Source organism: Brachionichthys hirsutus, unplaced genomic scaffold (assembly GCF_040956055.1).
Source record: "Brachionichthys hirsutus isolate HB-005 unplaced genomic scaffold, CSIRO-AGI_Bhir_v1 contig_881, whole genome shotgun sequence".
Lineage (NCBI taxonomy): Eukaryota > Metazoa > Chordata > Actinopteri > Lophiiformes > Brachionichthyidae > Brachionichthys > Brachionichthys hirsutus.
Genome location: NW_027180400.1, coordinates 3919 through 139603, shown reverse-complemented (window position 1 = coordinate 139603; position 135685 = coordinate 3919). Strand labels below are relative to the sequence as shown.

General features: G+C 46.2%; 16 protein-coding genes and 2 non-coding genes across 21 annotated transcripts in view; 10 read left to right on the top strand and 8 right to left on the bottom strand.

Annotated features, from left to right (window-relative positions):
- LOC137914663 (2-oxoglutarate and iron-dependent oxygenase domain-containing protein 3-like) overlaps positions 1–6910 on the bottom strand; it is a 7363-nt gene extending 453 nt beyond the window's left edge. The window contains exons 1-9 of the mRNA XM_068758179.1: positions 6843–6910; positions 5987–6210; positions 5016–5091; positions 4883–4925; positions 4020–4084; positions 3524–3580; positions 2754–2907; positions 1920–2043; positions 1–94 (exon numbers count right to left, since the gene is read on the bottom strand). The exon at positions 1–94 is cut by the window's left edge and continues 453 nt beyond it. Of these exons, the coding sequence (XP_068614280.1) occupies positions 1–94; positions 1920–2043; positions 2754–2907; positions 3524–3580; positions 4020–4084; positions 4883–4925; positions 5016–5091; positions 5987–6210; positions 6843–6910 (905 nt within the window). The remainder of the gene's footprint in view (positions 95–1919; positions 2044–2753; positions 2908–3523; positions 3581–4019; positions 4085–4882; positions 4926–5015; positions 5092–5986; positions 6211–6842) is intronic.
- A 283-nt stretch (positions 6911–7193) lies between these two features.
- Positions 7194–10056, top strand: LOC137914651 (hexosaminidase D-like). Its single transcript, XM_068758165.1, is given in 12 exon segments — positions 7194–7268; positions 7349–7440; positions 7509–7624; positions 7711–7798; positions 7869–8033; positions 8111–8294; positions 8516–8587; positions 8671–8869; positions 9036–9214; positions 9288–9381; positions 9714–9803; positions 9885–10056. Coding segments are annotated over 11 exon segments (1446 nt in total). The 5' UTR covers positions 7194–7268; positions 7349–7353.
- A 1227-nt stretch (positions 10057–11283) lies between these two features.
- LOC137914653 (cytochrome b-245 chaperone 1 homolog) lies at positions 11284–12620 on the bottom strand. Its single transcript, XM_068758166.1, has 5 exons — positions 12533–12620; positions 12249–12290; positions 11986–12156; positions 11765–11909; positions 11284–11495 (listed from the first exon to the last, which is right to left on the bottom strand). The coding sequence occupies exons 1-5, from the start codon at positions 12618–12620 to the stop codon at positions 11333–11335; spliced, it is 609 nt and encodes a 202-aa protein (XP_068614267.1). The 3' UTR covers positions 11284–11332.
- A 2907-nt stretch (positions 12621–15527) lies between these two features.
- Positions 15528–20410, top strand: LOC137914665 (nuclear prelamin A recognition factor-like). The gene is made up of 11 exons (XM_068758182.1): positions 15528–15569; positions 16050–16115; positions 16795–16923; positions 17007–17139; positions 17324–17458; positions 18478–18596; positions 18748–18877; positions 19188–19260; positions 19597–19734; positions 19893–20050; positions 20163–20410. The coding sequence occupies exons 1-11, from the start codon at positions 15528–15530 to the stop codon at positions 20408–20410; spliced, it is 1371 nt and encodes a 456-aa protein (XP_068614283.1).
- Positions 20411–22338: 1928 nt separating this feature from the next.
- On the top strand, positions 22339–29278 carry LOC137914662 (NADPH:adrenodoxin oxidoreductase, mitochondrial-like). The gene is made up of 12 exons (XM_068758178.1): positions 22339–22420; positions 22576–22673; positions 23459–23554; positions 23655–23777; positions 23860–23973; positions 24545–24646; positions 25278–25385; positions 27085–27169; positions 27960–28144; positions 28239–28410; positions 28491–28664; positions 28893–29278. The coding sequence occupies exons 1-12, from the start codon at positions 22339–22341 to the stop codon at positions 29021–29023; spliced, it is 1470 nt and encodes a 489-aa protein (XP_068614279.1). The 3' UTR covers positions 29024–29278.
- Positions 29279–33952: 4674 nt separating this feature from the next.
- On the bottom strand, positions 33953–36892 carry LOC137914664 (large ribosomal subunit protein mL38-like). Its single transcript, XM_068758180.1, has 9 exons — positions 36798–36892; positions 36170–36358; positions 35968–36099; positions 35669–35871; positions 35483–35555; positions 35315–35360; positions 35073–35231; positions 34224–34360; positions 33953–34128 (listed from the first exon to the last, which is right to left on the bottom strand). Exons 1-9 carry the CDS (start codon positions 36880–36882, stop codon positions 33992–33994), a joined length of 1161 nt encoding a protein of 386 aa, XP_068614281.1. The 5' UTR covers positions 36883–36892; the 3' UTR covers positions 33953–33991.
- Positions 36893–37744: 852 nt separating this feature from the next.
- On the top strand, positions 37745–40608 carry LOC137914658 (E3 ubiquitin-protein ligase TRIM65-like). The gene is made up of 7 exons (XM_068758173.1): positions 37745–38176; positions 38262–38357; positions 38487–38717; positions 39347–39515; positions 39598–39687; positions 39807–40024; positions 40272–40608. Exons 1-7 carry the CDS (start codon positions 37748–37750, stop codon positions 40578–40580), a joined length of 1542 nt encoding a protein of 513 aa, XP_068614274.1. The 5' UTR covers positions 37745–37747; the 3' UTR covers positions 40581–40608.
- Positions 40609–40866: 258 nt separating this feature from the next.
- On the bottom strand, positions 40867–45991 carry LOC137914659 (WW domain-binding protein 2-like). Of its 3 annotated transcripts, none has more exons than XM_068758176.1 (8): positions 45847–45991; positions 45043–45151; positions 44776–44911; positions 44258–44350; positions 44021–44170; positions 43826–43948; positions 42631–42707; positions 40867–42216 (listed from the first exon to the last, which is right to left on the bottom strand). In XM_068758176.1, the coding sequence occupies exons 1-8, from the start codon at positions 45903–45905 to the stop codon at positions 42169–42171; spliced, it is 795 nt and encodes a 264-aa protein (XP_068614277.1). In that variant the 5' UTR covers positions 45906–45991; the 3' UTR covers positions 40867–42168. The 3 variants fall into 3 exon arrangements, with proteins under 3 accessions (XP_068614277.1, XP_068614276.1, XP_068614275.1); XM_068758175.1 differs by having other exon boundaries at positions 42631–42704; XM_068758174.1 differs by lacking the exon at positions 40867–42216 and having other exon boundaries at positions 42453–42704.
- A 1687-nt stretch (positions 45992–47678) lies between these two features.
- LOC137914648 (protein unc-13 homolog D-like) lies at positions 47679–58408 on the top strand. Its single transcript, XM_068758162.1, has 34 exons — positions 47679–47738; positions 49010–49036; positions 49388–49444; positions 49637–49693; positions 49791–49898; positions 49984–50043; positions 50234–50300; positions 50631–50811; positions 50888–50932; positions 51021–51092; positions 51171–51240; positions 51310–51414; positions 52229–52321; positions 52406–52506; positions 52691–52808; positions 53114–53235; positions 53316–53406; positions 53477–53533; positions 53618–53715; positions 53949–54000; positions 54079–54209; positions 54482–54599; positions 54686–54838; positions 54917–55012; positions 55080–55286; positions 55362–55436; positions 55517–55596; positions 55663–55777; positions 56473–56544; positions 56637–56720; positions 56798–56918; positions 56997–57120; positions 57213–57433; positions 57654–58408. The coding sequence occupies exons 1-34, from the start codon at positions 47679–47681 to the stop codon at positions 57764–57766; spliced, it is 3351 nt and encodes a 1116-aa protein (XP_068614263.1). The 3' UTR covers positions 57767–58408.
- Positions 58409–59165: 757 nt separating this feature from the next.
- On the bottom strand, positions 59166–64290 carry LOC137914656 (RING finger protein unkempt homolog). The gene is given in 15 exon segments (XM_068758171.1): positions 59166–59321; positions 59420–59680; positions 59802–59983; positions 60064–60270; positions 60331–60411; positions 60499–60682; positions 60758–60823; positions 60920–61227; positions 61317–61401; positions 61478–61595; positions 61689–61824; positions 62293–62423; positions 62494–62670; positions 63472–63681; positions 64142–64290. Coding segments are annotated over 15 exon segments (2451 nt in total).
- Positions 64291–64700: 410 nt separating this feature from the next.
- Positions 64701–66276, top strand: LOC137914660 (histone H3.3A). Its single transcript, XM_068758177.1, has 4 exons — positions 64701–64771; positions 65271–65408; positions 65499–65652; positions 65746–66276. Exons 2-4 carry the CDS (start codon positions 65281–65283, stop codon positions 65872–65874), a joined length of 411 nt encoding a protein of 136 aa, XP_068614278.1. The 5' UTR covers positions 64701–64771; positions 65271–65280; the 3' UTR covers positions 65875–66276.
- Positions 66277–66291: 15 nt separating this feature from the next.
- On the bottom strand, positions 66292–69738 carry LOC137914657 (uncharacterized). The gene is made up of 16 exons (XM_068758172.1): positions 69646–69738; positions 69252–69359; positions 69056–69131; positions 68785–68941; positions 68653–68698; positions 68511–68569; positions 68309–68344; positions 68177–68229; positions 67969–68101; positions 67545–67759; positions 67436–67481; positions 67283–67348; positions 67139–67198; positions 66734–66819; positions 66481–66575; positions 66292–66407 (listed from the first exon to the last, which is right to left on the bottom strand). Exons 1-16 carry the CDS (start codon positions 69680–69682, stop codon positions 66373–66375), a joined length of 1308 nt encoding a protein of 435 aa, XP_068614273.1. The 5' UTR covers positions 69683–69738; the 3' UTR covers positions 66292–66372.
- A 2651-nt stretch (positions 69739–72389) lies between these two features.
- Positions 72390–75000, top strand: LOC137914647 (erythroid membrane-associated protein-like). The gene is made up of 9 exons (XM_068758161.1): positions 72390–72452; positions 72563–72661; positions 72733–72840; positions 73024–73170; positions 73342–73482; positions 73612–73663; positions 73762–73788; positions 74269–74295; positions 74444–75000. Exons 1-9 carry the CDS (start codon positions 72390–72392, stop codon positions 74998–75000), a joined length of 1221 nt encoding a protein of 406 aa, XP_068614262.1.
- Positions 75001–76845: 1845 nt separating this feature from the next.
- LOC137914645 (integrin beta-4-like) lies at positions 76846–93497 on the bottom strand. The gene is made up of 41 exons (XM_068758159.1): positions 93422–93497; positions 92617–92699; positions 92402–92503; positions 92110–92314; positions 91928–92024; positions 91636–91807; positions 90819–91082; positions 90632–90721; positions 90425–90547; positions 90031–90198; positions 89867–89943; positions 89567–89775; positions 88491–88594; positions 88314–88409; positions 87678–87810; positions 87434–87559; positions 86885–87003; positions 86762–86795; positions 86493–86687; positions 86296–86399; positions 86143–86201; positions 86021–86044; positions 85768–85916; positions 85489–85668; positions 85183–85331; positions 84897–85104; positions 84502–84819; positions 83879–84042; positions 83616–83796; positions 83268–83405; positions 82994–83176; positions 82721–82849; positions 80613–80777; positions 80396–80536; positions 79894–80022; positions 78655–78804; positions 78359–78547; positions 78113–78268; positions 77866–78030; positions 77588–77701; positions 76846–77501 (listed from the first exon to the last, which is right to left on the bottom strand). Exons 1-41 carry the CDS (start codon positions 93495–93497, stop codon positions 77371–77373), a joined length of 5799 nt encoding a protein of 1932 aa, XP_068614260.1. The 3' UTR covers positions 76846–77370.
- Positions 93498–104422: 10925 nt separating this feature from the next.
- On the bottom strand, positions 104423–115459 carry LOC137914655 (SAP30-binding protein-like). 2 transcript variants are annotated; one of them, XM_068758168.1, is made up of 10 exons: positions 115348–115459; positions 114505–114611; positions 114119–114160; positions 111030–111069; positions 107334–107422; positions 106511–106602; positions 106327–106439; positions 106199–106257; positions 105446–105536; positions 104423–105154 (listed from the first exon to the last, which is right to left on the bottom strand). In XM_068758168.1, exons 1-10 carry the CDS (start codon positions 115439–115441, stop codon positions 104973–104975), a joined length of 909 nt encoding a protein of 302 aa, XP_068614269.1. In that variant the 5' UTR covers positions 115442–115459; the 3' UTR covers positions 104423–104972. The 2 variants fall into 2 exon arrangements, with proteins under 2 accessions (XP_068614269.1, XP_068614271.1); XM_068758170.1 differs by having other exon boundaries at positions 104423–105151.
- Positions 115460–122864: 7405 nt separating this feature from the next.
- LOC137914646 (cerebellar degeneration-related protein 2-like) lies at positions 122865–129684 on the top strand. The gene is made up of 6 exons (XM_068758160.1): positions 122865–122943; positions 125593–125705; positions 126347–126495; positions 126566–126730; positions 126805–127012; positions 128911–129684. The coding sequence occupies exons 1-6, from the start codon at positions 122865–122867 to the stop codon at positions 129682–129684; spliced, it is 1488 nt and encodes a 495-aa protein (XP_068614261.1).
- Positions 129685–131258: 1574 nt separating this feature from the next.
- On the top strand, positions 131259–131331 carry trnar-ucg (transfer RNA arginine (anticodon UCG)). The gene has a single exon. It is a non-coding gene; the product is annotated as a tRNA-Arg (tRNA).
- A 173-nt stretch (positions 131332–131504) lies between these two features.
- trnam-cau (transfer RNA methionine (anticodon CAU)) lies at positions 131505–131576 on the top strand. Its single transcript has one exon. It is a non-coding gene; the product is annotated as a tRNA-Met (tRNA).
- Positions 131577–135685: the final 4109 nt, after the last annotated feature.

Genomic DNA, 135685 nt, shown 5'->3' with positions numbered 1-135685 from the left:
GTAAAGGACACGGTGAGGGAATAGCGCGTCCCCCATGTCACCCTCTCAACGCGGTGGAGGTTCTCCGAGCCGGAGGAGAAGAAAGACACTCGGCCTGGGCGACAAAAAAAGGAGAGTGGGCGATGAATTAAGAGAAGACTGATTTAAAGGAGCAGTTCAACAGCAGCGTCCCGTCTCAGGTTGTTAAAGATGGCGGCTTAACCCCTGCTGGCTCCTGGGAGTGGCAGATGTGTCCTTTTCACTCTGTCCCTCAACTGCTCTATATATCTGCTATCCCTCCATCTATTTTATATAAATGCCTTTTGTATCTAGGCCCTACGCCCCCCCCCACCAATAAATAAATAAATAAATAAATAAAACAAGCAACTGAATAAGCCAAAAATGAGTTTCAAACCTTTAGGGTCCCTAAATAAAAGCAAGTGTCAACTTCCTTTGTTGTTGTATTCTGTGCCCTGAGGAAGGCCATAAAGAGGAGGAGGTTGTTTTTTTAAAGGGCTGGTGATGATGGACAAATGGTGAGATAAAGAGAATGTGGGAAAAGCATCAGAGGACAAAATGAAAGAAGGGACGATGTGACGAGAGACAGCAGAGGATGCTTTGATGTCAGATAAGAAAAGGTGGAAGTAACGATATCAGGAAACGATAACGCCTCGAGAGGTTTTGACCTGAAACCCTTCAAGGGATGGGTCGTTGCCCCAGCCTTCAGAACAGCACCATGTTGGGTAACCAACATATTCATATTTGGTTAGCTATCGCTAGCATGGTTAGCAATAGCTCCCAGACGGTGTCACACCTCCACTTTGATACAAGCCTCTGATGCTGGTCTGGTATGCATTGATATTTTTTGCGTAATCCTATAGTTTGATTGGACGTGTAGTAAACTTGCATTATTTATCACAATAAAATAGAATAATGTGTCTTATAATAAGACACATGCCGAGGGTAAGAGGGTGCTGCACTCTTGTTGCCTGGCTTTCAATCAATCAGATACATTTATTGATCAAATGCTATCCTATTGCCCGATTACTGATTGAGCTAGCTTGTGTGCCAAATGGCATCGATGTCAACAGCTGCAACAAATCTAGCATGTTCTTGTGTCGCAAAGATGTGTCCCTTTGTCCCCTATATTTGTACATCTTTCCCCCCGTGTGTGTGTTTTCTGGAACATGAAGGAGCTATTGAACTCATTCTGTAGATTCCACGTAAACTCAGGTATTGTATTTTATCAAATGTTTTTTTTTTGCACAACAAAGTTTAAAATATCCCTTTCACTGCTTTACCCAGATTGCATTCGGGTGTTTTCCTGCATCCGTCTTTTAGTGGCAGCCTGTCAGAACATCAGCATTGACGGCACACGTGGGTTTTCTATTCATAGATCTCTGTTGCACTTTCACACACAAACGCATCACGCGTTTCTCACATACACACTTTACTTGGGCAGAATGGACACATTTTTTTGTTTCATATTCTTGGGGAAGTACAACTTTATGCGAGTGTGAGTCAAAGCGGAACACTTTAAAGTAGCTCAAGCTAAAAAAAGGTAGCAAGGCCGTATTAAGAGGCGCCACCATTGTATTTCCTATGAGATCAAGATGTTATTATGAGTTCTACCGTTAAACCAATTAAAGCTTAATCCCCTGTGCTGCTAATTGCCCTCTTATAGAGGATTACACCCACTTTGCTACTCATTTAGATTTCTAAAGCCACCCTCATATTCGCTAATGCAGCTCAGTACAGCGGTTCATATTTTAAGCAGGGATGTATCACTTATATTGAAGTATGGCTGTGTAAAGACAACCGCTCGGGTTCCCCGGCGTTCCTCACAGGCTGCGTCGCAAATACCAGGCTTTAAAGGAGCTAAAGCGTCCTCACTAGCACTCTGTGACGCTAGGGGTCTTCACTAGCTGGTAGTTAGTTACCTGCTCGTGGCTCCACGGTCCGGTTACCATTTTGGTCCATGAAGATGAATCTCCCACCAGTGAAGTCGGTTCCATAATCAGACAGGTACAGGAGGGAGGTGTAGTCAAAAGAGCCATAAGTCACCTAACGGAGAGGGAGGAAGACAGCGGCGAGATTTATGACCCTGTAAAGAGATACTGGTGCTGAAGTTAGCTCTACAGCCATTCCAGCGGCTCCGGGGTGCTAAATGCTAAATGCATGCTAAAAGGCATGATCTGTTAGTCTAACAAAACTCACCCGACTTCCCATCAGGGTGGGGTTGAGTCATTTTCTCAGTTAGCAGATATAAATTGAGTTTCACAAGTGACAGAAATATGTATCCTGCGGTCGGCAGTCAGGGTTGCTAACACTAAACGGCATCGTTCTAAAAATCAAACTCTCTGAAATAGTTACTTAATATTCTTTAAAGTTCTCAGATCATTTCTCCCCAGACAAGCGTCTATTAAAAACTCGCCTCAAAGGTTTCTTACAATGAGCAACTTTGATGCCTCTAACAATAAAAAATAAACAACAACAATAAAAGCAGTGACAGAAAAGAATGCGAAAAAATTAAGAGTTAAAGTCGCTGCAGCCGGATGTTAGAACCGAAGTGAGCAGCAGGTGCTGGCGAGCTTGTTAAAGTCAAAGTCAGGAGACAATCTGAACCCGTTTCCTCCATCAGGCCAATCTCTGTGAGGGGGACCCTGAGCGAGATCAACAAACAGACGTGGCTGGCGAGGATTCCACCGGCTATGAGAGACGCCCCAATGCAACTGCAGTTCATAAATGTAGAATGAGGCGCCGCCGTTTGTTACCTTATCTACGTGCGGGTGCCAGTACTCGTCGTGCTGGGTCTTGGCTGCTGTGCTGTTGATTCTGGAGAAGAATGTGGGCTTCGTGAGGTACATCAGAGTCACGTCCAACCCGAATGTCTCGGCAACGACTGCCTGGATTCGCTCACGTACGGCTCTGGCGATGAAACACAGATCGGTCGTCTTTACTCGAGGAGGTTAGGATAATAATAATAACTGAGGATAGTGACGTGTGCAGCACACTGCCAGTAGTTTGTGGCAATAATCAGACTTTTATTTCGGTACTCCTGTTCTTCTTGCTGCATCTAAAAGGTCATTATAAGCTTCTTCAAATAGAAGTGGTGTAATTTATTTTAGATTTATTGTTAGTTTGCATCGGTGGTGTAAAATCATTTTATTTTTGTTTTTCTAATGTTACTTTGCATCAATTGAGTTACTGAATATTGGTTTTATTTTTATTTGTATTGTTAATTGTCGATGATTTATGTACTAAGGACTTAACGGAAAAACAAGACTGCAAGGGCTTTCTTGAAATGCTCCTCTTAGACAGGATGTTTGACTTTATTCGTACTGTAATACATGTTACTGTGTGACTGTACTTGTACTCTAACATACTATCTAATACATATATTCATCTTCATATATATTCAAAGGCAATAAAAGCAAAGGGTTTACGCAAGGGAAAATGTTCTTCTGTTACTTTGCACGAAGCACAATTTAGGTATCGCGTGCCATAAACCATGGCTGCCTTCTAATCACAGTTCCTTATTCACCTGTAAAGCTGGAAATCCTCCTCTGTGAACACTTCCCCGACCTGATCCCCAAAGTACCTGCAGCGGAATTACAGACAGACAGGTTGGGCTGTAGACGAGACCGATCGGAGACATCGGAGCGCAGACACAGAAACAGCAGCTGGAGGGGGGCATGGATGATGAGCGCTGTACGGTAGGTTGCAGCATTACCCAGAGAGGCATAACATCTAGCCATCCAAAAACAACAGATCATAAACACCCGACTGCTTCACACGGGGGCCAAAAGAGGGAAACGTGAACAGGTGGGGGAGGAGTGAGAGGAGCAGATGATAAATGGGGGACATATGGGTGACTGAACCTGGAGAAGATGGCTCACCTAAAGCAGCATAAAGATTGATGCCGACTTCCATATTTGGTGAATGCATTTCTGCAAACTAAACAAATTATGGAAGGCGCCATGGAAGCATGAGCGTCAACTCCGAGATGGATGAACAAGGGACAAGGTTAACTTTCCCACCTGTAGATGTTGACAAACTGTTTCCCCATGGACAGGGCTCCAGAGTGCAGGTCCAGTATGGAAGCCTGCAAGGAAAACAGGAATTAGTGCCAAAGACAAACCGGTCGTATAATGAATGCTGCCTGGGGATGTAACTGCACGGATATTATCGTTTCAACATTTCTGTTGTTCCCGCCGAGCCCTTTTTAAGACATTCTCTCCTCCGGGACACTCGAGTTTTACAAAAAAATCAAACAACAAGTCCTTCCGCTGCTTCCTCTCCTGTCACTCAAGCACTCTCAAAGCGTCCCTTTATGGAATGAGAATGTGACTCATCCCGGTGGGCCACTGCTTATTGTGCCAGACTGCCCCCTACTGCCGATAGAAGCCCATTACAGCCAGGAATCTGCATTAAACCAGAACACGAACTGTGCCTCTAAAATATGGACAAGCATAAGTAGCTCAGGTTTGTTTGCTGAGGCGACGCCTGGCGGGACGAGCCGGAAGGAAGAAGGAAACTACAAGATCCGCCAGGGTGCAGCTCGGTAGATAGATCTGATGGGTTCACATTACTCAGTTATTGCCTGTCGATTAAAGACTGACGAAATAACTGGCTGCAGGATTTTAAAGCTGCGTCTTGAATACTGATTTGGGCGAAGTTTAACTCATTGTAAGAAACTAAGGCAGGATAGAGATGCCCCTCACTACTGGGGGAAACTCCACTCGTGCTGATGATGACAGACCAGCAGCTCCATCGCAGGTGAATGTGAGGATAACTTTAACGATATAAAAATCAAAGAAGCCAACGAGATGCACGTCTTCAGGGTATAAATCATGGAAAGTGATGCAGGAATAGGATGGGAAAGGAGGTGTGATATACTCACTCCTCCCTCCGAGCCAGCCAATGCGAGTCCTCTCTCTGCCAGCCTGCGTCGGAGACACACGCCGGTTGAACTTAGAGGCAGCGAACAGGGAAACAGCCAGAGAAGGCGAGAAGGGATGAGACAAAGCCTTTACCTCCTGAGGAGCTGCGCTTCCTCCCTCGTCACCACGCCATCTGTGACTGCACGACGACACGTCTGAGGCGTGCACCCTGGGGGGGGGGGGGGGGGCGTTACAGTTAGAGATATGATATCAAGATTAAATGGTGCAATAAGCTCTGGTCGCCATAGCAGACAGGAAAAGTGCAAAACAAGGTTTATGAATCGAGTCTGTGCTCATGACAGCAAACAATTCGTTTGGCCTATTCCGATTTTTATTATTATTCTGTCACTGATAGCTTCAAAGCATTTTCAACTCCATTTGGAAACTTGGAAGCGCAGAGTCAATGCAGAGGGGGAGGGACGGAGAAGGGGGGGGGAGTGAAAATACAGTGGAACCTCGGTTCGCCAACATGTTCGTAAACCGAAACTATATTTCACATAAGAAATAATAGAAACGCGATGAATCCGTTCCTACGCACCAGATAAATGCACATTTACACGCCTACAGTGACATTAATATGTAACTGCGTGTAACAGAAAACACATAAAAGTGTAAACAGTAGGTAAAACAAAAGCACGATACACAATTCTGTATTTACACACCGTTGTGGCTGCAGTGTCAGGAGGGAGGAGGGCTCCTCCTTTGAAAGGGAGTCCTCCTCCATAAAGTGACTGGGTAACTGTCCTAGTTTTTATGTTATCCTTCTCTTTAGCTCAGTTTTCTTAAGAAAAGTTACAATCGTTGATTTCTCCATCCCGTGCTGCAGCGAGATCCCAGAGACGGACGCCGTTTTCATATTTGGCGATTATTTCCTTCTTCAATTCAACAGTTGTTCTGACTACTTTACTTTGATCTTTTCCAATAATATTTCTGCTGCCTTTCTTTGGATCCATGACGAAGAGCTAAAGAGGCACAAAGCGAAAAAACGACGTTTCTTTTCTCCTCTGGCAGGTCGACTCAAACTGAACCTACCCGTTAGACTCCGGGGGGGGGGGGGGGCTCACCTGCGTAGCGTTTGTAGTTGTCGTAGTCTTCAGAGCACTGAACGGCGTAGACTCTGGGCTGCGATGAGACCAGCTCGCCTCGACTGACCAGGGTTTCTGTGACGTCGCTGTCCAGAGAGCTCACGTAGAACCAGGTCAGCCAGCACACAGACAGAGTGAAGAGGAGCCACGCCAGGGGCCATCGGGACCCCCGCCATACAGATCCCTGCCGCAGAGCATTACCCCTGAGCAGCACACAGCGAAGGACTGGCTGTAAATGTTTTATCAATAACACACTTCAATAGTCGCTTGTTAGTAAAGCAATAAAGTGATAAATGGTTCGAAGGTCAAGCATCAACGCAAACGCAGAATAACTGAGCTGAATAGTGACTTTGTAATAAAATAGAAGTGACAAAAATATTCTCAAAGGCGTCCTCAATGCTCACATAAAAGGCTCATCTGATCTGGAATAATAAGTTATTCATTAACATAAGACTCAGCGAGAAGCACACTGACATGTAATAATGGAGGTAGATAGAGATAGAGATGGATAGATGAGAGATAGATGATAAATAGACAGATAAATAGATGATAGATAGGTAGACAAATAGAGGTAGATAGACAGATAGACAGGTAGATAGATACACATATTACGTTATTGGTTTAATTCAGTGTGTTACTGCGGATCGATCACTCCTCGTTGTACCGATGTGTGGAGGTAACCGTCCACAGTGGACACTTTGGACCTGCAGCGTCAATCACGTCACTTTAACCATGTTCTGGATCACATCCGCGTGGATTTGTGCGGTGACATCACCCGGAACAAGTGCAGCCCCCCCTCCCCCCGCCGCACATTCACAAGAGTACATCATTTTACCTTTTAATCTTCTTCTCTATCTCTGTTGAATTCGAACCCTTCGCATTTCTTATTCGCAGTAGCGCCATTTCGACTCGAACCCGCGACGGCTCCTATTCCACAAGCCGCGCCATCGGCTTGTCTCGCGCGCTGAGCCGAGCCGCTTTACTTCCGGGTTGTCGCGTATCGGCCCAGCCATTGGTTCATCCATTGCTTTTCCTGTTCAGACCAGGTTAATCGATGACCTATACTGTGTGTGCTGTTATTTCATCCATTGCTCTTCCTGTTCAGACCAGGTTAATCGATAACTTATACTGTCTGTATTGTTATTGCATCGTGAGGATTGGGAGCGGAAAAGGCGATTCGTGCCGGAATACAAGTAACCTGTCTCAAGCTCTGCGTCCCCGCACTGTCCCCCAGTCTGATTCCTGCTTTGTCCCTGTTCAGGTGAGTCAGACGTATCTATTGTTCACGCACAAAGAGTCGCGCACCTTCTGAATAATATCATTGTCGATATGCGGCGCTAGGCGGAATGGCATGTCCACCATGGCCTAAAGGGAAGAAATTAGTCCACCTGGATCTGAAAGGGGCCCCCCCGCGGCTGGACTACCTCCACAGGGTGAGAGCTCGACAGCGTCATCGGTCGTGTCGTGGTCAACGCTCTGATTTTCCGTTTTCTCTCCTCAGCTGATTGAGCTGTTCTCCCAGCTGGGAGTGGATGGGCTGCTGGTGGAATATGAGGACATGTTTCCTTATGAGGGGGAGCTGAAGCTGCTGCGGGCCGCGGCACAGCCATCTTACAGGTGCAGTGTGTCTCATAAACACGGCTCCCCCCCTGATTTATGGGCACGGTGTAATTCATTCTGTTTGCTGTACGCTCCACTCGCAGCCAAGAGGAGCTGCTGTCCATGCAGAAATGTGCCAAATCTAAGGGCATAGAGATCATCCCGCTTGTGCAGACCTTTGGTCACATGGAGGTGAGGAGCGCATCCCGTTTAGGATTGTCCATTGGCTCTATGACCTGCCCTTGTCCCCTTTCTGTCTCAGTTTGTCCTGAAGCATCGGTCCATGTGGAGCCTGAGAGAGGTGCCCTACTGTGTTGGCACTCTGAACCCCCACAAGGCGGAGGGGGTGCGGTTGGTGATGGAGATGCTGAGGCAGGTGGTGAAGCTGCACCCGGGCCTGAACACGCTGCACATTGGAGCCGACGAGGTAAGGACTGCCCTTCCGTTGAGTTACTGTCGAAGTGATCGTCTATTCTCTGCTGTCCTCGTCTCCGTCACCTCAAGGTGTACATCCTTGGCGAGGGGGAGGAGTCCAAACTGTGGCTGGCCGCTCCTGGACGTACGGTGGAGCAGCTTTTCTTGAGTCACGTGACCAAGGTGGCCAAGGCCATAAAGGAGGCGTGGCCTCACATGACTATCATAATGTGGGATGATATGATGAGAGGCATGAACCACGACATGCTGAAAGGTGAGGGATGGATGGATAGCGTGTATAAACACACACACACACACACACACGCTTGCTTATTTCAGAATACAGAATGTGTAAAATCGTAAAGAGATTACAGATTGAGATTAACTAAACGCAAATAAACGCATATTTTTCTTCTCTGAAACTAATGCATGTATGAAAGTTACTTGTAATAATCTACCTCACAGCTTTACAGACTCTCCTCACTCATGTTACAGCTAGCGGTCTAGTGGGACTCGTCCAGCCCATGTTGTGGGATTATAACCCCAATCTGGATGTGGAGAAAACCGGTAGGAACGGCTTTCTGCATTATCGGATCATTTCAGCACACACAGGATTTTTGCTAGTCATGTATATTGACTGTCTTGCCCAGTGTCTCTGCTGGAGAAGTACTGCAGCGCCAGTATGTCAGAGCTCTGGGTTGCCAGCTCCTTTAAGGGATCCACCAGTGTGTATAACTGTGTGCCCAGCACCCAGAGGCACGTGGATAATCACTTGCAGTGGCTGAAGGTGTCTGCTTCTCTATCTCCTGGCGTAAAACTGCAGGGCATCGCACTCACCGGCTGGCAAAAGTAAGTGGAGTATTTGTCTAAAGTGTTGTTGCTATTTTGCAGGACTTTTTTTTTTTGAATGCAGGACTTTATGTGTGAATGTGTCGTGCTTTCCATCGAGCACCTCGGACAGCACGGCAGATCAGAGCACAGGGCTTTCTACGTGATCCACTCTGTCCCCCATCAGGTACGACCATCTGTCCGTGCTGTGTGAGCTGATGCCCGTGGCTCTTCCATCACTGGTAGCCTGTCTTCAGACCCTCAAGTATGGCCATTTCAACACGGAGGCTCAAAACAAGGTAGCCGAGACACTGGGCATCTCCTCGGTGGAGGTGGAGGCCATGGAGAGGTGAGATTCAACGCTGTGTTGTGAACCACGCTAATAGCTGTAGGTGAAGGGGGGGTTTGTTTCCTGTGACCCGCAGGACGTCTGCAGGAGAGTCACTGTTCCCTGGAAGGAGGCTGGCTGAATTCATCGTGGAGCTGAATTCACTGCTGAACTCGGATGACATCCGCTTGTTTGAGAATGACATGTGAGTCACGGACAGGGATCCTGAATTGCTTGTGCTCTCCCACCAAAGAGCCAGTTGAATCAGTTCATGTACAGTGTAGGTACAGCCAGTAGCAACCTAGCATAGCATTAGCCTCTCTAGTGGTGGAGCTGGTGGTGCAGCTCTGTTTTTGCTCGTCTCCCTGACTGACACATGGAGCAGGGAGCGAATCATTCACTGTAAGAGACGTGTTTACATCCAAGTCTTTGCATGAAATCCAATAAAAGTATTTTTATTTTGCAGAAGTAGACAGATTGTTATTGCTTGGCGTCTGTGTACAGCTATTATAAAACTCTCTCCCCGCACTGCCGTAGGTTCGTAAGAGGATGGTTCAGCCCTTACCACCGGCAGAGGAAGCTGGTAACCCCTCTCATCACGATGCAGATTCACAGCCAGGCATTAACGTAAGTCTTGTGTCTCGTCTTTCTTCAAAAACACCTGTTCAGCCTTTTAGAGGAACACCCCAGTGCCCTTGTCCCCCTCAGATTCTTAACCACATTGCAACAGAAGGTGGATGCGTTGAGGGAGGAGATGGTGCGTCTTTACCCAGATTCAACAGCCCAGGAGTGGATAGAAGAGCATGTGAGCCCTGTGGTGGCCCCTTTACAGAGGATAACCGAGAACATCAGAGCCTGTGTGAAGGAGATGGTGCCGTAGAACATTTAATTAACTCGGAATGAAACTGCTTTTTGGATCAATTCAAAAATGAAGTGTTTTAATGTCTAATTAATACAAACCTTGACCATGTTAATGGAACTAATGAGGGAAATACCGTCTCTGTATTTATCTATAAAACAACTTCATATATCCTGCATATGTATCAAAGTAATAAAACCAGCCAACGAAAAAGGTTTCTCATTTCCTTTGCAGCAAAGCAGAAATCAGACGTTCCCAAACCCAAACATGGCAAAATAACCATGAGTTAAATACCAAAATGTTTGCCTGAGATTAAAAAACAAACAAACAGAACCTTAAGTAGCATTTCACACACAATCTCGTGCACTCTTAGAGCCATGAGAATCTTTCATGGTTGATTACAGCTTGTGCATGCATTCATCTGGGTTGCAGGTTGGTTATGAATAAACGTGCAGAAGGTGATTATCGACTGGGCAGTTCTGAGAACGATGGGAAAGTAACTTTCCATTGAATTACGCACGTAAACACTCATTAGAGTTCAGTAGGAAGGCACATAAAACTGCAATCTGGGGCATATTCCCAAATAGTAATTATCTCCAAAGGGGTGAGGCGTGATATTCATTTGCAGTGCTGTACATGTACTTTACAATGACAGTAAATCTATTTCCTGTAGCATTCTCTTCAGAAAATGAACTTGAACGTTCAAAGTATTGAGTCAAAACGTCCAGTATGAGTATTTCACATGGAAATTAAATATACATTTTTACCACTACCACCCTCCCAGTGTCCCTTCCTACGCTCCGCCTAACATAAACGCTCCATACTAGACAAAGAAAAAATATGATCAAAAAAAAGTTCAGATTAATTAAAAAAAACTTGATTTGAGGTAAATATTCATTCTGCGATTTTGTTTTAGATCTCTAAAAGAGTCCTGTTATTTTCAATCACGTCTATATATCCCCTACTCACCAATAGAGAGTTGCTGTGCACTGATAGAACCTAAATGAAATCCTACAACCCTCAAATCAGTCAATTATGGTCTAACCGACGAACTTCTCTTATGGATTAGTCACGAAAAATGAGTCATGAGTTTCCTTTTGGATCCAGCAGGAAAAAAGCTTGTCAGATCATTTGCCTGTTCAGCCTTGTGCACAGGCACACTGACGTCTATAAAGAGGCCCTGGAAGAGTATATATATATATATATATCCCTGGTGTTACATGCACATGCTAAAACTACAACATGTAAAAATGACGCAAACCCACTAGCTAAAAAAGGACTGCATGTCCCGGTGAAATCAAAGTTCCACTTCTTCATCCTCTGAATCACAGCAGTCTAAGGAATCTTCCTCCTCGTCCTCTCCGTACTCGGCCTTCGCCTCTTCCTCCTGCCGCCTGCGCTGCTGCAGCTCCTCCAGTCCCAGAAAGTGCTTCAACAGTGCAGCCAATGCCTCCACGTCGCTGGCAGACGGATGGAGCAGAGGGAGAACAGCCGAATATTATTACATTGAAACCATTCAAGTGAGAGGCAGTGAAGACTTTCATCCTGCAATCAAGACACTGAACGTATTTCATCTAAAATTAAAATGGTGAAAAATGTTGTGACAACAATAGGTAGAGCAATCACAAACTTCTAATGCATTGATTTGCTGATTGTGACTAAAATCATGGCTTCAAAATTAAAGAAGGATGCAAAATGATACGTTTTATATGATGGCGGTGTCACCTACCTACGTCCCCCAAGTGTGGCACTCTGGGTCAGGGGGTAGGAGAAGCCTGCAGCCAGGCGTAGCATCAGCAGGTACCCCTTCCCCAAATAGCGGACCTTCTCTTCCTGGACGCAGACGTCACACAGCTGTGTCAGATCCAACACAACTGAGAAGAAAACATTAAACTCAATCGAGCAGTAGAAAATATCGTGATGGGCAATCCACTCTGCAAAGTTACGGACCTTTTTCTTGCCCCTTCCTCCACAAGGTCAAGACTAAAGTGTACAAGCTGAAGCTCTTGAGCTCAACCAGGTTCTTAGTCTTGTCAAACACAGCCTCCTCCCAGTCCTCCATGTTCTGCATGGCTACAAACAGACAGCCAGTCACATAGAAAAGCTTCCACAAGATGCTGTCTGTGGGATCCGAGCAAATAGAGAGTTACAGTCAGGAAAAGCAGACTTATGTAAATCAAGAGTGAAAATAGACAAACGTGTATTTCGTGCACCTGGGCTGTAGTACGCAGCTGCCAATCCAACAGATGCTATACCTGCAATTAAAATGATTCACCTCTTATTTTAGAAGCACAGTCAGGAGACAAATGAAACATTTTAATGGCATTTTGAACATCTAGAGTGAACGGTAGCTCAGCTTGTGTTATTTATTACCTCAGCAAAGGTGGCTATGTTTTACTAAACAAACTACAAAACAGAATTACATAATATTTTCTGGAGGCATAGGATATGGGCTGCAGAGTGTTTTATTTTATTTTCATTCTCCTCACATGCTTACCAACAAGAAGAGACCAAGAACGAATGCCCGGGGATCTTTTCAGGTGCAGCAGGGAGCCGCTGTGTTCCTCTACTGTCATGTAGCCCATCTAAATGGAGGGGAAAATAAGAACCGCATACTTCATTTATACTAAAAGCCTATTTTATATTTTATATAACCCCTGACCTAATGGATTCATTTGCCGACGTCACCAAAAGAAATGTGTTCTTTCGTATGCCTTGTGAGTATTTACTAATTTATGTTGTTTTAACAGGCCTTTTTACGACTTATGGGATTTAAAGCATGGAAATGTTCACTTATACTGAGCGCCTTACTAACTCATCATTACGTCCAGCCACGAAGAGGCCTTTAAATCCACCGATTGGATGGACTCATCTTCCCAAATCTACCTTCATCTTCAATTCATCATAGTAAAATATTTTATTTGACTTTATTTAGTCAGCGTAGGTTTTCCATTTTGTCCAGCAACAGTGACAGAAATGTATTTACACCAGTGCTTTCCTTCATAGCACATGTCAAAATATGACATCTATAAAAAAAAAAGCGCTTTTAATATTCTGCTAAGAAATATGACTTCCATTTCATTACTAGCACTTATAATAGCACTGACTAAAAAGAAAAGCCTTACTGTGTCTAAATCTAGTTTAAATATCTTAAAATCAGTGTAACAATACAACAAATCTGAGCCCAGGCACAGGAAACTATACAAGGAACTTAAGGAAGAACGGCATTTATTTACCATTTACTGGTTTTATTTATTGTTTTCCACATTAATTAATAGAATTATAATTTTCAGGATTATCCACAGTTGCAAACATGTAGTTATTAAAGACAAACATTGCTTTTCAGATGCATTTCAGTCCTTTGAGCAGAACTGGGCTGGAAAGGAGACAAGACATCTGTGGAGTAATTTAATTTAGAATTTACAAATTTTATTTGTATTGTTAAATGTCGATGATTTATGTGCTACTAAGGACTTTCAACGGAAACAAGACCGCAAGGGCTTTTTAGAAATGCTCCTCTTAGACAGGATGTTTGACTGTACTTGTACTGTAATACGTGCTACTGTGTGACTGTACTTGTACTCTAACATTCTATCTAATAAATATATTCATCATCAGTAATGCAGGTGGGAATCTCAACATCTTAGCTCCAAACCATTGTCTAAGGCTTCCTATCGCAAGTGGTACAAGAAAAAAAACACGTAGATGTCTTTCTTTGGGTGGATTTTAAAAATCCCAAACACATTAAAGATGCTCTTGATGATGCTGGTGATTTGGAGTGATAAAGAGCCTGTGTGAAACTGTGTGAAACAGTTTGACCACTTACCTTTACCTCTCTTTCTCTAAATCACCTTGTAGATTTGGTAAACGAGTATTCATGAATTGAAACGCATGCACAGAATTATGAGGAAGTTCTTCTCATGTTATTGCACCAACTGTCCTGAATGGGTGATACTTCCTTCCTGAAGTCGTCTGTTGTGATTGGTCGTGTTTACGTTCCTTGAACCTTCGAAATAAAAGCATGAAACTCTTTCGTACAAAAGAAAATAGGCCTTTGTATTATGTCTTCGGATTACTGTATATTCATTTCCATTTTACACAGAAAATGATAATTTAATAGGACTAAAGAATACTTAATTTTTCCATTATCTTAACAAAGATTATGACTATTTTTTGTTCTTATTCGGTCATTACTTTGAAAAATCTATATCTGTCGAGGTTTTTCGCATCCAACAATCGATTATTATTGGAAACGATTATTAATTTCTGATTATTTACACATCAAACTTTCTCATGAATTTCGACATCGCCAGCGCTGCAAACTATACTATACTAATACTATAACTAGCAAGCGACAGTATTTACTTGTAAAATTGTGTGCACTTGTACCTGCTGATTGTAAAACTCCATGTTTTGTGTTATGCTCGTGGAATTTAGACACTTTTATTAAAAGTATCTTGGAAAAAATATATAATTGCGGACGTTCACATTAGAATTACTTTTGTAGTACAAAAATAAGGTCCAACAACTTTTATTGCTACTACTAATCAACCACTACTACAACTACTTATAATAATAATAGTAATAATAATATAATGATAATAATAGTGATATTAATAATAGTAATGTTAATAATAATAATCATCATCATAATAATAATAATAATACCTGATATTTTAATGAGAGACTTCATACGTCATCGTCACGCTGGTCCAATCAGAGGCCTCGCCGTCAGATCGCTGCTCCGTTTGCGCATGCGTCCTAGCTGCACCGGGTACACAATGGAGTCGGGCGGACGTAGACGTGACTTGCTTCCATACTCGGACACTTTTCAGCGCACCGGGTTTTATACCGCGGTATGACCGCGAAGATTCAAGCGGGCAGGCGAACCCCGGTGATCCCCGGTCCCAGACGACCCCCGGTATCAGACGAACCCCCGGTCCCAGGCGACCCGGCTCGAAGCGGAGTCCTGAACGATCCTGCAGTGCTGCTTTATTTAAATGTCCTCCGCTTTTCTTTTTGCACGCCTTTGTCTGAGACTGAACGAGGAACGGGGGTGAGTTCTCTTGGACTTCGGCCTCGTCATGTGAACACGTTAAACTGGTTTTACCCTTCATAGCATCGAAGCGAGCGCACAGGTTATAATTCACTATAAAGCAGCGCTGCGGAAGGGCCGCGGAGTCTGCTTTGAAACGAATGACACCTTTCAGACAGCTAATGTGGCGGGGGGGGGGGGGGCATGTGTGTGTAATTAACATTATCTATTGAGATTGTAATTACAGGATAATTATTGCCCGTTTCTCTCCGCCATAGAGCTGCTGTTTATGATAAGCAGGCTGCTCGACGACCCGGGGGGGGGGGGGGCAGCAGCAGACTCAGTCATCAGAAACCAGAAACACGGAGGCTGACGGTGCTCTCCTCTCCTCTCTCTCCTCTTCCTCTTCCTCTTCCTCTTCCTCTTCCTCTGAACTTACAGATAACTGCAGAGCGAAATGTCCGAGCTCAAGGATAAGTGTGAGAACTGCACCAAGCAGGTACGTTTGAATCGTCCCGTCCATCGTCCCGTCCATCGTCCCGTCCATTGTTTCCATCATCTCGTCCATCCTCCCGTCCATCGTCCCGTCCATCGTCCCGTCCATCGTCCCGTCCATCGTCCCGTCCATCGTCCCGTCCATCGTCCCGTCCATCGTTTCCATCGTCCCGTCCATCGTTTCCATCGTCTCGTCCATCGTCCCGTCCATTGTTTCCATCGTCTCGTCCATCGTCCCGTCCATCGTCCCGTCCATCGTCCCGTCCATCGTTTCCATCGTCCCGTCCATCGTTTCCATCGTCTCGTCCATTGTCCCGTCCATTGTTTCCATCGTCTCGTCCATCGTCCCGTCCATCGTCCCGTCCATCGTGCCCATTGTCTTCGTCCATTGTCTTCGTCCCTCGTCTTTGTCCATTGTCTTTGTCCATTGTCCCGTCCATCGTCCCGTCCCTCGTCTTCTTTACTGATGCGTTTCCTCTCTCAGTGCAACAAGAAACGGAGCGACGGCGGCGTGAATGTGCGGCAGCACCGAGGCGACGTCAGCGAGCAGGTAACGTCTGCTTCCACGTTAATGAGCGTCTGATTATCAGACGATTGATCAGAAATCAGGTCCATATTAGGTCCATTTGCTCAACGTTTAGCTGAACTGGTTTAAAGCAGCGTGTAAGATCTCCGTCTCCGTCTCCGTTCCGTTAAACAGCCGCGGCTTATCTCTCTAGCAAAGACAATGTTTCATGTGAAGCAACAATATGAGACACAAAGTGGATGTCGGGGTTTACTGGCAAAAGCATAGCATTTAGCATAGCATTTAGCTGCTGCTTCTTCTTCTGCTGCCCTCAAAAGCATTGAAACCCCTGACTGGACTCGGCAGTCCACCTGCACCTGAGAGACGCGGGGACGCTCCGTTTGGGGACAGTACTGTCCAGGTTCTAGCCAGGGAATACAGAAGGATTGAGAGACGGGTTAAAGAATCTATTTTTGTCAACCTGGAGAAAGCGTCTCTGAAACGACGCCATCCACCGGCTACAATGACCTTCGTCCCCCCCCAAACAGTCCCCAAGAACTAAAGAAGCCTCCCGAGTGAGACGTGAAACGTCTTCAACCAAATCCAGACGATTATCTTTCTCGATTCACCTCGAGTCGGGTGACCGAGACGCTTTTGGTCCTCTAATAAGTAGCTGGAGTTCTACACCCTCTATTTAACCACGTTGTGTTTTCCCCCCGCTCAGGCGACTGAAGGATCCCCGCTGCCGCTGAGCGCCTGTCTGTCCTGCGACGGCTGTCTGTCAGAGGAGGAGACTCTGAAGATCTCCCAGCAGAACCTGGAGGCGGTGCAGCGAGTTCTCCTCCTCAATAAGGTGCGAGGAAGTCGGCGCTCTGGCGTCGGCGTGAGCCGCGCCTTCCTTGGTGACGATGTTTCTCCCCGTTTTCTCCCCGGCAGAAGTGCGACGTGTCGAAGCACAAAGTGTTGGTGGCGTCCGTCTGTCCACAGTCGCTGCCTTTTTTCGCGGTCAAGTTTGGTCTGGATGTCACCGAGGCTGCCCACAAGCTCTGTGGCTTCCTCAAGAGCTTAGGTGAGCGGCTGGCGTTCGCTGCGTCGCGATGAAGCGTGTGAAACGGCGTTAAAGCAATCCTTCACGCAGGTTCGCTAACGGCTTCTGCGTTTGTGAGCCTTCTCCGTTTTTAATCCTTGTACTTGTATAGTCCGACGTGTCTTTGTCATTGGTCAGTGAGCGTGTCTGTGGGGTTTCCCTGCAGGGGTGCAGTACGTGTTCGACACCACTCTGGCGGCAGGCTTCAGCATCTTGGAGAGTCAGAAGGAGTTCGTTCAGAGATACAGGAAGAAGCACCACGACTCGCACGCCTTGCCCATGTTCACCTCCGCCTGCCCAGGTGAGACTCCCTTTCTCCCCCCTCCCCCCCCCCCCCTTCCTCCCCAGCCTCTTGGCGTCCACGCTTTCCTGCCATCTGAGCCGCTCTCTAACCTAATCCGTAGCCGCCGCCGCTCTCCTGCTTGTCAGTCAGGAGGCGTGGCTTGTTTTAAAAGAAGAGATAAGAGTCGCGTGCTGGTGAGGAAAGATAGAGAGATCATGTTTCACCACTCCCTTCTCCAGAGATAGAAAAGGGGAGAGTTAAGGGCTCCATTCCATTCACCCCCCCCCATCCCCCCTACTATCCTGGAGAGCTGGACGCATGTTACACTGCTGCGTTTTGTTTTTTTTCACTTAGATTTTATTTCAATTTTTTAACAGCAACAGAGCATTTAATATCAGTATTCTTGTCCACATGATACATAATATAACATAGTAGTAAGACAGCATATCCACATTAAGATTTTTAGGTTACATTTTCCTATATAATGAAAAAATAAATCTTAATTACGGTGTGTAATTGCAGTCGTAGTGAGTAAGTTATCTTTTCCATTTCGTGAAGTTCTTTCAGTTTTACTTTCCAAACGTTAAGCGGCGGTGGCTCTGTCTTCATCCATGAAATTGTAATGCATTTCAGGGCTGCTGTAAAAAGTATGGATAAAAGGTCGGTTGCAGATCGTCCTAGCAGCCCTGGTGGAGTAAGACCCAGAACAGCCACCGTCACATCCCTCGGTATTTCAAACTGAAGGATCCGGTTTATGGCAGTATACACCTCATCCCAAAAATGTTGTATTTTAGGACATGACCAGAGTATGTGTATGATTAGGCACATCCGTGCCGCAGTTTCTCCAGCATAGACTTGGTATATTCGGTGTCATTTTAGTTACAATGTCTGGAGTCCTAAAATATCTGCTGAGTATTTTCCATTTGAATTCTCTCCGTGTATTTGAATTTGTAGTCTGGTGTGCCGCTATACATGCCTCTTTCCATAATTTGTCAGCTGCGTTTTTCCGTGGCTCATTCTGCCCGTGTGTGTCCCAGGGTGGATCCGCTACTCCGAGCGCGTCCTGGGCAGCCTTGTGACCCCTCATATCTGCACAGCCAGGTCTCCTCAGCAGATCATGGGCTGTCTGGTCAAAGACTACTTCTCTAAGCAGCAGGTGAGCGCCCCCTGTCTGCCGTGGTAAACCCTGGAAGCTCACGCTGGCTTCTCATCTAGCTCCAATAAGGAAGATGTGTAAATGCTTCACCCCCCTCCCCCGAGAAGAACCCGCCTCATCGTGTGGTTCTTCCCTCTTCCTGTTTTCACAGAAGCTGAGTCCGGAGAACGTCTACCACGTGTTGGTGGCTCCCTGCTTTGATAAGAAGCTGGAGGCTGTCAGGGAGGAGTTTTACAACAGCCTGCTCGAGACCAGAGATGTGGACTGCGTCCTCACCTCAGGTTTGACCCACTCGCTCCCACACTGGGAGCGGTTCTGTTGTTTTGAGGCCATGGTTTTGTTAAATCCAGCTTGTGTGAGCCTTTGAAGTTCCGTGTCTCCCTGGTGGGTACGTTACACTTAAACCCTGCAGGCCGGCGGGACTTCTTTTACTCTGTCCTGCTTGCATCAGAGACGGTGCCAGTTGTTAAAGTCACATGACTTTTAAAACTTCTGTGTTAGATTTTGTCTGCAATAAGCAGCTGCTTAATAAAGAGAACACGCTACCCGAGAGATCTGCAGTAACACTGGTCTTTTTTTTTTATGAATCAGGGGAGATTTTTTACCTGATTGAGCAGAGGAAGGTTTCAGTGGAAGATCTGGACTCAGTTCCTCTGGATCAAGTGTGAGTAGAAGGATTTGTTGTTGCCCTATTTGCTATATTGATTTAAAATAATAAAGAACACGATGTTCGGTTAATGATTCGATTCGATGGTTCAGTAACTAAACCGACTCCGTTAATGAATTCTATATTTCCACACTTTCATGGTTACTGTGGACGATGCGGCGCTGCTCTGACTATAAAACGAAATTATTTAGATGCTAGCTTCTACGTTTCTGTTACAAGTAGCTAAGGCAACAAAATAAATCTAAAGTCCAAGTAATTCTGCTGATTATTTGGTACCTGAATGAGATTTCACTGAGTTGCCATGGAGACAGTCGCCTGTACTCTCACCTCCAGGCTGGGAGAGCCTGGAGACATGGCGCTGGTCAGGCATGAGGGCCGAGGCTCTGAAGGCTTCCTGGAGCACATCTTCAAACACGCTGCCAAAGAACTCTTCGGTCTTGATGTCCACGAGGTCACATACAAGAATCTCAGGTGAGACCTTGAGATTTATTCTGGATTGGACAGCCACAGTGCGCTGGAGGGCGGTCACTATTCTGACCGATTTATCTCTACGCCTCGTCCTTTAGTGTGGAAACTTGTGGTTCTTTTGTTTTGAAGCCCTTTTCGTGAGCACTCTGTTAATTTTTCAGGAACCGTGACTTCCAGGAAGTGACTCTGGAGCGAGACGGGGAAACTCTGCTGCAGTTTGCAGCCGTTTACGGTTTCAGCAACATCCAGACCCTGGTTCACCGAATGAGAAAGGGACGAGTGCCTTACCAGCTGGTGGAGGTGCTGTCCTGCACAGGAGGTAAACCTACAAGCGTCACTGGTTTCAAATGCGAGTCCAAGATGCGTTGCTGGAAGTGCTCCCCTTGAGCATGGAGCTGCTGGTGGCATCCCTTTTCTGTCTGTCTTCTAAGGATGCTTGAGTGGCCGCGGTCAGACGGGGAGTGAGGCGGTGGCCCGCGTTGATAAAGCGCTGATCCAGCAGATGGAAGAGGCCTACAGCAGCCTGCCAGTCCGTCTGCCCGAAGTTAACCCCACCATTCACACGCTCTATCTAGACTGGCTGCAAGGCCAGGATTCCCTGAAGGCCAGCAGCCTCCTGCACACGCAGTACAGAAACCAGAGTCCCAGCCACACGCAGCCCCCACACATGCAGTGGTGAACCTTTTATTTTTAAGATATTTACGATAATTGGTCATGCTGGCAGGACAGATGCCGCTACAGATCAGAGCTGCAGTGCTTCCATTTTGACCACAAGGGGCAAAGGTTGTTCTTAACATCAGCTGATCTACTGTGTCCAATTTGAGCCTGATGTCGACTGAGGGTTTGCAGTCCCGGAAAACAACTGACGCAATTTTTATAGACAGTGTTGTCAGATAAATCCTCGTGAAAACATACTCGTCCAGTTACCTGATGGATCAGATGTCCTGAAAAACAAGGACGTCTGCAGCAGGTGTGAAAGCATGAATTGAACCTGCGGGTGCTGAATGTATGTTAGAGAACTCTAATATATTCCAGATGTATGAATATGAAAACTTGTCTGCACCTCTCCTCACTTAAAGACAAGACGGTGTGTCCTTATAGACATTCATGACTATGCAACAGCTCGTCTTATCTCAACTGTTTGTCAATGCAGAGGGTTAAAGGTCATTAACACTCGCTAACCCTGCAGGGAGTGTTTACTTCTGTGTGACTATCAGACAAATGTTTGGTAAAGAATCACTGAAGAATATTTTCTTTTTCTTTTTTATGGTACAAGATTATTTCATTTGTATTGTCACTTTATCATTCCACAAACATGTACTCTTAAATTCTATGTTTTGTTTTGCTTTACAGGATGAAAAAGCGATGTGAAGTACATTTAGCCAAGTGTTACATTTTGGTGGCGCGTCTCAGCGGACATTGTTCACACTTGTTAATTTTTTATGTGTGCTGCAGAAGACGTGGCTTTCAGTTTTTAAATGTTATGCAGTTTAATGCTATTACCATATTAAACAAAATACTGAAAATCCACAGTTTGACATTTTGAGAAATCGTCTTTAAGTGTTCAACATCTTCCATGCAACAAATGTGCTGCAAAGTATACAGAAAATAAATTTACTGAAAAACGGAAAGAAAGGCTTTTGGGGCGGTGAAAGAAACGAGGATGAAAATGAGCTACGGACAATGATTTATTCTACTGAGCAGGGTAAAATAAAGATGGCACATACAGTAATTTCCCATTTCAGATACGCTTGGAGCTGCTCTCACAATGGTACAAGGACAAGGACATATACTGTCCCTGTGTTTCTACAGTCTCAGAAGAACTTCAGATCTGTCAGAAGTAAAACCATTCAGATCTGACAGTCCTGAAACCGTTGTCCCTCAGAGGCGTCAGTATCGTCCCTACTTGATCACTTCTGCAGCTTCTGAAGATGCTTTAGACTTCAATTGTATTCTTGAAGTTAAGAGTTGTAAAGCCGTTATTTCTTTAAATGTTTATGATTATGATACAGCTAATAAAAACCTGAAAATTTGATCACTGGAAGGAGTTCCATATTATAATCTCACGTTCGAGTCAGCTAATTAAAACACCTGCAAAGGTTTTTCCTTTATTTTTTATCCTTCCATTTTTAAACTGAGCTTTTTTCCCACAGAATAAAGTCAGATTTCTGAGATTTAATTCAGTTAAATAAAGTCAGAATACTAAGAGGGACTGAAGTGAGACGTACGACTTTTTTTCCTGCCTTTAAGTTTTTTTACGTCTTACTTTATTCTCAGAACCGAAGAATGTTACGCTTGTAAATTTTGAAGCGTATACAAGTACGTTGTTGTGGAACCCACGTCTTAATTCACTGGTGTGCACCGGATTAATTAGGGTGTAACACACAAGGTGCAGCCTTATAAAACGTCTCTCAATACGGAAGTACCGTCTATTAACTATGCTAAAACTATTGTCTGCACGCTAAACGAAGCGCAAATATAGCTAACTTAGCTAGTTTGTAGCTCGTAGCCTGCGGAAACTAGCCTGGAGCTACGAACGTTGTTCGTCCTCGCTTTTGCTCGCAGTGGCATTGTTGTCATCTCTTCCGGTCAAAGCCAGGCGAGGCCATGAACGGGCCTAAAGTGCTGTCTTCTGGGTTGAACCTGTGGACGTCGGGCAGAAGTCGGTGGATAAGTCGGCTTCATGACGGTGAGAAACTCTGACGCCGCTGCAGTTTAGTTAACGCAACCGGTCCTCGCTGTTTTCCTGTAAGTAGTAAAACACAAGTAAAGGTTTCAGGCTCCATTATCGGTGTGGCGTCTCGTGCACGAGCAGCGCTGACGATCACCTGTCCGTTCGTGCAGGCGTCGGTGGGAAGTCGTCGTGCTCGTCCTGCGGTCCGAAGGTGTGCATCGTCGGCAGCGGCCCTGCGGGGTTCTACACGGCGCAGTATCTGATCAAGGTATTCTTTCAGTAGTTAAAGAACGTAATACGTAAGAATGAATGCTGACGTGTTGTTTTGTTGATTTTATATATTGTGTTAAAGTACATTTCGCTGTAATTTGGAGAAAGTCCAAATAATTCTGATTTATTTTAAGCCTTGCCTACAATGACAACACAGTCAAAGACATTAAGTGTGTAGAGATGGAATAACTGCGTCTGCGTAACTCTGAAAGTATATTCTCTTTTGTGTTATGATGTTTTTATTTATTTATATAGATAATACATAAAGAACAGAATATAACAGTCAGCAACTCTCTTCCAAATATAGAATGAGATTAAAGAAAAGCTCTTGGACTTTGTGTATTATTTGAGTGAGGCGTGTGAGACGAGGGTTGAGCCTGAGACCAAGCACAAACATCCCTTTACAATCGAATCGCTCATATTTCATGAACTCATCGTTTAGTTTTTAGGAACATTTTCAAAGTGTTTTGCATTGTTCATCAGTGATCAGATTAATATACTGACATTAATACAACTGCAAGGAAGACATAGATGAGGCTTTCTAAAGGAATATGTTGTACGAATGCTATTTTTTACTTATTTTTAAGTTCAGCTGATGGCACTAAAGGAATAAAGGGATTCATTATTTTATAGAATGCAGATATCTCAAATCACTTGCAAGCTTGGATAATCTAAAAGTTTCTGACGATGATAATGTGGCCGTCCTTCTGTCGTCAGATACTTATGGATTCCGTATTCCACGCAGTATTCCACGCAGTATCTCTTTGCTTTTCATCCTCCCAGGCCCGTCGGGATGTCGAGGTGGACATTTATGAGCGGCTACCTGTCCCCTTTGGTCTGGTCCGGTTCGGAGTGGCCCCCGATCATCCTGAAGTAAAGGTCAGTCACACTTAGACTACTGCGGTTTCTCGTTTTTTTTTGAATCGTCGCTCTTTTCAGCACACCGGTTTAAATAATTCCGATCGTTTCCTCTCATCAGAATGTTATCAATGCGTTCACGCAGACGGCCAAACACTCGCGCTGCAGCTTTTATGGAAATGTGGCTGTGGGGAAGGATGTGAGCGTGGCGGAGCTGCAGCAGGCCTACCACGCAGTGGTGCTGGTAGGAGGAGCCAAAGCAGACATGTCTGTGTGTGTGTGCGTGCATGCTGACGCGGTGTTTTGTTCTTGTGTTTGGTTGGTAGAGCTATGGGGCAGAGAGCAACAGGAGGATCGGGGTCCCAGGAGAAGACTTGGCTGGTGTGCACGCGGCCAAAGACTTCGTGGGCTGGTACAACGGGACGCCCACGAGTCGAGAGGTTCGCTCCTCACTCCGTCATCTGGCTTTGTGCCTCCCCGTTGGTTGCAGCTGTGCTCGGAATCCCTTTCTTGTTGACATGTTGTCTCCGGAACACCGAGGACTGTCTTCATGCTTGATCCCAACGTCCACCTGGATTCAAGGGTGAACTGATTAGAGCTCAAAGGACCTCACAGAACACATCTGGCCGAGTCTGTAGATAATTACCGCCGCCAAGGACGTCGGGCTTTCGCCGCCATTTATCTGTCGGTTTGACTTTTAGCAAGATAACTCGCAAAGTTACGGATCTTAATTTTCAGGAAATGTTGGGAATTTTACCAGCAACCGATGATTACATTTTGGTGATGATCCAGAAGAGTTCCTGGATTCTGGTTCACTTCAAGTGGAACGCCCAAACGTAATTAACATTGCAGTCAATGGAGCTTCAATGTTTGTTCCTTTATCTCGGTAGATTATTGACTGATGTTTTTCGTGGTTGGTGTATAAAGAACCAAGAACAATCTAGAACCTTTTGGTGCTGATCCAGATCACCGTGTGGACGGTGTAATTTTCTCTGTTATCTTTCCTGCCAGCTGAGACCAGACCTGAGCTGTGAAACCGCGGTCATTCTGGGTCAGGGAAATGTGGCCTTGGATGTAGCAAGAATCCTGCTGTCTCCCGTTGACGTTTTAGAGGTGAGACACTCCGGCCTTGGATATTTAAGATGTATTTCAGTGACTAATGTGCTGTAATAATCGCCCATCAATGAGAAGGGTAACAAAGAGAAAAGGTTTCCACGCTTAAATCATTCAGTAGAATCCTTCTGGATTGCTGTTCACTGAAAAGACTGCGGCGTTTGTAACTGATGAGATGTGAGAGATAAGAAATCGCTGATTTGTATAGTTGTAAGCTATCTCCATGGCAACTCAGGGGAAAAAAAAGCATCCATAGCTTGAGATCTCTTGTATTTTATTAATGGGCGGAGGAGATGAACATGTTGGAAGACGCAGGTGATTTTTATCGCCACCATCTTTTTTTTTTTGGTGGATTTAACTTCAACAACTTCTGTTCTAAAATAAAATAAAAAATGTGAGTTCAAAACCGATGGCTTAAAGAGATGCTAGCTTAGTGGATTGAGCTCTATGTATGTTCTGATGTGAAAAAGAGTCTTGCCTGCCAAAAGTTGCCTTCATCAGCAGGAAATTATATTTCAACTTGAACATACAGAATCAGAGTTAACACCGTGAAGAAAAAACATTTCTAATCTCGCGGTAAATGCATATCAAGAGTCTCAAATGGCAAATGTGTCCTTTTTTTGTTCTGCAGAAGACTGACATCACCCAGCCAGCCCTGGAGGCTCTGGGGGAGAGTCGGGTCCGCAGGGTGCTAATTGTTGGAAGGAGAGGCCCCATGCAGGTCGCTTGTACAATCAAGGTGTGTCAGAAGATTCAAACACACCATGTGATTACAGTACATGTGCAGTTTTCCTGTGCACTTAGTGATAGTTAGATATTTCCAGCATTAACATGCCGTTACACCTGTAAGTTTCAATAGTGTTCAAAAAGTTCAGTAACTCCGCCATCCATCCACGGATGCCATCCGATCAGTTTGATCATGTTTGTGTTCATACCATCACATTTAAAGTAACAGGAGATTGTGATTTTTAGCATTAATCTCCCGCAGTGGCGTCGTTAGGCCTATTTTAGGGGGCTTCAGCCCCCCTAAAATATTCTTAAGCCCCCCTAAATAATTTTGGGTTGTTTTATAAAAAATAAAAATAAAATCTTTTTTTTTTGTTCAGTGACCAAAAAATGCGGACATATTCTATTAAAGCCGCCAGAATATATGTTTAAAAACATATATCCTGTCATTATTTACTTAAATCTGATCATGAATCAGTTTCCCCTCACTTCATGACGAAAGGTAGAGAACCCGTTCCACATATTCTTATAGAGAATGCTCGCATCACTGAAACTCCAGTCCACGTTTTCCCTGTGACCGCGCTAATTGTAGGACGTAGGTCCCTGCAGCATGTTTGAAGCTTTAGGAGAAGAACATGAATGGATGGATGAAGAATGGATATAAGAAAGTTTTTCAAGAAAGTAAGTGTTTATCACTGCTGGTAGTAACATTTAGTTATTGTGTGATAGATTTAAGGGCAAACACACAGATGCATATGGAGCTGTATGGGAGAACTACATCCCTGAGCCACGCCCACAGCCTCCCTGAATCAGGTGCAGAGACCTGCAGAACCTGGAGGAACCTGCAGGTTCACGCACTGACTAGAACTCGGACACAGTGAAAAGAGAGTTACTTTTCCCTTGTGTGGGTAGGATGGGTGGCGAGCTTGAGTTAAGATTTAAATGTGTCCTAAATGTGAGAACTTATTGAGTGGATCACACTTGAATGAACTTCAACACTAGAGCCTGAAAACAGAGGAGGTTCTGGTGGCCAGACAACAGAGGCTGGATGTTCTCCCAAATATATATTGTCTGTGCACAACCTCCTTGATTCAGACATGTTTCCCTCTCTGAAGGTTCTACCCAAGTTGCCCTAGCAGTGCCTGTAAGCAGCTGCTCATGTGAAAGGTCCTTTAGTGCGCTGCGTCTGGCTCGAACGAGCCAGAAAAGACTTCACAGTCTTGCAGTCATTGAAAAAGACAAGCTTCAGAATCACAACAGAGTGATCGACAGATTTGCTTCTCTTAGAAACAGACGGCATTCTTTGATGCTTCCATCCACCAAATAAGTTGTAATGTGAGCCATTTTTTTTATTGTTAATACTGTAAACATTCTCTTACTGGTTAAACCTGTTTGTTGTTGTACTGTATTAAAAAACAGACTGAAATAATATTAATGTATAATTTCTCAGTCCTTGTTAGCCGTTTGTGAGGTTTTGTGCTCGTACGCTACATTTGCTCACATCCTTTTCATCTCCTGGGGGCTAAGCCCCCCCTGTCCTTAAAACCTAGTGACGCCCCTGATCTCCCGTCTACGATGGCAACCTGAATATTATCGTGATGATTAGAAAAATGATGTCCAAGGTGTCTCTTATAAATGCTCCATAGCTCTTCACAAGAGGAGGCGCCATCGTCTAGCTTTGTCATGTCCTGATTTATTCCTCTGGTGTGCAGGAGCTGAGAGAAATGGTGAACCTGCCCAACGCCAGACCGGAGATGGTGGCCGCTGACTTTGAGGGTTTAACAGAGGCAGTAAAGGGTACGAAATGAAAATCTGTTATTTCTATCGTTTCCTCTTTTTGAAGAGGCCACTTCTTTTTTGTAACTGCCTCTTCATTCTAGTGTGTTTTTGAATAATTGTGTTCTTCATCTTCCTGATGTCACAAGAGCTCAATTTAAATTAAAGCGATAAAATAGGCTTCAAACAGTAACGTAAGAATCCTGGATTATTATTTTTTTACCAAATTATCCTGAGGGTAAACTGAGTGCTGGGGTGAGCAGAGCGCTCCCTGTGGAGTTATGGAGCTCGCATATGAAGAGGTGAAGGGAAATTGTCAGGAAGCAAATATGGCTGCTGCTCCCCAGTGCCGTCCTTGCCCTCAATGACCTTCAGGTCCGTCCACATCCCTGCTCCAGAAGTGATTGATGCCGTTACAACTTTAACAGTCTCCTCGCCTCTGTTCATGGCTGGCTTACAGAACCTTGATCTCATGTAGCTGAACTCGATAAGTGAGTGAAGGATGCTAAACTCGTGCCGTCAGCCATCGTGTTAATGCTGCGATGGTGAGACTACTGAAAGTTACAGCAGCGCTGAAAGCAAACCTTTATGGAAGATGTTTGAAGGTCAGTCGTTTAAAAGGTGCGATATGTAGACCAAGATGAAATGGGAGCGTTTTCAGTCTGAACATTTGAAACTTACCAAACAACGAACCATAAATGTTGGATAATTAAGATTTTTTTCTTTTTCTTTTTTAGACAAATAAGAGAGGCTAAGGGTGATCTAAAGGTGGACAGATGACCCTTTTAACAATAAGTGCCTGTGCTGCCAGGCTTGCCGCGGCCCAGGAAGCGTCTGACAGAGCTGCTGTTGAAGGTCGCAGGAGAGGAGCAGGAGAGACGGAATGAGGCCTCCCACATCTGGTCCTTCCGATTCTTCCGAAGCCCCGTCGAAATCCTGTCCAACCCTGAAAACGACAGAACAGCTGGAATCCGACTGGCAGTCAACAGGCTGGAAGTAAAGATTCCCGTTGTTAAATTCAAGCGTTATTTATTTCAACACGTGCGTCTGCTTTGTGCAGCGGCCTTGTTGAAGGAAGCTTTGTGTCCAGGGTTCAGGAGAGGGAGCCCGGGCAGTCCGCACTGGGGAAGTGGAGGATCTCGCCTGTGGCCTTGTCATTAGCAGCATCGGCTACAAGAGCCTCCCCATAGACCCGACTGTGCCATTTGACTCCCGCAGAGCCGTTGTCCCAAACAACCTGGGTCGAGTTCACCAAGCACCAGGTGCTCGGCAGATACTCTCAGAGCAGCGCTTCCTGAAGCTTCAGCCCGAACTGCTCTCCTGAAGCCATTTTTGTTTCCAGGTCTGTACTGTAGCGGCTGGCTCAAAACGGGCCCCACCGGGGTGATCGCCACCACGTTGAATAATAGCTTCGACACGGCGCGGTCCGTGGTGGAGGACATGGGATCGGGAATGCTGGATGTGTCTGCTGCCAGAGCTGGTTCACAGAGCATCAGCAGACTCCTAGAAAAGAGAGGTACTCCACCATCACCTTGTTCTATCTATCTGCTCCAATGGTTACAAAGCCTTGTTCAGTGCTGCGCTGTAGATCAGTAGGTGGCAGCAATGCGTCAACAGAATTAAATAGGATCATAGCACCTTGTCTGTCTTCCCAATATGAAATGCAGCATATGTGTTACCGATTCGTCGGGTGTCGGCTTTAACAGAAATGTTCTGAGGCTGTGCTTTCTCTGTTTGTCTCTAGGAGTGAAACCAGTGACTTTCTCAGACTGGGAGAAGATTGACAGTGTGGAGAAGGGCAGGGGTGAAGCCCCTGGGAAACCCCGAGAAAAACTACTGACTGTGGAAGAGATGCTGCAAGTGGCTCGACAATGACGTGATGCGTGTTGCAAAATCACTGTGGGCAATGATGACTCGTCAACATTGACCAGAAAAGAACGATGACTCGTCAACATCGACCAGAAAAGAAGAATAGCTCGTCAACATCGACCAGAAAAGTGCTTGACGTGGAAATAAACCTGTAGATAGTTTTACTTTTGTTGCGTTTTTCCAGGCAGAGGAACTTCTCATGCTCGTATTTTACTGTAAGCTGCCTTATGGATCACTTTACTTCATATATTACATTTTGCATTGGCCTGTATATTTTTAGTATTTAATTTGAAATAAAATATGACATTTGTGTCTCAAGCTACCGTTCTCCATTGCATTCTTGATAATTGCATTTTTGATTTGTCAGCTCAAGACTTGAGTGGATTTCCTCCTGAAATGTGGCGTACGCTCAAATAAATCCAGACGTATGAAACCGTGCCTGCGCATGAATCCAAGCACATTTCCTCCATACATCCTAATCAACGTGGAACTGAGCGCACGCTGGGGTAGCTAGCCCCGCCCTGTCCATGCCTTCATTTACATATGCAAATCATATGTTAATGACTCCTGCACCTGAGACTCCCATGGCTGCACAACCGGATAATTAAAGTTGGAGGCGCGTAAAAATATACGGTTTGGTTTGCTGTCCTCCGGTAAAAGCTGTGAACGCGAGAGGAGCGTGCGTGTGAGGCTGATAGAGACATCTCACACTTTACGCACGGAGTTATCAACGTGAGTTCTTTGCACACAGAGACAATCGGGGGCTCGTTAGAAAGATCTGAAGCTGCATTTTAACCAGCAAACAGCAAGTCACTAACTTTGACCTGACTAGTAGTGATGCTGTGAAGACGGGACAGTGTTTTTACAGTGTTTAAGTAAGGCGGCCATTGCTGACGGTGTTTTCAGCTCCACTTTGCTTTTCTCTCCTCTCCTGCAGTTGCAGACAGCTGGGTGCGTTCATTGTTGGTCGGTGTTTGTGTTTCTCCGATGTGTATTTAACATTTATTTAATAGAACAGTTTCCCAACACCACCTCTAAGCGTCACCAAAGAGCCAACAGCTGTAGGAACGTGCGTAAACCAGCCATGACGGAGCGAGGCAGCGCGCATTTCCACGGTCGTTCATTCTCGACACATCTGGGGCCTCGTATCAACCGTGAACAAAAACCCGGTGTACGTACGTTCTCACGTCAGAGCTCAAAGCTCAGGATCAGCACCTCCATTTATTCAGCCATTCCTGGCAGTCTGAAGGTTTCAGTCGTATTGCTCAAATACAAGAACAGTCCATAAACCCCGTCTTCGGAGCTCAAGACAAGACATGTCCTCCGGTATTGGGTCATTTCTCTTGTATGAAATGTCCCGGCAGCAGCAAGTTTTAGAGGAACTGATGAAAATGAGCTTTTGGGTTATACGTGGAATTATTTTCTGATTTGAATTACAGCACATTTGTGTCTTGTGAATGAAATCTAAAGAAAAGCCTGAACCATACCAAAAAAGTAAGTACACATATCAGAATACAAGTGTTTTATTCAACAATGACAGCTCAAACCAGTACAAGCATCCTCAAAGCCACGCTATAGCGCCTAGTTCCTCAAACGATTCCCTCCCGTCAATGCGACTACAGGCGATCCAGTGGAGGCAGAGTTCCTGGTCAGGTCTCAAAGCAACAGTCGATCTGCTTTCATTCCCAGCAGCTGGACCAGCTTCAGCTGCTGGCCATGCGACCGTCACCGTCTTCTATCCCGTTGCTGCTCGGGTCCCATTGCGTCCGACTTCGTGGTTGATGTGTCCAAACAAATGGCCATTGCGGTCGTCTGTCTGATTGGTACTAGTAGTCACATTGAAGAAGTCACGGACCATCTCGTTGTTGCCTGTCGAGTTGCCGCTGGAAGTCTTGTTGCTGACCATGTGGCCGTCGTGGCCCAACAAATGGCTACCATCGGTCCCATTGGTACTGGTAGTCACATTGAAGAAGTCACGGACCATCTCATTGTTGCCTGTCGAGTTGCCGCTGGAAGTCTTGTTGCTGACCATGTGGCCGTCGCGGCCCAACAAATGGCTACCATCGGTCCCATTGGTACTGGTAGTCACATTGAAGAAGTCACGGACCATCTCATTGTTGCCTGTCGAGTTGCCGCTGGTAGTCTTGTTGCTGACCATGTGGCCGTCGTGGCCCAACAAATGGCTACCATCGGTCCCATTGGCAGTCACATTGAAGAAGTCACGGACCATCTCATTGTTGCCTGTCGAGTTGCCGCTGGAAGTCTTATTGTTGCCGACCATGTGGCCGTTGTGGCCCAACAAATGGCTACCATCGGTCCCATTGAAGAAATCACGGACCATCTCATTGTCGCCGGTCGAGTTGCCGCTGGAAGTCTTATTGTTGCCGACCATGTGGCCGTCGTGGCCCAACAAATGGCTACCATCGGTTCCATTGGTACTGGTAGTCACATTGAAGTCACGGACCATCTCATTGTTGCCTGTCGAGTTGCCGCTGGAAGTCTTGTTGCTGACCATGTGGCCGTCGTGGCCCAACAAATGGCCATCGTCGGTCCCATTGGTAGTCACATTGAAGTCACGGACCATCTCATTGTTGCCTGTCGAGTTGCCGCTGGAAGTCTTGTTGCTGACCATGTGGCCGTCGTGGCCCAACAAATGGCTATCATCGGTCCCATTGGCAGTCACATTGAAGAAGACACGGACCATCTCATTGTTGCCTGTCGAGTTGCCGCTGGAAGTCTTATTGTTGCCGACCATGTGGCCGTCGTGGCCCAACAAATGGCTACCATCGGTCCCATTGGTACTGGTAGTCACATTGAAGTCACGGACCATCTCATTGTTGCCTGTCGAGTTGCCGCTGGAAGTCTTGTTGCTGACCATGTGGCCGTCGTGGCCCAACAAATGGCTACCATCGGTCCCATTGGTAGTCACATTGAAGAAGTCACGGACCATCTCATCTCTGTTGCTGCCGGCTGTAATATTAGTTCCGTTTTTGTCCGTGCTGTTGCCGCCGGCTACCCGGTCATCTGTGGGGCTCAGCTTTTCATAAGTCTGACTGTGCTCGTCTTCTTCCCCTCTTTGGAACGCCGGCATGTTCCGGAGATGTTGCACAAGTTTCAGGTAACCGGCGAACGCCTCGGCTTCCACTTCATCGTTTTCCATTTGCACTGGAGAGACAAATTGATTAACACCTGATTAAGAAAAATCAGTGAGACCAACAAGCTGCTGAGGGAACGCAAGCCCCAAGCTGGAATATTTTAGAACGTAAACTAAATAGTAGACACTCATGATCAATGATGTCATCCAGTTCATTTTATCAGCCAAGAACAAATATTAAGCCCTTTTTATATCCATCACGTCACAGCTGGGTGAGATTTTGGCGACACAACTTGGAATGGAGTGAAGTATTACTTTTTTAATTACCATGACATATTCAGTTATATAACATACATACCACCATACAGCTGGAAGTTGCTGTAAAGTAAACTCCACCTGTAGCAAACATTTCGGTGAAATACACCTGCTGAGGATGAGGGACCCTCCGTTTGGGCAGTGTTTTAGTTTGCCAGCCCTCGTGTGTTCTAGTAGAGTTACAACACCCGATAAAGCACATCACGAGGACCATAGAAAACAAACTACGAGGTCTTCCTCACCTCCCTCAGCATCCCGCTTGGTCATCGTCTGGAGGAACGCGAGGGCCTTCCTAACGGAGTCTTCATCGGGTGACAGTTCTGCAATATGAAGTAAAAGCTGTCGACCTCACAGAGGCCTCAAGAGAGACGATCTGGATACAGATGACGTCACATACCCGTCACTGCGCGTTCATCACCTGTTGGCGCATTCTGGTGGTTTTCACCAACCGGCGAGCAGGAACCTGTGAACAACGCGCATCCGGTTTAAACATCTTTCTCACCTGATCTATAAGAAACATGCAAAAATAACTTCCCTGAAGCCACTTAGCCTTGCTGTTTGTTTTTAACAACACCCACAAATAGATAATTTAACACATGCTTGGAACGGAAGGAACATAAAAACAAACCTGCGGAGAGCAGCAGACAGAGCAGCAAGGTCCCGACAGCTCCCATCACCTCCGGCACAGAGAACAAGCTGTGCAGCTACAGAACTCCGCACCAAATAAAGCCTCCGCGGCGTCGCAGCTGATGCCGATCAACTCTAATTGACTCTGACGTCACAGGAGGCAGACTCATCGCTTCCTCTGACAAGGTCGTCGATGTCGTACTATAAAACACGAGACATTTTTATTTCTCTCTTATTGTTTGTAAAAATAAGAATAAAAAAAACTTTTATTAAATCTCAAAAAGCATTTAAAAACTGAAAGGTGCAATACAATTAGCGGGGGGGGGGGGGGGGGGGGGGGGGTGACTTCTAGTGGTTTAAAACTGTATTGCAAGCAGTCTGTGCTATTTCTCTTTAACTCTAACTTCTCAACAGCAAACAGTTTTGCTGAACTTTCATTTCATCATAATCATGAGGCCGGGAAGAGAAAATTAATTTAGGAGCAAAGATGGAAATGTACAGAAGCGTATTGCTGTCACAACTTTGGAGCTTTTATCTTTATAATGTCCACCTATCGTGCAGAAACTACTTGAGGGGGGTTTATGATTTACATTATATTTCTAGGAATTGCATGATTAGAACTATCTAACTATCATCGCTGGTGCAAATACTCAATCTGAGGCATGTTCTCCCATTGATAGCCCCACCAATCTCACGGTGCCACTGAATCATTTACATCCCTGCCTGTCCAGACTCACGTGTAATGATATTTATACAATATTTATTAAGTGCAGCTGTTAAGATAAAGATATAAAGATAACCACCATATTGGTGTGAAAGTGAATACAGTTGGACACGCAAGATCTTTAGATGTAAACTGACACATCAAAAAGACTGGAACATCACAGTTGAAAAATGCTTTATTATGTCACATAAATATGTCAGCGAATGTCCCACAGTCAATATATCCCATAGGTGACCTTCTGTCCCTCCCTGTATCTGTCCAGGTAGCGCAGGGGCTGTCCATGAGGGTATTTGACCTGTGGAGGGTGATACACCGGTGGACGGATGAACTCGAACACCGGCTCCTTCATGTCTGCAGAGACAATGGACAGACATCATTATTCATCAAGTTATACGTGTCAGTCTTTGAAATGATTTTCTGTGTCTGTGAGCATTAGAGCAACTCACTGAGCGTGTTGTGGAAGGTGTTGGTGACAGATTCATCCCACTGGCACTGGAAGAACGCCAGACCTGCAGGTGTCAAATGGTCCTGGTGCTTTTTGTAGAAATCCACCGTTTTAAATGTACGGTCCACCAAAGAATGGCTGGGGGGGGGGGGGGGGGGGGCAGAGGCAACACACTTCAATTTATTGTGCTGGGGTGTCTTAATTAGTTTTTATATCTTCATTGCATTTTAACAGACATTATATCGACAGCTAAAAAGCTACCAGAGAATTCACCAAAGGAAAAGCTGGACAGTTCAGCACATCCTCTTGTTTTTGTCAATATTTCCTTTATTAGATGAGCTCTATCTATTAGTTATTAGCATTAGCATTAGCATTAAATCTGAAAACGAGTCAAATCCAATGACCATCACCTGTAGCTCATTTAAAAATGTGTCATGAGACATCAGATCTCTGGGATAATTACAGACACATAAGATGAATTCATTCCTTCAAACCTCTGGCCACGGTTTGTTGTTAGTGAGCATCCCGATCGTTGACAATAGGTCATCAAAGCAAGGTGGTTTAAATAAACAACCGCATTGTAGCTCGTTTCTTTGCTTTGTACTTTCGATCAGCCATGCTAGCCACGCCCCCCTGCTTTCAGCCTTTATGTCAATCTAAGATAACAGACTAATGGCTGTCGTGTAATATTTAGCAGACGGGCACAAGACGGGTATCATGAATGAGCCCGTCAGGTTGAGCTTTTCTTCTGCCGATCATTCCAAACGGTTAGATATTTTAAAATCACTAGAAAAGGGAGAATTGACCGAGTTATGCTTCATACTACAAACCAGCTGACTGCGCTGCTCACCATGGCGACGGCCTGATATCCTCCTGGAAATCGATGGGTCCCTCCTGTTTGAAAAGGACATAAACGTAGCGGTGGAAGCCCGTTCCTTTGGCAGGGAAGGGGGGCAGGTAGTGACACAGCTCCTCCCCAGCCTGCACTGCTCCACCTGGCATGTTCCCTCTAAATGAGACGTACAGGTATTATTTTATTGTGAGAATAAATCTCCCTCTAAAAGAAACTTGGTAAGCATGCGAAGTACTCACACCAGCCAGTGGACATATTCTGCCTCGTTATCCTGCAGATGCTCATCTGAAAATGATTATTAATGTAAGACGTCTGTAAACTCAAAGAATTCATCTACCTGTCGATTCATTCCTGAAATCCTTTCAGTACCGAGAGCTGCAAATCACCCCAGTCTAAAGAAAACTTACCTGGACAGGTGAGCAGAAGAGTCCAGAGGGAGCCCTCCTCTGCATCAAAGCTGATCTGAGGGGCAGATGCTGCCTACAGACAAAACCAAATCAAAGAATACAGTCAGATGGTTCAACTTTTAGGTGGCCTTGACCCCCAGAAGTAATCAGCGACTGCATCACAACATTTCTATTCCTCGAGCGTACTTCATTTGGTGTCAGTTGTTTCCCACAATACACCTGGCCGCCATCGTCCTGGCTGTAGCAGATGTGGAGTGCGACTTGAGGGTGAAAGTAGGCCATGGGGAAGAGATCCCTGAAGACTCCATAGTGGTCTGCCAGTCGCTTGATATCAAACGGACTACTGGTCTTCTCCCAGATTTCCTGCACTTGATCGAGTTGGATTTTAACTGATTGGACAAAGAGAAGAGAGAAAAGTGAATCAATGTATTCACTCATCAATGAAAAGCTTACGGAGCCCCTTTGTGGTGTGTGTCCACGCTTACAGGTGCGCAGACGACAAGCCCTCTCCAGATCAATATTTTTCTTGTTGTCCTGCATCTCCTTCTTCCTCTCCCTCACAGTTTTGGTCCTGCGGGGTTGGTAGTGCGGCAGTCCAATGTCCACTCGCTCTACACCTGCAATAACAAAATAAAACTCTTGGCTGATCTTTTTAAACACCTCCAAATATGAATATTAATGTCTCACCGTGTTCAGGATTAGCTTTGAGCACATAGCCCCTGTAGGTCTTCCACCAAACAGGTTTGTTATTCGCCTCCTCCGCTTGTTTCAAGTAACGAGTGTAACTGCGATACTTCGTTAATGACTCGAGGTTCTCGACGTCAATCTCCTCATTTGGCATCGGACCCAATTTAGGAACCCGTCTGCACAGGAGCGCTGGAAGATGGAAACAACTCTAGACGTTATTCAGTAACATTACATACAAGCTCAAGCAACTGTTTTTATCTGCATATACTTATAATTTAAATATGTATTCCTTTGTTTACTTTTGTACTTGTAATCTGTACTTCTTTGCTGCTTTAATATCATGTTTTATATCGCCCTCTAATGCTGCTTGTAATGTTACTGCTACGGTAATTAAATAAAAGAACTGAGCTTAAAATCCACAATTCAATTCCATTTCTTTGCCAAACGTAACAAAGCTTTGTGGCCATTGTAGACTATACTTCACGTCAACAGGCCACTTGCATGCAATGGACTGCAGGTACAGCAGGCCTCGGGGTACTTTTTATACGTGATATAACCTGAAAAACAAACATGCAATACCAAAACCCAAAGGAAAACCCAATGCAATAGTACAAAATCGATATGATACCTGTTGTGATAATTGTCCTCGCATTACTGACCCCTAGATCTGTCACAGATCTCAAAGCAGGGACAGAAAACCAGCGCAGCGCCATCTTGGAACGATCATTTCCTGTTTTGTTTTGTTTAATACGGTGGCCCGCAAAGACCAGAAACAGCACATTGGTTTTTTTTGTTTTGCCTTCTGATTTCAAGCGTAACATAATGGTAACATGCAAGGCTAACACGTGAAGCTGAATTTGTTAATGTATTATTTTTCTCAAGTATTCAACTTATAAATCAATATTATACATTATTTATAACATAACATAATAGTTCTATTGGTGTGTAATAATTGTATGGTTATATTTCGAGTACCGGTATTTGTAAGACCAAAGTGTCGCGTTAGGATTTCTAGAATGTAGCGAAAGACTAAACTGCGAATTAATATTAATTAATATTACATTATAAAAAAAAATACAATGGAGTTGAATATATTGTACGAACGACTATCACAATTCTCCGGATAGCACCTGAAGGCATCATTTTTATGCGTTTGCCGTCATCAGGGCTAAATGAGACTCAATGGTCACACAGATGCTGTACCTATGTGTACATATATATGTATATTTATACATACATCTGTTGAAGCGGTAAGAACAGATATTTTTAAATGGGCGATGAATGCTTAAGCCATTAGGATCTTTTTTTAAACCGCTGCGTCCTCGCTAACATCAAGCTTGGTCCCATGCTAACGTTAGCTAGCTTTGGCTTTACTTTGAGTTAACGTGTGGTGTGTGCGGCTAATGGTTGAGCCACTCGCCTTCTGCTTTAGTAATTGTGTCTCTATGTAGGAGTTAATGTCTTGTAATAACAGAGCTAAGCTGCTGATTGATATTACTCTATTGTCATTTGGAAGTACAGATACATTGGTATTGATTTGATATTGGTCATCCCCTTCCCTTTCTTTTTTCCTCAGGGATGGATTCCCAGAATTTAAATTTAAACTGTGCCGTCTGCCTGGAGCGTTTCCGAACCCCTGTAACCATCCCCTGTGGTCACACCTTCTGTGAAGCATGCATCACCAAGTGCTGGGACACGAAGATCAAGTCCGATATTAGGATTCAGTGCCCCATGTGCAATGAGAAGTTTGACGCCAGGCCTCCTCTCAGGCGTAACGTGTCCCTGTCCGTCCTGGCCGAGGATGCAAACGGCACCGCGGCGCCCTGCAGAGAGCTGCCCGTGAGCTCAGGTGACAGCGTGAGAGCCGTGCTGCTGTGCCATCTCCATAAAAAGCCACTGGTTTACTATTGCAAGCAGGACAGAGCGTCCGTATGCCATGAATGTGGCATCTCTGCCTGTGAGAACCACGAGAAGGTCTTGTTGGAAGTTGAAGCGGAACGTCAGAAGGTGTAGTAACACAATGCAACCACAAGGACCGCCAGTGCATCAGATATGACTGTGTTTCTGTCATCGTGTCGTCTTTTGTGTACAGCTGCTGCTGGAAAGGAAGAGCAAGGAGGTGGGGAGACTCGCGGGGGAGACGGAAAAAAGAATCACAGACCTGGCTGAGAATATCAGTCAAGCCAAGGTGAATGTCGGACAGAAACGTTTTCTTTCTTGTGTGCTTCAACGTATTCCTCAACACGCGTGCACGATGGCTTGATGGTGTCGGACAGCGTTCCAAGCGGTCGTGTGATTGAGCATCGTCCATCAACAGGTGGCTTTTCAGCAGACCTCCGCCTGGGTCAATGTCAAGTTCTCCACCCTGCTGAAAATACTGTCTGAGAAGCAGGAAGCTACGGAGCTCTTCATGGAGGAGCAACAGGGCAGCGCCCTCAGGGAGGCGGAGGGCCGGCTCGCCGGACTGGAGGAGCGCTCCAAGATACTCCGAGAGTGCCGGGAGCAGATAGCAGCAGCGAGCGACCTCTCCGACACGGAGCTCATCAGGGTTTGTTTTCTCACGTAATAAATGTCAGCTCTCTGATGGCACGAAGAAAAGCTGCACCCGCGTATGCTTGTGAGTTAGAACCAGCAAATATTCAACTTCACAAATGATGTCTGATGTATTTCTCTCATGCACAAGCTGCAGGTGTGAAATTAGCTTTTATTATTTTATATTTTATTATTATGTAATCGCTGGTGTTTGTCTCTATTAGCAAGATACTCTGGATACATTCTTCAGGAGATGTTGGGATTTTGGGAATGTTACCAGGAACAGATTATTACATTTTGGTGATGATCCAGATGGAAGATGGAAGGGAAATTCTCCGGTGCCTCATCACATCTCGCTTGTGTAAACGTCGTCCTGTCAGTTCATCATCTTATCCGTGTGCTGAACTGAAAACACGAAAACAGGAAACAAATTAATGGAGTCATAAAACCACCGAAGTAAACCAGACCATAAACAGCAAAGTTTATTTTCATTTCATTTAAGAAATATCTTGATATAATGGATAATTTCAACAACCACATGGTTACCTTGATAAAGTAGATAAAAAATAGTGTAAAAGAAATGACTGCGCGTTCTTTGTTATCCACCGTCTTCAAGTCCTCTTGAAATCCTTGATCTCCTCGCAGGAATCGATGGTCATAGAAGTTCCCCGGCTCATGGACATTCCCACAGACGTAACGACAAACCTTCAAGATCGATTAAACGGCGTCACGGAAGTCCTGTCCCGGGTCTCCAAGCTGGTGTCTGAGGACCTGGACAAAGCTGTGAGCACAGCCGTGGATCAGGACCAAGAGAGTAATCTCTGTTTCCTCTGTCGAGGTTCAGCGCGACGCACCGGTGCCTCTTCTCTGATACGCTCTTGTTTACTGGTCTCCAGGTTCTCCTCAAGATAAGAGGCCGGTTCTAGCTGTGGTTCCCAGTCCGGCTGCTGCATGCCGTCCTGCTGGGAAAGAGGGCTTGAGCGCTTGTGAGTTTTCTCTGAGCCTAAACTTGGTCTGTGGTTCTGCTGATCATGAGTCGTTTGCAGAAGCGTAGCAGAGGAAGAGGTTATATCTCACGTCTTGCTTCCTTTCTGCCTTATTACGGACCGATGCTCTCTGACCTTTGACCCTCGCACAGCCAACAGTCACCTGTCTCTGTCTCAGGAGAACCGGAGGGCGGAGCACTTGACCTCTGGGCCACGCCGTGTCCCTCCGAATGAAGCCCGCTTCGATCACACTTGGCAGGTTCTCTGCTTTCAGGGCTTCACCTGTGGACGGCACTACTGGGAGCTGGAGGTGTCCAAGCCCTGGGCCTACCTCGGGGTAAAGAACCACGCCTGCATGCTGACGGCTTTGGACGGGTTGAGTAAAGGCCCCAAACTTCCTGCCACGGAATGCAGACGAGGAGATAATTAAATGAAAAGAGAAACGTAACCCGATATCATGCTAATATTAAGCCTACAGAAAGTTAGCAGTTGTAGTTATGGATGCAACATTTCGTTTGTCTTGGTGTGTAACACATTTTCTTCTTCTCTGCGCTGCAAATCGTCCCCTCCCATCCGGCTGACAGGTGACCTACGAGGCCATTCCCAGGAAGGAGAAAGGGAAGAGGTGCATGGTGGGAATGAACGAGCTGTCCTGGAGCCTGCAGCTGGACGAGCATCAGCTCAGCGCCTGGCACAACGGCCGGCGGGAGACGCTGGTCGGCCACTCCCAACACAGACGCATCGGGATGCTGCTGGACTACGAGGCGGGGACGCTCAGTTACTACGGCGACGGGCAGACCAGGCTCCACGCCTTCCACTGCGCCTTCGCCCAGGAGCTGTTCCCCGCCTGCTGGATAGGAGAGGGAGTCAGCATCACCCTCTGCTCCGCATGAGCCGACAGACACAAGCCGACTCCATGTCGAGAAGCCATTTCAGTTTCTTGTTTTCCTTTTTCAAGAACTGATGGGATTTAAACTACATTTTCATTTCTTTAAAATAAAAAGCAATATGCGTTTATTTCAGGTTGGCTCACGGGTAAATGGAACACGATTCCTTAATGCGCGCACACACACACACACACACACACACACACTCACTCACTTCATCCCGTGATAGCAACAACCGCTATGACAGATGTTCCCGAAACAAGGAATCGTCGCTGAGGCAAGGAAAAGCACATTTACAGTGGGGGAAAGATTTATTTGACGTCCTGTTAAATTTGTAAATTGACCCACTTAAAGAAATTAAGGGTTCCAGATTTTACTGGTTGTTCACTGATAATGGCAAAACAGAATATCAGTGGAAAATCCTTTAAGAAAAAAAAACCCACAGTACACAATACTGGAATATATTTATTTCATCCTGGCGCACTCTGCAGTGTTCAAAGTAGACTATGCGGCTGAACGTAGAATAAAGAAGCTGCTTTGTTTTACACAAAGATCCATTTAATAAAATCCAATCCAATGCACACATGCATTAGCTGAAACATGCGTTGGTTTAATTACTTGAGCCATTTTACATTAGTTAATAAATTAGTTTAAATAAACAGCACACGAGGAGCCTGATGCATAGATAGCATTCTGAAAGTGCAAAGAATGAGCCACAGATGCCGTTTACAGATTAGTGACCACAGAGGAAGAAGAGCGGAGGCGATCCAAACCGATCTCATAACGAAGAGTTTCAAAAGCACGAAAAGTAGAAACATTGAAAACCAGTTTGTTCTTTAAGCCGAATGAACAGTGAAGCAGGCCGGCTGCGGGTCGGACCACGCGCGTTCTCCAATGCTCGACGAGGCAGGAAGTGATATGAATGGGTGAGTCCTCTTCTAGATAATCCCTCAGGGCCCTGGTCACCCTCCCTCTGCGCTAATCTGGGATCAGGGATTCTGCTCTAATCCACAGCCTGCAATTTGCTCTTCTACAAACACAACATTTTCCTCTGTTAGTGTTCTCGAGAAAATATCAAATTGTACATATTTAAAGGTTATAAACACAAATGATAGAAAAATTAAACACTGCAAATTAATTAACATTTACTTCCGTCATAGAAAATTAGAGATGAGTTTTAGAGTATAGCAGACTGGAGAGTTTAGGGTGGGGGTATAATTCTCAGGACACCTGCAAGGGAATGGATGCTAAAGTAACTCATCAGGTTACAACAACCCTGGAAAAACACCGCCAGGTCCTATTTTATTTCTCTCAGAGATTGCAACAATTACCGGTAGTTCTAGGTTCCATCAAGTGAAGGTGCTTCAGATAAGAATCAAGCTGAAAACAATACAGTAACCAGTCAAAGGAATGTATAAACTCAGGCTGGAAAGCACTGGGGTGAGGAACGAACAAAGGACTGAGGTGGAGGAGGAAGATACAGGCGGAACAATGAGGGGAAACGCAAGACTTTGTGATGCCCAGCAAATGAAATGAGAACAAAATGGGGTCAATTCCTGGAAACAAAGGTTTGAAGGTGAGGTCGCTTTCAGATCTACTGGTTCTTCTTGTCTTCTGGAGGGGAGTAAGGAGGAGGCATGTCCTGAGGAGAGAGGAGAGGGACGGTTTCACACGACAATAATCTATTCTGACACACAAAATGTCTCAAACTAAATCTAATCTACAGCGAAACATTGGTCCAACACGTCCCCCATATAAAAGGACTCAATTATTATTGAACATTCACTAGGCCATGTATCTTCTAGGTCGAGCTGTAGCACGGCCAGAGGTCGACCAAGGCGGAGATACATGGACGTAGTGAGGGAGGACGACGCAAAGGACAGGGTGAAGAGGAGAAGGTTGATTTGCTCCGGCAACCCCGGAGAGGACGAAAGAGAAAGAAGAAGGTTCAACAGTCCGGCAGCGCGTTTACATACGCAGGAGAATTCACCTAAATATGAGATGATACCCACAACACGTCAGTTAGACGGCAGCTGATTGGTGCAGAGCAGCTCACCTGTGGAAGGTACACGTGTGTGGGAGGAAGTGTGGCACCGGTGGCGCTGGCTGCTGCCTCGGCCGCTTTGGCCTCTGCTGGGAGACAGTGGGACGTAAACACAGAGGGAGTCGCCTAAAACAGCGGCCCCCGACCTTTTTCCTGCCACGGACCCGTTTCATGGCGGGCAATGTTTTCGCGGACCGGGAGGGGTAATTAAATAAAAAAAGAGGAATATGATCTTACTAATAAACTTTATATTATGCACTTTCAATAACTATTAAACAAGTATTACACCAGTATCTGCTCACCATTAGTTGTGGTATCAATAATTACTTCTGTCCTTAATGTTCACGTTTTTTTGTGTCATGAATTCCACATTCTTGTGTTTTAATCCTGGGTTCTTGTGTTTTAATCCTGGGTTCTTGTGTTTTAATCCACATTCTTGTGTTTTAATCCTGGGTTCTTGTGTTTTAATCCACATTCTTGTCTTTTAATCCTGGGTTCTTGTGTTTTAATCCAGGGTCCTAGTCTTTAATCCTGGGTTCTTGTGTTTTAATCCACATTCTTGTGTTTTAATCCTGGGTTCTTGTGTTTTAATCCTGGGTTATTGTGTTTTAATCGACATTCTTGTGTTTTAATCCTGGGTTCTTGTGTTTTAATCCACATTCTTGTCTTTTAATCCTGGGTTCTTGTGTTTTAATCCACATTCTTGTCTTTTAATCCTGGGTTCTTGTGTTTTAATCCAGGGTCCTAGTCTTTAATCCAGGGTTCTTTTCTCTATGTGCCGAAGCCGTTTTGAACCGTCGTTGCCTCGTCAACGAAGCTAATCAGCTGTTGTTGATAAACCGTGTTTTAAGTCTGACTCCTGGTTTGTCTGTTAAAAGACGAAGACGTTTCTTCCCATTACAAAGAAGCTCTCCAAAGATGTTTGTTTTTTAATTTAATTTTCGCTAGTTCACGTCTGCTTTTAGTAACGTATCGCGTAAAGCATGAAAATTCACAGGCGAATGTTACGTTGGAGACAAGCCGGTCGTTTTTCAAAATAAAACACCTTTTAGACGCTAATAATCGAGACAACGGAAATTGTATAAATTAGCTATTCTTTCTGTGCGGCCCGGTAACAAATGCCTCACGGACCGGTGGTTGGGGACCGCTGACCGCTGACCTAGAACACGTCTAACCTATTTAGGACCTTCTTATTCATGAGACCCACCTGCTGCTGAGGAGGGGAGATCAGGGTCGTTCGGGGGCTGCTGTCCCAGAGGAGCAGAGTAAGGAGGGGGGGGCATGTAGGCAGCAGAAGCCTCAAAGGCCGGAGGGCTGGGGTAGAAGCCGTCTGGACGGCAGAGTAATCACAAAGTAATCAACTTTCCAAAGACGTGGAGGCGAATAATAATGAAGCTCCTACCTGGTGGAGGAGGGTTGGGGTAGGAGTAGCGAGGTGGAGGTCCGGCAGGATACATCCCGTTAGCAGGAGGCGGAGGAGGGTACGCATACGCACCGTTCGCCATGTAGGGGCATCCACCAAACCCGGCCGTCGCTGGCTGACCTCTCGACGCTGCAATCGTTGAAGGACATTCGGCCAAAACGTCAGCATCGCAGCACAAATGTTTTCCACGCGGCGGTCGCTGAACTTTAGGCGCACCCTGGGCGGCGGTCTGCAGCATGTGCTGGCCGAACTCGACGGCCCCCCCAGCAGCAAAGACCAGCTTGAATGTGGCACTGCCCTCCCATCCGCCTGTCAGAGAGACAGCACAAAGAAGTCACCGGGGACACACACAAAATGTTCTTCTGTTGTATGGTACAACTTAACACACACACACGCACACAAAAAATGTTCTTCTGTTGTATGGTACAACTTAAAGGGCGCACACACACACACACACGCACACACACACACACACACACACGCACACAAAAAATGTTCTTCTGTTGTATGGTACAACTTAACACACACACACGCACACAAAAAATGTTCTTCTGTTGTATGGTACAACTTAAAGGGCGCACACACACACACACACACGCACACACACGCACACACACACACGTACACACAAAATGTTCTTCTGTTGTATGGTACAACTTAACACACACACACACACACACACACACACGCACACACACACGCACACACACACACACACACACACACACCCCTACCTGCAGGCTCCGCATTGACAGTGCCCTTGATGTAATTGGCTCCCAGTACAGGTTGTTTGATCTCACAGCCCTTCATTAGATAGAAGGGCATCATGAAGGACTGCAGCGCGTCACGGCCTTTAGCCAGGAATATCACCTGCATGGAAACAACACTCACATGAAGCAGCACTCATGTGGCCAATCAGAATTCAGTCGCTTGTTATGTACTTAATGCCAATAGAAACTGATCAAAACAACAACAACAATGCATTTCATCGTATCACCTACCCTGTATGGGGTCAGGTAGATGCTGCCCTTCTTGGGCTTTCTGAAGGCTTCAGGCAGGCTGTCCGCATCACAGAAAACCAGCTCCACATTATCCTGGTTCATCAATACACTAACGACAGAAAGAAGTGCGTACAATAACACAGGGCATGGGATAATTCTACCACATGCAATCAATAAAATAACTCAAACGCTGCGATTCTAATCTTTGATTTCACAGCTTATAATGAGATGTTTATTATGCAGCTGTCTAGTTACTAAATAGGCCCATCAGCTGCTCGTCGGGGGCTGATTAGCATACGTTTATACAATTTATATATATGGTGCTATTGTTTTATCGATCTGGAGACACCCTTCATTTCGTCTCTTATACGCCAAAAAGCAATACAAGATAAACTTTCCATTTAAATGTAGCTGTTTTTGTGTAGTTACTAACGAGACACAACAAATTGTCACGTGAAATGCATTCAGAAATTATTAAGAGACATCTTAGTTCGTAAAATAACCTTTATTTTTCACTCTATTTAATCTGGCGTTCTACAAAGAGATCGCGAAACTTCAGACAGGTTAAAGTCACCTGCTAGATTTCCACTAGCTAGCTAGCTGTTAGCGAAGCTACAAGTCCTACTATGCTGACGCCACAACCCGCCCTTCGATCGTGACGTAAATTACGCTGACGCTCTTACATTAACCAATCACAACTTCTCATTACTAAACCTGACCAACCCGGTGAACGAATCTGAGACACGTGACGGAGGGCCACGCCTCCACCGTAGTAGGATTCCAAATGTAACATTTCGCTGTTACCTTTCGCTGTTATTGACGATGACCAGGCCGGCCTCGGATTTGTTCTGGTTAAGCGTCATGTCGACGGGCCTTCGGACTCCCCGAGAGCAAAGATCTTTGTTCCCCGATCAGAAAACGCTTTTGTCGGCCTAGCCGGAGCCTTAACGTTAGCTTCTACCTCTGCGATGAGAACGGTTTCTGAACGCCAGGGGTGATGTTGCACCTGCTCTTCCGCAACACGTAGAAACGCCCACATTATTACGTCACACGTCCTTTAAAAGTCGAATAAAAAATGTTTTATGTTAAAAGAAAAGTGCCCATCAGACGTCTATTGGAAGAATGAAGTCTTAAATCAGTTTAAAAAAAATTGGTGTCACGAATACATTCCTCTGTTTCACATGTGATAACTTTAGATAACTTCAGTTCTGGACATGTATGTGTTTGAAGACAATCCTTTGCATTCAAAGTACACAGAAACTACTCCAAATGCATTCAAATTCAAGGTACACACAAGGTTCCATACTTTATGTGTTGCGTCTCACACACCTCATATGAGGCCGTTCACAATGAGGAACATTTCTCAGAATGACTTAAATAAGCTGTGTGCTTGCAAAATTGCTGCTTGTGAAAGATGTGGCAATAATGGTTTTTAAATTTCTCGTCCTCGTTTCTTCTCTCTGTGAAAGCCACTAACACAAGGACAAATCACAAAGTGGAAGCAAATGTAATTCACTTTTGATAGATAGATGATAGATACTGTAGGTCCTGTAAATGTCATATTTAGCTCAAGTTTCAGGGTCAGATCCAGAACCAGTGTTTATATCTGCGTGGGTTCCATCTTTTGTCTTCTGAACTGGTAATCAAAAATGCTATTTAAAAAATGTCCGTTTTGGTTTGGCTCTGATTTGGGGAACTACATTGATAAATAGAAAAAGGCATAAAATATATTAATTTATTCAGCAAATGAATTTAGAATGAAAATAATTTATATTGATGATACTGTAAGTATTGTAATTGCTTAGTTTTTTTCTAATTGAGTCTCATTTGTTTTCCAATCATATGCAGATTACATTTATTTACCATTTGTATTCTTGTACATTAACACTACACTCAGTTTTTTATAAGGATGTAAAGTCATAAGGATATAAACTTAGATACACAGTACATGTAGAAATCCCAAAGCTAAATATTGATGCAGATACACAATTATTTGAATATATTTTGGAATATAGTAATAACTAAGCACTCAGAGAGCGCCGACCTCCGCCAAGCATCAATGCCACTCGGTTTTCGTCCTCCTGCTTGTGAGGTTAACCACACCCAAAACCTTACAGACCATAATACAATAAGTCGGTAAATAAACATTGCATTGGATCAACCTGCAGGAACAAAAAGCACACGGACTATTGTGGGATGTCTCACCTTACATGCAGACTCATTGTCTCTGTTGATGTAGGTGAGACGAGTGCAATCGTCCAGTCTACGGCTAAACGGATGTATTTATGTTTACGTTGAGAAAAGTTACCAAAGCAGTAAAATCACGATGACATTTCAGGCCTAGGTTGCAGTTTGAGCTTATGAGTTTGTATATTTGTTTAGGTTTGTGCATTCAGAAAAAAAACACCCAAAAAAACCCCATCATATTTGTTATTTTGAGTTCAAGATACCTTTTTGAAACTACCAAAAGTCACAAGTCACACTTATTGACGTTACCGCCTCCAGCAGGAAGTGAGGGCTTCCGGTTGCTGTGTGTCATTTCATAGAGACACATCGTACTCACAGCTTCCCTATAGCTCACAGAGCACACCATCTTACACCCGGCAGGACTCTGACGATCAAACACTAGCGTCGTCATGTCAACTCAGGGTGAGCCCATCGGCACAGGAGACAGTCTACTTCAAAGCCCCGGACAGGTATGAAATAAAAAGCACCAGATATTGGATATTGTGGATTTAATTTATAGTGGTGATGTAGTGGATGGTGTGAAACGTGTTCGTATATTATTACATTATATTATATATTATTACTTCTGTTCTGAAGGTGTTTCACAAAGCTTTGTTTTATAATTTCTGTTTAGATTTCAGGCTTCTAATTTCATAATTTCCCTGTTAAACCCAGTAAGCTAAAGTTAAGTGTTTTAAATAGAAGCCAAAGACTGAGTCATGTTGTCTGAACAGAAGTTGCCGTGACAATGAATCATAAAAGATATAGATGGATCAGGCGATACTGAATGAAGCATGGTCACAATACAGCTGTTGCCTGTTGAGACATTTGAATGCGGTTCTTTGTAAGATTCATTAATTTGATCGCATAGTAATTAATTTTTCAAAAATCTTGATCCCTTTCATGCATGAATTATGATAACCGACTTCAGGATTTTTATTCCCGTGTGTTTATAATTTTTTAGGCGTGAAAAAAAAAAGAATCACCTTAATTATTTTTTTAAACGTACATTTTTCAAGGCGTTGGTGACATGTCCACTCGGGTGGGCAACGTGCATTTGAAGAACCGATGAAATATGATTTTAAGAAAACATCATCTTCTTCTTATCCGCTTTGTCCGTTACCGGGTCGCGGGTCGTGCTGGAGCCGATCCCAGCAGTCAATGGGCGAGAAGCGGGGTACACCCTGGACAAGTCACCAGTTCATCGCAGGGCCACACAGACAGACAATCATTCCACACACACACACACCTATGGACAATTTAACCAATTCACCTAATTTTCGTGTTTTGGTGGGAGGAAACCGGAGAACCCTTAGAGAAACCACGCAGACATGGGAAAAACATGCAAACAAATGCCTTACAGAAAGGCCCCAAGTCGGATTTGAACCTGTGACCTTCTTGCTGTGAGGCAACACAACAGTGCTGCCCTTATTAAGAAGATAATTAGTTAGCAAAAAATATATTGTAACCACTATAAAACATGTTTTTGTTTGATCTTTCAACATTGTGTTCACATAGATCATGCCTACATGCCTGCTACATATCAGCCCACTACTATGACAAACTGTATCTCTAATGTACTTTAGTACATCAACACAGTGTCTTCTCATTTACACACATAGTAGGCTGGCACATTTACATGCCAGTTTGATTTGATTAAACTACATATTGTACGTGCGTTCTTAACCATGATCAGATTTCCTGAGTTCAAACGTAAGCACCTTTGTCTTCTGTTTTCCAGGGAAATGGCTCAGCAAGAGTCAAACAGGTGAAAACCATCAGTTGGTGCTGTCGTCTCAATTTACATTAAAGTGTAATCTAGAATGTACTTTATGTCTGGACTGGTTTATTTACTTCAGGAGAATGATATTTATAATTATGAGAATTACATTATATACATTATTATATAGGATATAATTATTGTATTTATATAGCCTCATGCCCCCCTGGTGAACTGATTTAGATTTATTTCTGTCTTTTCCATCACAAATTTAACAATTACAACATTTTATACAATATTATGATCATACTAGAATTAAAAAGACGCAACAAGAAGTACGCACATATTTGTGAAATATTATTGGACCAAAACATGAAGTCATTTCCCTTCTCTTATAAGATTTCACCCGGCCATGTTCGTAAACTGGGATTGACAAGAAAACTGCGGGACAGGAGGGTATGTGATTTGAGATTCATTCATTTTAACCGTAGAATATCTTAATTTACCTCAAAGCTCGTCATAGCACAGAGACAGCATTAGTTAAAGTCACAAATGACCTTATAATAGCAGCTGATAATGGATCTGGTGGTAAATAAATTAAATTTTATTGAATTGAACCGCACACATCTCATGGCTCTTCCCCTTTAGAATTTCAAGGAAGATGAAAACCCTGCAGAGAAGGCACGGAGACACAAGGAGCTGGAGGTATCAGACTGTGTGTGTGTGTGTGTGTGTGTGTGTGTGTGTAACACATCACATAAAACACTGCCTGCAGATAGACTCTATTTATCTCTGTTTAAAGCTCAAGCCTCTTTATAAAGAGCTGCTGTACACCATCGCTCATAAGTTGGGGAACCCGTCAGCAGCTGAAGTCTTCACAGACGAGCAGCTTCACCAGTATGTCAAAGAGGTAAAAGCCTTGTCAGCACCCAGAGCTGCGCCGCTGCGTGGGCGTACAACACCGATGACTATTTCATCTCGCTCTACGTGTCCAGGCTTTCACCATGACGGAGACGGAGCACAGCAGCCTGATGGAGAAAGTGCAGAACACAGAGGTGAGGAAACGGAGTCAGCGTGTTCGCTCCAATGAAGGCACCTGGAGTAACCGTCTATTAACTGTTTGTATGAGCCACACCAGAGAATCTTCACTTTCCTATTTAGCTTACAGATGATATCCTATGTGAAAGGGAGCAACAAGTGGATTTGTGAGAACCAAACAACGTGAATAACCGCTATCTCTTACAGCCCCCAGTGTACTGCCTGATGGCCACAGTAAAGGAAGCCAAGGAAATCCTGGGGAAAGACATCAGTGGTGAGTTCTTCCTCCGTGACTGTGTAGTCTCTAGAGCAGACATGGGCAAACTAAGGCCCGGGGGCCATATACGGCCCGCCGAACTTATCCAAATAATATCATTAAGTAACATTTGATTATAAACCTCATTCATTTTCAACTTTTTCCCTGTAATGCTACCTGGAAAAGGCCAAATCCTTTCATGTAATGGCTTTTACATGTCATTTATATTAGCTCACACAAACACCCCATCCAGCTGTTCCTGGCCCCGCCCTTCTCACCCTTCACTTTCGCTCCGTTGTGCACGTTGTGTGGATTTATGACCACCTCGCCATACTCTGCTTTGAGCAGGTTTCAGCGATCCTTATTGCCTGCTGACTATATTAGAGGACGAGAAAGAGAGGCGAACGCGCCGGTCCAGAGCCAAAGCCCGTAAATCTGTTGTGAAGGATGCCGTATCAGAAGACAAAATCTACCAGTCGGATGTGAAGAAGCAGACTCTGAACCCCGTATGGAACCAAACCTTCATACTGTGAGTCTGATTACGGACGTGTGTGACACGGACCGAGTTCAGATCGGAGTGTTACCGAAATGTCTTTCTGCTTCAGAGAGTTTGAAGAGATTGTCGGTGCAAGTTTCCACCTTGAGATGTGGTGAGGAAGACGTCCACAGCTCCACTGTGACCGCTTTGAGATCCTCTTCTTCGACGCTGTCGTCATTGCAGAGCCGTTTTTGTTTCAGGGACAAGGACGAGGAGATTTCGCTCACTCAGAAACTAGAGGAAATCAAATCCAACTTTAACAGTCTAAGAAGGTAGCGTGCTCTCCATGTGACCAGTGCAGAACGTTAACCAGCCCAAGCAGGTGAGTGACCTGAGGTGTGTCTGTTTAGGATGATCAAGGATGCCAAAAAGGAGAAAGGCACAGATGACTTTTTGGGAAAGGTGGTCCTTAAACTACAGGTAGTAAATGTTCCCATTTCCATACGTGCCGTTTTACTGTCTTTCCAAACTAACAACGTTCCACTTTAGGATCTCCACTGCACTGAAGACAACTGGTACACTCTGGAGCCCAGAACTGAGACGTATCCCAATCGAGGAACGTGTCACCTGAATCTCAAGTTCATCCATAAATCAGTAAAAACGTTTCTTCGTATCCTACAACGCTGCTTATCGCACCGATGCATTTAAAACATCCGTTTAGCATGAATGAACAAACACCAGCGGCCTCGTGGACAAAGCCTTCTGTGGATTTCCTACTGAAACATGGCGTACGCTCAAATCCAGAAAACGTCTTACGCACAAATAAATCCAGACGAATGAAACCGTGCGTGCGCATGAATCCAAGCACATCTCCTCTGTACATTCCAATCAACGTGGAACTGAGCCCACATGTTGGAGTAGCCCCGGCCTGTTTAAATATGCAAATCATATTTAAATGACTCCTGACATTCCCTTGTCAGAAAATTCTAACAAAACGATGAGTAAGCCCGGAAAAAAGAGGAACTTTACAGAAGGCGAGTTGGAGACACTTTTAGCTGTCACTGAACACGCTCTCTTCTCATTGCACCATTTACAATGTCTTCCAGTAGAACCAAGGCGGCCATTGTTGGTCAGTGTCCATTGTTCATGTTTCTCTGGTGTGTATTTAACATTTAATAGAACAGTTCCCATCATCACCTCTAAGTGTCGCTAAAGGGCCAACAGCTGTAGGAACGTGTGTACGCAAATCACGAAGTTGGCGTGAGGCGCCGCACAGTTAACTCTTGATGAAGTTTGACGTGAGAACGTACGTACGCCAGGTTTTTGTGCGTGCGCACGGCTGATACACGAGGCCCCTGGTGCTGCCTTTGCTTGCAAAAACAGGAACTTACTTTGTAGCCTTGAGTTTGGTGAAACACACACAGTTCGGAGCAGCTTGAGGAGTCAGTGTGTGCTTTGTGGCCGACAGAGAGACGGGACTCTGAGCGCCGGTCGCAGTGCTTACATCAACTACTGTGGGACCCTGCAGCAGTTTGTTCAGGCTTGCATCTCTAAGCAGCAGGTAAAGGACCAGCACACCCCTGCTTCTTTCATACCGGCCCCCTTAAAGCTCCTGAACTCGCCCATATTGTTTGGTTTCCCTCAGAGCTCCGCCCCGTGGACGGGGGCTCTGTGTGGCGAGGCTCAGACCATGCTGGAGCTCTACGCTACACAGAATGACCTCTCACCTTTTCTGCAGGACCTGGCGTAAGCTCGGTGTTAACGTGCAGCAGCCTTACAGCACACTATATATATATATATATATATATATATACCAGTGTTTAATACAAGATAAGACAATGGAGAATGTAGGAAATGGTCTCCTCTTGTAACACTGTGTTACAGCTGCAATGTGTGTTGTGTTTCTTCTTCTGTCTGAGCGCCCTGACAGGAAGTGGGTGACGTACAGCAAGCTGTATAAGAGTTTGGAGGTGGACTCCTCTGTGCTGTTCCAGCAGCTCACCAGTATAGAGTACCACTGGCACCAGCAGGAGCTGCCGTACCAGCAGGTAGAACGGCCGCACTGGCAGAGGCGGAACGCAGACGAGACGATTATTTAAACACGGTTCAGACTTTCTTATCATGCAAAATGTCTTCTGGAGCTGATCCAGAATGAGGTCAGGAATAAATACAAATGAATGAGCTGCTTGGTGGAGCTTTGCGCTCTCCGAGTGCTTTTCTCTTCTATTCTTAACTCATTCGGCGTATTGTTTTCACACATAAATACATAATGATATATTATTATTTGTTAGAATTGAAGCAGGACTGTGTTACACCTAAGGGTGTGTTGAGGAAGACGTTCCTCTGCTCACAGAAACAGGAACTTGGGGACTCTCTTCACGACTTCCTGCAGTACGGACTCTGCCTCGTGGCTAAATACAGAGACATCTTTCCCCCAATTCCTACCGCCACCCCAAAGCTGCACACACTGCTCAGGTACACACTGTTACATGCGCTTATACAACTTTTCAATGCGCGCAACATATTAAGCAATACATGAATATGTTGTATGTCAGGATCCTGATCCAGATCTGTAAGACCCAGGCCTTTCAGAAACTGAACCCAGCTCAGTTTGACTTACAAGATGAAGTCAATGATGCCATACAGGTAATTATTCCCATCGATGTGTGTGTGTGTGTGTGTGTATAATTATGAATTATTATATCTCTTATACCAGACAGGTACGCAGGACTGGTTCACCATCGTAAAGGGTCTACATCAGCCAATGACTAAGGTACCATATTGCATTTTGAACTATGAAGATATTTTAATTCGACAGTAAGTTTTTCTTATTTCTTTGCACCCCGCTGACTCACAGGATCTGTCAGAGATTGTCAGCGCCCTCGCCAGTTTGATTAGGGAGGTGCAGGAAGACGTAAAACACAACAAGGACGTGTGGAATCGGGTATTTGTCAGGTGAGGCGCGGCTCTCTGCGGACAAAGCAGGAACACCTTAAGGGAAATCCTACAAACACTGAACTGCCTGTGATAAACCAATATCATCTGGTTTTAGATGATATTGATCTTCAGTTGATGTTGCCCCATTGACCATGTTCTCTATCAGCTCCTACATTTAATGGAGAAACACAGATGTGAGGTGCAGCTTGACTGGAACTAATTCTCCGTATGCTTTCTACACACCGTCACAGCGCCGTGCAAGTGGATGCGTTCACTGTCGTCTATAAAAAGCTTGACTCCCTGGTAAGCAGCGAGTGAAACACCTGGTCGGTGGTCAGCCTCCAGTTCTCACCTCATGTTCTCCGCCCGTCTCCTCCATAGCTTGCAAAGGAGGTGAAGGCGACCTTGACCCTGATGGAGGGCCGGATGGAGCAGGATCTAGCCAACAGCCTGTTCCCCGTTTACCTGAGCTTACAGGCGGTCCACAAAGACAAGGCTTTCTTACAGACCAGGTCAGAAATCATAGTCAATAATAGTTGATGTTGTAACAACGGTATAAAGTAAATCTTAACCAATAGGATAACAGTGCTTAGGCTTATGGCTAAGCTAGCATTTGTTCTCTTTTGAGCATTAACGTTGCTCCGGCCTCATTTACCTTACATTCGCACAGTTAGTTTTTCCTGTCACTGACAGCATTGAAGTATGTAAGCCGGTGAAATGCAAGTACCAACTGAGGTACAAATACTTTTTACTGGGAACGGTTGCAATCGTTTATTCGTTTCAGGGGCGTGCTCGAGCTCACAACCTTTGAAGAGCACTTCAGAGCGGCTCTGCCGTACTGGCTCAGCCAGGCGTTCAGCACAACGCAGGACAGGGTGGCGAGGGCGGTGCAGGTAGACCAGGTAACGCTCGTGTTCTAAAGCGTCACTAGTTTACAGAATATCACACACCGGTCGTAACATCGCGACGTGTTTTTGACGTCTCCCAGCTCCAGCCCCTTCACTCTGACGCCGTTCCCATAAAGCACAGTTCCTCCGCAGTGGACCTGGTGGCGTGCATCCAGCCGATCTGCCAGCTGTGGGAGCAGCTGTCCTGGCCTGACCCCGAGGAGGCCTTCATGCTCATGGTCAAACTCACCGAGGTGCAGCTTTAGATCAGATGTTAGGACTGACCGTCTCAGTGGACTCCCGACTACCCGTTGTCCTCTCTCTGTCTCCAGGACGTGTGCAAGATCGTTGTGAACTACTGTCGCATCCTGAAGGAGAGAGTCAGGGTGCTGTCTGCGACCTCCGACCACTGCGGCGCCATCAACATGGTAAAGGCATCAGAGGAAGCGTTCCGAATGGCACATGTGGCATCTCGACTCTCTCCCGTGTCTGCAGCTGTGTGTGGTGGTGAATGACTTGGAGCACTTGCGGTCGGTGCTCACCCGACTCCCTACGCAGCTTAATTGGACCGGACTTCGGAATCGGACTGAGAATGTGATCAAGGAAGCCCAGTTCAACAACACCCTGCCCTCGCAGCTGTGGCAGGCGCAGAACATCCTCGACCGGGAGATTCGCTCCGCTCTGGACACGCTGGGGAAAAAGGTGTGGCTTTTAACTTGTAACGTGACCAATGATGATCACAGAGGCTGAACCTTGGTCCATTTGCCATCCCTTCAGCTAAACACAGACATCGAGACCCATGTTAGAAGCATGTCGACCAGGCGGAGGATTCCCTCCAAGTCCACAGAGGACGTAGGTGACCCGCATAACCAGCAAGTCAAATACAGACGTCTTCCATGCATTCTTGAGTTCCATCAGCTCGCCTGTTTTAGGCTGTGGCCCCCTTGATGCGCTACCTGGAGCAAGAGCTGCACTACATGAACGAAAACCTGGTTCAGGAGAACTTCAGCAGGTATTCGTCACATCTCGTTTGTCGCGAGCCGCCCATGGCGCTTCTATCTAAGGCTTCACTTTGCAGCCTCCTGACTCCTCTGTGGAATAACTCGGTGAGGATCCTTCACCATGTGGCTGCTCAGCATCCACAGCAGCAAGGACTCGAGGTGTTCTGCCAGAGGCTGCTGTACACACTGCAGGTCAGTCTCATCCAACGAGACCAGATTGTCCACACAAAACAGGCATCTGATAAAAAAAAAGTTCCCTTGTGATGAGGCCATGGCCAATAGATCCTGTAGCTTAGATCAGCATATAGAATAAATGCTGTAAACCAGAAGCAGCCTGCGGGAACATTGACTCTGTGGCGGAGGCAATTACCTTCACAGCAAATCAGCACCAACTTGTTTGATATGTAAAAATCACGGAAAGCTCGGCTGACGTAAAAGTCTCCAGAAAGTGTTGTGATTTGCGTTTGTCACCTGTTTCGGCTTGTATTTATAACCTCCAAGTTAAAATGTCTGAGGAGGGCACCCAAGGTCAGTGAGAAACAGAGATCTTTGTGAACCTCAGTAGACCTACAAAACCACGTGGCGTTCAAACTGAAATGGCTACCGTACCGTACGTGTTGCGTTTTTAGCAGAGCTCCGTTAGCTGTGAGACAAAACTTGTGGGTAACAGAAAAATACTATTCTATAAGAGGAGATTACAAGTTCTTCTTTTCTAGTTGTGTATGTTCAGAATTTAATGTTCTCATACCCAACAAAAACTTTTTTGGAGGGAAACATTGACGTAGAAATGCCTCGATAATGACTTAATTTAAATTTTGGGGCGAACTATGTTAACGTTTGTGAGAGAACATTTCATGAGTCATGCTTTCCTGCTGTGTGGATGCCAGTGCTTGGAGCAGTGCTTCCATGCGGATGGAAACGGTCTCCCTCTGCACACGCTACACTCGGAGAAGTACAAGGTGAGCAACGGAAGACAAATGAGATGCGTTTACGTTTCCTTCCTCGGAAACGACGTGAAAAAGAGAACTTTAATCTGCCTCCTTGTGACCAGGACCTTAAATCGCACCTGACGCACCACGCTCTGAATAGCCGGCAGCTTATGGAGAAGTTCTTCGAAAGGGAAATATGGGAGCAGGTGAGCCGGAGAAAAACACGAGCAGAAATGTTCACGCTCACGCCTGTTGTTCAAACGTCCCGCTTCTCCCGTGGCAGAATGTGTACAGCGGGGAGAAATACGGTGCCGTCACCCTCCTCGCCTCCTACAGGAGATCAGACCAGAGGCTCCGCGTGGAGGTGTTGAACGCAGTCAACCTCTTGCCAATGGACTCTAATGGTAGGAAGAGTGACCAAATGCATATTGCCGATTCCCACGTCATTCCAGAACAACCCAATGCTCCGATGGTTCTGCCAGGTTCGAGCGATCCCTTTGTGCAGCTATGTCTGGAGCCCAAGCACGTGTTTCCTGAGGTGGAGTCTCGCTGCACGCAGGTTAAGAGCTGCGATCTCAACCCTCTTTTTGACGAGGTCTTTGAGTTGTAAGTTATTGGGTTAATAGCTTCCGTCACTCCTTCATATTTTTCGTTGGCTTACTCTCCATCCTCTACTCTGTCAACGATCTTTATCCCAGTCTGGTGTCCCTGGATCAGTGCCGGTCCCCAGGGGCCTGTCTGGTCGTGTCGGTTCTGGACCACGCAGTTTTGATGAGCGATGACTTTGAAGGCGAGGCTTTCCTGGGCCTCAAAGCCATACCGGGAGTTGCCGGAGGAAGGGAAGGAGACCCACTGAGCCGACAGCCAGATGCCATCCCTGCTCAGATCCGGCTGCCGCTGATGCATCCCAAACCTAATGGTATGCAACCACGCCACGCCCAATCATTACTTTGTCTTCCCACTTTGATCCTCGGTATGAGCTTCAGCTAGCTGTCTTGACGACTTCTACAAGCCTAAAGCTGCGGCCATGTGATTGGTCGATTAGCTCAAGCAATTGAGCAGATGCACCTAATAAAGCATCTGGCCGAGTGCGTATCGTTCTAGTCTGTGGATCCTGATCTTATCTCTGTGTTTTCCAGAAGACGGCATTCTGAGCTTACTGGAGTCCCGGAAAGGAGAGCGAGAGGCCCAGAACCTTGTGAAGAAGAGGAGACAGAGAGAGAAGCAGTCCCAGGAGAGGAGTCAACCATGACAGACACACGGACAACGTCTTCATCCAAAAATATACAATATATTTTAATCATCTGTACCAAAAACAAAGAAGAATCCACTCAGAAGGAAACACTGGATGAGTCGTGTATGCTGAGCGTCACAGTGATGGTGAACACTTTCACACCTGCATTTAACCCTCGCATCTCTTCTCATAGCCGTCGGCTTCCTGATGTTTTGTTTAAATCAGTGCAAGAGAAAAGTGCGTCATCATTAACTACACACACGCGTGTGTGCGTGTGACAGCCGACACACTGAAATGTCAAAGATTACTACAGATGGGAAAAAAATACAAACTTTGGCAGACAACCTCGTCACACATTGATTTGAAACATGGCAAATTAAGTTTGCGTGAGCGTGAAGCATCAAAGCAAAGACGTAAAATATGTTGACCGAGTACATTTTGTTTCGATTGTGTTAAAATGTTTTCATCTTCCGGTTTACATAGAAGAATAGAGAAAACCTGAGTGCTTGAACGGAGGCCATCTGTTGTACATTTGAACAAATATTACTAGTTTTAAATAGTTTGTTATTCAACAGTAATTAGATTCTTTTTTTTTATCTTTCTCTTTCCTAAAAACCCTATAAAAAGAAATTTAATATAATCTACACAAGCTTTAGCAGACTGACACCCCCCCCCCCCCCCACCCACGCATTATAAGGTGTTCGATCTTTGCTCTTAGACATTTGACTCTTTCCAGACATTGCGTCACCCTGAAAGCTGAGCAGTGACCTGAACTGATATCATCAGGTCGCTTATTTGTAGCAAAGCCAAGGAGACTGATTTAAGGTTCACTTCTGTGTTTTCTCTCAGGGTGCACGTCGCACACGCACATTCTGTGGCACATGCAGCCGGGGAGGGGGTTACATTAGCAGAGCGCGCTTCCAAACTCTTCCTCGTCAGAGATTCCTCTTACGGGCCTGGTCGTTTATGAGTCACCGCTTTATTATAGAATGCACACTATTCTCTCATAGCACACTATAATTGTTTTCATTAGTGGTCTTGTGCTTTAAAATACAACAAAATATGATTTATAACTGTATTTGAATACTTCATTGTCGAGTAACAGGAGGAAATTTAAAAAATCAAGAGCAGAGGTGAAGAATAGTGCTGCTGGTCAAGAGCAAGGACTTGTAGAATTCCCTGGTGTTCTGGGTAACGCGGCCATTATTAACCCCTAAATGCCATCTTAAGAGCTTTGTGCTGAGTAAACCGGCTTCTCATCAGTAAAAGTCTTCTTTAAAATACTAAATCACATCAGTGCTGTTGTTGTTTCCACGTCATAAAATGACTCGGATGGCTCGAGATCAAACGCTGGCGTCGTCTGTGGAATCAGGACTGACTGGTCTGGCATCTGTGGTGGTCTGCGAGGGATGCGAGGTCAAGAGAGCCGTCGCTCCAGGGTCTGTTCAGGGCACAGCGGGCACTCTGTGGAGGAGGAGCAGCTCTCGCACTGCAGTCCGTGGCCACAGGGCAGCGCCACCGAGCCCTGCTCGCCACACGTCACGCAGCACTGTCTCTGTTTCCTATAAAGCACCTGCAGGACCAGAGGACACCAGTCACACCTCAACCGGAGGTGGTTTCGTCCTGGGTCTAAACTAAAGGATGCGTAATAACGTTACGCCGTTGTCCTACCTGTTCCACAGCATGTAAGCAGCTGCACAGCTGCGCCTGCAAGCTGAGGACTGACTCCAAGGGCAGTCGGTGCAGCAGTTGGAGCTGGTGCAGCACCAGATGGGGATTGTCGCCACTCCGTAAACTATCCAGCGCCTCCTGCAGGAGCGACGCCCGTCTCTGTGCCTCCTCCTCAGCCTGTTTGGTTCTCTCTGCCTCCATGGCCAACCGTGACGCGTGAGCGCGGGACTCCTCCGCATCCGCTTTCAGCGCAGCCCATGACTACGAGAGGTCGAATTCAGAACCCTTTCAATAAGATGCTTGTTGAATGTGCAGGAAGGCAGCAAACAAAACAAAAAGCAGTTTCAGTGTTGCATGCAGAAATGCCCCACTACCTACCTACCTGAGCTGTGTGTCTCCAGCTGTGACCCCACTGCTTCAGGGTCCTGTGGGCTTCCTCCAGCTCCTGTTTGAGCCTGGAGGTCTCGACACAAGGGCCAGAAGGAAGAAGGGTGGGGGGGGTACCAGGGGAACCCTGGGCTGATGGAAAATGCTCCCAGATATTAGTGCTCATCCCATTCAGACCTGCAACGACATCGATAAAGTCAAACAACCACAAACACACACCTCACCAAACCACATGACCTGCAGCAGACTCCACAAACCTAAGGAGCCATGGGACGGTCCCAGGAAGCCGCTCTCTGATTGGCCGGGTTGCGATAGTTGAGTAGAAAAGAATGGGGAAGCATGTGCCCTGATTGGGGGGGAGGGTGAGGGGGAGCTAAACGGTGCAGCGGTACTGAAGGATCCTGGGATATTGACAGGGGCAGAGCTCTGAAACTGGCTACCTCCTAAAAAAGAAGACATTCATTCTGTAAGTGGTGCGCGTGGCCATGCTGCAACAGTACGTCTGTGCTTATTGTGTGGTGTACCCAGCACAACTCCCCCCTCCAAGCTCCTCTCCAAAGCCGACACGCCAAAATCGTTCAGGTCGAGGTCGTCCAGGGCGGATTCTGGCACACACAAAGACACCGCGTCCACCTGTCAAGACGGCGATTCTTTTTCATTCGAATCGCCACGTTGCACGCAGCCCCACTCACCAACGACCGACTCGACGGTCTCACTGGTGGGGTAAAAGGGGAGGGCGTTGGCATTCATGCCAGAGGAGGTGTTGGACCCCGGCGGTCCAGGGGGAGCGGGGCTGGGCGGCGTGGCAGCCAAGCTGGAGGGGACGCTGGACGACATGCTCAAAGGGCTGCCCACAGGCAGGAACACTAGCAGGTCCTACAGGAGGACATTTTGGGGTTACTTCATGGCTGTGCTTTAACGCGTGGCCCAGCCGAGCTTTTGCACGTCTACCTGTTTGCTTTGTGCAGATGCTAGTTCTCTGTTGCGCTGCTCAAGAGCGAAACTCCTTTGCTTGGCCTGAAAGCAAACACAAACATCAGAATGTTGGGATGCTTTTCCTCTCACTTCATTGCTATAGCAACGGCGATGATTCATTTCGACCGTCCCACTCACCTGATCCTCCCTCTCAAACCCCGGCGCTCTGCAGTACCGGCCCTCTCCCGCCCAAGGAGACGGAGGCTCTGTGCGGCCGCGCATGTCCTCACACATGGACAGGACGCCGCCCAGCAGCCCCCGCTCTGCTACACACAACCCCGCCGATGGGGAGAAGGGGTCCGACGCAGAAACAGGACCACAGCCAGGCCCTATGTTCTGTCTGCTGGGACTCAAAGAGGTTTCCTGGGTGGGAATTGGGTCCGGAGGTCGGGGGGGTGGGGGGGAACTCGGTGTGGGAAACGATGGTTCCTCAGGTGCGAAGGGTTCTGTCAACGAAAAAACAAACAGGAAGAAAAAGCAACGTTAGCTGGTAAAATGATCCATTAGCGGGTTGTTGAGCGGCGCTAGCACTTACTTTCAACATGAGCGAAGGCACAGAAGGGCCCCCTGGGACAGCTGCCACACTGCTGCATGTCATTACACTTGGTGGATTTATAGATCTGTGACAGAATGATCAATCAGCGTGTTCATACTCCCACCGCCGGGGATCTAAGGTTCCTGCTGAAACAGACAAACCTCCGGGTGGAACTGCTGCTCCGTCCTTGTGTGGCAGTACTGACACCCCTCGGCGCCGTCACATTTACTGGGATCGCCCCATTCCTCGCTCTGCTTCACAGCTGGACATGGCAGCGCTCTGCGGCAGCAACAATGGAACATGGACTCTGTTACACTCACAGGCACACTACGAGGCAACGTGCATCACCTTCAACACAATGTGAGGGAGCACCTGTACTTGTACTTGTGCGGGCTGCGCCTCCTGTCTTTGCTGTTATGGTAGTACGGGCAGGCATAACCCTGACGGCACAGACGAGGAGGCTTTTTACAGAGTTCTGTCTTGTAGTGAGACAAGACGTAGTTATTATCTAAAGAGAGGAGACACGCAGATTAATACAGTAAAGCAAGCAGAAGGTCATGAAGCTGTGTATAAGCAGTATACTACATATAGTACATATACTAATACTTATACTACATATAGTATAAGTAGCGTGGATGTATCCAGAATTAAAAGTAATTATTCATTCATCTCCATGTCCGCTTTATCCGCCTTGCGGGTCACAGATGTTTCTGGAGCCTATCCCAACGCGGGGTACACCCCGGAAGCATCGCCAGCGCATCACGGGGTCGTTTGAAATAAGTGAAATAATTTAGAACGGAACTCCGACAAAAGCAAAAAGATTTACAAAATTGTGATTGATCATAAGCAGATGACATCATGATCATTTTAATAAGCCTAACATCTCATGGATTCTTCTGCATCCTATTTCAGTGGTAATCCAATGAAGCCTCAATGTTTTACCTCCGGGCCGCTTTTGGTCTGAATGCTGATTTACCTTGCCAGCGTGGTTCCTCACTCAAGATCTTCTCAATGAGGGCCGTGCTCGCTGCCTGTCCCGACTGCCCGTCTCCTCCACCTCCCTCGGTGGCGCCCGAGCCTCCCTGAGTCTCCATTGCCTGCACTTCCCTGTAAAAGAACATCTGTCAGCAACTGCAGCACAGACACAGAAACGGACGTGATGAAGGTCTTTTCATACCTGATATCATAAACGGGACTACGCAGGTCATGTGATCCATGTGCAAAGGCACAGTGGGAGCCGTTTTTGCTGCAATGTCCTTTCGCATCCGTTTCATGGATACAGGATCCTGTCTTATAGTAGCGGAGATGATATCTGCGTTCCGTGTCGCCTGCCGTCCGATGTAGAAATGGACATCTGGAACACACAGATAAGCGAAGGATCTGGGGTTTCAATTTACTATCAATTTCAATATCTATGTTTTTGTATCATATTTTTATGGACTGGATTGCTATCATGCCTGCTAAATTACTAACTCCTTATTATTTTCTACAATAAACAACAATGCAAAACAAAGAAAGCAAATCCTCACATTTAAAAGTTAGATTTTTTGTTTGAGTCAATCCGTTTTTTTTTTCCATTTTGACGTCAATTTTCCCAAGAACTGTTTCAGCTTTACTGTATTTTACAGAAAAATGACAGTGAAACAAACAAACACGCTTGCTTTATATGAAAAGCCGTAACAACTACGACTTCATTATGGATCTTTTAATGATGAACTTACAGCAAAGTCAAGCTGTTTGTTTGTTTGATAAATACACCAAATAGCTTAGCTCAATCCGCTGGTGCTCTACATCTTCTTATAAAGGTCCAGACAAGTCACACACTAGCTGCACAGTAAAACATGGCAAGGATACAACATGCTCAAACCGTTTCCACACATTTAGTTTCAAATAATTATTCATAATCTAAACTAAAGTCTCTGCGTGATTGTTTTCCACTGCAAGAAGACATGCTGGCGTGACTTAGAGGAATTATTTCACCAAATGTTTCATTAACATGCACTGAGGACATCCTAGTTTGGCCCTTAATCAACTTCCATCCTTACATTTACATTTATTTAGTCTTTCCCAAAATTATACTTAACATAAAATTTGACGCAGAGCCCATGATGGCAACTGTAAACATCCGGCATGCTGAAATGTCAGTTGCACTCACTCATCTCCATCGGGACAAGTGCCTGTCCCTTCATCGTATTTGGTACAGTAGACATCTGGGCTGTAGTTGAAGGTCCCGTCCCGTTTACGCATTGGTCTGCGACGTCGCTGATTCAAGAAGTGCCAGTGGAAACAGGAAAAGGGTCTGTGTTGCGTGCATTTGTGCTGTACAAAGAGTGGGCACTGCTCCGTTCGGAATTCCTTAAGATATCTAGGAAATGACAAAAAAAAAAAAAAACAGAACAGACTGAAATACCTTCCTGCACGTACTGATACTGCTCTTTTGTGTTCTACATGGAAGTAGCGTATAAATACAGCACATACTTTACACTCGGTTGTAGAGATTGTCTCCTTATATCGTATTCATTGAAAGCTAATATATTGTATATAATGTAATTAAAGCAGCATAAAGTCTACGCAGTAATGACACGTATTCACAAACACAAAACTTAAACTATGCTACGCTTGTAAGAAATGGCTACAGAGTAACATCAGGCCTCTTATTAAGGACTTGTTCTGTTTAATTAGCGACTTTATCCCCAAACAGACTGAATCTCCTGTTTTCCGTTGACTAATTATCCCGCATAAAATGCAGCTGTGATTGGGTACAACGCAACCACACGTGAGGCTGCGTCCACTTCGCTAGCCGATGCAGCTAACTAGCTACGTACGTGTAATGTTGAGGTTTCTCGGGCTGCACGTTCAACACGGTTGCGGGAGACGTGGAGCCCCCGGCGGGCGAAGACGAGGAGGACGAAGACGGTCCCGCTGTGGTCGTTACTACCGACGACGACGGAGGCTGTGAGTGTGTTTTAGACATTTTACCCGTTTGGAGTCCAACAACAAGAAGCTTGTTTTTAGCTTATTGGCTAGCTATTCTCATTAGCTTCGAAATCCGCATTCTGCAACGATGTGAGCATGCGCAAAGCAAGAGGAAGTAGTAGTAAGGGGGGCGTGGCAAGCAGAGGAAACGCGGAACTATGGGACATGACGTTCTACTATAACATAGCTCATGATTAAATAGAAAGCGTAAATACATTAACTGATTTGTAGAAAACTAACACATTTGTGACGCAAGCGATACAAATACTGTTTGTGTTATTGTACACAATATGTTACATCGCAGCCATTGGCTGGAAACCGTGTCAACTTTGGAGGTCAGCCAATGAGCGACGACTCTTCGGAATAGAAATGACGTCACGGCAAAGTATTAATACTCGTCCTGAACCACCTCTTCATATCGCTACTGGAGATCGCGTAGGATTACCTGTTCAGTCCGTGTCCCGACGGAATCCGTAAAGGTGAGTATAATTGTCTGTTGGTAATTATAACTTCTACATATCCGGTGTCGTATTTTTTTATTTACAGCCAGTGTTTTCGCGACGAAGACTCGTATTTCAACTTGCTAATGTTAGCGATAGCTAAAAATAGAACAATGGCTTGTATCAACAATGGCGTTTCCAGAGAAATGTCGTTTAAGGAGGAAAAGTGGGCCTCGTAAACGTTAAGAATTTAACTACAATTAGCCGTCGTGCTTCTTTTTATTTACGTATGCAAACATGGCCACCAATAGTTGCATGAAAGCTCATATTAAGCTGTAGCGAGGGGTGGAACGAGAGACGGAAAATGGCGAAGCCGGAACGCGGCGCGTCTGTCTGGGTGAGCCGGCGGCGACTGTTTGTATGCTAAATGCTAAATGCTAGCTAATCTTATCAGCTTGACTAGTGCTCCAGGAACCTTGCGATGTGGTTGCGCTCAGTAAGTGAAATGAGAGATTTAAATGGGTTTTTCTGTGTCTAGCGAGTGCGCCATGGCCCGTACGAAGCAGACTGCGCGTAAATCCACGGGAGGAAAGGCGCCAAGGAAGCAGCTCGCTACGAAGGCAGCCAGGAAGAGCGCCCCGTCCACCGGGGGGGTGAAGAAGCCCCATCGTTATAGGTATCCTCTGGTGTTTTCCTCCCCAGAAACGGTGTATATTTTCTCACGGCATGTATTCACGTGTTTGGTGCTGGACCATTTGTTCCCCAGGCCCGGCACCGTGGCTCTGAGGGAGATCCGGCGTTACCAGAAGTCCACGGAGCTGCTGATCCGGAAGCTGCCCTTCCAGCGTCTGGTGAGGGAGATCGCTCAGGACTTCAAGACCGACCTGCGCTTCCAAAGTGCAGCCATCGGTGCTCTCCAGGTAATTGAGACATTCAAAGTTAGCTGTGTCCCGGGGGGGGGGGGGGTGAGAAGCCGTCCTAATGTTGTTTTTTGTGCGTTTACCCTCCAACAGGAAGCCAGCGAGGCCTACCTGGTGGGCCTGTTTGAGGACACTAACCTCTGCGCCATCCACGCCAAACGTGTCACCATCATGCCCAAAGACATCCAGCTGGCTCGCAGGATAAGGGGAGAGAGGGCTTAAGTACTTGTTGACAGTTGTCGTGACAACTTATTTATCATACTTAACCATTATTGTGGACACTTGGCTTGTTTGGGGGGGGGTTATAATTTTTTTAAAATTGTATTTTAGACTGGGGCAGTTGAATCATTCCGTAACCCGAGCACGTGTAGGGTGGTCGCTACGTGGGCCGTTGCTACGGCCACCATAACCCGTCGAGGTCTTTGTGGGTCGCTTCTCCGGGAATGTAGTTGTGTTTGAAGCAGACATCTTCCAGGGTTTCCTCATCCCCATCCCCCCCCCCCCTGTTCTCCTGAATTTTCTGGACTGCTTTTTACATGTTTTGTCAACATAAAATCTCGGCAGCTACATTTAATACTATTTATGAAGATGTTGTCACATGTCTTTCTATTAAAGGTCTTTGAGGAGAGCATGTCTTGTGTTCTGTAGTCCATTTAATAGACGGATTCAAACGGTAGTCCGGTTCACGGTGTTTATTTACGGCGCCGCTGATCCGGACTGTCATACAAACCACTCCGTGTGCTTGAAACCAGTCGCTGTGAGGAGAAACGATAGATTTAGTGCCTCTCAGAAGAAAGTCTGAAGTCCTTGTAAGAGCCACCGTCTCACCGATTCGACACACGACCTCTTCGCACTCCTTGATGGCGCTCGCTTTCAGGACCACGCAGCAGAAGCCTGTCGACTGCGGGGTTTCTGGGGAGTCTCTGTGAAACGGACCAATCAAATGCATCGGTGACGTCTGGGGCCGGCCAATAACGGGAGGCCTATAATTGCTTGGGTGTTACGTCATCACGTATCAAAGGAGGGGAGTGACCTGAGCTGCAGAGGATCTGGATAAACATGATTTAAATTCAACACTTACGCCACACAGAATGCAAATATCGTGTAGTCTGGTTGCCCGTATCTCCCGACGCATGAAATCTCTGGATAGTGATGCTCAAACAGCTCCTGAGGAACCAGCATGTCATGATTAGATAAAAGCAAAGGGTGATTGAAGGCCAATTAATACATCTGACAGTTAGTGATGGCTGCTCGAGGCTTTGAAGCGTTCATTACTTCAGGCTTCAGCGACACAGCAGGACATCTAGTGGTCAATAAAATAAGGTGCACTCGAGTTGTCGTTTATTGGTTCATGCATTGTTTGGATTTGACTCGCCGTGCACACAGCTGACACTAAATACACCTGAACTCAAACATGAAACGGGTTTCTGTTCCGGTGCGACCGCGTCATAGTCCGTGTCGGAGCCTCGGCTGTCGGAGGACTTACCAGATTACTGCTTCTTTCCGTGCACGTCAAATGTGTTTCCTTCATATCCAGAAGCACCTCCTGCAGGGAAAGAGACTGGTGCCTTTGGTGTTGCATGTTTGTATGACATAAACACCCTGAGAGGGGGAGGAGCGGCTGCATCACCTTCATGGACTGCTTTTTCTGCAGAACTATTTGGATAGCATCTTGTAACACCTCCTTGTCTCCAAACTGAGAAAGGAAAATATTTGATTTATGCGAGACGGCAGCACAAATATATATATATATATGCAACTAATGCAAATGTGACCATTTTACCATCCCAGTGTTTGCTTTTCCCAGGAACTGCAGTATGTACACGATCCTGTTGAGGAGAGGCGTCAGTCTGACCTGCAGCATGCTGCGCTGGCTCTGATGGCCGCCTTACCTTCCCTCTTTGAGGCACTGCGATGGAGAGCTTCTCTTGTCCTTGGCAGCCGGCTGCTGAGACGGAGCGGGACGAAGCTGCAGGGTGGGGTTCTCCACCCTCAGGACCTGCAGCAGTTTGACGAGGGGCCGATACACCGTTCCATCCTCGGCCTTCCATCGCAGGACGATGATGGACAGCGGGTAGCCTCTCAGCCGAGAGAGAACGAGACCGGCCTGTTTGTTCAGGAAACCAAACGGCATCCAATCAGGGGGTTAACCTCCTCCAGAGTTTACCGTCTTTCTAGCTGAAGCTTTACCCAAACTCATTTTAGTCCCAAATGTGTGGTTTTACACTTGTTTAGGAGATTACAGAATTCCAATGACTCTTTCAGAGGGATTGATTCCTTTTTCATACGTCACTAATAACACCTAATATTTGGTACCTGTCCATTCTTAGAATTCCTCAGAGATGTCCCATTGATCTCATCAATAATGTCACCGGGACAGATGAAATTGTCCACGTGAGCCTGACTGCCAGGAATGAGGTTGAGGACGAAGACCCGCCCACTGAGGTACCTGAAAGACGGACAGAGGTGAGGCTGACAGCGATTTTTAAAGTGGATAGAAAGGAAAGTGTTTGGTTGTACGAACCTTAAAACCATTCCCATGTCCCGACAGGGCACCACTTCGTATCTTTCACACACCTAGAAACACACAGAACCCAAACGGGTCACGCCTGGCGACGAGCTACTGAACAATGGTGAAGTTTGTTTTGTTTTTTACCGGTAGAAGCCAACTCTCATCCAGAAAACTGCAATTCTGAGTGAAGACACCAGAGAAATATTTATTAATCCCTTGATTACAAACTAGTTAGGAAGAATAGCCGCTTCCACCCGGTGACAGCTGCCGTTAGAACGGGTTGATTTAGGAGGAAAACAGATGGAGAGCATGATTCTAGATTTAGCAGTACAACAGCTGCTCTGACCTGCATGTCCAGATCAAACTGGACTTGTGAGAGGACGAGCAGCAGCGACACGAACGGCTCTGGAGAGGGAGAATGCTGCCGTTCAGGCGGAACGCTAAACGATTAAATGCGCTCAGGATGTACTTCAGATCGTAATACTCACCCACGTACTCCTCGTTCCTGAGGATCGACGTCGCCGGGCTGTACCACTGACGGGAGGAGAAACGGTATGAATTCGGTCTAACCCATATTTGAGCCTCTCTAGAGATGCTGCATACGAGCCCGTTTGTCCGACCTGCAGTATTCTGGCCGTGTGCAGCAGGTGAGCGATGAACTGCGGCAGAGTCCTGCGGCTGAGGGCCAGTCGGAGGAGGTAGCGGCCTCGACCCTGAGCCGAGAGCAGCTTCCTGCAAACCCTGGTCTGCTCCACCACCAACGACAGGGCGGACAGCCTACACACACGCACACACACACGCACACACACGTCCAGCAGCAGAGACGACGGGTCACAGGGTCCCAAACACTTTTATACCACCTCTAAAATGTGATTTTTTGCTGAATACTACCTGCCGCAGGCGTCTTGGTGAGTAAGCTGCTCGAAGCAATGCCAGTAGTCTCTGTGCACCAGGCTGATGACCGGCTCTGCATGGGAGAGACACAAAATGCTCTGTTTGCAGTTCCTGGAACATCATTTCGACATTCGTGCAGAATATAGAGCAAAGCGCGTGAAAGGAAAATGTGTGTGTCGAGCTGCAGACTGACGCTGGAGACCCTTCCTGAGGACCAGCTCGAGAAGCTCGCAGCAACAGGCCAGGTGAGGGTTGGCATCTGTCACCATGCCAACGGCCGACTGTAGGTTCAGCACGCACACTGGGAGGGGAAGGAGAACAGCGTGAGGAGCTTCTCGCGCAGGCTGCTTGATCGATACGCGACGACGCTGCTGCGTAACGCAAGCAAAATGGTTGATGAGCAACGTTTCTAAATATATATACAAATATAAATATATCAATATATCGCCTTCTTGTTGAAAACAACAAAACCCTGAACCATCAAGTCGCTCGGTTTCTTTTCTTTGCGATGCCATTTACGCAAACCGAAAGAGAACATTTACGCAGCAGAGTGTTTTAATAATAAACGTTTATTACGGCGTTATTACCTTTGAGAGTGCCCAGAAGAGGCTCCTTCGGCGCCATGGCGAGCAGCACAGCTGTTAGAACCAGCCCTCCTGTTATCGAAGCGCAAGCGTCACATTCCGTGTCACGTGACGAGGGGCGCGCACGTTCTTCACAGTGCAGGTCACAAACGCAGTCAAGAAAACTACGCCTACAGAGTGGATTATTACGTCATGGCTGGTTTACGCACGTTCCTACAGCTGTTGGCTCTTTGGCGACACTTAGAGGTGATGCTGGGGAACTGTTCTATTCAATAAATGTTAAATACACATCAGAGAAACACGAACACCGACCAACAATGAACGCACCCAGCTGTCTGCAGCTACAGGAGAGGAGAGAAAGACAAAGTGGAGCTGAAAACACCGTCAGCAATGGCCGCCTTACTTAAAAACACTGTAAAAACACTGTCCCGTCTTCACAGCATCACTACTAGTCAGGTTAAAGTTAGTGACTTGCTGTTTGCTGGTTAAAATGCAGCTTCAGATCTTTCTAACGAACCCCTGATTGTCTCTGTGTGCAAAGAACTCACGTTAATAACTCCGTGCGTAAAGTGTGAGATGTCTCTATCAGCCTCACACGCACGCTCCTCTCGCGTTCACGGCTTTTACCGGAGGACAGCGTGCCAAAAAAAACCTTTTTGCGCGCCTCCACTTCAGTTAAAAGCGTCTCCAACTCGCCTTCTGTAAAGTTCCTCTTTTTTACGGGCTCCTTTATTTTTTTGTTTTAATTTTCTGACAAGGGAATGTTAGGAGTCATTTAAATACGATTTGCGTATTTAAACAAGCCGGGGCTGGCGACTCCAACATGTGCGCTCAGTTCCACGTTGATTGGAATGTACAATGGAAATGTGCTTTGATTCATGCGCACGCACGGTTTCATACGTCTGGATTTGTTTGTGCGTAAGACGTTTTCTGGATTTGAGGTACGCCATGTTTCAGCAGGAACGTCTTTGTATATTCTATGTTTTACATTTAAGGCTTGTGACATTCTAACATTCTCTTAGAATTCGGAATATTCGTATTTTAAAGTGAGGATTCTAAAACAGCATTTTGTTCATCTTAAATCCAGACGCTATTGCGCCTTCGTGTGGCTCTTCGGTCCACCTGCAGGTCGGAGGAGGCGGATTTGGAGCGCGCGTTCCGCGTCTTGCGCCGCAGTTGGAGGGACGCGCTCCTCACGGGGATGGCGACGCGCTAAGGCGAGAGGAGGAAGCAGCCCGGAGGAGCAGCGGCCGCTTTTCTACCGATAAATCATCGTCTTCAAGGTCAGGCTCGACTTTTTCAGTTTTAATAGTCAACATTTGTTGAACTTATGAGGGAATGAAATCAAATATTATTATCCTATTAGTAAAATACGTCAGTGCGTTTGATCATGCGTGGCATTGGCATTTTAAAATTATATAATGAAGACTGCACATAATGGACTATAGCTCCCCCCCCTGATGATAAATGACATTTAAATTTGTCCCAAGGTTTGAGGTTTGAATGTGTTTTCATGCTGACAGGCATCGGTTGGTCTAAATTCCAACGACTACCTGAGTGTCCAACAGTAATCCCGGATTTCCTTTAATCCACGCACCACCTCACTGAGCCTCCACCTTCTGTCCTTACCGCCAAATATACTCATATGAGCACTTGAGCAAATGGCATGTTGTGAAAGCGCTGCAACCCTTAACAGGCTTGCTTGATCTAAAGGCTCAAATGTTTTCAGTCGGTGCCTAAAGTTATGCCTGAACGCAAAGATGTTTAATAATCAGCCGCCGTGTCTCAGAAACATGAAGCTATGATAGAGACGTTTTGGGACGCTGTTCTGGGGAGCAACAAAATAAAAGTGGAACCTTTAGCGCCTTTGGATTGGCTGTAAGTCTGAAGGAGAAAGATTGATGCTGTTGCCGAAAACGATGCCCTGCAGTGGAGCTTTGAAACAGGGGTGGCCATCACGGTGCCCGCGGGCGTCAGGTCGCCACGTCCACCGAGGATCGACTTCGGAAGAGCCTGAAGGCTAAGATTCCCGTGTCATGTTTGCAGCCTTAGCAGCAGCTGAACCTGGTAATATTCCCGACCTGGAGACTTGAAGGCTAAGATTCCCGTGTCATGTTTGCAGCCTTCGCAGCAGCTGAAGGGCCTCTCTGAAGATCTAGAGAACTAAAGACACTCATCAAGGGTTGAAGACAGGCTTTGTTCGGACATTTAAACTGCAAATAGTGATAAAGAGTTTATTTTGTCCTAAACCTAAACTCCCAATACCATCTTCAATCCCTGTAGAGTCAGTGGCAGCACATTCTGGCTCAGCTGCCACCCCTACACTACAGAAAGAACAGCCAATCCCCGCGGGGCATCGTGCGGGGGTGGACTGCTGAATCGACGATCCCGGCATCCTCCGCAGCGGCTTAAACGGCTTTCGGCTGCCGTCTCAGCTCTTCTTAGGAATATGCTCAGGATGCATCGACCCACACATGACAGGAACTCCTGCTCCTGTTCTCTGCTCTAGCAGCGAGTGGATCCTCATCTCTCCTGCTGCTCCTGCAACGATGGCTCATAGCTAATAATCATTTCTCTGTGGACTCTCCCAGTGCAGCGCTGTGGTGAACGTTCTGCTCCACACACGTACATAACTTACAGATTTCTGCTTCCTCATCGATTTGCCGGGGCGACAGCAGCTCAGTCAGCTGCAGCGAGTGCCAGTCCATTAAGGCTTTTTCACTTTTCTTCTTTTTCCAGCTGCCAGCATGATGAAGGACTGCCTGCAGTTCCTGATCGAACCGGCCAAAAAGCTCAAGATCCGCCTTAAAGTACAGATTTTCTGATCCGGGACAACACAAACGTTTTCGTTTTTGTTCACCGTGCTTCAAAATGTTCATCACGTCGCGTGTCCTGTTTGTCTTCCATGTCTTTTGTCCAGGAGACTCGTAAGCGAGTCAAACTTGAGAAGAAGGAGCTGCTGGTGGAGAGTCAGTTATTTATTATGGAGCTGGCCCGGGAACTCAACAGAATTTGTCAGGTCGGCTCTCCTTCAGGATATGCATGCGTCTAGTTAGCATGCCTTCATCTCTCTTCATATTTCTACCATAGAGTTCAAACATCCTCTGCCACATCTGGACCAGTGAGGACATCTGGCCGGCCAGTGTGTGTCGAGATTTCATTGTGGAATGGTCTGCTGTGTTGGAGAAGAGACCGCAGGTACGTCCAGCCAATCATCGGGCGCATTCCTAAAGCCCCCAACTCTAAGGCACTCTGTGCAATATGCCCAAAACCCCAAACCCCATCGATGTAGGCAACGTAACCGTCTATCGTAGCAGCGGCTGATTACGTTTCTGTTGCTCGAGTAAACCTCGCCACCTTCCTTTGATGCTTCTCGTCCAGCCCAGGATCGTCCCATCTGAGACGTCAGAGAAGAAGGACTGGAGGGGACACCTCCTCTGCATGCTGGAGTCAGGCGGGGAGCATGACATGGGGCCCCACAAAAGAGTCATCCTGGACTGGACCCGGGAGATTAAAAGCAGACCTAAGGTGACCGCAGGACGGCGGTGGCTGGTGGGCGATTAACGTGTGACCCAGCGCCGTCCTTGTGTCTGATCAGGATCATTGTCAATCATCCCAGCGTGCACGGAGCGGTGCTGATCACACGTTAAGCACTAATGAGCAGCAGCATGCTCATCGTTTCCCCCTCGTTGGTTTCAGCCCACCGTTTGGCCCGGAGAGCCGGTCCTCATGATGCTGGACGACCTGGAGTTCCAGTGGAAGAGGGGTCGTCTGCCCAGCCTGCTCCCAGCCATGGAGCTGGTCATGCTGGCCGTGCTGAACGCCGACAGCCCTGCCAAGGTATGAACGTCTTTCAGTGTCTCCAGCGTGAAGACAAGCCGGATCCCACTCGATTTTAAAAGAACTGCGTCAAGCGTTCCTAAATCAGGCGCTCCCCCGCGCTTCGCTTCATGGTCTGCCTTTCGTCAGGAGGATGTGACAAAGCAGTGGCTGGTGAGAAAGCAGAGGAGTCAGGAGATCGGTGAGTGTAACTCTGCGTTTCTACAGTACTGTAGATGGTAAACCAGGAAACGATCGGTGGGACAAAACAATGAACCGCTTGACTGTCCCTCCTTTCAGACGCCGTCCGCTATGTCCCCCACAGCGGTGAGTCCAAGTCACGACTACTGGTGAAACGTGAAACCAAAGCATTGCCAGGCACAGCTCCTGCTGTTTGTTACCAAATAATGGCAGCACTTCCCTTGAGAATCCAAAATCAAACGAGAGAGCAGAAGCAACTGCTGAGGCAGCTAAAGATGTGAATGTATTTAAACGGGGTGCAAATCAAAGATCACAGTCCTGACTGATCTCACTCTGGTGCTCAGGTAAGTCTAACACACACACACACATAGTGTATATATATATACACACACACAGTATATATATATATATATATATACAGTGTATATATATATATACACACACACACAGTGTATATATATATATACACACACACCGACTCAGTGTTTTCCCTGGGTTCACCGACCAGCTGCAGTTTCGTGTTTGGCTTGTCGGGACACACTTTATCGAGCGACTTAACTTTGCTTTTTTCTTCACTACGAGTGACTTTCTTCTTGTTCTTTTCAGTGTGGAACTGGATCTGTGAGGCTGCAGGTACGAACACTAAATGCCGTCTTTTACTAAGAACTCTTTATTGACTTCTAACGGACAAGAAGAGGTGGAAGTGATACCGTCGGCTCGTCTTCGCTCCTCATCGCTCCTCATCGTCACATTCTTCAGGTTTGTTTCTCCGTGTCCACAGAGGAGGTGACTCTGGACTCGGACTCGGCCGACCCTGACCTTCTCATCTCCAGTGATGGCAAGCGCATGCGCTGCGGTCTGGAACGGCAGGAAGCCCCGTGGTCCCGGCGGCGTTTCGGCTGGTGGTGTGCCGTGGGCCGAGAGGGATACACCTGCGGACGTCGCTACTGGGAGGTGGAGGTGGGGGGGCGGGATTGGCGGCTCGGTGTGGCCAAGGCGTCCGCGGTGAGGCGGGGCTTCCGCTCGCTCAACACGGATACGGGCTACCTGAGTCTGCGTCTGGAGAGAGGCACAGATCTGAAGGCCCTGACGGTGCCGGCCATCCCGCTGACACAGAGCCTGGGGCCCAGGAGAGTTGGGGTTTACCTGGACTACGAGCAGGGCCAGCTGTCGTTCTACGACGTGGAGAAGCGCTCCCATCTGTACACCTACAACGAGAAGTTCACCGAGGAACTTTTCCCCCTGTTTGGGACTGTGGAGCTGGTCAACGACCTGGCAATCAGACCTGCAGGCGTCAGGCAGCCGTGCCTCTGCCCCGGGCCGTGCCTCTGGAACTGAAGATTAACACACACACACCGGCCACAGAATCTGTACTTTTGATCTGTTCCCCGTTTAGTGGATCCGCATTTTGTGTGCTGTTCATAATTCGTCTGATCAAAATCAAGATCCAAATTTGGGTCATTCCTGGCTCTTGGTGACTTTTCCGTTCCCAGGAAATAACTCTTAATATCTTGTTTATAATGAAAGCCTTTTATTGTAGATTGAGGTCTTCTTTATAACATCAACACAAACTAATGCATGCAATACATTTTTACAATGTAATTTTAATGACCTTTTTAGGCACATACGTGCCATTTCATGATGTCCCCAAAGCAAATTTACAGTTTCAATGAGAAACATTTGCAATATAATTATAAATAAGTACAAATATGTCTTTATTATTGTGTAGTTCAAGTTAAAAGCTCTTTAATTATAAATATATATAAATGGATATATTCATGTTATTTATTATTTTCATTGAATTTATTTAGTGTCCCTGAAATTGCGTTCCACCCTGTTAGTTTGTGGTTTTTAGCCTTCTGAACAAAAGAAAACGACAATTCCCATGAACGAGCATTCAGGAAGTGTAATCTCTCTTTAGGAGGGAAATACAAGGAGCAAAGTGAGCATCAACAATATGTTGCCTTTTTTTTTTGTGCCAGTTTTATGGTGTTAATCTGTATGTCCTACTCTTAAATTTCCACCCTGTTAGTCTAATTTATGAAGAAACCACATTTGAAAAAAGTCCAAAACATGTGTGATCTACAGACTAAAGTACCGTTTAAGTCGGGAGAGACGGATAGATAAGTTTGCTCTTTCATAGAGCAATGGCTAATTTAGTAAAAAGAAATTCCACCCTGTTCGATATATAAACTCTCACAGTTCATTTCTGAATTAAGCACCCATAATAATTATTATTTAAGTGCTTTAGCTCTACCAATACAAGTACCTGATGGTTCAATATGTCAGAAGATACAATGTTAAAAACAAGAAAAATTCATTATTTTTTTCACAAAGGTTAGCACACTGAAAAGTCACCAATAGCGAGGAATGACCCGTTTATCATTTATAGTCAATACGTGGAAAACACCTGAGGTTGTGAGGATACAGTGAAGTATTTTTGATGCCCCTTTTTTTTTTACTACTTGGTGGTGAACGGCTGCGCTGGGCTTGTGCATCAGGTACAGCATCAGCCGATGAAGAGCTCGCCAACACACACACACACACGCACACACGAGTTACACACTGATGCATGTGAAGTCGGTTCCCACTGTCTGCGTCTTCCTATAAAGACTCCCTGCACACATTTGTAAGGCATGAGCTTGTTTTGTGCTTCTGTTTGTCTACAATATTACCATATCAATGCAAAAATAAAGTGTTACGCCCTCCGTCTCGTCATCAGTCACCACTCAAAGGTTTACAATGTCATACACATTTTATTTAATGCAACTAAGTGCATCAGGATTGACAAACAGGAAAGTAACAATATAATTAATATGCTTCTGGTGGACAGATAAAAAAAAAAGAAGTTTTCCGAGGCCTAAAGAAGAAAGAAGCAAATACAATCTTTGTCATTACAAACCATTTCTCTGAAATACTAAGAGGTCAGCATTCAAATGTTAGCCCATGCAAAACGCAGCCAGGAAACATAAGAGGCCACGTCGTTGTAACATTTCATCATTTGTTGTCAAATCACTTGTTTGCCAAAATAAAGACAAACACCAACCTGTGTTTGTGGAAATGGAACAAATATTTAGTGTTAAACTGATATTGGTTCACTTAAGTAAAAAAGCTGAATATTAAATATGTTTGGAAAAAACTCTCACACTTTATTACAAATCTAGTCCCCCCCCCCCCCCCCCCCCCATAAAACAGCCACAACAAGTTCAACCCAGGCTTGAAAACATGCTAATCTCAAACAGACACGTGGGGTGTGTAGCTGAGTGGCTTTAGATTGAAACAGCAAAAGGACAGCAGATGAGAGGATCACGGAACCACAGGCGGAACGCTGGCCCCTGCCGGCTGATACAAAGCCCAAGTGTGTTTTACCACGTGGGATAATCTAGCACTAGAATGAAATGCGTCGGCAGCAACGGTCAAAACAAAGGTCGATGTTTACCCTCATCTGTGCTGGAGCCCACATGCTGGAACAGGCATGACGGAGCCGCCTCTTTTCCATCTCATTACATGAAAGGAATGACAACCGGCGTAAAAATGTGCCGAAAATCGAACACGCAAAACAACGTAAATAAGAAAGTCACCCCGGACGGGTAGCAGGAGGTTGTTTGTGAGCGACAGTGAAGCCAACGCTTTTTAAAAGAGCCTCGGATATAATTCCTCATCACGCTGGATCTTTGGGAGCTACTTTACGAGCACTGAAATCAGATCTTAAGACTCATAATACATCTTCTTGGTGACGGTGGCTCCACCCATGACGCTCCTCTGAACCACTTCCTTGGTGATCTGCCGGGTCACCATGCCGCTGGTCTCGGTGTGCTGCGTGGTCATCATCGCCCCCTCTGTTGGAGGAGAACGGGTAGAGTTCACATGCAAACAGATCCCCGTGCTTTCAGCGGAACGAGCTCGACTGGAGCGTCGTCAGTACCTGAGAAGAAGGGGTCGTTGAGCACGGTGTGAGAAACATTCGTTCGGACCTCTGTCGGCATGTGGAAGACTTCCCTTCTCACCGCTGATTGGTTGCTGTACTGAGACAAAGCACCTGCAGGAGCGACGCAGATGTTAGCTTACTCTACCGGAATATAACGACGGGCGGGTTAAACGGGATCTGGCAACGCAAAACACATCTGATAATTATATTCAGACATTTTGAGGCAGCCTTCGTTTCATCCGTTTAACACTAACACTGTCAGTCATTTATCTTACTTCCATCCTGAGACTCGATGGTGATGATGCCTTCTCTCTCGGGGCCGAAGCCCTGTGTGGTTTGAGCCTGCACTTTGAACTTGTAGGGAATGTTCTCGGTCAGGTTGGGCACAGTCAGGCTGGTCTCGGCGCTGTCGCCGTTCACCTGGAAGGAACGCACATCTCCTGGAGCCAACGAGAAACAGGGGTCAGAATATAAACACCTGAAAAACAGCAGCAAAAAAAAAAGGGGGAAAAAAAGCCTTACCTCCACCGTGCAGCTGCTCACAGGTGACTACGTAGCCCAGGACGTCTCCGTTTGGTTTACGAGGTTTCTCCCAGCTGAGCTGAAGGGAATCGGGGCTCAGAGCGGTGAAGACCAACGGGCCCGGGGCGCTGGGCGTGCTCAGAGTAAAAGGAGAGCCTTTAGTGGAAGAGCAAACAGACGAAGGGGTGAGAAGAGAGACGTGGCTGCTTTGTGTTAGTAAAGTGGCTTAGTAAACACAGTCGCTACCTGGCATGGGGCTCAGGGGGCTCTTGGGGTCGACAGCTGACTCAATGGTGATGACCCCCTCTCTCTCTGCACCCCAGCCCTCCTGGCTCTGAGCCTTCACCTTAAATAGGTAGGAGTGGTTGGGCAGCAGGTCCGGGATGATCACAGAGTTCTCTGCTGGGTTGGTCACACCGATACGCTTCACCTCACCTACCGGAGCAACACAGGGCGTCTGGCGTTAGAAAGGAGCATTCCAAAATGATGATCCGGTGGTGCAGCGGCCGCTGCAGTGAGCAGACTTTACGGAGTCCGGCTACCTCCGTTCAGCAGCTGGTAAAGGACACAGTAGCCCAGGATGTCTTTCTCACAGTGGGGCTCCTGCCAGCTGACCTTGAGGGCAGTGGGGCCCAGCGCAGAAAACACCAGCCTGCTGGGGGTGTCTGGAACACCGGGGGCAAGACGCGCATCTGATGGGCGACACAGAACGACAAGAGGAACATTAATGTTGACGGAAAGCAAAGTGACATTAAGCAGGGGTGGGCAAACTTTGTGACTCGCGGGCCACAACTGGTTCTAAAATTTGACAGAACAGATGGATGGAGTATTTGTGGGAGCTAATATGAATGACACATGAAAGCTATAGCATTAAAGGATTTGGCCTTTTACAGGTAGCATTACAAGGAAAAGGTCAAATGAATGAGGTTTAATTATAATACAATTTTATTTAATGATATAATTTGGACAAGTTTGGCGGGCCGGATTAAAAAGACCAACGGGCCACATATGGCCCCCGGGCCTTGGTTTGCCCATGCCTGCATTAGAGTCAAGAGTATGAAAGGATAAATAAAGGGAATATAAATGTGAATCAATCGAACCACGTATCCTGTTCAACCTTCCAACCAGACAACCTTTTATTTACAAGGATTTGGGATGGAATTCAAGTTGTGCAGAGTTTTAGTTTGGTTATTCCTCACACTTCAATATCTTCGTTTTCAACTATGCTATTTCCAAATGCGAGTTCAGGCTGATGTTAACACTCTTCTTGGCATTGAGTCAATAGAGCTTTAGCGTTAGCTGCTTCCTTTTTCCACTTCAGAGCTCCCAGAGCAGGCTGTGACATCATCATCACCTTTATGACTCCGCCAAGGAGGTTATGTCTTTGACGGCGTTTGTTTGGCGTTCTAACTGTTCCAACGTGTTTGGACCATCAGTGCAGCTTTAATTTAGTGAATGTAAAGAATCACTTTGAACAATGACCGTGTTTGCATCCTGTTCTGGTTGCTTATTTTACTCTCAAACATCTGGCGTCATCGTCCTGGCTACCACTGAAGCATCACATGACCGACAGAACTTTGATTTAAAGGAACGGTTGCTTTTTTTTAATGCAACATATTCGAGATGTGTGGTGCAGAAAGCACGTAAGACAGCAGGTAAGATGTTAAAGAGGGGAGACAAGGCATGAGACAATCAGAGGTCTTACTGTGAAACGACTTAACGGGGCACCCCCCTCAGCAAAGTCACCCCAGTGCCTTCTGGTTTGTGTGCCACAGACTTACCCTGGAGCACCCTGTCCAGATTATAAAGGGCTTCAGTGACGTCTGAAGACGGGGTCCTGGCTCTCGAACCCTGAGACAGGCTGTAGCTGAACTGGCTCTGAGAGCTGCTCTGCATCCCAGTGTAGCCACCTGATGGTGCATTGAGCAGGGGGGGCAAAGGAGGAGGACAAAGGGGTGGCAATGAGGAGAGGAACAGGATAGTAAGAGAGGTAGGGCAGGTAGCAAGAGAAGTAAAAAAAAAAAAAGAGGTAAAATAAAACTCGGAGCAAAGTCGAGGTAAGGGGAAGGAGAAACAGCGACAGTCAGTGTGGAAAGGCCTCCCCTGCAGCCGGCAGCTCCAGCCCTGCTAAAGACACCCCAGCCATCGGCCCCCGGCCAGCAGAGGCATCCGAAACGCTGCAGTCCAGAGTAAAATCTTTCTTTGACCACAACAACGATGCCGATTCTCTTCCCACTGACTTGTGGAGTAAATCCAAACCCCTGCTGAGGTGAAATGCCTGACCTTGATCTGGGAACTTGCTCGACACGTCCCCCATGACGATAGAGTCTCGGATGTTTTCCTCTGTGTAGCCTCTGTTCTCGGAGCGCTTCCTCATGATGACTTCTGTTCCTCCTCCGATCATATCCAGCCTACGAGGGCTTCCTGCAACAAGAAAGAACGAGCATCTGGATAGTTGGCTTGACTTTCTTTTCCAGATGCTCACAGCCATCCATCTTACCTGGTCCAGACATGTAGGTGGTGGTCGTGTCTTTGGTAAAGCCACCAGCCCCTCTATAGTTTGAGCTCAAAGTAGACATAGGAGAGGACGACGCCGACAAGTTACGCGTCCCCGATCCACCTGGGAAAAGGAAGTTCTGCTCCCACTTCCCATTCATCATGAAATCTGTAAAACCACAATAGTGTATGAGCAAGGGCCGTCAGAGCAGAGGACATGAAGCAGTCAGCGTCCGGACGTTGATTGGGACGTCGCAGCACCAGAAAGCAGGCCGACTCAATCTGAAGAGGAAGCGTCGCCAGTTTCTCACCAGTAGATCCAGGCCCACTAGATTCTCTCACAGAATTTCCTCTTCACCTTACTTGTAATGCTAGCTAGCCAGGCTAGCACTGATGTACACTTTGTGGATGTAGAAGGGGACATCAGAATGCAGGTATAATCATCCCCTTCCTGCAAACGGTCCTTTGGGCTGTGTCCGGTCCGAGCCTGGCGTCCAGCGTGCTCGTTGGGCTTCGGCTTCCTGTCACCCGTGGTGGCTCCGTCTGATCCGCTAGCAGCTACTGGTTCTTCTTTGTCCGTAGACCTTTCTCCACCTTCAGGTCAACGCTGTTGCTGCTCCTCTGAGATGTGGGAAACTGGTTGCTCTTGGCTGAACAGCGCCCCTGGTGGAGAACCGGCGCGTGCTAAAGGCGGAAACGTAATCTTCCTGAAGACGGAACGATTGTAATCATCTCATTGACAGCCACTTAGCCGACAAACGGGTCACGGTTAATGCTGGAGCCTATCCCAGCTGGCTACGGGTGAGAAGTCGGGTACACCCTGGATGAGTCGCCAGTTCATCGCAGGGTCGCAGAAAAAGACAGACAACCACACACACACACTCACAACTACAGATCATTTTTGGCGTGACAAATTCAGTGACCTAAGCTGCTTGCTTTTGGAGGTGGGAGGAAGCCGGAGAACCCGGAGAGAACCCAGGCAGACACGGGGAGAGCATACAATCTCCACACAGAAAAGCCCCAGGTGGAATGGAACCCAAGACCGTCTTGCTGCGAGGCAACAGTGCCACCCACTGCGCCACCGTGCTGCCCTAAGTGAAGACTTACTAGACCTTAATATGCAACAGGCAATCTCTAGATCAATACCTGCCCCATGTGTAGAGGGAGGACAGACAGAGACAGGCACCTGGAAAAGCCTGCCCCAGATCATCAACTCCAGCTGGGGTAGTTGATGCAGAAAGAAACGCCTCGCCATGCGCCTGACAGGCCGTGCGTAATAGCTGCCATGCTAGCAGCACGTCTCTCTGTCTGTGGGTCTGATGGAGAGCTCTTCACCTTGCAGGGGCCTTTGGCTGTAGCCGTGGTAAGGGACCTCATCACAGCTCTTCTCTGTGTCTGTGCTGAGCCGACTCCTGAAGACATCCACTTGCTTTTTCCACGACACATGACGGAGATCCAGGTCGGACCCCACCAACTTGACATAATTCCAACCTTGCATTTGGGAAGAAGTAAGCAGTCCAGGAAGAGATTTGTAGCCAAATGTGAAAGACTGGCTTGTTTCACTCCACAGTTCGACTTAAATGCAGCTAAAGATATAGATATTGTTCCGCAGCGAGTGGGGGGCAGGTTTCATTGGGGAAGGCCCCCCAGAGCCCTTCTATTGCCGACGGGACGCGCTGACAAACGAGCTCATTGCTACCTGGCTGATTGGGCATTGCCTGCAGAAGAATTTTCTCACCAGTTGGAAATAAATGTCTACACGAAGGAGCAGCCATGAGGACGATGGCATTCCCCCACTTCACAACTCTCACCGGTCACTCTTCAAAAATAAGCAAATATTAACGCAAGAACAAAAGGTGAGGGAGCCAGTCAACAGGAAGAGAGGCCTTCTTCTCATCCCGAGGCTTACAGGAACAGTCTCAGGTGGGTGATGAGACAAAACTTTTTGCAGCATTGTCTGTCTTTTTTTTGACACACTTACCCGTTTGCCCCGGAACACTGACATGGTAGACTTAAATAACTGCAGCCACACAATCCCAAGCATCCTTCACCAGCCACAAAGCATCAGAGTACACAGTTACACCGTCACTGGTTTTGTCCGTGGGTACCCACCATCACCAGAGACGCTGGGGGTCTTTGAGCCCCCAGGGGACTTCAGTACCTCACTGCTGTACATCAGAAAGCTGTCATACTCGTCTCCTGCCTCTGCATCCACAATGGGAATGTCCGGGATGATGGGAACTACAAACAGGAAGAGAGAGATCAAATCTGTTTCCAGGGAAACACAGCGTGCCCCCCGGCGTGTCCCCGGTGTGTCCCGGTGTGTCCCCAGCGTGTCCCCAGCATGTCCCCAGCGTGTCCCCAGTGTGAGCGGTCCAGCCTTACTGGACAGAGGTCTGCTAGGCTGTGAAGCCAAGTTGATGCTGGCATCTCTGAAGGGGCCCCAGGCTACGCTGTTCTTTGCTCGGACTTTGTACTGGTAGGTCTGGGCGCTCTGGAGGTTCTCGATCAACAGCATTCGCTTCTTGGGGTTGTCAATCTTTACTTTCTTAGGGGCGCCCACTGGCTCTGTGAGAAGAGAATTTGGCAACGACAAAAATTATGCCATGAATGTATTTGTTCGTCATTTCCTTTTTAAGGTTGGACTCGGGTCTCTTACTCAGTTCATCATTAATGGGCGTGTAGATGACCTCGTAAGCCGTGATGTTGCCATTGGTCTCTGCAGGCTCCGCCCAGCTGACCTGCGTGACGGTCGGACTGATGACGTTAAAGGCCAGACGTCCAGGTTCACCAGGCACTGGAGAAAAACGAGAGGAACCCTTTCGTGAATTCAAAATAAGGTTTAGCTTTAGAATACTAAAGCAGAAATTTCAGAGATATTTTGGCACTTTCCAGAACAACACTTTGTGCTTGTTGTATTTGCGTGACTATGTATGTGCAGTTATTCTCTCTGGCATCCCCTACAAGGTGGATTTTGAGCTGCAACAATGAAATTCCCCATAATTACCATCCTCCAGCGTTTGACAGGGAACAATGTCCGTCTCGTATCCATCTCCCATCGCATTGTAGCCACACACTCGCGTCTCATAGTCACAATAGGGGTACAGGTTGCTCAACTCAGCTTGAGGAGTTTTCACATCTAAAACCTGGGCATCTTTCTCCGAGTCCCCGTAGATCCAATACTTCACCTAATACACAGGAAAGGAAAGAAAAGATGCAGAGTTAGAGAACCTACTGTAAATCCTGGCTCAACATGTGGACTTGATGTACCTTGTACCCCATGGTGTTACCAGGCACTGGGTCCCAGTTTAGGCGGATATTTCTGGGTCCAGTTGCTCTGGCCTTCAGGTTTGATGGAGCAGCAAGGTAACCACTGGTCTTCGGCTTTGGGAAGCCCATCTGTTGAATCGCTGCAATCTCTGGAGATCTGGGAACTGCAGAACATGGAAGAAGTTACAGGTTCAGACAAGCATTTAATAGACACAGCACTGAGTTGAGCGAGGACTCTGCTGAAATAATATCATGTACTTTATAGACAGCGGGTGTCATTTGAATAAAGCGTGTAAGCACACAGAAAATGCTGACTGAGCAGCTCAAAAAAATTCCTTAAAAATATTCCTACTCTGATGGAGAATAAAACTAATCTCGTTTCTGAGACATCAGTTCTCCAATACAGATTTTCTTTCAATCAATTTCAGACTGAACAACTTCTGCGTTGTCACACCTTGGCCTGGTTTAATCACAACCATATTCCCAGTGAGGCTTCAGCCTTCCTTAGTCCAGACACAGAGAATTACATTGCATTCCAGAAAAGACTTACAGATGTTGATGTACTAACTCATGCCTGTTAAGTGTCGTTTGAAATGACTGATCCCCCCCCCAACGTGTCTCACCTCCATCATTGACATTAACAATAGTTGTCTTCCTCTCTCCGATTGCGGCGTTGCTACTTGGGTCGAACAGCTCCAGCTGGAAGCTTTCTGGGTGGATTGGGCCTGGGTGGGACTTTGGTTCGATCACTATGTTCCTCTCCGACTCTCCAGGACCAAACTTTAGTGGACCAGATAGCTCAAAGCGCTGGGCCTTCTTGGTGCGCCATTTCACCGTGGCGGGGCTGTCCTGATTCCGAGTGCGGACCACAGGGATGGTGTAGGTTGGATCAGACGTGGTGAAGTTCTGGGTGCCCTTCTTGAACATCATTACGCTGGGCTCTGGATAAAGCGAGATGAGACGTTCAGTAAGCAGCTCTGTGATCAGCAGAGTGAGGTGCGTTGTTGTGACCCTTCACCTGGCTGGTCTGTAATGGTGACGGTAGTTCTTGGGTAGCGTCCCAGCTTGGCACCCTGCCGTGGGTTGCTGAGATCCATGACAAACTGCTTCAGCTGTTTGTCTTCAAGGAGGCCCTCTTTCTCTCCCCACTCAAGCAAACGTACAGGCACCATTTTCTGGGTTTCACCAGGTCCATAAGTCAAGTCTCCCTCTGTACCCACATAGTCCTAAAACACATAGGAAGAACTAGGTGAGATTACACACCCACTGGTCACTCAACTAAGACATAGAGCGCCGTAGAGCACCTTCTTGTCCTTGGCCGTGAGGTTGCGCGTGCCGTAGGTGACCTGAGTGCGTCCGTCCTCCATTATCTCTCTGCTCACTGGGATGTTGGCCACGCCGTCCTGCCTGCTGTAGGTGTAGGCCGGCTGAAGGAATGAGAAGACACTGGAAGCTGCGGAGGAAGAAGAGGATGATGAAAATCCATGACGACGGCGATATGCTTTCCCATTAGCTCGGGTAACAGGAACTCTGTAGAGTTGAACGGCTCATTTTCTATGACTGATAAGCTCAAATTAGATTTTCGATTGCGTATAAATGAGATTTCTCGCCATGCTCTTTGATGATGGTGATGTTGACAAAGCGCTTTCCAATCCCAGCAATTCCCAGCGGCACATCCACAGCCTCCACCTGCAGCTGCTTCTTGTCGTCATCTTCATCCTTGACGAAGAGTGGCACGTGAACGTCTACCGACTCCACACCTTCTTGAAATTCTATCGCTCCCGCAGCCTCTGTAGATGAAGGGCAGGATAAAACCCAAGACCAATAAAGATACACCCTCAGAAAGAGTTTGGTTCAACTCCACAAACTTTACAATCAACTATTCAGACCTCTGTCTGTGGCCACGGTGTAGTAGCCGGGCACCACTTTCAGGTTATGAACGTTTCCAGACTGAATGTTTTTTTCAGTGACTTTGACAATGTCAGGGTAGTTGCCGCGTGGAGCAGACAAGACGGTGTCCATGATAGTGTAGTCCTGCCTGAGGAGGAGAGACGGACATGTTTGACACGCCGGACCTTCAAAAGTCCATAAAAGAACGCTAAAGTTGCCGTTGTCTCGTACTGCATTATATTAACCAGTTACCTTTTCCCAGCATTTCTTTGCATCCTGCAAAAACCAAAGCAAGTATGAATGACAGACTGTTTTTATGAAGGACAGATATTCTGATGAGGAACTTACTAGACGTTTAGTTTAACACATCTCACCTGAATGAGGTTTTTTGCACCTTCTGGGCACCAGGAATCTGCTTGTACACCTCGTTCAGCTGGGAGGAAGACAAAGATAAACATTCCACAGGGTTCCGATCCTTACGCCAACACGCATACATGTGTGGTCACCAACAAGCACGCCAGACTCACATTATCAGCCACTTCCTTGCGGAGCTGTTCAGTGTCTCTGGACTCGGGGCGAGATAAGTTCTCGGAGAACAGGCGGTTTAGCCGGAGCGAAATCGGGTACTGGACTACAAAGCGAAACAGGATTCACAAAGAGAGGTTGTAACGTCACATCTTTTCACCCGCCTTTCCCTGTACTCATTTAGCTGAACATCACTAACTGGTCTCTTTTGGGTTGGGCTTTATCAGAGCCTGGGGGTGGTTGGGTCCTCGGTGCACATTATCGGTGACCTTCCAGCGAACCACATCGGTTCCTTTGGGGGGGCCGGTCCTCACCATTGGTGTATCTAGGTGGTCTGAGGTGAGCAGAGACTGGCGGAGCAAATACTCATCCTCCTTGAAGCCAACCATGCGACCTGGAGGGAACGCAACGGAAGATGACTCGAGTTCAAAGCGGTCACGGAAACGGGCAGTATTACAGACACCTCACCTCTCCTACAGCAAGGCAGCAGGGCGAGACAACTCTGCGTCAGGAGAAGACAGACGGCGTTACTTCGACTGAGACTTCAGAGTCTTTACGGGAGCGAGTGTGAGTGTGTGTGTGTGTGTGTACCTGGCAGCAGGTTTTACAGCAGGCACAGTACTTCCAGCAGCAGAGCAGAAGAAGAGCCAGCAGCAACAAGAGGAACAAGAGGAGCGGGAGCAACCACAGCAGGCTGGCAGGGGGGCAATCTGAGGAAGCGTAAAGTCGAAACGCAGTCATAAGAAAACTACGGCCGAAGACTCGACTCGAGTATCGAACTCGATGCAGGGGACCCAGAGAGCTGCAGTGCTGTCACTGAGCAGTCGCTCGTGTTTTTAGTTTGATTTGCTATCACCTTAATGCTGTAGAGACAACAATGAATCTTGTCTGTCTTGTTTAAACCATCAGAAAAATTGCCTTTCAAAGTGCGACTTCCAGAAACACTATTCACAAACAGTTTTCCTCGTAACCAAGACTGGATTATAAACTGGAAAACACCTGCAAACCTCAAGAGACCCCAGAACCTTCAAGCACTCTGTACCTGGGCCAACCTCACAACTACCATCATGTACAGTACACGTACAATAGTTGAAATCATTTCACAGAGCATGTTGGACACAAGTCCAACCCGCAGCTCACCTTTCTTTTTGAGGACTTGAACCTCCAAGTCTTGAACCGCTGGATCTTTTGGGTTTTCAACAGTGTAGTAGTACGTGCAATCATCATCCTCATCACGGAAACTACAAGAATCGAGGACCTCGTCCGCTGAAATGACACACATGCACATCTGGATGAATACTAGGAGCTGTTTAAGCGTTACTACAGTGTCAGTGCTTCTCAGTGGAGAAACAAATCAGTAACGGTGCTCCTCTTCTTTCCTTACATTCTTTGAGTTCATCCACCAGGATAATTTCGAAGGGGCACTTATCACACTCCTCTTTCTCCTTCTTCTCTCCCGTCTTCCACGCTTTGCACTGGACACAACTCCTACTGGACTCGCACCCACCTAACTGAGCCTAACCAGGACAGACGCATGCAGGGTTAGGCGGACCACACAGACCAAGACTAAAAAGCTACAGGCATACACTGGTTACTAGAGCAACGCTCGTCTACAGCAAACTTCTGCAAAGCTGTGTAGCAATCCTTTTGGTTACTTCAATCAGATCTGGATCACAAAAATCATGAGATAAATTGTCTGGCTATTTTGTAAAACTGTAGTCTGAAAAATTTCAACAGATGAAAATATTTCTGCCAGGTAAAAATTTGTTTTCTGTGTTACGTTACTCATTTCAGCCACAAGAGGCTGTTGTTTGACATTAACCCGCGTTTTAAACAGGAATTTAAGCGCTTGTTAGGTTGTTCATATTTCTCTAGGCGGCCAGACATGCATTCTATCCCGTCATTATTCTTACGCTGTAGAAGAAAGACAAAAATAACATTTTAGATTTATCTTTATTTTTTGGTTTTCTTGTTCAGTACTGTTGTGTTAAAGTCCTAGTAGTGAATTTCATTCACACACCTGGAAATTCGGCTCGCAGGTTGACATCATCTCGATTCCAGAGTTCAGGCACTCGCAGCGGCCACAGACGCATTTACCTCGCCCGTTGCAGACGCCCTGGTACAGAAAATGACAGTCAGGTTCAAGCTGGGACACGATATGAGATCCAAATCTCCAAAGACCTTGTGCTCTACTTACGCCTTTGCTGTCCAGACAGGTCTGGTTGCTCTTTGGACACTCACAGGCGTCGCCCTCCCAGCCCTGGGTGCAAGCACAGCGACCCATAACACAGGAGCCACGGTCTGAAGGAGGGGGGCAAGGAGTCAGTTTTTGTGGGTGATAATTATTGTTTGTGCTAGGGTGAGAGGTCAATGTTCTTAAAACAAGGCAAAAAACTAAAATACAGCATCTGTAATGAAACAAAATTGTGTGAAATTAACTTGAATTGTTTTTCGTGTTATTTACACTTCTATGTGTTATTTGTTGATTAGATACACGTAGTTACATATTAATATAACTGTAGGCATGCAAATGGACATTAATCTGGTGCATAGGAACAGATTAATCAAGTTTAAATTATTTATTATGGGAAACATAGTTTCAGTTTTCAAACAGCACTACAGAACAAATTACATTTGAGAACCGAGGCTCCACCATATCACATTCCTGCTAATGAAACTAAATCTTATTTAAGTCTGAGCACTCAGGGATGAGATTGAGGAGGGTTAAGCTTTGATTTGTTGGTCTATAGTAGAGCAGCCCTATTCCTCGAGTCAATCCATTAGTTATTCCTAGACTGATGCTCCATTCCATTTAGAAATGGGTTTTCTAAAGCAACATGTCTGACTCAAAATGTTTAATTCCATTACTGCGTCCTAAACCAGGAACGTGTTCCAGTTCGAGTCTGCACACTGATTTTATGATCCCAGTTTCTTTTTCCAATGACCAACCATTTCTAACATTCATGTCTTTTTGGGCCTTTCCATTAGTTTTTCTCGCGGGCCTGAGCCTTCCACATACTAAAGATTCTCACAAGAAAAAGACATCTATTTGTAACAAGGACTTTTTGCACGCAAAATGCATGAAAACATTTCATATGGCACAGATGGTCACCATTTCACTAGCAATTTAAGTTGCACAAATATCCTAATCCAACCTATACACTTTAAACTATCCAAACGGATCAATGTAAGAACTTATCTGGGGCGCTAGTTTGTGAAGTGATTTCTCTGACATGCGTGCAAACCTTGATGACCAATTCAACAATGACAAACCGTTGCAGAGGAAGCCTCCGTATCTTTGACACTGAGTCATGTCGTACTGACAGTAGGGTCCCTCAAACTGATCTGGGTTGTAGCACACACAGGTTCCACACTCCAGGCAGTCTCCTCGGCCTGAACAAGGCTCCGCCATGTCTGGACCGATACACTGGCTGGTGACCAGAGCTGAAGTGGTGGCTGAACAGTTGCAGAATGTGCTCAGCCTGATGGAGACACAAGCCCACAACTCAGAGACCTGGAGCAGTTCAACATGAGGCTGCAGCCAAGATAAAACATGGGGTACAGAATTCTCACCAGCCATTATAACACTGGCACTTCCCGCACACCAGGTCTCCGTTGCCATGGCATCTGTCTGCCCTAGGGACAACAGTCTGGAGGAGAGATAAAGTTTACGCTGATGACTCTACTGTACGGAGGCGTGACTTTATGTGTGCTTCAGCATCAAACTGTGGGTCTACCTTCTCACATTCACAGGTAGGACACAGAACCGATGCCTTGACGTTGACGGCAGCATTGAAGGTTGTTGGTTTGACTCTCATCGTTCCCTCTTTTTCATCGGGATCCATCTGACAGACGGGATTCTCATCGAGCATTCGCTGGGCTTTGAGCAGCATCTTGAATTTACCCTAGAGGAGACACCCGTCCGAACAATGGCAGCATTTAGCTGGGACATGACGAGACTCACATGAATGGATCATTGGTTAAAAAGGCCAGCACATCCTGTTCAGAGCAGTTATTTTACATTATTAAAACAATGGTTAATCACTTAAAATTGAAGGAGATACTTGATGTTTTAAATTCATTAATAACTTAAATGTGTGTGACAGTAATGAAAAGGGAATAACTTCTTACTATTGCGCCAGGTTTGAAATCAAAGTCCCCGTATTGTGCAACATTTCCACTGGTGGACAAGAACTGCGCCTCGAAAGCTTTGGGCTTATCCTCCGCGCGGATGCTCATCTTGGAACGGATGCTCTGAATCGGCAAGAGAACGTCAGCCAGCCATCCGAAAAAATATATTCATCCACGAGGAGACCGTCAGAAGAGGTGACATCTTACCTCAAAGGCGGTCTCCATGACCTGCAGGATGTTGGACGAGTCCTCTTGCAGCAGACCCACCTCAGCAATGGGGAAATACCTTTGGAGTTTCTACAAAGACAAGCACAAAGAACGTTTCAAAAGCCACGACCTGAAACGCGACACCGTGGAGAAGCTTCAGTGAAAGCTGATTCTGAAGACCGCACACCTTGTAGTACGTGTAGGAGTGGTTGGTCACGGCAAAGATGGGAATGATGTTGTGTTTTCCCAGCAGGCGGACCAGCGTGGGTATGGAAGGGTAATCCTGGGTCGTGTCCTCTTCGTATTTTCCATCGTCGTCCAGGTGGCACTTCTCGTCATTGCGAGGTAGGATTCCAGACAGCACGTTAGCACCATCGGCCTCATAGTGGAAGGCCGACTCAGTGGAGAACACGAGAAGATGTGTGCTCTGTGTGCGCCAGCCAATGTTATCCTAGAAGAGGAAGTCCAGTAAATAGGATGGTTAGTGTAGTGGGCACGGGCCAGCCCAACACAATGGATGTACAGTCGTCCCTCGTCCCTCGGGGGCGTTACGTACCAGGACCCCCAGCGATAGGTGTACACTAGATTTATTTTATGTGTATTTTTACCTTTATGAACCCTCCCTGCACTGTTATCAGCCCACCCTCTACTGTAATACACTTTCCCACACGCCTATAAACACTTTTGTATTCTATGGAGAAGATGACCAACCTCCCGAGATGCCTCAAAATCCGCTATCCAACTAGGTTAGTAGAAAAATCGAGTCCAAACAGATTGATGTCAGTGGATAAAAATCTGGATTATTGTTGCTTTAAATATGTTAAGTGATTTTATTTGTGGATCTTCTTTCTTGTCAAACTATTTTTTGCTTAAATGTTTAAATTTGATACAGGCAGTAAAGCCTTATGTATGTACCTACACTGAGATTTCAGCGTTTATGAATTTACATTCCATATGTTGCTGTCAGTGTGTTTTTTGAGAGCGCTTCCAGCCTTCCTATTAACCTTGCAAACCGCCGCCTGCAGTATGGCATCAAAACCTCCTTCAGGAGCGTCCAGGTTGCCAGATATGATCTCCTTCTGGAGCTTGCTGGTGAAGAAATTCACGTCCTTGGTAAGCTTGATGACATTTTGAAATGAGAACGGAGGGTCGCTGTTGGGCCACGGCTGACGAAGTCTGAGAAGGAGAAGGCAGAGGAGACGGAGGGTGAGGCAAGAAGCGCGCACACGTGCGCTGCGTATTTACAGGATGTTATCGATCGTACTCAACGCCTTCATGTCACATTCTGCGTCTTACTTGGAGGGTCTCATGTCAGTTTGGGGCTCAATCACTTTGTCCACAAACTTTCCAAACCCAATGGTGTAGTCGTTTGACAACTTGTCAACCAGTAGAGCTACAGGGAACACGCTCAGCATCAGCATCCCCGCAGCATGCCAACACACATCATGGCATCACGCTGCCAGCACAGGAAGGCTCACCCAGCTCTTTGCCCATCCGCTTCAAGTTGTCCAAATCATCCTCCATGGAGTTCGAGAAGTCCATGAGAATATAAAGGTCCAGAGGGCCTTTGGTTGGAGCAAACACCTCCACGTCCACCAGCTTCTCCTCCCCCGGTAGAAACGTCATACTCATCCGCTGGGGAGACACTTGCGACTGCTGAAGCCGCATGTTGATTTGCTGCTTCTGAGCGGGGGGGGGGGTCAAGATTTGTTTTGCTTTTTTGATTCGAAGCAACAACATGAAAGAACGATGGAACGATAAATGACTTACTTTCTCTATCACCATGCTGCTCTGAGCTGAGATTACAGCGGCAGCACTGCAGCCGTGAGCGAGAACGTTGGCGTACAGGTCACAGCGAGGGCCGCTAAAGGTCTGAGGGGACAGGGCGGTTGTAGTTTGTTCCGATTTGTGTGAAACAACGTCAACATACTGAGCTATATGCAAGACTTAAAAGAAATGATCCTCTTTCTGTTGTGCCTCCTCACCTCTTCGGGGCAGTAGGCACAGTCTTTCCCAGACTGCAGACATTTGGAGCAGGTGCTGGCCCTGGAAGCGAAGCAGTAATTCACTGTGGAGGGCGGGGATTGGCAGGAAGAGACGCAGAGAGGCAACAAGATGAGAATCAAAGCTAGGAAACATTGCTAAAATACCTGGGTTAACACCAAACATACCTTGGGAGAACATCTGAAGGTGGATTAAATAAAAATAAAGCAAGGACCTGATCTGCATGAGATAAAGCTTCGCAAACACAAAACGCATCATCCACTGCAGACATCAGGGATATTTTACAGTGTGACAAACAAAGTAGTACTAAAGTAGTACTAAAGTAGTGAGTCTACTGAAACTTGTTAAGTTTGAAGTCAGCTTTTACAGAACATGTCAGTTATATGTTTGATTATTATTTAGTTAATCAGGTCAGTTGACAGAAATCAATTTTAAAAATATATTTACAATCCTCTAAGTCTCAGCCCCTCACAAATGAGCAGGGCATTAACACAAACTATCCATATTTACCTCTATAAAATAGTAAACAAAAAAAGGAAAACCCACATATTTCAGCAATGTTTGGGAAATGTCCTTGAATGTTTTTTAATGATTGTTCATTTATTTACTATCAATCAGCTTATTTACTGATTGAACAAGCCCATAGCTGACTAAACCTGTTCAACAGTGACCTATTTAGGATTTACCTGAAGTAATCTCTGAAATTAAAGGTAAAGCCAGAAAAGAATAGCCAACTCATATTTAGGTTGCCGTTTGTGTGAAAGTCATTAGTAAGTGATTTCTCACCTTCAGCATAACAGCAGGCCAATAAGATGGCCAGAAGGCCGATCCCCAACGAGAGATGTAACCTCCATCTCCCCATCTCCTCCCTGTCACAGAAACAAACACGCTCACGTATGTAATATGTGCAACGCAGTTAAGGCTTGGAAAGAAATGGAGCCTGGGGGAAAGCCTTTTATCTGAAATCTCTGCGGGTGTAACTTGAACCATCTGTACTTTCCCTCCGTCGAGCCCCAGAGAAGGTGAGCGGGCCCAGACACTCCCTTTACTTCCACCCCGAGCTTTCAGAAAACAACACGAAGAGCAGGCTTGGTCTTCCAAAGATCATTTAAACGTGAATACAGGAACAGATTGTTACATTTGAACGTCTGATTGAATCCCTTTTAATGTTATCTTAGTCTGGGCACGAAGATATTTAACTCGAGATTTCTGCCCTCGCTCCAATTTACGGGACATGACTGGAAATTTGCTGAATGTCAAATGATCTCAGAAGTTTTCCAGTTTTAAAGTTCTGAAGAAGAAAGTTTTAAAGCTCTTGGTTTGCATGGATCCGCTTGAATGTCTTTTGCCTCCACCACCATGGCAACCACAATAAAAATAGATTTGTATTCTTTGAACAATGTATTTCCATGTGAGAGATCTTTTAAAGAGTCTACGTGGATGTTCGTCGGACACACTGTGACAGCTGAGACATGATAAACCGCTCACAATAAAACCATTTCATTTCATTATTGTTTTTACTGGAGTATAGGGGGTAATCTGGAAAACACGGAACTGCAGAAATGAGCTCCACTCCAGCCTGGGGGTGAACAAAGGGCACTATGTGTCATGAAATGTCTCAGTAATTGTCTCAGTGGGCAGATAACTGAATGCTGTAGGTTCCACCGCAGTGCACGAGAACATTATTATTATTGTGCTCAAACGATTTAACGCTCCAAGGAAAGCATTTCTCCTCGACCTGATTGAGTTAAAAACAGAGCCTGGAAACACACGGGAAAGGCACCTTAGCGCCTCCCTGTGAACTCGAGATGACTACAGGTGTGTGAGTTCATGCCAGCAGTCGTCGCATAAATCACTTTGGGAGATGGGTAAGGGGGGGGGGGGGGGGGACATACCACGTCTGGGTGTGGATATGACCCACCATGACATCATCAGTTAGGGGTGGGGATCTAAAGCAGCAGATTTAGGGGTCATGTTCTGGGTCCTTTGACAACAGGTTCAATCCCAACTAGCACCAGAAAGCAGCTGATTCAGCAGCAGCGATCCGGTGTCTGCGCTTCTCCGGGTTCACCCGCCTGCGTTTGTGGTCTGTGTTTAGACGAAGGCAACCATGCAGAAAATAACATGCTCAAAGTCAAGTCGGAGTCAAACCGGCATGCAATTCGATGAACGCATAGTGACATACGAAGTTACACAATGCAAACTGTTCGCCGAGCTCCAAAGCAACACACTAACAGCACAAACCTGCAGTGTAAATCAGTCAGTGTTACAAGGCCGAGGAGAAACCGTCTAAGTGAAGGGCGCCGAGAACAATGCAGCCATTTGGAGATTTATGAGTGGACACAAAGAGATTACTGATCAAACAAACCTCTTACTGTGCTCTCGCCCAGTCCAAAAGTCCACCAATAAATAAGGAAAAAGTTCCTGTGTGCGTCGTTTGGCACAAGCGTCTGCGTAAAGTTTGTATCCAGCGGTAAAGTAGCAACAAAGACCTCTTAAGTCCTCGAGTCCAGCTTCACTCGTCTGCTTCTCGTTGCCTCCGTGCTGTTCGGGCCACTTTGGTCAAATATTGACTCGATTGCCCTCAGACTCAGTTGAGTCGAGTGAGTGTCTGTGCAAATGTGCCCTGGAGTTTTAAGTGTGTGGGAGAGGCATGGGAGAGCGAGCGCTGTGACCTGATCCCTCCTTGAGCTCCTGCACCCACACCGGCCCTCCCACCCTGTTCCGTATACAGGTGAGAAGCTGTGACGGAGAGGGTTAACTCCCTCACCTTGTGACTCTCGCTCTTCTCCACCCTGTTAAAAATTAAATTCTCCACACCTCTGTGTGTCAAGGCCCACTCCCTGCCGCATTCCACCCCAGCAGGAGCGCACCTGTGTGGGCTTGAGAGTTGGGAGCCAGGCCCCTCCTTCCACAGCCTCCTCCCAGGCTCCTGGGAGTGCCACACAAAGAACACTGCCTGCAGGCCATGAGAAACGCTTTGTGACGCTGATGTTTACACAAGCGTGCGCTCATAGGGGCACATTTTCCACTCATCGTATATTTCATGCCACCATTATGATTGCCACATTTCTAAACGTAGGAGAACGTCCTTCTGGAGAGGAAGTGAAGTACGAGTACTGGAATCGGCATTCCTATGTAGAGAGAGCAGAATGTCACTTTAACCCGGACACACTATCTGCGTACTTGCACGTTTAATTGTGCCTCAGCAGCATTTTTGACACCGAGACCATCCCACAGCTAAAGAGCCACCAGTTTAAATATATCTCATCACAGGGATTATATTTATTATCATCCTCCAAACAGACACGAATGAATACTTCTTGATTTGGCCTTGTCAGATCAGCTTCTATCACTGCCTTCCAAACATATTCCAAATGATGCTACAAAGGAAACCAGAGACAATCAGAGACTGCAGACCCCGCCTCCAATAGACTATTGGATCTTGTGAGACAGTAAACAGGGCTTCCGGATCAGAGGGGCCAAACCTGCGCTAGCTTGCTGCTCCGGAACGGGAAAAGATACAACTACAACTGTAACATATATGAAACTAGAATGAACTATGAGTGTGCACGCCAAATTTGAAGTCTCTAGCTCCAAGATTGAGGTCAGGATGGACTCCTGAAAAATGCCGATTTTAGAACGAAAATTAGCTCTCAGATCCGGATTGTGATCCGGATCCGGCCGAAATTAGTCATGGTCATAGACCTTTAAGGAGTACTTATGTGTGATTTCTTTCAGAGCCATACCGCCATATGATTTGAAGAAATTAAGAAAAATGTCAAAAAGTGCCCTATCTCGCAATGTTAAAGAATCCTTTAAAAAATTCTAGAATCTGGATCCAGATCCGGATCAACGCCATTCTCGGGGAGGACCGAGCCACGGACAGAACCTTGCTCAAGTCGATTGGGTTACTAGTTTTTGAGTTATGCGCGTGGACAGACAAACAGACCCAATTGCAATACCCTCGCCTCCCCTTCGGCGAGGGTAACCAGCCTTACACATACAGACTCTACCATGTCCACTACTGGTCGAGGTTAGATTAGGGCTAAATACACAAGATTTGAACAGCGGTCTCTGTTGTTAGATTGTGATCACTGCCATTCACTTCGATCAGTGCGGTCCAGAGACCTTCAGGTGTTTTTATAGGGGTTCTAGGCCGCCCAAAGACATAGATTGTTAAAATGATAAGATGATTATATCCATCCACCCAGGATAACAGAATGTATGACTATTTGTATATCATTTTAAAGCTAAATTCAGATCAGATTTCGGACCTGTGAGAATCATTGAAGAAAATAAGTCAAGAGCGCGATATTAGCGCGACAAAGTCGACCCAAGCTACTGCTGCGAGGCCTGAACACGACGTTAAGATGGAGCCCCGCGGCGCTCTCCAAGTGCTGATCCTGCAGCGCTCATCCCATTTGGTTCTTCTTGTCCAGCAGTAAACGTAGAAGATCTAGACTAAATACGCACACAAATTGTAAAACAAACAAACAGATGTATTCTTCATTGCTAACCAGCAGCAAAACAAGAATGGGACAAGCCAAAAGTACAGCAGTAGTAGTAGCTATGTATTGCCACTACCCCTCAAGTCCGATGAGGTAGATTATGATAGCTCGTTACTGCTGTAGTTTCAAAACTGTTCCTCGGTCTGTTTGTCCGTGTTCTGATAGATCTGTGCCGCCTGCCTGACAGTAACTGATCAATGACTGTCCAGGATGAGCGGTGTCTTTGACAATGTTTTGTCTTTCTGGAGACAGAGGGAGCTGTGCAGTTCTTCCAGTGTGGGGAGAGGACAGCCAATTACCTTCTGGGACGTATTAATGACCTCCTTCATTTTTAGCACCGTTTCATGTATTCATTCGTGTTGCACTGTTTGCTGCTGTTTAATTATAATTTGATTATGGGTGCAAGACATTTCAAAGGACAGAGTAGGAGACACTCAGATAAACCTTTAACACAAATCTGGGTCGGAAGGAGTTAACCTGAGCCATCCTTTCTGTCAGTGCCCCCATACCAGCCTCCAAAGAGTTGGTATGGGGGCACTGACTCCTCACTGGGCAGTGTGCGCTGAGACATACACAGTACTGCTCCTAGCAACCACATCTAGTTTAGTACAATGGCTAACTTCTCTGAAGTCCCCCCCCCGCCTCCTCTTTCTTGGCAGAGACTAAGGCAGTGATGTCAGTCCAAACAGTACTTTCAAATCGTGCCTAGTAGGGAGTGATCCATCCTGCTGCAACATTTCTGCATGAGAGTGTGAATAGTGCAAGAAATAAACACATTGCAATGCTAAATTTGAGCTTTCAGTAACCATACACTGCATTTAACGACTACGAGCCGCTCATAATAATAATAATAATAATCATAATAATAAATTTGAGCTTTCAGTAACCATACACTGCATTTAACGACCACGAGCACCGTCTGGAGTAAATGTGGAGAAGTGAATATACTGTAATCACACATCCAAAAAGCACATTCTAGAATAATGGGATATCATCAGGCAGCATGGTGGTGAAGTGGTTAGCGCTGATGCCTCACAGCGAGAAGGACCTGTCCTTTAATCCACCTGAGACCTGGGACTTTTCCCCATGTCTCTGTGGGTTCCTCCAACCACCAAATCTCACCACAGGTGTGAAGTAAGTGAAATGGCTGTTTGCTTTTCTATGTGTGGCCCTGCAATGAAAATAAAAAGCTCTGATGGAATCAGTGCCATTCCCCAGACAGTGGTCTTCTTTGGGTCGCAAAACAATGGAGACAGAACGTTTGTATTTTTGGACCCTGAAGGCTTGTCTAGTCAGTGTCCTCTTTAAGTTACAGCATATTATCATCAGAAAATGTCATTTTCTCTCAGCTTCCTCTTATTAGTACTGTTGCCTTCTTGTCTTCTTTGTGTTATCTGTTATTTATTGGCACTTATCAAAATTTACAATGGCTTTCCTTTATGAAAGGATTTTGTACTTTATTAGTGATATATATATATAAAAGAAGTTGACATGAGACGACATGTTTTTCTTTGTTTCATCCATTTAATGGTACAAATAACTTTAGTTGTAGATACTTTGTTTTTTTCTCAAATCTGAACTTTTTGTCCGTCTTTGTATGTGACATTTAGACATCGGCAAAAAGTGACCTTTTCCACACACAACATTAACTGACTGGCTACCATTGACTATATCCTGCCAATTATAACTCTCGCCAAATGATGCATTGCCAGATTTCAGCCTTAGAGGTCAACAATAATATCTATCAAAATACATGCTAAACTGTGAGGACAGGACGGGCTGCCGTCAGAAGGGACTTATGACAACTTTCCTTTTCATGATAAATCATCAAAACTTGCCATGCCCACACTGTTCAGTGAGAACTATGGATCTTGATATATTTTGATCCTTCAGGTTAAGATAGGACTGACCAACTTTAAACAAATCCCAAGGATGGGTTCATTAAAATACAGATTTAAGTTACAAAATAAGGCCATCCATGACATATGCATAGAGGTCTGAAGAACCGAACAAATGCGTTGGGCTCCTTCTTCAGACGTCTCATCACAATCTCAGCAACCATTTCATAAATGGATGTCTTCTTGTCCATTAGTTGTTCGTGCACTGTCCCGTTGCCCATCTTTTTGAGCAACACCTTCTGGACAGCTGTGGCCATCTCTTGGACTCGGCGACCGTTCAGCTTCAAGGTGACGTTTGACCCTTGGATTTTTGTGACAAGCGTATTTGTTAGCACTGTGACGATGTCCAACAGATTTTCTATCTGTAAGACGCCAGCCGGGAAAATCTGTCCAACAATCGCTATCGCAAGTCGCCGACACCGGTGTTTCAAATCCTGAGCTGCAGGTTGTTTGTCACTGGCGTCCTTGTAGGCTTCATTGCCGTCTACCTGCCCATCGGTGGTGAAATCTTTCTCGCTCTTTGATCCATGACACATGCGTCGAGATCTGAAGAACCGAACAAATGCGTTGGGCTCGGCAAAAAGTGACCTTTTCCACACACAACATTAACTGACTGGCTACCATTGACTATATCCTGCCAATTATAACTCTCGCCAAATGATGCATTGCCAGATCTCAGCCTTAGAGGTCAACAATAATATCTATCAAAATACATGCTAAACTGTGAGGACAGGACGGGCTGCCGTCAGAAGGGACTTATGACAACTTTCCTTTTCATGATAAATCATCAAAACTTGCCACGCCCACACCGTTCAGTGAGAACTATGGATCTTGATATATTTTGATCCTTCAGGTTAAGATAGGACTGACCAACTTTAAACAAATCCCAAGGATGGGTTCATTAAAATACAGATTTAAGTTACAAAATAAGGCGATCCATGACATATGCATAGAGGTCTGAAGAACCGAACAAATGCGTTGGGCTCCTTCTTCAGACGTCTCATCACAATCTCAGCAACCATTTCATAAATGGATGTCCTCTTGTCCATTAGTTGTTCGTGCACTGTCCCGTTGCCCATCTTTTTGAGCAACACCTTCTGGACAGCTTTGGCCATCTCTTGGACTCGGCGACCGTTCAGCTTCAAGGTGACGTTTGACCCTTGGATTTTTGTGACAAGCGTATTTGTTAGCACTGTGACGATGTCCAACAGATTTTCTATCTGTAAGACGCCAGCCGGGAAAATCTGTCCAACAATCGCTATCGCAAGTCGCCGACACTGGTATTTCAGATCCTGAGCTGCAGGTAGTTCGTCACTGGCATCCTTGTAGGCTTCATTGCCGTCTACCTGCCCATCGGTGGTGAAATCCTTCTCGCTCTTTGATCCATGACCCATGCGTCGAGATCTGAAGAACCGAACAAATGCGTTGGGCTCCTTCAGACGTCTCATCACAATCTCAGCAACCATTTCATAAATGGATGTCCTCTTGGCCATTAGTTGTTCTTGCACTGTCTCACTGTCCATCTGTTTGAGCAACACCTTCTGGACAGCTTTGGCCATCTTTTGGACTCGGCAACCGTTCAGCTTCGAGGTGACATTCGACCCTTGGATTTTTATGACAAGGGTATTTGTTAGCACTTTGATGATGTCCAATAGATTTTCTATCTGTAAGACACCACCCGAGAAAATCTGTCCAACAACCGCTATCGCAAGTCGCCGACACTGGTATTTCAGATCCTGAGCTGCAGGTAGTTCGTCACTGGCGTCCTTGTAGGCTTCATTGCCGACTACCTGCTTAATTGACACCAGCGTGTGGTCCTTATCCTCAGGGGACATGTCAGTCATTGATGATGACTGGAGCCGATTCATGTTCTTGATTTTCTCTTGTTTTACACTCATATTTAGTCTCCCGTAAACTGTTGCTTGTTCTCACTTCACCTTAAATATATGTACTGGCCTGGATTTGAACACTTCAAAGACTCAATAGATCAAAGACATGCAACACATCAAAGACATGGTCACATGACCACCATCACATCAAAGACATGGTCACATGACCACAATTGGCCTTTCTGTAAAACACGCCCACATGACTGAGGTCAATCGTGGCACAACACGTCATGTCTGGTCTGGTCGACATGTGTGTGCGTACGTTTTGGTGTGAAAACACTGCCTCAGACAAACAAATATGATGTAATTTCTTTGGAGACATGAGTTAAGATGTGTGCAAAGTGGTTGTATTCCACTTTGAACTGCTGTTCTCTGGGGGGGTACGGCAGGCACTGGACTGAAACTCAAGAGCTAATTGAGGGTTCCTCAAGGAGCTTCAGTATAATTTCTAATCAGCAGTAGATGCTCGACGGATGATTTCAAAGGAGTCCAGGTGGACTCTTGAAATTCAATTTTCATGGAACAAACACAAAATTATCATGAAAGTCTGAAGTCATAAATTCATTCCATAGCTAAAAACACAAGGACTGGTGTACAAGGTTGTATTCATATAATTTGGCCTGATTAAGGTCAAATTTTTCACACTGAATCAATAGAACGAAAAACTGCATTAAATTAATATGCTGTTACCTTTTAAATCAAATGTTGTCCAACAATAAACAGACTTCATTTCATTGCATCACTGTGTGAAATGACAATAAAGTGCTATTCTATTCTATTCTACTTGTTTTATGTCGAGTTAGTTGAGAGTTAAATCAATCATTCACCCTCAATTCTAAAAAATACGACTCCGCCTTTAGTCGTGTAAAAGCTGTTAAACCATGCAATTCTGATTTGCTGCAAAGTGTCCATTAATTACTGGAAATGGGTGTCCAGTGACTGGATAAAATCCTCCAAACCCAATATATTCCATCACCATTGCTGCCAAACCACCGAGGTGATGCTCAGAGGGAAAACCCCTCACTGGATTCTGATCCGAACGTTTACACTGCCGTCACATCAGCAGGAATCAGATGTGGATCAGATGTGGATCAGATGTGGATCAGTACCTCATATGAAAGCGACATTAAGTTACCTCACCTCCTGGATGCACGCTGCGCAGCTTCAGCCGAACACGTGCCAGTTAGAACTTCAGACAGTACTTACTGCGACCCAATGTCCTGCTGGGGATCTGAACTCAACAGAACTCACAGAGCTGCCCTCCTCTCCCCCTCTGAAGTCAAACCCAAACAGCTACAAAGTGCACATTGTTTTTTTGAGGAGACGTACACAGTGGGCTCCCCTTAGCTCCGTGGAGACCGAGTCCAGTCTGGATCTACCACCTCACAAATTTACATGACAAAAAACTCTTTTGGGTTCAGTGAGTTCATTCAGCGACTATCATGGCGTCAGAACACGAGGGTAACGTAACGCGCCGTTTTAGACAGAATAACGACACGTTACTGACGGGATTTATGGGATAACATAAAGACTTGAATTACCCACCTACTCGTCTGAGACAAACACTTAATTGAAGGGAAAGTTGCAACCTGTTCGGCTCCAAGGTGTTCACGACGCGTGTCGCGCGGCGCGGCGCGGCGGCCAGTGGCTTGGGCGCGCGCTCAAAAGGACCCGGACACACCTGCAAAAACGCAACGACCAATCAGGTCACAGAGCATTCCGCACTGTGACGTTGATATTTATAAAAGATTATTGGAAGTCATCGTGCTAAAATGGTCAAAAAATAAAAATAAAAAATACTATGTTGTTATTATTATTGTTATTATTGTTATATTAGCCACCTTACGGGTCCCGGGTGTATTTAAGGGCAGGGTACATCCTGGATGAGGCGCCAGCTCATCACGGGGCCACACCGAGAGGTGGGAGGAAGCCGGAGAACCCGGAGAGACTGACCGACTACACCCCTGACGCGTCGCCAGTGTATCGCAGGGCAAATAATTATATATATATATTTTAAATACTTTGTAGCACCTTACTTCTACTTGATGTTCTTTACATTGAGATAACCAGTCAGCATTCACAATACATAGAAATAATTCCATAAAAGTTGGAAGAATTTGTAAAATATTACTAAACAGGAATGGAATCACAAACAGGTAAACCCCATATGTGATTGATAACAGACCAAATTCAGCTGAACTTGATGTTAAAAAGGATTAGGAAATGATCACGCAGCGGTTTATTACATTTAAACAGCTCCAACTATACTGCGTTGTAGAGAAAATGTTCTTTAAATGTTATTAAACATATAAAGTTTAAGGAGCAGCTTTTTATTGGAAGTGCAAGTGACTATTGGTTATTTATTCTGCAGTGAGGAGCTGTGGAAACCAAATGTGAAAACCAACTTAACATAACATGTCAGACAGAGATCTCGCTGAAGGAATGTTGGATTCCAGACTCTGCAGCAACACGTTGAGCTACAATAAAAGCATGAAAATATCTTCATCTGCTAAACCAAATATAGAACTGCCTTTGTTCAGGGATCAAATGCATGTATGACTCAAGTAAATGTTATAAATGCCTCGAGGGTAAGAATTCATCTCTTCTATAAAGCGATAGGATGTTGTCCAAGCCCCCCCATGGTTATAAAAATGTGCTTTTTTATAATTTATTACAGAAAGTGTGTGATCTTATGACCACAGACAAAATGGGTCAGTAGTTTTTCTATAATTGTGGAAACTTGCTCCTACATCAAAATGAATTATTCTTGGCCAGATTTTGCTTCAGCATTCTACAATATTTTGTGGGAATCAGCGTTTGTGTTACAAACGAAGACAACGCCCTGTATTAGCCTACGCTACCCGTCTTTGTTTTTGTTGAGAGACCTCCAGAGGAATAAACTAGTTTCTGCAGATTCCCAATCACCCAGACCACGGTAGATCTGTGTTTGAATGCAATCATTGTACAATCCTACAAGTCCAGTAGACTTTTTTCAGATATCGACATAATCCTTACATATTTTCAGTGTTTAGTTCAAAGCACACCCGAATTTGTAATCTTAGTGTAAAAGGTTATGACCAATAACTGCAGCTGTTTCAAACTGGTTTCACAGGTCAGCTGGCCGACTCGCACTTTTCTCTTTAGCCGAGCGGAGCCTCGGAAGACAGGGAGGCAGAGGTGAGGAAAAGCACGCGAGATCTCCACCTGGAGCACACACGCACGCCACGAGGAGCCAGTGTGTGGTTATGATTGTGTTCGTGTGCCCTGAAAGGCCTTCTGCCTCTTTAGTCCAATAGTTGCAGTCACTATAGATTATGCAGACGGGTGTTTGATCTAGATGCATAGATTAAGATGTTTAACATTTCAAACACAGACTTATCCTGTCCTCAAATAGACTCAGTAGTGAACAGTGAAGCTGCTTTGGATTTCATGCACAGCTTTCACGGTCAGTATGTGGACGTGGAAAAAGAGTCAATCTGAAAAGACATCTGATCTGTTTATTCACATTATCTTCAACACGTATGTACAGGGATGAAAACAAAATCTTTCCATAAGAGACAATAGTCAATATGCAAACGGTTAAAATATGAAAGGGCGCATATATCGAGCGAGAAGACACGGCTGCAGCAGGAGGCATGAAGATTCTGCACCAGAACTAGAAAAGATTTTCAGATATCTCTAGCAGGTCTGTCTTTATTATACCAGTCGTGCTTATTCTCCTCAACTGTTTCGCACAAGCAGCAATAAAAACAAAGAATCGGGCCTTCTTGAGTGTAAGATCTGCGTACATCAGAATTTGATTTGGATTTTCACCAAACGTGAACTTTGCAGAAATGCAGAATCAATCCCAGAGAACAGAAATGTCTTTTAGATTAGTCCTGCGGGAACAGAAGACATTGGTTTGCTGTTTCTTACTATTTTTCCATCAGTTCTTTGCACCTTTTTAACACATAAAATGGATGTAGGATGATGCAAATCTTCCATCCTCATTCAAATCCTTGCTTCGAAGGCTCCTTAAAAACAAGCATCTTCTCTCCTCTCACTGCTTTGCCTTCTTTAATATGGTTCCTACTGCCGAGATGACGGTGGTCTTGGTGCCGCTGGCAGTCGTCGTCACGGAGACAACAGCAGGCAGGGTAGCAGTGGTGGTGATGATGGAGGGCTGGGCCAGGGTCACAGGGATCGCAGAGTCCCACTTGCTTTTTCTCTTCTGGGCATCTGCTGGAGAAGACAAAGATGGGAGGGGCGATTAATGCATGTGCAGACACTACGGCTGATTTTTAGGAGGCATGTGTGCATCATTTGTGACATTACAAACAGTTTGGAAGTCAATCTTGGTACTACATTCAGCATACACAAGTGTGATGTGGAAACCGGAAGCCTTTGGTGGCGGAGGCGTCTTGTTTCCAAACCAATCATTCCATTTCACAAGTCTGAGTGGGGATTGTTTGGACAAATTCAGGCATGAAAATAAAGAGGCTCTGAGCAGCCGGGGGGGGGGGGGGCGCTCACCTGTGGCGGTGCTGCTGCTGCTGCTGCTAGTGGTGGAGGCGGCTGTGCTGGCGGCGATGGCGCCCTTCTTAGTCCCCGTGACGAACTCGATCTGTGAAGCACAAAGTCCATCAAAGCACTGATTCTAACTGTGACAAGTATAATCTACAACTAAAACCTTCTTACTCTTGTTTGTTTTCATCTCCATGAGGACTTGCTCAAGGTCACACTCAAAGTTTCTGTCGAGTGACAAAAGCAGAGCATTCATTTCCTGCTTCCTTCTCACATCAGAATCTCTCCCCTCTTCCGTTAACCCGGCCACGACCTGCATGCCAGTGACCGCTTCCCCAATGGGAGAGAAATACAGCAGCCGCTCTAGTGTGCGTGTGGGTGTGTGTGTGTGTGTGTGTGGGTGTGTTCATTCAGGGCCGGTTCTTAATGGAGCTGAAGCTGCAGGAATCATTCTGCTGACGGATCTGTGGACAATCACCGTTCAGTCCCAGCACTGAAAGGCTGGACGATTGTTTATTAAATAAAATAAAAGGAAGTCTGTCCGGAGGAAGCACGCGCCCCCCCCCCCCAGCAAACCAAAGGCGAAACACAACAGGCCACGGCCGAGGTGACCCGAGGTGACCCGAGGTGACCCGCGGGCCCGGGCCCGGCCTGAGCTGCAGTTACGAGAACTAAACTTGGACGCGGGTTGGAAAGTAGAAATGAAGTACAGCTGGTGAAGACTTGGCCCCGATGATGAAGGTCTTTTTTTTTTTTATTCACCTTTGTTCGCTCCTTCTTGGCTTTCTCCAGTTTATCCATCTCCACCTTCTGGGCTTTGGCTGCGAGGACGACACGCATGCGTGAGCTCGGCTCGCACAGAGCTGTTGTGAATAAATAACGCTGCTCACCGAGCGCCTCGTAGTACGAGTCCTCGGACCAGCCGTGAGGATCAAACATATCTTTGGGGTAGTTCGTTCCCAGCTGATCGATGCCGCAGTACTGAATCAGCTTCTCGTAGATGCTAAAGGAGAAACGCAGTTCACTTCTGCTCGACAGGCGAGGTGTGGCCGCTGCTTCGGCTGAGCTGCATACCTCGGGTTTCGGAACTCTTTCTTTTTCTGGATGTGGCTGTTTGTGTCGAAATCCCCGTGGAGCTTCCTCTCATACAGCTTGTGGATCTTGTCCTGTTATGAAACAATCAAATCCATCAATGGCATCGGGTCGTCTTTCATCATCACAACATGAGCGCCTCTGCTCAGCGCCGGCTTCCTCCATCTTGTACCCGTATAACCCGTATTGATGGCGGCTCTGCTCGGGCCGCCATGAATGGGGCGATTGTGCATGAAGTCTCTGATGCCCCGAGGAGAAATCTGACATCGAGGTTCAACCGAGCCGCGTGAAGCTGGCATCAAGCTGAATCAGGGCCAACAGCAGCCGGGTGGAAGAAAGGAATGCTGCTCAAGATGCTCCGCTTTAACTTTGTGCTCCTAAAACACCCACTTGGAGTGTTTTCTAGCCCGACACCCTGCTGGGGGGGGGGGGGGATCTGCTGTGTTTTAGGATTAAAACACAGCAGATACTCCCATCTTTGAGTGTTTGTTTAGTTTAAACACAAAACCTGCCCCACAAGGATTTATTTAACGTCTGGATCAAATTGTTCTCCGTATCCAGATGTGTTGAGTGCAGGTCCAACAAGCGAGCCCTTTGAAAGGTCTGTGAATGTTTCGTTTACATCTGTCGGGCCGCTTGCATTTCTCGCCTTTTCAAAGGCTACGGATTAGAATTCATCAAATATTAGCGTCTAAAGTGTGTTGGCGAGACGTGTACAATCAGAGCATTATTCTATTAAGCTCTCAGTGTTCACCCCCCCCAGAGGGAGACGCCCCCAGAGGCCCCGTGGGAGCGATGCGGCTACCTGTAGTTGGCTCGAGCAGCGTCCCGGGGGCTCAGGGGGGATCCTGATCTCATCGGGCGACATGTTCCTCACCCTCTCTGAGAACAGGGCTGGGAGACAGACAGAAACACACGTGAGGTCTTGTCCTTGGACTGTCCCCCTCTGCCCGTCCCGCAGGTCTTCACACGTCATGTGAGAATCATTCAGAGCTTGCCGCTTGTCGGTTTGACCCTGAAACAAAGGCTCGCCGACGGGAGGACATGGCTGCTGAACGCCCGAGCGTCCCTCCTACGTGGTTTCGTGGGGCGGCGCGATACGAGGAGCAGCCGTCCCCGGCAGGGAGCGGCTGTTGTTGGGAGGCTCCCCTCCACTACCCCCTCCCCTCCCTATGGACCCATCCCTTGTTTTGCACGCCCTGATCCACTCTCTCTCTGCTTTCTCTGACTGCAGGCCAGACATTCCATGAGTTCACCCTGACAACACTCAGACAGTCGATCTCGCTGTGAATTCATGCCGATGCGGTGCGAGTCTGTTCTTTCCAACGTTCTGCACAGAATGTGGACGAGTAAGAACTTGACTGGACGTGGAAAGATCTTCCCCCCCCTGTTAGCCTCGCCTCGCCGTACACAAACAGCGTCCGACTTGTGCGGCGTTCAAACAGATTTGGGACGCATCGCCAGATGAACCGTTTTGATTTTCAGTCAATCCCGAGGTGGAGACGAGAAGAAACGGATTCAACGGCAATCCATCCCATAGTTGTGCGACAGTCTCCCCCCGTCTTTGCTGGAACCACAGATCCGTTCTGGCCCGTCACCGCCACCCTATTGCCTCATCGCTGATACAGCTGTGACTCACTCGCCACCCACCACAGAAGAAGAGGAGGGGGCGGGGGGGGGGGGGCATTAAGCATATAGAGAATGTATTGCCTGAAGCAAAGGATTTAATGCAGTTAGAGGAAGAGAGGCGGTTCTATGTGAGCCTCACATTAATACGCAGGAAAACGCCGTTACCGCCGACAACGAAAAACATGACGAGGCAAGTCAGAGGACTCGCGAGCTTCACGGGGCAGCTTGGGATTTATTTTAACCCTCTGATGGACGGTGGTTTATTGTAGCTACAGCAGGGTTGTGGTAGTTTCCTACTCCAGACCAGACAGCAGGAGATTCAGGTGATACTTTCCTCGCCCTAAACTCCTGCTAAACACCGAGAGAGAGACCGAAGCCTCAAAAGTAGGACCGGAAGTGTGAACCAATCACAGCCTGTGTGAGAAACATCCCGTTTATCAGCATGGTGGGAACATTCTCAGACAAAAGTAGCGCCGTCAGGAAGGACGTGGAGACACGACAGTTAACAGACAGAAGGAGGATTGTATATGACCCCCCCCCCCCCCCCCCGGGGGGTCTTTCATGGACAGGCAGACAATGTCTGTCCCTTCAGTGCTCTGACAAAGAGCCATTTTCAGGCTGCTGATGGAAGCCGTACTGCCAGATGCACTCTGACATTTCCTGACAGAAGCTCCACTGCAGTTCTGTCAAGAGTCGGGCCTCAAGCCACGACTCACACACGCATCTGTAAAGAGTCGGGCCTCAAGCCACGACTCACACACGCATCTGTAAAGAGCCGGGCCTCAAGCCACGACTCACACACGCATCTGTAAAGAGTCGGGCCTCAAGCCACGACTCACACACACATCTGTAAAGAGCCGGGCCTCAAGCCACGACTCACACACACATCTGTAAAGAGCCGGGCCTCAAGCCACGACTCACACACACATCTGTAAAGAGTCGGGCCTCAAGCCACGACTCACACACGCATCTGTAAAGAGCCGGGCCTCAAGCCACGACTCACACACGCATCTGTAAAGAGTCGGGCCTCAAGCCACGACTCACACACGCATCTGTAAAGAGTCGGGCCTCAAGCCACGACTCACACACACATCTGTAAAGAGTCTGGCCTCAAGTCACGACTCACACACGCATCTGTAAAGAGTCGGGCCTCAAGTCACGACTCACACACGCATCTGTAAAGAGTCGGGCCTCAAGCCACGACTCACACACGCATCTGTAAAGAGTCGGGCCTCAAGTCACGACTCACACACACATCTGTAAAGAGTCGGGCCTCAAGCCACGACTCACACACGCATCTGTAAAGAGCCGGGCCTCAAGCCACGACTCACACACGCATCTGTAAAGAGTCGGGCCTCAAGCCACGACTCACACACGCATCTGTAAAGAGTCGGGCCTCAAGCCACGACTCACACACACATCTGTAAAGAGTCGGGCCTCAAGTCACGACTCACACACACATCTGTCAAGAGTCGGGCCTCAAGCCACGACTCACACACGCATCTGTAAAGAGTCGGGCCTCAAGCCACGACTCACACACGCATCTGTAAAGAGTCGGGCCTTAAGCCACGACTCACACACGCATCTGTAAAGAGCCGGGCCTCAAGCCACGACTCACACACACATCTGTAAAGAGTCGGGCCTCAAGCCACGACTCACACACACATCTGTAAAGAGCCGGGCCTCAAGCCACGACTCACAGACACATCTGTAAAGAGCCGGGCCTCAAGCCACGACTCACACACACATCTGTAAAGAGTCGGGCCTCAAGCCACGACTCACACACGCATCTGTAAAGAGTCGGGCCTCAAGCCACGACTCACACACACATCTGTAAAGTCGGGCCTCAAGCCACGCCTCACACACACATCTGTAAAGAGTCGGGCCTCAAGCCACGACTCACACACACATCTGTAAAGAGTCGGGCCTCAAGTCACGACTCACACACACATCTGTAAAGAGTCGGGCCTCAAGCCACGACTCACACACGCATCTGTAAAGAGTCGGGCCTCAAGCCACGACTCACACACACATCTGTAAAGACCCGAGCAGCGTCTGCCCCCGGCTCCAGGCCCGTTTACAAACACCCGGGGAAACCATCGGCGTCTCAAGTGACTGGTTTAGCAGACCGATGTGAGAAATGCCGCACCCCGTAACTCATATCCTGTTGCTCTGATCTGATGTTCAATTTGCACACCTGGGCAGGTTAGTCATCACTCACTCACCACAACCAGCTCCCACAATCCATCTGTCAATCAGCAGACACACACACACACACACACACACACAGGGCTGAGTGATTCACACATTAAGTGCAGCAACACCCGATTAACACAGATAAAAGTGAGTCTGATACTGCCCCTGTGTGATTCAAATTAGGCTCATAATATATATATATATAGAGAGAGAGAGAGCCACATGATTAGAAAACTAACTACTGGTAAATAAAACTAGTTAAGTAACTAATATCCCGACTGAGCTACATGATGACCATCAGCACGCTTTGATTCCTTTGATTTGTGAAGATGGTTCACAAACTGAACCATCAATCATGATTCACAACCTTCTCGTTTTCATCCATGTCTGTCCAGCACCATGTATAAAGGGATTACTTTAAAGCTAATACGTGTATTTGGATGAAATACTTGCTGCCTTTACATATTTACAGACAGAGATTCATCAGAGTGCAAGGACAATCTAAACCAGGGAGCTCATGGTGGACGACTGTCTAATAACTTTAATGTCTTCACATCCTTGGACAATAAAATGCTTTCTGTTGGACAATGGGTTTGGGGGATTATATATGGGACTTATTGATCGGAGCCTCTAGTCCTATCCTTGTAGAGATCAACTTTAGTGGACGTGTACTCACCAACAAGCTCATTGGGGTCCTTCCTTTCAGCTTCTGAGATCTGCACAGACACAAGAGGGAGGAAAGGGGTGGAGGAGATAGAAAGAGAGAGAGCGATGGGACGTTTGGGTCTCTAGATGGGAGAATGTAATCATTAATACTAGCAGGACCGGTGGTGGACAGTATTAAACCTCGTTTCCAGCTCCGACGCGGGTAATTACCCTCGCCGAAGGGGAGGCGAGGGTATTGCAATTGGGTGCGTTTGTTTGTTTGTCTGTCTGTCTGTTCGTTTGTCTGTCCGAGGGTATAACGCACAAACTAGTAACCCAATCGACTTGACATTTTTACACAAGCAAGGTTCTGTCCGTGGCTCGGTCCTCCCTGAGAATGGCGTTGATCCGGATCTGGATCCAGACTCTAGAATTATTTTTACAACTGGAATCGTGCCTGTGCTGTAAACTGCCACTTTAAGAGGGAGGGACACGAATGGCATGATGGGAAAAAGAGTCCAGAAGGAGTCTTGTAGTACATTCCGGAGCAGCAAGCTAGAGCAGGTTTGGCCCCTCTGATCCGGAAGCCCTGTTTACTGTCTCACAAGATCCAATAGTCTTTTGGAGGCGGGGTCTGCAATCTCTGATTGTCGTTTTCTAGTTACAGGCTGGAGGGCCGAGAAAGACGTGGAGCTGGAAAACAAAGCTCGCATTCCATCTGAGCCTTCAAACTACAAATCAAGCTCTGCCCTGAATAAAGGCTGACGGGAGCAGGAACCAGAACAGTAAATCTGTGCACTTTCCAATGAATGCTTGGAATCAGCAGGAGGACCGAGTCAGTACAGCCTCTAAAGTATGGCCCCGTGGTCGTAACACAGGTTCAGCACAAAGGAACAGTGTCGTTATTCACAAGCACCCCATCACCGACCAGCAACCGCACAGCCACCGCAAGGGATTTGTCCTGAAGGTGGTCGAAGTACAGGAAGGAGGAGGAGGAGGAGGAGGAAGAGGAGGAGAGGGACAGAAAAATGGGGGCACAGCAGAGAATGCTGGCAGAAATCCAAACACACCAAGGAAATGATTAACTGAACATCACCTGCTGTTTCAGAACCAATTCAAATGACTTCACAGATCTGCTTCCAATAGACCTCACAGGAAGGTCAGGGGTCACGGCGCACTATAACGCCGGAGCCGGAAGGATTCTGAAGTGAAAGTCTTTTCAAATGTAGCTGAAGTTCCCTTTGTGTTCAACACGACAACAGATCAGGTGCTAAACATCATCGAGCTTCCTGCAAACTGCCGAATGGCAGAGACGATACAAACAATAAACTAAAATCATGATTTGGGTTTTTTGGGGTGATTTAAAAGTCTACCCTTTTCCAACTAAACAAACCCCGGCTCCGACTCAGGTACCGAAAACAGATGTTGGGTTTTAATTGAACAATTTGAAGGTGAACGCTGCAAATGCCCCCCCCCTCACAAACATGGAACTCTATTCAAGTAACAAAAGGTATGCTTTTCTGATTCTCCATTCTTTAACGCATGATGCACGGTTCTTGTAAAGATCCTTTTGGAAGTGAAGCGAAGCGGTAAGTGATCTTCTGGCTTCCTGTGACGCTGCTCAGCAAACTGCATGTCTAGTCCTGCATGATATTTCACATGGTCGTCAGTTTGGAACAGAATGGTATTAAAAAGATACATCATTTTCTACAAGCCTGGCCATGTTAGAAGCTGCAGCTGAGTGTTCGTCAGATATGTGGATCTACACCGTCCACATGGAGATCTGGATCATCATCAAAAGGTTCTAGATTGTTCTTGGTGTGTTTACACACCAACCATGAAGAGTCAAAGTGAATCAGAGTAAACGTGTACACAACTTCTGGTTAGATGCTAAGCGCCATTCCTCTACCTTGTACTTGTGCAACGACAATCAAATTGAACCCAACCTAACTTTAGAAAGCATCCCATTGATCCTGAAATTAAACACCAAACATTAAAATCTAAACCCTCAAGGTTTGTAATCTGACCTCTGTCGCCACACAACTCCTGAGGGCGGAATAAAAACCCAGTAAACATAATAATTGAACATAAGCTTACGTAACAAACAACATGACTTTGCAGGAAAGGTTTCTCTGCCGTGGAACTAGAAACCACAATTACACAAACATTCCCACGAGAATAAAGCCTTCAGGATTTATCCATCACAAGACAAAAGACAAAATCTTATCAGACTATGACCAATCACAAACAGGCTGAAAACAAAGTCTCCCACAGAACATGCGCCGTTTGGTTTGTGACTCACTCTCACTTCACTTCGCTGACCGATGCCGAACAGTGCAGGGTGGGGTGGGGTTAGTGCAGTGTGCCCTGAAACGCCACTGCCGAACAGTGCAGGGTGGGGTGGGGTTAGTGCAGTGTGCCCTGAAACGCCACACTGTTCACTGCTAATGGCTCACATTAAGATGCTTCAGTCAAGCCAGCCTGAAGCATTCCTGAAACACTGACCTGGCCGGGCCAGGGCCTCGTTGTTACGCACACACAAACCCACAGCGCCATCTAGTGAGCACGCTCCTTCATAGCACGTAGCAGCCGCTTCAAAAGCGGCCATCCCTTTCGGTTAGTCCAGTGCTTCTCAATTATTTTCTGTCGCGCCCCCCCTAGGAAGAAAAAAACATTTCGCGCCCCCCCCCCCCCCCGAAAAAAAACCACTCTTGTATCCTTATTAACATACAAAGAAATATGAAAAAGAAAGAAATATAGATCAACTTACAACAAAGAATAACTTTATTACCATTTTTTTAGTCTGCAACAGAAAATAAGGAAGTCAAGTCTTTCTTCTTCTCCCACCGTAGATTGTTTACAACCGCTCTTCTTCTGCTAATCCTCCCTGCGCGCACTCTGACAATCAGGGCGCCACTGCCAACTACTGGATTGGATGTGCAATTACACTTTACTCTCGTAAGGCAAAAAAACATTTTCTCCGCGGCCACAGGCGCCCCCCCTGACATCGCACCCCCCACCATTTGAGAACCACTGGGTTAGTCACAAAAGAAAAGAGAAGTAAAAGCGTGATCCGCCTCCATATCAGCGCCGTCCCACACCAGGTGGGTGTTGAAATACCTCAACATCTGCGTCCCTCCCCTCGTCAGACTCGTCCATTTCCTAGAAAAACAAAAATGCAGAACGTTAACACCCTAAGAATCCGAATGGACCGAGCAGACGAATACCAGCACCGAGCCAAGGACAGCAGAACCGCTCAACGATGCAAGTCCTGGATTGGATGAACCAATATGACACCTCAACAGCTCACCAAATAAAATAACCAAGATTACATCTTATTCGTAATAGGATTAGGACAGCCCTCATAGAAATGACTAGAATTCAGTGGAGCGTCAGAGCATCATATTCAACGCTTTATCAAAGCCTCACAGAAACAAAAGCGAGTGAAAACCAACCGAGCAGGCAGTCGAGACGAAGACACCAAAAGTCATAAATCAGACACCAACCGAGTTGCTCTCTCTGCTGTCTTCATCTTCGGACACCTTGTCACTCGGACCTTCAGTTCGGTGCAGGACGTCATCGCCATAACTGTACACCAGACCCCCATGCTCCTCTGGAGACAGGGAAGAGACAGAGGGACACGGGGATGAAGAGACACAGGGATGAAGAGACAGAGGAACACAGGGAAGAAGAGACAGAGGGACACAGGGAAGAAGAGACAGAGGGACACAGGGATGAAGAGACAGAGGGCCACAGGGAAGAAGAGACAGAGGGACACAGGGATGAAGAGACACAGGGACACGGGGATGAAGAGACACAGGGAGGAAGAGACAGAGGAACACAGGGAAGAAGAGACAGAGGGACACAGGTATGAAAAGACAGAGGGACACAGGTATGAAGAGACAGAGGGACACGGGGATGAAGAGACAGAGGAACACAGGGATGAAGAGACAGAGGGACACAGGACGTTTAAGTCAACCGTTTAAGACATTTAAAGCGTCTCGTTCTGAGCAGAAAGGCATCACGGCAATGAGAAAACAACACTAAGACATAAAATAGTCGATACGATTATAGCCATCAACATTTTAATATTTAGAAAGTGCTGGAAGCAGAAAGATTGCCAGTTTAATCGCATCAAAAAGGTGAAAAGTTCGTCTGAAATAACTCCTAAATCGCACATTGACTTATTTCACAAAGAGGTATTAGTTATCCTGGACATATTCCTCGCGCCGCGCTAGGTAAGCTAATGCTAATGTTAGCTAACCCACGAAGACACGGACTGATATTCTAACTACAGACGCTTTGGCGGCACAGACAGCCAAACAATCACTAAGTCTGTTATCTTCTACCTGTTTCGTCTATTTCGGGGTCGGAGTCGGGCTCCGAATCGTCTCCATAGTCTGCCAGAGAGGACAGAAGAACACTCTTTTTAGCGCTCGACATTGCCGTGTGCGTCGCATAAACGAACGGTCGCGACATAATGACGTCACTGAAAGCGTTCTACGTGAAACCAGCGAGCTCCTCCCGCCTTTGGGAAATGTAGTCCACTAAATGTATGCAGTGAAGTCCTGCGGTGGTTTTGTGAGTGACAGCAATTTCTAATGCTATTATTATTATTATAAGTAAATTAACACGTTTTGAGAGCACCAATATTTTTCATTTCATAATAAATACCACTTCTATACTTCTGCTGCATCTTTTCAAAAATAATGAGACATTTAAAAACACAACAACACATGGATTTAATGATTTTAGGTTGCAAAACATTTATATGCAATAACTGCTTGTAAGTTTTGTTTCAACAGGAGTGATACAGAATAATTCTGCATTACTGTGTGAATAGTGAGATAATTACACAACACACACAAATACAGTCATTCCCACGTTATATGTACCCGGATTGCGTGCAACATCACAGACTATATCACCCCGCGCTTCTTTTGCTTTTTTCCTGTGCCACAGCAGCATCCAAACATCAAGGCGAAGACAACCAGGGACAGAGTCGTCAGCACAAAAAGTCCAATGACAGCGAGACCGCCCGCAACCCACGGCTCTCCATGCAGTCGATATAAGGCCCAGTCCACCCAGTCCTCGGGAGACCCGGGTGATTTCTGCTGCTGTGGAACACTGGATAGGGAGACATGATCAAAGAGAAGCTCAACATCAATGGAAAACAGCAGAGATTACCGGTATGTTAGAGGACCAATGGTTGCTACTGAAGCTTTACAAAACACTCTACTGAAGGTGAAAAGTCTAAAACAGCTCTAAAACAACCCAAATATTACACAGTTTTATCAGCATGCGCCATAGAAATGTACTGATATTTTCAATTGGCATTCTGCTGTTCGGAAGCTCACCTCTCCATGGCCGTGTCCCAATAAACAGTTCTCTCCCAGCTCGGTGACTCCCACCAGTGTGTGGACATACAATACGTGAGAACAAAAGCCTTCAGCTACTGTTTAAATTCACCCACAGCTGTAGAGCTCTATGAGTAGAGCACAAACATGACCAGTCTGCATGTAACTTCAGCGGATCCAAGTTTTCCGTGTGACACTTTCAGTTGCTCAATATGGGAGGGACAATGTAAAAGTAGCCGGACCTGGTTAATGTTTACTATAAATACTGACAGGTAGAGGGGAAGGAGACCTGGCGATAAGCTATGCAAACAAGAGCGCAGAATTAGTGTTAGCATGCATCAAATCTCACTGTGATTCAATGAAAATGCAGCTATTGCAACAAAGCCAGGCAATATTTGGACGGGGACAATAGCAGCTTGGACACTTAAATGTCCAAGCTGCTATTGTCCCCATAAATGTAATCCTAAAAAAGAAACAAGAAATATTAGGTATATTGACCGCAATGTTAACTTAAAATTCAAAGTGATCCAGAATCCAGGATGTCTTCTGGATCATCAGCGAAATGTAATCAACTGTTCCTGGTGCAATTCCCAACATTTCCTGATAATGTCATCCAGATCCATCCAGAACCTTTTGAGTTATCAGACAGACAAACCCTGAAGTTAGATTTACTCCCTTCTGCTACTGTTTTTAAACATTTGGTGATAAATCTCTGGTCCACAAATTGTAATGGTTTTCAGCTGTTCTCTTTCTTTCTTGTCTTTCATATCTTGTCTTGTTGTAAACTTGTCGTCATTGTAAATGAGGGAAACCTCAATGCCCTTCGAGTATAAATAAAAGTTTGAAATGAAATGAATGAATGAAACAAGTACCAACATCGGCGATTTCATAATCCCCGCCCCTTCGGAGGTAAAAACATTTTTATTTCATTCTTTTTGATGGTTCATACAGTGAATAAAGTATTGCCAAAATCACATAATCTTATATGTTACTGTATGTCATGTAAGGCAGGGGTCCCCAAGCAGTGGGCCGTGGCCCGGTACCGGTCTGTGAGGCATTTGCTACCGGGCCGCACAGAAACAATAAATAATTTATATAATTTCTGTTCTATTGATTATTAGAGTCTGAAAGTGTTTTATTTTGAAAAACGACCAGATTTTCTCCGACGTTGCTGTGAATCTTTACGTGTCAAGATGCTTGTCTTGATCAAGTGATATGTTAGTACAAAAAGATTATCCCTTAAACAAGTGAAAATGAGTAAAAAAAACAAACAAACGTATTTTAGAGCTTCTTTGCAAGAGGAGCCGACGACCTCCAAGAAAAGAAAGCTTCTTTTAAGAGACAAAACAGGAGTCGGACTTAAAAGACTGGTTTATCAGCAGGTGACTCATGCACCAAGTCCGCTCTGCATGATATGTGGAACGAGCATTAAAAATGTTTCAGCACATAGAGACCAATAACCCTGGATTAAAAGGAATTTATGAAAGAAAGAAACATGAACATGAAGGACAGAAGCGATTATTGAGACCACAACTTCAACAAATGTGTGTTAGGTTAGTAGATATTGGTGTAATAATCATTTAATAGTTATTACAAGTGCATACTATAAGGTTTAGTGGTTACATTTACATTTAACCCCCCCGTCTGGGAAAAAGTTACCCGGCATGAATAAGGCCTGTGGCAGGAGAAATGTTGGGGACCCCTGATTGACACTTAAACGTTTCTGCTCCTAACGTGGAACGAGTTGGAATGTCTTGACATTTCCCATTCTGTCATTCACAATCCCGTTGACTGTCATTACCAAGCGAATGTGTAATAACTGCGTCACTGACCTTCAAAAACAAATCAGCTTTCTTACTTTGTCTTTTCATCAATCGCTCAACTGTAAGTCTTTTGTCGTTCAAAGTCGCTGCCACACAGCGTTTCATTGTGGAGCTCAGTGACGAATCTTCACGATGGTCGGTCGTTCGGCTGATTTACACGGATTCCAGCGACATGCCGCTCCGGAGGAGTAAAATGAAGGCGATGCGATGATGTGGGAGATTAGGGAGAAGTGTCCAGGTTGTTTTTCCTGACTGGGTCCAGCTTCCCGTCTGCTTCAGTCAGGCTGTAGAGGCTGCACTCTGGAGCCCTGGTACTTCAGCTTTCCGCAGCAGCAGCAGTGAATGCAGGCCAGCGCAACCATGAAGAAAAACGTGGCTGAAACGGGAGAGAAGACAGGGTGAACGTCAGCGGAAGCTGGACGGAGCAGCGTTTGAAGGAGCGTTTCAAGTCTTTTTCTGTGTAATCTGAAAGGTTTGACCCACAGCTGCGTTTATCCTCCTTCAGCTCATTGATTCGGCGTCATAGCACGCTATACTTTACTGTTCTGGTGCTTTCACCAGGCCACAGCAGTAAACAAAGACTTATTGAACTGTAACTTTAGGACGGAGTACCGCTACTGAGGAAATATATAAATAAGAGTTTGAAAATAAAGTCACGATATTACAAGGAAAAAGTGCCACTCAAGGAAACGTAATGTTACGAGTGTTCACTGCTAATATTATGAAATAAAGTTTTCATTTTATACTTTAGAGGGGGCATATGAAGGTCATAGATCAGATCTGTTAAAGATCAAGTAACTCACCAACAAACAGGACGAGCACGAAAAACGCTCCCAGCTCCAAAGGGGTGGCGTGTGGGAGACCCTGCAGTTTGGTCCACACCTTCTGAAGGATCTCCAGCACCTCCTCCTTCACCGCCATGCCGACGTTCAGTTGCACGTCTCCCGAGGAAATGGCACCAAAAGGAAACAGCTCTACACCTAAAAAAATAAATAAAGACAAACGAACAACGACACAAGATGAATCCATTCGTGAAGGAAGGAGCGCTCCTATCTGGGCTTGCTCTGAAAGTAGACATGAAGATATTTTGATCTCCAGCTCCACCCTCCATTACGTTTTACTCCCACCCTGCAATTATCCCGAGGGAGCATGCATGTCCTTCATTCCTAAGTACACACTTATTATATATCAGCACCCCTAATTATCCGTCCGATTGACATCCTGTCCCAGTGGGTGCGTGAAGCTGCTCCATGTGTCTCCTCTGCAGGCAGTCGGTACGTTGGACGAGGTACCCGGGCACTGCCCAGCGTGTAAGGCTCAAACAGGAAGGACTATTTCAGGCCTGGCATTTCAAGACTGTCATCATCACAGCAGCAGCTGCGAGTGGGTGAGATCCCACACATGATGGGAAACAGGCAGCAGCGGGGACGCAGGGCTGTGAAGCTGCACCAGGACACTGGGTGACATGTGATAGACGCAGGAACTCCGGTGCCTTTAATGTGCAGAATCTTTCATTTGTATATAGATTATGTATCTACTATATTTTCTGTTGTTACTGTATCATCTTGCATGGAAATAATAGACTTTAAATGATGTGGCAGTGCCGCACAGAAGAGGCCAAACCTCTGCTGTGTTCCAACGTTCCACTTTAATTCAATAAAGCCTGACCCTAAAAGAAGCGCCTGGCCCTGCAACCATCATTTATAGTCAACGGATTTGGAGCGTCATTTAAATCCAGCGGATTCTGATCTTTTTTTGGGGATAAAATTCCATACAAGGTGGCGCAGCGGTAAGCGGTGTTGCCTCACAGCAGGAAGGTCACAGGTTCAAATCTGAATATCCATTAAAGGATGTGATGGATGCATGGATGGATGATGGATGTGCATACATGCCACTAGACGTAGATGTTTTCTCGTACTGTTGCACGTCACCCCTCGTACTGAATTGATTATAGATATCGCTGCCGTCCAGATGAGTATTCTGTGTTTACAGAAGCACGTCTGTTCTGGAAGCTGGTAATAAAAGCACCTGCTGGAGTTAGCCTGACCTCTGCCCTTGACCTCTGCTCGTCTTTGTCCTTCCAACGCGTTACTGGCTGACAGGGACATGCTCAAATCAAATCTGAACCCTGACCGTGAAGACGATAACATCCTTCCATCGACTCTGGGAAGGGTTTGTGCTGCTGAAACGGGCTCCTGCAGAGGCTCCTCGGTTTACGTTCAGGAAGCCGCAGCTCCGTTTGCGTTGAGACATTCTGACATTCAACACGTGAAAAGTGCGTCTTACCCGTGTCGCGCTAACGACTGCCGCAGCGCAGCCAATCACAAACCAGTCACAGACCTCGTCTCCTTCTGCTGCTCCCCCTCCCCCTTTCCTTACGTCTCTCATTGCTGGTTCTTCAGTTTGTTTGCTGCTTTCAGGCTCCTCGCCTGATCATCCAGCCCGGACCGAGAGGCCGCCGCCGGATGCTCAGCGGTAACTTGACTCTTGAGGCCGAGCAGCAGACGTAACAGTTCCTCTTGCATATGTGTCCACTTTCACTGAGACTCCTAACTCCTGTTCTCAGGGAGTCTGTGTTCCTCCTCCTCCTTTAGCCCTCCCTTCTCCTTCCCTCCAACCCCTTCACAAGTTCACTGCTGTTTTCCCTGCCTCTCCATCTGAACCCATTCACTCTGAAGACCAGCTGTGCCAGGGCCTCCTTTTGTTTCCCGTCACCCTGGAGATGCGTCTCCTTCTCTCAGGAGCTAGGCATTGTGTGATTATAAATGTTCCCACCAGCTGACTCCTGCATTTCTCGTGAGCATTTACTGATGATGATTTTGCATTGATAAACCCACTGGAGGCTGAAAGCCCACGTTTGATTGGCCACATGTGACCACATTGTGGTGAAAAATTGTGTTTTTGTACAGATTTTTTTTTTTTTACCGAACCAGAGGTAGTTACAGAAAGATAAACCAAAGACGTAGCCGTCCTTAATGCTGGATAATGCCATTTAAAGTGGTAAAAGAGATAAAGAGATCATGTTTTTAGCAAGCAGATTAACGTTACGTCAAAGATGCGTTCTAATTTAAGAGGTTTTAACCACAAGCTAGTTAAATTATAACATTATATAGCTGGTCCTCAGCAAGATGCTGCACCTTTACTCATCTAGCAAGCATGGATTAATGATAGCAGGCTGGATTGTGTTTATAGAATCATGTGTTTATTTGTGTTTAAAGGAGGGTGAGTCGTCATCAACAGCACGATTCAAATGAAGCCTGATATCAAAGTCATTTTAGTGTGTTTGGCTGCATCTTAAAGAAGAAGAAGAAGAAGAGGCTGCTCTCAATATTCATGCCTGTTTTCAGTCAAGAGTCTTTTTTCACTGCTGAAAAATGTTTGTTCTCCAGTTTGTTGCAGCGAGAGCTGGGCAGCATGTGTGTTTGTGTGTTTGTGTGTTTGTGTGTCTGTGTGTCTGTGTGTCTGTGTGTCTGTGTGTCTGTGTGTCTGTGTGTTTGCGTGTCTGTGTGTCTGTGTGTCTGTGTGTTTGTGTGTTTGTGTGTCTGTGTGTGTGTGTTTGTGTGTTTGTGTGTCTGTGTGTGTGTGTGTGTGTGTGTTTGTGTGTCTGTGTGTCTGTGTGTCTGTGTGTTTGTGTGCTCGGCCATCTGAATGATTCCTCTGCTGCACAATAAATAACAGCAACAGCTGGCATCGATGGGAGCGCTGTTCCAGTTCGTGCGTGTCGAGTTCTTCAGCCACAGTTCCCAGAATTGATTACCTGGTTTGTGAACTCTGTTCTAAAAGACATTTTGGATTTGGACCCCCCTCTTCCTCCCTGTCGTACTTTTGAGTTCCCTCCATCAGTCTTGTGTCAGATAATAGTATGTAAGAAAATAATAATAATAGTAATAATAATAATAATCCTGTATATAAATAATAATAAATAAATAAATAATGGGCCTGTTGCAGTAATATGAGCTTATCTGTAGGATGTGTGCATTATTATCATTATTAGGGTTAGGATTCTCAGGTTATTTACACAATCCCTTTAGTAGTTTATGTTGGAATGTAGAAAGAAGTCTTATCTCCCGATGTTCTAGAAAGAGATCTGTATTATGAGATCTTAAAACGGTTCCACTGCAAAATGTTTTTCCCAGTCAAATGTTGCGCTCAGAATAACCCCGTCTGCAGGCAAGCAAGTGCGCCCTCTAGTGGCGATAAAAAGCACACAAAACGCGTTTGCCCTCTGTCGCATTTAAAACTGAAAAATAACGACATGCAATTAAAACAAATCACTGGAATAGATCGGCCTACTTTTGACATAACGTTACGGCAATTGAGACACATTTCATAATACCACGTTAACGTTCACGAAGAATAAAACAGATACAAAATTGTGATTGTGCTTCTTCCGAGCTGCCCCTGAAGGCAGCGCGCCGCTGACGCACGGAGGGAGGGCGTGCTGTTGTTGCAACATCGCTGCCACGTTTGCCGGATCTTCTGCTGCTGCTGCAGCATCCGCGGGTCTGAGCACCGGGATGGGCCGGTGGGGGGGTGACAGAGCGGGGTGGGGGTGACCGGAGGAGACACGGAGGGGGAGACGCGGAGCTCCGAGAGTCTGGAAGGAGGGAGATCCGGTGCTGCGGAGACCCATTGTCGGACGGAGACCCATTGTTCGGACCGGGGGGCTCATTTCTCGGGTCACTCATGCTGAACTCAGGGGGGATGGAGGAATTCATCACCGAAGAGGAAGAACCCTGGTACGACCAGCAGGACCTGGAGCAGGGTAAGACCGGTCAGCTGCTGAATGCCCCCCCCCCCCCCCCCCCGCGACACAAAGGGCCCCTGTCATCTCAGAAAAGACAACAAGAATGCACTGAAAACACGCGGATAGTCGGGTTCAGATAGCGGGTACCCCCCCCCTTGTCTTCGTGTTGTCTACTAAACGGGTTGTGCTTCCTGTCATTTTCATGCTTTTATTTCCCACACCTGGGCCTCCTGTCGAAATAGTTTAGTGCCAAAACGCACAATCATTGGCTGTTAACGGTGGCAGGCCGACCTATCGCCGAACAGAGAGCGCTGCCGGCTGATTCCAGAACCGGCGTCCCTCCAGAAGCAAAGTCTGAGACTGAGAGAAAAGGAGAAGGAAAAAGAATCTGATCCCACATTCCTGGGAATCTCAGGGGTGACGTGCACCCAGCACCACGACGCTGTCTGCAGGAAAACACACACACACACACACACACACACACACTCTCGGTCCAGATGTGTTTCTGGAGCATGCAGGAAATGCATCTGTCATGATTATTTCCAGCCCTCTTGCTCTCATCCTGCGTGGATTGAGTTTTGGGTCTGTCTGGAGTCAGACGGGCCTTCATCACCTGAAGCTGTCAGCACAGAGGAGACGGATGTCTGGAGACAGATCTCTGGAGACGGAATCTAGAGATGGATCTCTAGAGATGGATCTCTGGAGAAGGATCTCTGGAGACGGATCTCTGGAGACGGATCTCTGGAGATGGAATCTAGAGACGGATCTCTGGAGACGGATCTCTGGAGACGGATGTCTGGAGACGGATGTCTGGAGACGGATGTCTGTTGGCTGACGGCGTGGACGAGCTCCTGTGCCGCTGTAGGCAGCCGGACGCTTAGCGTGCTGCTCACCTGTCTCACCTGTCACCTGAGAGGAGGACAGGTGAGACAGGTAGACATAACAAGCCCTGAGATAGTCACGAGTTCCTCCCGCACGGTGACACGTAGCTTATTTATTCAGTGTCTCACTCGTGATCAGAAGTTATGTGATTGTGCACCTTCATTTCGTGGTCTCTAAACCTCCATCGGCTGCGTTTGGGTCCTTTCAAGGTAAACTCGCATCCCGTAGGTAAATGGGAGAATCACCTGGAGTTGCGTTTTTGATTTCTAGCAGGTAAAGGTGTAATATTTGCTGCTGATCTGTCTGTCTGGTGCTGGGAAGGCAGCGGGCCGCGGGATTATCCGCGCGTTATGCTGCGTGGGACTTGGATTAACTGTGAAAGTGGTGAAAAAGAACCAGGACATTGAGTCAAAGTATTTGTTGGTCGCTTCTGCTCAGTGACGAATGACTTTCCTAATGTTTAAAGACAAGTATGAAAGCCATTTGATCTTTCAGTTTAATCCAACAACATGGAGACTGACCTCTGAGGTGCTGCAGTGAGATCTCAGTGATCACAGATTTCAGCGTTAGAACTCTGATCCTCTTTCTGTCTCGCTCTCAGTGGAGCGGAGTCTCTTCAGATTATCTCGGCACCAATCTGTGACCTTCATATTCAGCCAGCGGAGAGAAAAGGAGCCGCCGGGAGGAGGACTGGGACCCTGTCCTCCTTTTTTTTTTTTTCTTTCTTTTTTTTACCTTGTCTGCATTCGTGCTCCACAGTGACGGACATAACGTCAGTCACTGCTGGAGTTCTATGCAATTTTTATTCTTATAGTGATTGTGACCGTCACCTGCCCTCTTGGCAGCCTAGCCTATTCCTATTTTATTGATTTTATTACCTGCTTACCACCGTAGAGGGCTGTGCACACCGCAGTGAACATACAACATGAACAAACAAAAAGTGACAAAAACACAGTGTTCTGAGAAGAAAGTGCAATGGATTTATTTGTGCCCCTTAATTCTACCCCTTCCATCCAATCATCACCAAGAGTTGTCCCAATACGCCAGGTTCACATTCGTCTCTAGAGGAAAGTATGGATCATCAAGTTCTCAGATCTGAGGAAAAAGAGAGAGAGCATAGTGAGAGCCACAAGCACTGACCCAGCAACCTCCACTAACTCAGAGATCTGTGTGCGGGGTTGACTCTCTAAATGAGTTTTAATAGGTGCTGGAGTGGTGGATCTGGCATGCGTGAAACCTCCACCTAAGAACGGGGCAGCCATCCCAGACCCAACAATGGCAACATAAGCCCCCAGATCACCCCAAGCAGCTACAGCAACCCAAGAACGACCACCATGGCCCCACCAGAACCACACGCAGAAGAACCAGTCCAGGGCCCGGGGGCGACTTACACCAACACAGCCGACGAAACCTAGGCCAGCGCAGCGGCACGGGGCACAGCGGGCCGGCCTGGCGCCCCACCAGCACCCAACACCACGCCCCCCCCAACCACCCGCCCCCCTCCCAGCACCCTCCACCCATCCCACACACCCCCCCACAGTCCCCCAGCCCCCCCCACCACCGCCGACTGAGACGTGTCCCGTTTGATTTTTGTCCTATTCCAGAACAAAGTACCGGTTCTCCATTCATTGTGGCAGCAGATAATCGACATTGCATAGCTGCATTAGATCTTCATCCATCCCACATTTTATTCCTCATCTCCTCCCCCCCCCCTCTTCCTCTTTGGCAGTTGGTCTTCCTCTCTGTGCTCGTGGTGTACTTTTCATCTCTCTTTGACGTTTCTAGACCTCCATCTGGCAGCAGAGCTGGGAAAGACTCTCCTGGAGAGGAACAAGGAGCTGGAGGACTCCCTGCAGCAGATGTACCTCACTAATGAGGAGCAAGTGCAAGAGATCGAGGTAGGAATTATTCCTGCCAAAGGGCTTTATTGTTTCCTGCATCCGAAAGGTGAAGTGTTTGCCGCTGTCTGTTTGTTTATGCTAAAATGTGTTGGACCCACGGATCAGGGGAAGAGCTCATTTCAGCGCTTTGTGGCCACTGGAGTGTCGTTCTTTTACTATACATTGATTGATTAGGAGAATTTTTGAATTCCAATCCATCCATTTAACCTTTGGAAATTTAATGAAATACAATTAATCCTCTTAATAATAATAGCGCCGCCGACTATCAGAATTTTATATATGTTTTCCAAAAATCATCCATAATTTTTATTTGATTTATTAAATGACTGTAGCGAATTCTATTTTTATTGGGTCAAGCCACACAAAGTTCAGAAAGGAAAACCTCAAGAAGACAAAAAATTGGTTGATGAAGTTTTTTTAATAATTCATTTATTAATTTTTTTGTCTTAATCTGACAACCAAAATAAAAATCATCATCATCAATACTTTTTTTTTTAAGAAAGATGTTTGGAACTGAATAAACAATCAGTTCAGAGCAGTAATTATATATATAATAATATATTTCATTATGAAGACAGCCATGAGGGCGGCTGGACGTATTTCAGCGCACACGGACATCGGTGCTTTCTGTCCTGCAGTATCTGTCAAAGCAGCTGGACGTTCTGCGGGACATGAACGAGCAGCACGCCAAAGTGTACGAGCAGCTGGACGGGGCGGCCAGGGAGCTGGAGAACGCCAACCACGCCCTGGTGGGGGACAGCAAGGCCTCGCAGCACAAGATCGAGAGGTGAGCCTTTCAGTTTCCCGTTTTATCCCGTGCCTCGGTCCCTAAACGTCGGCGTCGCCTCTTGTGCCAGGCTAACGGGGACCATCGAGGCTTTGCAGAACCAGGTGGGGTCTCTCACGGAGCAGGTGGATCAGCTGCGCTGCGTGGAGCAGCTCCGCGTCCGCAGAGAGAAGAGGGAGCGGCGCAAGACCATCCACTCCTTCCCGTGTCTGAGGGAGCTTTGCACGGCGCCCGGGTACGCGTTTGCCTTCCGGCGCGGCGAGTTTAAAGCTCCGAACGACTTCCATCGTTTGCGTGTCGTGCTGACAGGTACGAGGATGAGTTCGTCGTGGGCCGGGCGGAGAGTTTCACCGTGGACCTGAATCCTCAGCCGGTCGAGGAGGAGAACCAGCATCTGAGGGAGGCCGTGTCGGCTCTCCGAGCGGCGGTACGGACTGAGCGGGCGCGGACGGAGGGCGTGGAGCAGGAGTGCAACCTCCTGATCGGCGAGTTCTCCAGGCTGCAGACCCGAGTGCAGGTAAGCTGCAGAGCGCAGCTTGTGCGACCGTGACGTCGCCGTGACAGTAGGTGCGTTTACATGGACAAAATGTCTTTATTCCGATCAGAGTTCAGAGTAAACTTGTGATCCGATGCGCCGTGTTTATGGACCCTAAAAATCCGATCCGATTAGGATTTGCGTGTTCATGCATCACACTTTTGATCGGAACAGAATATTCTGACATGCGCAGTTTGACCAAAAGCACCGGAAATGGTAGAAGAAGAAGCGTAGCGTAGCAACTTCCGCTGTAAACAAATCATCGCTCCGCGCTTTCCTGCGTGAAACGTCAGCGTTATTTCGCTCGTTTTCCCCGTTTTTGCGCTTTTAGTTTCCTACTTTAATGTCTCCGGAAACATGTTTGTCTCAGATATTGACCAGTTCTGTCTTCCGCCCGCCGTGCTTTTCGCTCGCTCTGCTTCAACTAGCTTCCGGCAATAGCAGTATCGCGTGTAGCTGACGTCACAGACATGCGCAGTAAGGACGACTTGTACCGATACATCGGAATAAGTGTTTTCATGCGCCCTGACCGGGTTACAAATCGGTATAAACCACCCCTCTCGATCGGGATAGAATTGTGACCGGATCAGGCTGGATTGGGTTAGACCAGACATGGGCAAACCACGGCCCGCGGGCCGTATACGGCCCGTTATGCTTTTCAATACGGCCCGCCGAACTTGTCCAATGACCAAAAAATTCAAAATCATAACTTTCATTTTGTCCCTGCAATACCCGTGTTTGACCATCGATGGCTTGTAGCGTATTGCTCTGCTTTTAGTTTCGTTTCCCCGATTGCTGGTGTCCCGTCCCCTGTCACAAGACCCTGAAACCGCACTGCAGGAGCTGCAGTTGGAACTGATCGATCTTCAGTCCGACTCCGCCTTGAAGGATAGGTTCAAGTCTCTTAACATGAATGACTTTTATGCCTCACTTAACGAAGCCCCGTTTCCAAACCTCCGGAGGACGGCACAGAAGGTGCTGGTGTTGTTTGGCTTGACCTACGTGCGTGAGCAGACGTTCAGCGTCATGATCAATAAAGCCCGTCATAGATCCAAGTTAACGGACCAACATCTCAGATCTATCCTGAGAATAGAACAGCAAAAATAACTCCAGACTTTGATGCACTGGCAAAAAAGGGAGACCAATGACACTGTTCCCACTGAAATTGGTGAGTTTGTATGTTCTGTTATGAAAGAAAATGCATCTGGAAAGTTTGAACGTGCGTCTTTTAATGAAGTGCGCATTTATGCACAGCAGTGGAACAACAATGAGTGCAGCAGGAATGATTGAGATTTAGTATTTCGTGTTTTGATATGTTTTGAATGTTGAAAGTGATAATCTTTTTTCAATAAATGTTGGTTTATTTAACTTTACGCCTTCAAGTGAAATGTATTAAAAAACAGATGCAATCACCAGGTTTGACAGATCACAGTGTCAGTGCTATTTTAATCTATTTACATTTCTCCTCACACCGTTGTGCCAAAATATGTGTAAATGCCGCACCTTGCATATTCATTAAGACAAACGTACTACCTGGATTAGGGCTATTTTGCACATTTGAAAGACGCAGTTCTTCGTACACACTGTTAGTAAATCTGGTTGTACATTTATCTGTGTGTGTTTACTGTGCCATGAGGTTTGCACACTACACGCAGTGTTTTAGTATATCTGGGCCAAACACTCATCCAAAAGCTCCTGGCCCGGCCCCTCTGTCAAAATTTCAAACCCAATGTGGCCCGCACGTCAAAAAGTTTGCCCACCCCTGGGTTAGACTATTCCGGTTAAGGTGTGTCCATGAAGCATTTTTATTCCGATCAGGATCTTAACCGGGTTAAATGTGTCCATGTAAACGCACCTATAGTGATTGTCTCTGCTCCGAGGACGCCGAGAGCTGCCAGGGGAGAGTGCGGGAGCTCGAAGTGGAGCTCCAGGAGCTGCAGCAGCTGCGCCGGGCCAGGACCTTCCTCCTGGGCGGCGAGGATGACGGCGTGACGCTGACACAGACCGTCCTCAACAGCACGCCGGAGACCGACACCTTCCTGGAGGCGGAGGCGGAGGCGGAGGCCGGTGGAGGCGGGGTCAGGGAGAAGGCCGAGGGTGGCGTTGGCGTCGGAGGGGAGACTCTCCCCGAATCCAGCCCCGTAAGGAAAAGCTGCAGTGACACGGCACTCAACGCCATCGTGGGCCGCGACGCGTCCGGGCGCAGGAGAGGCAGCTACGCTCTCCACGCCAACAGTGTCAGGAAGAGAGGCATGTCCATCCTGAGGGAGGTGGACGAGCAGTACCACGCCCTGCTGGAGAAGTATGAGGAGCTGCTCGGGAAGTGTCGGCGCCACGAGGAGAGCCTGTGTCACGCTGGCGTCCAGACTTCCAGACCCGTCTCTAGAGACCCGTCCCTGAAGGACTGCGCCACGGGCCACACCCCGGCACCTCCCCCGACCCCAACGCAGTCACCCTCCACCCCCGAGGCCATTGAAAGCGTCAGCAAGCAAGTGGAGGCCGTGGATAAGCGGCTGGGACAGAGCACTCCGGAGTACAAGGCTCTGTTCAAGGAGATCTTCTCTCGGATCCAGAAGACCAAGATGGACATCAAAGCTACCAAAGCGGCTAAAGCTAGCAAGCCTGGTAAATCTGGGAAAGGTCATAAACCATGATGGTGCAGCGCCAGAAGAGAAAGGTCCCTGTATGCTTCCTTACAAAGGCTAAACCACAGGAACTACAGGCAACCAATTAGCCTAGCTTAGCATAAAGACAGGGAAATGGCTCTGGTGACGATGACGAGCTTTGTTTTTCGGGGTTATTAAGAAAAAGAAGCTGCTTTATTGTCATTATACGATTTGTACAATGAAATTACAAGGTCAGAATGGAGATGGAGAATTATTGGCTATAATCGATATTATTGTCGTCGAACTAGAGTCCAAAAACGACACTTGGAGGCCTTTGTAGTTCAGGTGATGAAGGGATGGTTCCTTCTGATGGTTCCTTTCTCTGTTCTCTGGACACTGGCCTTACAGAACATTAAAGTGTTGGCAGCTTCTTCATTCAGGTGTTGAGACTCTCGTCCTTTAATCACAGCTGGACACACACACTGTCAGTAGATGTAGCTTTGTCTGAGCATTTAAACCTTACCTGTAAACACTTGCAGGTGCTCTAAAGATCCCCCCCCTGGCAAATCACTTTTATGCAGGGAGGAATCAGGTTCCCTCCTGATGAAATAATGGTTCATTTATAATCACTTTTATTTTTAAAGCTATGGTTTATGAAGTTATTTTCAAATGACTCAAGCGCGTGGAGAGATAAATATTTGTTAGCATAGACGAAACGGTGGCAAACCATTACCTGCTGCACTTGAAAATGTCCGAAGCCTCATCTTTTGCATATTTAAAATAGCTTGAATGACATTGCACCTCAGTATTTACTGGTGCGTGTGTTGCGTTTGACATTTTCAGTGCCTCTGTCAGTGAATGATTGATCTATTTAATTTGCTTTACTTATATTATCCAATATAAATGTGCATATTTGTGTTTAAAACTTAGTCTGCTCTGGTTTTTGTTCACAATGTTATTAATCCAAAATGTATTTTACTCTGTTAATAAAGCATTCATATAATCCATCCTGTGTTGTTGTTTATTGTATTCATAATCAGGGGAGAGATAAATATGCAGGAATGGAAACATTCCTGTGAAGAGTTTACTTAATAGGGAAATAATAGGGAAACATTCCTTGCAGGAATTATTGCAAACATTTCAGCCCTTTTACATTGCACAAAAAACAAACCAGTCACTGGTCGTGTGCAGAAAGAAGCTGCTGTTGATGACGTCATAAAGGTGAAGATCATCACAAATTGCACGTGTTGCTAGGACATTATAGGAAGAAGCAGAAACGTATTTATGTTTCTGCACAGATCAGTTTTATCCTGTTGGACAACAATAATAAGTTGCTTTCTGCTGGCCTCAGCGAAGAAGTTGTTTAAATGATCCTGAAATGACACATTTAGAGAAACATCCGAAGTAAATACATTATACTCAATAGCGTCACGAACAATATGGTGTTCATAAACAATACAGTGATTAGTTCGAGCTTTATGTGACTGGGGCCCCGTTTTCATTTTCCCGCCTGTCTTTCAGTCGTGTTTGTGTTTTTCATAAGCGAAATGCGTCAAGAATAATTACATGGTTTGACTTCATCCCTTTTTTATACCTTATGCCAACACGGGCCTACACATCGCGACCGCGTGGCCTAATGGATAAGGCGTCTGACTTCGGATCAGAAGATTGAGGGTTCGAGTCCCTTCGTGGTCGCTTTTTGGTTTCTTTTTGTGGTAAAGTTCCTTTTTTATTTGATTTGCGGTTTTTTTTTGGGGGGGGGGGGGTGATGCTTGTTTTGCAGGGATGTAATAATAATTTCGTAACTAAACACGGTGGTGCTAGAAGAGTGGATAAAACATGACCGGCTGTGTCTTCCGTCGGACCGCAGCAGAGTGGCGCAGCGGAAGCGTGCTGGGCCCATAACCCAGAGGTCGATGGATCGAAACCATCCTCTGCTAAGCCTTTTTGTGTTTTCTTTTTTTCATTATTTCACACTTTTTTTTTTTTGCTGGAGAAAGTACGTAATGTCACTCCTGAATAAAAACAAAGTAAACACATATTGTTACGTCCATAGTCAAAGGCCTCTCAACGAATCAGTCAACCCAAAGGAAGGATGCCTCCTGAAGGTTGAGTGGAGCAGTGCAGGTGAGAGAGACTCCTTGCTGAACTGATCACACTGCAGCTAAGAGCGTACAGAGCAGAGAACACTGTTCAGCTTGGGTCAAACCGCAAAGAAGCCACTGGTAGGGATTGACTCATATTAACTCTGCGTCAATGATTAGTGATGCATTAATGAATGGCATGGCAGCAATAGGCACTTCAAATCATGTAAGTTAAAGTTACGCTGTAAAAGCATATCATTTGAATTTTGAGTTAAAGTTACAGTGTTAAACATGAGGAATTGAGATGTTGCTTCCCTTTTTGGTGACTTTAAATGTGTTTCATTTGAAGGTTTACAAGCTGATGACCGATTCCTCCAAGCACAAATAAAAATTGGAGCGAGAAATGAGTTGTTTCCGAGCATGTTTGAAGTTGACCAGGCCCGTTTCAAGTTGGGCTAGAAGCTGGACCAAAGTGAAGGATAAACTTGACACGCATACATTCAGCAAGACTGGCGGGCTGGATAGGTTTATCAGGGGACGACCTCGGACAGGCTGGAGAGACTGTCTCTCAGCTGTCTTGAGAGCACCTCAAGAAGGAATTCTGGAGAATAAAACATCTGTTAAAAGAACTGGAGTCAAGCGAGCGATCTATGGGCGGCACAGGAAGTCCCTGATGAGACTGTTGCTCCAGCGACCCGGCCCCGGATCAGCGGTGGAAGATGGTTGGTCAGAAATAAATCTTGTTGGGAATTTTTAGACTCGATTTTGGGTCACAAAAGGATCACCAACATTTCCATTTCATTTCATTTTCTAACCACTTATTCCGCTGTCGGGTCGCGGGCCAAGCTGGAGCCAATCCCAGCAGTCAATGGGCGAGAGGCAGGGGACACCCTGGACAAGCCGCCAGTTTATCGCAGGGCAACACAGAGACAGACAACCAGCCACACACACACTCACACCTACTGGCAATTTAGTGTCACCAATCAGCCCAGGCTGCATGTCTTCGGTGGTGGGAGGAAGCCGGAGAACCCGGAGAGAACCCACGCAGACACGGGGAGAACATGCAAACTCCTCACAGAATGGCCACAAGCCGGAGACAAACCTGCGACCATCTCGCTGCGAGGCAACAGTGCCTACCACTGCGCCACCGAGCCACCCAGATCACCAACATAAAAATGAAATTCAGAATTTAATGCATTTAAAGTGTGAATTGTAGCTGTGCTGATAATTTACTGATAACATCCTGCACAAATGTGGAGTAAAAATTGCTCCTTTATTCACATTAAATTAAATACACAAGAAAAATGTAAATAGGATATAATTGACAATAAAAGGAGGGAGGATCATGACAATCAATCAAAATCCCCTCGTCTACTCCTCTTGATAACTGAATGGATCTTCTTCTGTTTGAGTCGCTCCTTGCTCCTCTGCTCCAACCTGCGATACATAAAAACAAAGACACCTTTATCAAGAGGGACAGAAACAACACGTCCTGTACTACATGTCAGCCGTACCTGTAGTCCCTGAGAGCTACATCTTCTGCCGTAGGTTCGTGCGGCTGTCAGACGGTCTGAGAGCCAAGAGGAGAAATGTTTCATCTAGAATGATGATGATGATGATGATGAATATATTTATGAGATAGAATGTTAGAGTACAAGTACAGCCACACAGTAGCATGTATTACAGTACAAATACAGTCATCCTGTCTAAGAGGAGCATTTCAAAAAAGCCCTTGCGGTCTTGTTTCCGTTGAAAGTCCTTCGTACATAAATCATCGACATTTAACAGTACAAATGTAACAATACAAATAAAAATAAAACCAATATTCAGTAACTCAATTGATGCAAAGTAACATTAGAAAAATAAAATGATTTTACACCACCGATGCAAAGGACTACAATGTTTAAAAATAATAATAATTCAACATGGCTACTTGTATATTTACCCACTGGAATGTGAATCTGGGAATCCTGGAAAAGCATGAATGAAAGAAATCACTTAAAGACTTGTCATACTCCCGACCATGCAGGCGGCCCTCCGCCGAGATCACTCAGCGTCTCAGCCGTCTTCCTCCGGAAGATTTCCGGAGCGCTTGTGATACCGAAAGCGAGACGTTTGAATGTGTGTCTCCCGAAAGGTGCAAGGAATGTGATGATGATGATGATGATGATGAATATATTTATTAGATAGAATGTTAGAGTACAAGTACAGTCACACAGTAGCATGTATTACAGTACAAATACAGTCACACATCCTGTCTAAGAGGAGCATTTCTAAAAAGCCCTTGCGGTCTTGTTTCCGCTGAAAGTCCTTCGTACATAAATCATCGACATTTAACAATACAAATAAAACTAATATTCAATTACTCAATTGATGCAAAATAACAATAAAATAAAAATAAATGACACCACAGATGCAAAATAACAATAAATTAAAATTAAAAAGACACATAATATGTACAACGTAGGATTGATAGTTTGATTGATTGATTATAAATCTTATAATTTAATAAAAGACATGGATTTCTTATTTATTTTAAATCTTTGTCTGGTGGACAATTTAATCATATTAAATTATAAAATATGTAAACTGTTTTCTTTCTTTTATTTAAAGTTATTGTAAATTCTTCTATCAGAGTGATAAACTAGTTAATTATCTTATTCCAACTTTTAAACTTAAGGAAACGCCAAATTCAACCAATCAGCACCTCGCACATCATTTGGAGCAAAGCCCATTGTCATGACAACGGCTAGTACTGTACAGTATATCGATAGAAACGACAGTGACGTCTGAGGATCTTGCTTCGTTGCTGCTCTTTTTAAGAATTCAACTTCGAGACAACTTCAAATATGACGATGCCGGAAACACCGGAAGTCAAAGCGTCCACTTCACGTGTCCCCGAACGTAAGTAACTTTCCTTTAGTCCAGCAGGGGGCTGAGAAGGGTCGAGCTGGATATTTGTCTGCTGAAGCTGTTGGGATCGATACCAACACGTCCGGTCTTTGCATTAAATGAACCCAAATTTATTTGATGCAAAGACTGGAAGTCTTGTTAAGAAGATAAATATATGTTTATGCTAATATCTGCTGTTTGCAATGCATCAATGTCAAATAATGATTGAAATGGTGCCGACTTTGGGGACAACAGTTGGACTGTTGGACAAATGAAATCCTGGACACGTCCTCGCTGAAAGTAAAGCCTTCGTGTCAATTCAGGATGCTATCTCCTCTGCCATAGTTTAAAAAATATATGTTCTTAATCATCATTCTCTTTTGGGTGGGGGCTCAACCTTTATTTAAACTAGTTTAAACTAGTTACTAAGAGCGTAACGGAAGCTACGACGCAGGCAGGAAGAAACCCAGACGTGATGATGTTATTATTAAATACAATGTTTTATATTATCACAGGAAGGGACGTAACGCCATGCAGGTTATAAGGAACTTTAATATTATTTGTTTTTTGTTCCTTTCATTCAAATCAGTGGCGGTTGGGGGGGGGGGGGTGGCAGCTTCGTTTAATCCATCGAGTTTCAGTAATAATTGATCATTAATGCAGAATAAAAGCAGGGAGATTCAGTTTCTTTCCTTTTGCCCAGTAGGGGGTGCCCTTATATCATCGTCAAAATTATGCCCGGAACTCACAATCCGAGTCCCCGCGTTGTCAGCGCTCAGGACGCTGATTGGCTGAGCAGTGGTTAAACAGCGACTATGCCCCGCCCTCTGTGGAGAGAGAGGAGAAGCAGAAAATGTTCCATCGTCTCACGGAAGAGTTTCAGTCTTTGCTGCTGCGATGATTATTTTATCTTGATAATCTAAAATATCTGTTAAAGTCTGCTTTGTGAAATAATGACAGATTCCAGAATCATCTGTGTTTCATGCTGGGGGGGGGGGGTTACAACCACTTGGTTGTGTTTCCCTCCCTCGCTGAGTAAATTCTCTCCATCTTCTCTCATCACCCGAAGCGAC

Bases quoted from the DNA above. Each gene is read 5' to 3' on its own strand.
- LOC137914647 (XM_068758161.1), top strand. From the start codon at position 72,390: ATGATGAAGGACTGCCTGCAGTTCCTGATCGAACCGGCCAAAAAGCTC. The intron at 73,171-73,341 runs GTGACCGCAGGA...CGTTGGTTTCAG, and splicing joins AGATTAAAAGCAGACCTAAG to CCCACCGTTTGGCCCGGAGA. The intron at 73,664-73,761 runs GTGAGTGTAACT...CCCTCCTTTCAG, and splicing joins GCAGAGGAGTCAGGAGATCG to ACGCCGTCCGCTATGTCCCC.
- LOC137914646 (XM_068758160.1), top strand. From the start codon at position 122,865: ATGCTGAACTCAGGGGGGATGGAGGAATTCATCACCGAAGAGGAAGAA. The intron at 125,706-126,346 runs GTAGGAATTATT...TCTGTCCTGCAG, and splicing joins AGCAAGTGCAAGAGATCGAG to TATCTGTCAAAGCAGCTGGA. The intron at 126,496-126,565 runs GTGAGCCTTTCA...CTCTTGTGCCAG, and splicing joins TCGCAGCACAAGATCGAGAG to GCTAACGGGGACCATCGAGG.
- LOC137914657 (XM_068758172.1), bottom strand. From the start codon at position 69,682: ATGGCGCCGAAGGAGCCTCTTCTGGGCACTCTCAAAG. The intron at 68,570-68,652 runs GTGAGTATTACG...CTCCCTCTCCAG, and splicing joins CAGGAACGAGGAGTACGTGG to AGCCGTTCGTGTCGCTGCTG. The intron at 68,102-68,176 runs GTTCGTACAACC...TCCGTCTTTCAG, and splicing joins GACATGGGAATGGTTTTAAG to GTACCTCAGTGGGCGGGTCT.
- LOC137914648 (XM_068758162.1), top strand. From the start codon at position 47,679: ATGTCAACTCAGGGTGAGCCCATCGGCACAGGAGACAGTCTACTTCAA. The intron at 50,933-51,020 runs GTGAGGAAGACG...TTTTTGTTTCAG, and splicing joins AGTTTCCACCTTGAGATGTG to GGACAAGGACGAGGAGATTT. The intron at 53,716-53,948 runs GTGAGGCGCGGC...ACACCGTCACAG, and splicing joins TGGAATCGGGTATTTGTCAG to CGCCGTGCAAGTGGATGCGT.
- LOC137914659 (XM_068758174.1), bottom strand. From the start codon at position 45,905: ATGACGCTTAACCAGAACAAATCCGAGGCCGGCCTGGTCATCGTCAAT. The intron at 43,949-44,020 runs GTAGGAGCTTCA...TCTGCCGTCCAG, and splicing joins CCCCAACCCTCCTCCACCAG to ACGGCTTCTACCCCAGCCCT. The intron at 42,705-43,825 runs GTGGGTCTCATG...GTCTCCCAGCAG, and splicing joins TCTCCCCTCCTCAGCAGCAG to AGGCCAAAGCGGCCGAGGCA.
- LOC137914658 (XM_068758173.1), top strand. From the start codon at position 37,748: ATGGATTCCCAGAATTTAAATTTAAACTGTGCCGTCTGCCTGGAGCGT. The intron at 38,358-38,486 runs GTGAATGTCGGA...GTCCATCAACAG, and splicing joins AGAATATCAGTCAAGCCAAG to GTGGCTTTTCAGCAGACCTC. The intron at 39,516-39,597 runs GTAATCTCTGTT...ACTGGTCTCCAG, and splicing joins CGTGGATCAGGACCAAGAGA to GTTCTCCTCAAGATAAGAGG.
- LOC137914645 (XM_068758159.1), bottom strand. From the start codon at position 93,497: ATGGGGAGATGGAGGTTACATCTCTCGTTGGGGATCGGCCTTCTGGCC. The intron at 86,796-86,884 runs GTACACACACAC...CTCCTGACGCAG, and splicing joins GCTGTAAAACCTGCTGCCAG to AGTTGTCTCGCCCTGCTGCC. The intron at 83,406-83,615 runs GTAATTATGGGG...GTTTTTCTCCAG, and splicing joins CTGTCAAACGCTGGAGGATG to TGCCTGGTGAACCTGGACGT.
- LOC137914655 (XM_068758168.1), bottom strand. From the start codon at position 115,441: ATGTCGAGCGCTAAAAAGAGTGTTCTTCTGTCCTCTCTGGCAGACTAT. The intron at 111,070-114,118 runs GTATTTCAACAC...GTGTCTGTGCAG, and splicing joins GGAGGGACGCAGATGTTGAG to ATCTCAGAAGCTGAAAGGAA. The intron at 105,155-105,445 runs GTGAGCGCCCCC...TGTCTTCTCCAG, and splicing joins CAGCAGCAGCACCGCCACAG to CAGATGCCCAGAAGAGAAAA.
- LOC137914665 (XM_068758182.1), top strand. From the start codon at position 15,528: ATGTCCGAGCTCAAGGATAAGTGTGAGAACTGCACCAAGCAG. The intron at 16,924-17,006 runs GTGCGAGGAAGT...TCTCCCCGGCAG, and splicing joins GAGTTCTCCTCCTCAATAAG to AAGTGCGACGTGTCGAAGCA. The intron at 17,140-17,323 runs GTGAGCGGCTGG...GTTTCCCTGCAG, and splicing joins TGGCTTCCTCAAGAGCTTAG to GGGTGCAGTACGTGTTCGAC.
- LOC137914653 (XM_068758166.1), bottom strand. From the start codon at position 12,620: ATGGGCTACATGACAGTAGAGGAACACAGCGGCTCCCTGCTGCACCTG. The intron at 11,910-11,985 runs GTCCGTAACTTT...TTTTCTTCTCAG, and splicing joins GAGGAAGGGGCAAGAAAAAG to TTGTGTTGGATCTGACACAG. The intron at 11,496-11,764 runs GTAGGTGACACC...TCCGTCTGCCAG, and splicing joins GCCACACTTGGGGGACGTAG to CGACGTGGAGGCATTGGCTG.
- LOC137914662 (XM_068758178.1), top strand. From the start codon at position 22,339: ATGAACGGGCCTAAAGTGCTGTCTTCTGGGTTGAACCTGTGGACGTCG. The intron at 23,555-23,654 runs GTCAGTCACACT...TCCTCTCATCAG, and splicing joins CCGATCATCCTGAAGTAAAG to AATGTTATCAATGCGTTCAC. The intron at 28,411-28,490 runs GTGCTCGGCAGA...TTTTGTTTCCAG, and splicing joins TCGAGTTCACCAAGCACCAG to GTCTGTACTGTAGCGGCTGG.
- LOC137914660 (XM_068758177.1), top strand. From the start codon at position 65,281: ATGGCCCGTACGAAGCAGACTGCGCGTAAATCCACGGGAGGAAAGGCG. The intron at 65,409-65,498 runs GTATCCTCTGGT...TTTGTTCCCCAG, and splicing joins AAGAAGCCCCATCGTTATAG to GCCCGGCACCGTGGCTCTGA. The intron at 65,653-65,745 runs GTAATTGAGACA...ACCCTCCAACAG, and splicing joins CAGCCATCGGTGCTCTCCAG to GAAGCCAGCGAGGCCTACCT.
- LOC137914664 (XM_068758180.1), bottom strand. From the start codon at position 36,882: ATGGCGCTGCGCTGGTTTTCTGTCCCTGCTTTGAGATCTGTGACAGAT. The intron at 35,872-35,967 runs GTAAGCGTGGAC...TTGTCCAATCAG, and splicing joins GGCTTGTCGTCTGCGCACCT to TTAAAATCCAACTCGATCAA. The intron at 34,129-34,223 runs GTGAGTTGCTCT...TTGTCTCTGCAG, and splicing joins CACCTTCCACAACACGCTCA to ACATGAAGGAGCCGGTGTTC.